General features: G+C 43.0%; 2 protein-coding genes across 2 annotated transcripts; one reads left to right on the top strand and one right to left on the bottom strand.

Annotated features, from left to right (window-relative positions):
• The first annotated feature begins 26,652 nt into the window (after nt 1–26,652).
• LOC121865665 (probable 3',5'-cyclic phosphodiesterase pde-5) lies at nt 26,653–142,059 on the top strand. The gene is given in 20 exon segments (XM_042365190.1): nt 26,653–26,736; nt 36,994–37,609; nt 68,904–68,975; nt 82,533–82,689; nt 88,277–88,318; nt 95,686–95,723; nt 101,571–101,764; nt 102,695–102,842; nt 107,084–107,313; nt 110,249–110,344; nt 110,346–110,441; nt 113,890–114,103; nt 116,286–116,387; nt 118,448–118,548; nt 126,090–126,327; nt 126,783–126,941; nt 130,926–131,095; nt 133,866–133,977; nt 137,647–137,727; nt 140,421–142,059. Coding segments are annotated over 17 exon segments (2,400 nt in total). The 5' UTR covers nt 26,653–26,736; nt 36,994–37,609; nt 68,904–68,975; nt 82,533–82,598; the 3' UTR covers nt 140,709–142,059.
• On the bottom strand, nt 58,935–59,411 carry LOC121865627 (collagen alpha-1(XXVII) chain B-like). The gene has a single exon (XM_042365152.1). It carries the CDS (start codon nt 59,409–59,411, stop codon nt 58,935–58,937), a length of 477 nt encoding a protein of 158 aa, XP_042221086.1.
• Nucleotides 142,060–144,179: the final 2,120 nt, after the last annotated feature.

Raw genomic sequence — 144,179 nt, 5'->3', positions numbered from 1 at the left:
TAAGACAGGTACTGGCCAGGCAGGAGGTGGGCTAAGGACAGGTAAGGACAGGTACTGGCCAGGCAGGGGGCACTGGACAGGTACTGGCCAGGCAGGGGAGGGGACTTGGGACAGGTACTGGCCAGGCAGTGGGGGGCACTATGACAGGTACTGGCCAGGCAGGCAGTGGGGGGCACTGGACAGGTACTGGCCAGGCAGGGGGGCACTAAGGACAGGTACTTAGCCAGGAGGTGATAACGGAGACAGGAGGAGATGACTCAATGAGGCTCTGTGATGATGGATGTGAATATTTATATAATGATGAATATAACGAGGCTCGGCCTTTACTGCTGACACTAGTACTCATCCTGACACTAGTACTCACCCTGACACTAGTAATTCACTGACACTAGTACTCACCCTGACTAGTACACTAGTACTCACCTGACACTAGTACTCACCTGACACTAGTACTCACCCCTGACACTAGACTCACTGACACTAGTACTCACCCTGACACTAGTACTCACCCTGACACTAGTACTCACCCTGACACTAGTACTCACCCCTGACACCAGCCCTCTCACCCCTGACACCAGCCCCTCCTCGCTATAGTCAGACCTCTTGACCAATAGAGTTCATCCCACATCTACCTACTACTACACAGGTGTATTCCCTTCCACAGGTGTATCCCCCCACAGGTGTATCCCCACAGGTGTATCCCCCACAGTGTATCCCCACAGGTGTACCCCCACAGGTGTATCCCCTTCCCACAGGTGTATCCCCACCATTCTGCTGTAGGGTGGGGGTTGGTATGGGGTGCGGTGGAGGGAGGGTGGGGTGGGTGTAGGTGGGGTGGGTGGGGTGCTGTGGTGGGGTGGAGTAGTGGGTGTGGGGTGGTGTAGGGTGGGTGGGGTGGCTTTAAAGACGAAGCATACAATCAGTTTGAAAGTCAAGCCAGACAGCTCTCACCAGTTCACTAGCCAAGCCGATGGTGTGTGTGTGTGTGTGTGTGTGTGTGTGTGTGTGTGTTATCGATTTCCTGTAAGGTTTTCTAGCGGATAGAAATAAGAGGTTGTAAGCACTCACCCCCCAAGTCCTTCGTGTGATACCTTCTCTTCCCTTTCCCCTACCCCTTCCTCCCTTTCCCCTTTCTCCTTCTCTTCCCCCTCCTCCTCCTCCAGGCACTTACACACACACCTGTAAATACACTTAATAATGGCTACTACTACTACTACTACTACTACTATTTTTTTTTTTTTTTAACATGTTCTCCAACCTCCCCCAATAGCCACACCTTCGCCACCATTTAATTACCTTAATATTAAGTATCCTAATACATAAGTAGCTATCCTATCAGTGTTGAGTTAGTTGAGCCGCAGATCTATGCGGCATTCAGTGACTGTAGCCTCATAGTCAATATCTGCAGCAGTTGTCGGAGTTGGGGCAGAAGCTCTCGTTCCCCTGAGGCAGAGCAAAGCCGACCGAAGGAGAGAGAAAGACAGTCGACATCTCATCCAGGCTGTAACATAACTTCTGGGCTGCTGCTTCTGTTCGGAGATCACCTCCGTGAGTCTGGCGTAGAAACATCTTGCACTTGGTCCCATCCCACCAGAGGTTGTGAACACTAGAGGAGTGAAGTTGCCTTGATCAACGTTTAGGATTCTCTCCCCATATGCCCTTATCTTGTCGTTCTCGTTCCTCCTATGTGCAGCATCGAGAGCTAGGTTACGGTGACATGCGGCCATGGAATAAAAAATCCTGATGTCGAAGAAAGCTCGATGTCCCCGCGTCCAGAATCCTCGAGCACTGACGTCAACACGGGCTTCGTTAGATGTGTTTGAAGTCCTATGTTGGAAGATCTCACCATCCAATGGAAGGAGGGTCGGTTCTACCATGACATCCCGGCAGATTTCCTTCAACATATTTGCTGTAAGGTCCCTTACTTCGTCATGCCTCATGCATATGAAGCCCCCTTTCTTGCACACCATGGCGTGATCGCCGTCATAGGAAGAGCCACACACGCATTGGGAGGGCAAACCTTCTACTGGCTGACCGTACCTTAGAGCAATGGCATCTGTAAATTTTTGTTTGTTAAGACTGAAACCATTTGCCCTTATCGGTAACGTAGTTAACCAGTTCGAGGCGCCCACCTCCTGCGCTATAGCTACTTTTTTTTTCAAATTTTCTGGAACCTGCAGCAACAGTTGCTGCAACTTATCATTTTGGCAGTGCTGTCGATCTGTCGTAATGGACCTACGAATCTCGTTTACTTCACTGGTATCGACCTCCCCTGTTGCGTTCTGGGCTATTATGTGGTCCGTGAGGGCTGCCGTGAGCTTAAGTGAATTTTGATGTTCGGTGGCTGCAATCTCCTCTGGATTGGTTAGTCCCATCCCTCCCAGTCTTGATGGAAGTGCAAGAAGTGCTCTTTCTGCTGGGGTTAAGCGTGTGTGTTTCACTAATTTGGGAATGAACTTGACACTGATAGCTTCTTCCAGAGGGTGGAGGAGGGGTCCAATATCAGGGATGGTACGCATCAGGTAGTTCCAACGACGCTCGACTCCATGGGTGAATGCAGCAAAAGCCGCATGTGGCTTTGTGTTAGCAATCTCAGACAGAGCTTGGATTTCACTAACCCACTCATTCACCTTCCCCGCTACGTACTCGGTCTTGAAGTCCGTAGTGCCAATTACTGCGCCGAGATGTCTTTGGCCGTCCTTAGTTATTTTGACCTCACTTCCGCCAAAAACCTCCTTTGCCCGTTCATAATGTTCTGGCTTCACAATGAGGAAGGACTTGCTGGCGTTTGGGTGGTACCCTATTTGTGGACCTCGCGATGTTACCAAGTCCCACCACTTTTTGATGCCCTCCACTTTTCCTGCTCCTGTAAGGTCATCAGCATACGCCACTTGTTTGACCCCAGTTGTTTCAAATTTTATTTCTTGTTGGAGCACTGATAGGCCTATTGCATACATTGCCATTGCAACAGGGTCCCCCTGTGTTGTTCCCTCGGTTGACTGTAAGATGGTATCACCTCTTAGGGCCTTGTTGTTTACTATATAAAGGTCTGATGATTCCTACTACTACTACTACTACTACTACTACTACTACTACTACTAAACGTGGCCTCCAGCCTCCCCCAATAGCCACACCTTCGCCACCATTTATTTACCTTAATATTAAATATCCTAATACATAAGAAGCTATCCTATCTGTGTTAAATTAGTTGAGCCGCAGATCCATGCGGCATTCACTGTAGCCTCATAGATATCTGCAGCAGTTGTCGGAGTAGGGGCAGAAGCTCTCGTTCCCCTGAGGCAGAGCAAAGCCGACCGAAGGAGAGAGAAGGACAGTCGACATCTCATCCAGGCTGTGACATAACTTCTGGGCTGCTGCTTCTGTTCGGAGATCAGCTCCGCGAGTCTGGCGTAGAAACATCTTGCACTTGGGCCCATCCCACCAGAGGTTGTGAACACTAGAGGAGTGAAGCTGCCTTGATCAACACTTTGAATTCTCTCCCCATATGCCCTTCTCTTGTCGTTCTCGTTCCTCCTATGCGCAGCATCGAGAGCTAGGTTACGGTGACAAACGGCCATGGGATCAAAAATCCTGATGTCGAAGAAAGCTCGCTGTCCCCGCGTCCAGAATCCTCGAGCACTGACGTCCACACGGGCTTCGTTAGATGTGTTTGAGGTCCTGTGTTGGAGGATCTCGCCATCCAGTGGAAGGAGGGTCGGTTCTACCATGACGTCCCGGCAGATTTCCTTCAACATATTTGCTGTGAGATCCCTTACCTCGTCATGCCTCATGCATATGAAGCCCCCCTTCTTGCAAACCATGGCGTGATCGCCATCATAGGAATAGCCACACACGCATTGGGAGGGCAAACCATCTACTGGCCAACCGTACCTTAGAGCAATGGCATCTGTAAATTCTTGTTTGTTAAGGCTGAAACCATTTGCCCTTATCGGTAACGTAGTTACCAGTTCGAGGCGCCCACCTCCTGCGCTATAGCTACTTTTTTTGTCAAATTTTCTGGAACCAGCAACAATAGTTGCTGCAACATGTCATTTTGGCAATGCTGCCGATCTGTTGTAATGGACCTACGGATCTTATTAACTTCGCTGGTGTCCACTTCCCCTGTTGCATTCTGGGCGATTATGTGGTCAGTGAGGGCTGCCGTGAGCTTAAGTGAATTTTGATGTTCAGAGTCAGCAATCTCCTCTGGATTAGTTAGTCCCATCCCTCCCAGTCTTGGTGGAAGTGCAAGAAGTGTTCTTTCTGCTCGGGTTAAGTCGTGGTGTTTCACTAGTTTGGGAATGAGCTTGACACTGATTGCTTCTTCCAAAGGGTGGAGGAGGAGGTCGGATCTCAGGGATGGTACGCATCAGGTAGTTCCAACGATGCTTGACTCCATGTGTGAATGCTGCAAAGGCCGCATGTGGCTCTGTGTTAGCAATCTCCGATAGAGCATGGATTTCGCTAACCCACTCATTCACCTTTCCCCCTACGTACTGGGTCTTGAAGTCCGTAGTGCCAATTACTGCGCCTAGATGTCTTTGGCCGTCCTTAGTTATTTTGACCTCACTTTCGCCGAAAACCTCCACAGCCCGATCATAATGATCTGGCTTCACGATGAGGAAGGATTTGCTGGCGTTTGGGTGGTACCCTATTTGTGGACCTCGCGATGTTACCAGGTCCCACCACTTTTTGATGTCCTCCACTTTTCCTGCTCCTGTGAGGTCATCAGCATATGCCACTTGTTTGACCCCAGTTGTTTCATACTTTATTTCTTGTTGGAGCACTGATAGGCCTATTGCATACATTGCCATTGCAACGGGGTCCCCCTGTGTTGTTCCCTCGGTCGACTGTAGGATGGTATCACCTCGTAGAGCCTTGTTGTTTACTACGTAGAGGTCTGAAGGATTCCTGTACGAATTTTCAACATACATAGCAAAGCTAGGACACTTGATCTTGATGTTGTGCAGTGCCGCCTTGCGGTTAAGTATGTTGAATGCGTTTGAAGCATCCACCAGGAGAACGGCCTCACATTCACGCTGCTCAAATATCAATCTCATGGCGTGAATGGCCGCCTCCCCTCCAGCCTGGTGGCCAGCACACACTTGTAGGTTCCCTGCTGCTGCCCTGACATCATCCTTTACCACCTCCATTATACACTTTCCGATGATCCGCCTCAGCACTTCCCCCACCCCTATAGGTCTACATCCTGGTTTCTTTTCCAGAGGAATAAGGCGGCAGGCCGTCAGAGCCTGGAGGTGATGGCAGCAAGAGGATGCAAGCTTTCTTGCAAGGGTGGCAATGGCAGTGCAGAGATCGCTTGCTACAGGGCCAAACTTGTTTGTGCTGAGGATGACTCTCCAACCGTTTGCATCCAGACCTGAAGGGCCGGCTCCGCCTCGAGTCTTCAGTGCCTTTTTCCACACCATCTCTCCTGTTATTTTCTCGAACAGGACAGCGTTTGGTGGGATATAGGCACCCTGGAGCCTGATGCCTTCATCTTCGCTTGCAGGGGGATGTTTCTCTTTCAATAGTTTTAATGTCGCTCTGTTTATTGGCATCACTCCACCGGAGGATTCATGTGTGAGAGATCTTACCGCGAGAGACACTTTTCCCACACGCATTTTGTTTCCAAATTTTCTTGCCACGTCATCGGTGTTTTGCTTTCCGTCACCCGTAGATTTTAGTCTCTCCTGCAGTGTTCTTGCTTCACATAGGAGATCATCTAGGGCCCCAGTCTGCCACATTGTCAACCTTCTCTTCATTGCTGCCACATTTTCTTTGTGCTTAGCCTTTGTGTGTGTCCTCTGACAAAATAGATGTGGTATTATTGCAGTATTTGAAGAGCTAGGGGGGCGAGGAAGCGGTCCTGAGTGTAATCAGTCATGAAGTGAGTCATCTCCCGAATCATTTCTTTGGTGGCCGCACACTTGGGTGGTTCAAATAAGTTAGCGGGCGACCACTTGACAATTTCTGAGTAGGTTTCTTTGACCCATACGCCTGCATTTTCCATCGACATGCCATTCCACTGAGGCGGCTGTCTCTCATTCTCCTCGTGGACACCTGCTACTGAGGGAGCAGCATTTATTAGTACTACATTATCGGGTTGAGTAGACTCACTACTACTACTACTACTACTCATTCATTCATAAGTTTAGAATTGCAACGCAGCCACATGTACGTAGTCACCACAAGAGGTAAAAAAATTAAGTCTGTGACAATTATGTAAATACAAATATATATAGATACACACACATATGTATATTCACACACATACACATATTTACCTAAACTAAAGAAGACTGAGTTATGAATTATGGTTGAAGTATACTGACACACAGGAGTAAAAATGCTGCCCGGTTCACCATAACACACACCCGCCGTAAGGGTTTATAAATACTTGAAATTTGATGCGCCTTTGTTTCTGTCAGGTTGTGCGGAGGGGGTTATGGCGTCTATTGAACCACTAAAACAAAAGACGATCATTTGAACTTAAGAATCCTAAGTTTTTTTTTTATTATTCTTTTCGTTTTTTTCTGAATGGTAAAGATTTAATATAGGTTCTTTTATGTGTTTCTTATGTAATTAGAGGCCTATATCGTGGAACTCTTAGATCTTTGTGGCTCAGGTATTTCCCGGTTATAATGTAGTGAACTGATACATGAAGAAGAAAGAAGTGGGAGAGAAAAAGGAGATAATTAGAGAAGGGAAGAGGAACCCTTCCCCCCCCCCAAAAAAAAAAATAGTCCCCCCCAAAAATATAACTAAATAACTAAATGACTAGATGAAAAATAAATCACACAAAGAAAATGAAAAATTAATTACACAACGCGGTGAGGGGTGGGAGGAGGAAGGAGGGAGGATGGGGGGGTGGGGGTGAAATTACAAACCTAACCTCACCCAAACCATTAAAACCGCGTATATAACTCTAACCCCCCACCACTCCCCCAACGCCCCCTCGAAAAAAATCATCTATTGAATCAAATCTTACTATCGATAACCTTGTACCAGTAGAGTTCTTGTATGTGGCGTCTCTTACTATTGCAGCGGCCGGGGGTTCCTGTATAGAGGCGGGAAACGGTGCTTCCCTCTTTCACCTTTGAGTGGTTTGTTTGTTTTGATCTACTACACGAGAGAGAGAGAGAGAGAGAGATGTGGGCTTACCTTTGTTGACTTGTGCTGGCTGGTGGAGGGAACCTGGCGTGTATACTGATGGAGGAGGAGGAGGAGGAGGAGTCCTTTGGGTGGGAGGGGGAGGGTTGTTGTGTATGTGACGTTGAGGAGGAGGAGGAAGGGAAGGAGAGGAAGAAGGGAAGGTTTACACTGGAGAGGGGGAGGAAGGGAAGGAGAAGGGGAGGTTTACACTGGGGGGAAGGGGAGAAGGAGAGAAGGAAGGAAAACGGAGGAGGAGGTGACCCTTGTGTCAGGCTCGAGGTGTTAAATACACCCGAACCTAAATCGGGGGGATCGGTGGTAGAAGCGGTACCGTTCTTGCCTCGCAAGCGAGATGACACGGGTTCGATTCCCGGGCCGGTGGAAGTTGTTTGGACATACTTCCTAGCCCCCATTAGTCCCTGTTCACCTAGCAGTAAAAATAGGTACCTGTTGTAAGTCGGAAGTTGCGAATTCGTATTCAGGGAAAGTTGTTGGAGCTTCCAATAACTTGATGACATAAAAACCACTGACTCTTCAGGCTTCTACGCCCTTAACTCATGAGACATAAAGGCAAGCCTGAACTTAACATGCTTCCTGTTGGGCGCTTTAAACGCTTCTACGCTTCACCTTACACAAGGATGTAGGAGGGTGCCCAGTAAATGAAAAAAAAAAAATCATAAGACCCAATTTTTACCGAAGCCAGAGCAGCTTTTCCCTTCTTTAATAACTAGTAAGGACAAGCTGGTACAAACGATGCTCCAGGCGGCAGTAAAAATAAAAATAATTCTTCTCTGTCAGTGAGTGAGTGAGTGAGTGTGTAACAGTGACGTTTTGAATTGTCTATTTAGGGAGGATGTGGTTAGGTTATATTGGGGTGTTTAGTTATCAGGTATAATAAACTGGGGTGTCTAATCATCAGGTAATTCACTACTGTCATATGGCCCCGTTATATCTTTGAAATCTGCACTATCTTTTATCAGGGGAGTCGAGTCGTTTGTCTTATTCAGTGATTGAGGAGTCCTGTGTGTCCAGTCCGTCTCTCACACACTAGACGCTGGAGAGTGTATTTTACCAGCTTAGAGAGGTGTACATAGCAGGTGAACTCTCTCTGTGTTGTCAGTGTGTGTGTGTGTGTGTCGAGGACCTTAGGTAATAATCATGTACAAACACTCGACTTAATATCCTCACACACTTATTCTCTTGAAGCCATATTTTTTTTTCATTCCACTGCAGTTTTTTTGTATTTCTATTGACATTCATTTAACGTGAACGGGGTGAGGGGAGTGAAGGCTATTTTTTTTTTTATGAATGACTTTTTTTTTATAACATCGTGAAGTTTGCCCTACAGGATGATGTAAAGTCCACCTGTATACTGAGAAACACTGAACTAAAGAAAATTCTGATGGGGAATGTACCTGTCTCCAAGTGCTCCTGTACCCTGTGTTGGTAAAGTATTCACACATTTATATAATTCCAGCTTAAAAAAAGAGGACAATTAAATAGAAATATCTGAACAGTATCAAAGGTTGCGAGGAAAACAATGGATGAGATGGTGTTGTTAGTGAGGTCAGTGGAGACGGAGGTACGAGGAGAGGTATCCGTGGGGTCCTGAGAGTGTGAGGTCGAGCAGATGACGGTAGTGGCCTCGTCTCCGGTGGTGCAGTTCCTGAGATGGGTTTAGTGTGCTCGGGTAAGTGTGGCCAGGATATTGTGGGGCCGGAACCCGACATCCACACACCCACACGTCACGGCGACAAGGAGACTTCCCCTCAGCAAACTCTCAGGACAGACATAACCACAGATGACTCCTCGTTTGATAGGAGGGTGAGGAGTGAGTGTGAGAACAACAGTGATCTCATCCGAACACAAACGGATAATCAGGAGAGCGAGAAACAAAACAGTGAGATGCCGAGCCGTACACTTCTGCTGGGGGAGTACCCTGACCACGGTGACGACGGCCTCCTCAACTCTTCGTCAGGTAGGTCTTGGTTGTCTTTGTTCTTGTTAGTAAAAAGTTAATATGATTTACAATGTTTAGTAATTATTGTTGTGTTTCATGTGACTTTGTACAGGTAAAACATTTTATTTTTATAAGGTAACATTAGGTTGGATTTAGTTTATATTACAAATTACACAAAAAAAAATCATGGAGCTCGACAAACTGATGCATACACTGAGGAGACATTACAGCGGCTGTATGACACTGTTCTTGACACCAACAACTCGCCAGAGACTAACCTAACACAAGCCTTTACTTACCTGGTTAAACTGTGCAATATTCTTCACCTAGTTTAAATAATAATTAATCACTCTTCTCATTACGTCAACCTCAAGACACATTATGTAAATTTATGTAAATACCGAGCAGTTAAGAGAGTGAAATATAAACAAACTTCTATCTGTTTTCATTCTCATTTTTTGCGGTATGTCTTAATCGCGACTCCTGAAGACCTAAGCGTCGAATTACCTGGTGGTGGCGAGGACGGAGGAACCACAAGCTGGGGTGTCGAGTGTCACAGTAAAGATGTTGACTGCGGGTTTGTGGTCACTGTCATAAAGATTTTTTTTAGGGATTGTAGTTGGCAAGGTTTTTTTTGTATTAGAAGTCGACCCCCCGCAGGATATTTCACCTAACCTAACCACCTTCCCGAATGCTAACCTAACCCTAACCTAACCTAAATCCATTTGGCGTAACGTTAGTGTAAGGGTGCGGTGGCCTAGGGGACACAAAACTCACTTCTTCTCCTAAATGCTCATTGGTTCGATCCCAATTTCCTCTCTCCCTTACCCACTCCCCTAACCCCCTTATTCCCCCTTATTCCCCCCTTTCCCCCCTCAGTTAGGAATCACTCTACACACACCGACGTAATTTGGTCTCAAAAAGTAATTATTTTTTTAATTATGAAGCTAAAAAAAAATCGTGTTTCCAGTTCAATGTTATCTGTTGAGTCATCCTCACCTGTCAACACACCTTTTCATAAACACAACTATGAATGATACATATTTTTTTTTTACTCCCGGGGATATAATTTTTTAATCACCAGGTAAATTACAGGTTAATTATAGGTAGATACTGTATAATGATTATGTTCTCGTGTATGATGTGGTAGCGGGGGGGGGTAATACTGTTTTAAATCATTATATTTTAATTAATACAAGTCAAAGCGAGGATTTTAGTTTCCATATATAATGATTCTGGTTTTACTAAAGGCAGTAGAACAATGGGTGGTAACGTGTGGGTGGAGACAAAAAATAATGTTCTTATATGATTTTTATTTTACTTGTGTGTGTGTGTAAAGTTGTGGTAAAAGAAGAAGCATTTATAAGAACATTTTGTGGTTAATTTTGAAGTTATTGATAAATATTAACTTACTGTGTATGATGTTTCTTTCGGGTTGTTATTATTATTATTATTATTATTATTATTATTATTATTATTATTTAAATGAAAGTTGAAATAGTACAAAGAATACATGGTGTCGAGGCAAAATGTGGCCAGCCATTACTCTCTCTCTCTCTCTCTCTCTCTCTCTCTCTCTCTCTTGTATAATCACTTGCTTTCTCATTTATTGTTCATTTTTTCTGTCTCACACACACACACATACACACACACACACACACACACACACACACACACACACACACACACACACACACACACACACCTCTTTCTCTCTAGGTGCGTGTTTTGTAATCTCCTGCAATCTCACCTGACTTCAGCGTCTCCTCTGGTCTATGAGTCCTTCAAGCCTATCTGATTGGCGTGTCCGTCACCAACCGTCCCCCCCCTCCACACACACTGCCTACCTGCCCTGCCTCACTTCCTCCTTCACTAATGACTTCTGGTACACCTGTTCCTCTCTCCACCTCTCTGGTATTCAACCTTTTTTAGTCAATTACTTTCTACACAACAATAAATATATTCTTGACCTGTGTGACAATTTAGTAACAATACGTACATGGGGTACAAACACACTACGTACACAAACACACTACGTACACAAACACTACATACACAAACACACTACGTACACAAACACACTACGTACACAAATACACTACGTACACAAATACACTACGTACCCACACACTACATACACAAACACACTACATACACAAACACACTACGTACACACACACACACACACACACACACACACACACACACACACGGATTATGAACTTAACACAAATTATCACAAATACAGATTATCACAAATACAGATTATCACACAAACACGGTTTATCTTATACACGGATTATCATACACGGATTATCTCAAAGATTATTATACACGGATTATCATACACGGATTATCTCACGGATTATCTCACGGATTATCACACACTTATCGGGGTATCTGAGTCACGGGGGGGGGAGATGGGGCCTGAATGCTTATTATGGCCCTTGATGAATATTGATAGCCTCGTATATATGGTTGCCGGGGAGGCACTGTGGTATATTGGCGCCCTGAGACATTATATTGGCGTATTGGGACATTATATTGGCGTATTGGGACATTATATCGGCGTATTGGGACATTATATTGGCGTATTGGGACATTATTGGTGGATTGGGACATTATATTGGCGTATTGGGACATTTTAGGAATAAACACGTACATGCACTAAATATACACATAACATACTCGTGTACATGCACTAAACATACACACTAACATACACGTACAGTGATATACAGTATTCTTTTATGTATACACCCAAAATCTGCTCACATACCAAACAATTGTATAGAAGAGCAGTATATGGGGTGGTGGAAGTGGCAGTGACAGTGACAGCAGAGATAATGAAATGTTCATAGGAGGAAGAAGAGGAAGGGGAGAGAGAGAGGGAAGAGGAAGGAGGGAAGGGAGGATGGGAGGAGAAGGAAGGGTAGGGGAGGAGGGAAATATACAACAATAACAAAAAAACACACACAAAATATTAAAACACAATTACATCAACATTTAAGCAGACAACAAACGCACAAGACTATGGAAATGAGGAACAGATTCTCATCATATAACAGATCCCTTCACTAGTGCGTTTACAGGGGCTCTCGTCAGCGCTGTGTTTGTTTACATTCGACAGAAGGAAACTCGCAATAGTAAACATATTATGGAATCAAATTAAAACAATATTAAAACAATTATCTCAATATAATGATTTGTGGAATGTTTACATGACGAGTCACTGTAAACGCACTAATGAAAGGGGACTGTATATATATGTGTACGAGTCAAAATTGGAGGAACTCATTTGTGATTTAATTGTGAAGTAGGTGGCCAAGTTGTGGTATAGATACAGCTTTATACCAGGGAACACATACAGTAGATTCCTAGTGTGTGTGTTTTTGTTGGGTGGGCGTCTGTGTTATAGGTCCCAGATATTCTCTCATCCTAGCACATCATCTCCTTTCCTAGGACCTGGCCATCATCCTCATTTTAGTACCACATCCTTCCCTTCCTATCCTTCAAAGGTAAAGTTTGGTAGGATGAGCCATAAGAGAGAGAGAGGATCAAAGGATGGCAAAAGGAAGGTTGGAGGATGGGGTGGGAGGGAGAGGGAGGGCTGGGGAGAAGAGGGGAGAGGAGGAGGGAGGGCTGGGGAGAGGGAGAGGAGGAAGAGGGGAGGGCTGGGGAGAGGAGGGGGGAGAGGAGGACAGAGGGTTTAATTAGGGAAGGGATAGATGGGTTGCTGTGCACTAGCTGGTCATAGAAGGTCTCGTTATATACCTTTATATTGATCTGTCAAAGCCTTAATAGGGGAGCTCACCTGTTGATCAATGACCGGGAGGGAGGTGGCGAGGGGTGTGAGGTGGTGGCGGAGGGAGAGGGGCGTAGTGTGGTGGAGGAGGGAGAGGGGCGTGGGGTGGTGGCGGAGGGAGAGGTGCGTGAGGTGGTGGAGGAGGGGAGAGGGGTGTGGGGTGGTGGAGGAGGGAGAGGGGCGTGAGCGTGGTGGAGGGAGGGAGAGGGCGTGAGGTGGAGGGGGCTGAGGTGGTGGAGGAGGGAGAGGGCGTGAGGTGGTGGCGGAGGGAGAGGGGGCGTGAGGGTGGTGGAGGGAGGGAGAGGGGTGTAGGGTGGTGGAGGAGGGAGAGGGCGTGAGCGTGGTGGAGAGGGAGAGGGCGTGAGGGTGGTGGCGGAGGGAGAGGGGTGTGAGGGTGGTGGCGGAGGGGGAGGGGGTGTGAGGTTTACATAGGTGATTAACTTTCGTCCTTATCAATCTCACGTTCTCTTAATTCTCTTGTCTTCATCATCTTCCTTCCTCAATCATCTCCATCGTTCTCTCACGTCTACAGTTCCTTCTGCCAGAGTTCTAATTTACTCTACCTAACCTAACCTAACCTAACCTAACCTCTTCTTCCTCCTCCTTGTCACGATTCTTGGTCTGTAATTCCCGTTTCAATTACACCAGGTCTGCGGTCTAGCCTTTCACACACACACAGCTGCCACACAAACACACACAGGCCACACACACACACACACACACACACACACACACACACACACACACACACACACACACACACACACGAGATGTATTATGGGTGAAGTGCAATCGCCTGTGTGTCAAACAGAGCAATTAATTTCTGCCACATTCGTAAACTAGAGCACCAAATTCACCCACTGTTTCATCATTGTATACAATCGTCTAAACCACAGTAAATATTTACTATAAAAATACCTAACCTAACCTAACCCAAACTTCATTCTTTCCTTCTCCATCATTCTCCCTTCCTCCATCATTCTCCCTTCCTCCATCATTCTCCCTTCCCCCATCATTCTCCCTCCCTCCATCATTCTCCCTCCCTCCATCATTCTCCCTCCCTCCATCATTCTTCCTCCATCATTCTTCCTCCCTCCATCATTCTTCCTCCCTCCATCATTCTTTCTCCATCATTCTTCCTCCCTCCATCATTCTTCCTCCCTCCATCATTCTCCCTTCTTCCATCATTCTCCCTCCCTCCATCATTCTTCCTCCATCATTCTTCCTCCCTCCACCATTCTCCCTCCCTCCATCATTATAGAGTTTACATCCAGGGTTTAAAAATCTTCAAATCTGGTTAAGGAAAGTTATCTCTGCAGGGAGCGTAGATGAGGTCCTTATGTACATGAAGTATTATAACGTAGGAGTGAGAGGGTGGTGGTAGTGGTGTGGTAGTGGTGTGGTAGTGGTAATAGTGGTGTGGTAGTGGTGTGGTAGTGGTAATAGTGGTGGTGGTAGTGGTGTGGTAGTGGTGTGGTAGTGGTAATAGTGGTGTGGTAGTGGTGTGGTAGTGGTAATAGTGGTGGTGGTGTGAATGTGGTGGTGTGAAGGTGTTGGTGTGATGGTAGTAGTGTTGTGAGTCAGGGTGTGGGGGACAGGTAACATAATTGGTTCAAAGGTATAAATATTTGCATACAAAGAGCGTAAGATGTTACCTGGAGAGCTATTATAGTAATGATGTTGAGTTATTGTTGTTGTTATTGTTTGTTGTTGTTCTCGTCGTCTTAGCATTTACAGCATTCACTTTCATTATTTACGGTCTGTCTTGAGAAGTGATCAGGTATGTGTGTGTGTGTGTGGTGTGTGTGTGTGTGTGGGAAGGGTGTGTGTGTGTGTGTGTGTGTGTGTGTGTGTGTGTGTGTGTGTGTGTGTGTGTGTGTGTGTGTATGTGTGTGTGTGTGTGTGTGTGTGTGTGTGGTGAGGTTACATATCCTCACTACTCATCACAGGTAGTAACAAAAAGGACATCACCTGGCGTGTATTCAGGACTATCTGTTCCCCATCACAGCCTCACGTTGCCATGGTGACCGATACTGCTATCCTTTAGGGAAGAGGGAAGAGGGGGAGAGGGGTGGGGAAGAGGAAGAGGGGAGAGGGGTGGGGAAGATGTAGAGGGGGAGAGGGTGGGGAAGAGGTGAGGGGGGAGAGGGGAGGGGGAAGGGAGACAGCGAGAATGGCCTTGAGAGAAGTGGCAATGATAGGAATGGGAAGCTGGGTGTGTGGGAGGTGTGTGTGTGGGAGGGGTGTGTGGGGAGGGGGGAGGTGTGTGGGGAGGGTGTGGGGGAGGGTGTGGGAGGGTGTGTAGGGAGGGTGGGGAGGGGGTGTGAGGGGAGGGGTGTGGGGGGTGGGGGGAGTGGGGAGGGTGTGGGAGGGTGTGTGGGAGGGTGTGTGTGGTGTGTGTGTTTGGGGTGTGTGTGGGAGGGTAATGTGGGTGTGGGAGGGGTGTGGGGAGGGGGGGGAGGGTGGGAGGGTGTGGGAGGGGTGGGAGGGGTGTGTGGGAGGGTGGTGAGAGGGTGTGGGAGGGTGTGTGGGAGGGTGTGTGGAGTGTGTGTGGGGTTTGGGGTGTGTGGGAGGTGTGGGAGGGTGTGTGGGAGGGTGTGGGGGAGGGAGGGTGGGGGGAGGGTGTGTGTGTGTGGGAGGGGGTATGGGGGTGTGTGTGGGGAGGGTGGGGGGGGAGGGTGGGGGGGAGGGTGTGTGGGGAGGGTGTGTGGGAGGGTGTGTGGGAGGGTGTGTGTGTGGGAGGGTGTGGGAGGGTGTGTGTGGGAGGGGTGGGGAGGGGGGTGGGAGGGTGGGAGGGTGGGGAGGGTGGGGAAGGTGTGTGTGGGAGGGTGGGGAGGGTATGGGGGAGGGGGGAGGGAGGGGTGTGTGTGGGAGGTGTGTGGGAGGGTGTTGGGGATTGTGTGGAGGTGTGTGGGGTTGTGTGTGGGAGGGTGTGTGTGTGGGAGGGTGTGTGTGGGAGGGTGGGAGGGTATGTGTAGGAGGGGTGTGTTTGGGAGGGTGTGTGTGGGAGGGTATGTGTGGGGAGGGTGTGTGTGGGGAGGGTGTGTGTGTGGGAGGGTGTGTGTGTGTGGGGAGGGGTGTGTGTGTGTGTGTGTGTGGGTGTGTGTGGGGGTGTGTGTGTGGTTTGGGGTGTGTGTGGGGAGGGTGTGTGTGGAGGGGTGTGTGTGGGGGGTGTGTGTGTGTGTGTGTGGTGTGTGTGGGAGGGTGTGTGTGTGGGAGGGTGTGTGTGTGTGTGGGAGGGTGTGTGTGTGTGTGTGTGGGGAGGGTGTGTGTGTGTGTGTGTGGGAGGGTGTGTGTGGGAGGGTGTGTGTGTGGGGAGGTGTGTGTGTGTGTGTGGGGGAAGGTGTGTGTGTGTGTGTGTGTGTGTGTGTCTTCCGTGTAGACCTGATGAACTTGTTAATTGTGGGAGTCAAAGGATCAAAGTCATTCAGTGATTTCATCGAGAACTGATATCCAGAGCTGCCACACAAAAGGATGGGGGGGGCTGTATAGCATTATATTCACCGCACGTATGGGATGGGTCATGTCTAAGGTAAGAAGGATCCTTATGTGAGGTGTCTTCTAAGGTCAGAATTCAAGGTTATTATGCAGCATTATCGAAAAATGGTTCCCCTATCCTCACCTCAGTTGTTGTTGGTCTTATTTGGTCCTCTTTTGTGTATCTCAGGTTAAGGAAAGCTCGCCCCTCTCTGTATGAGTGACTGATGTTGCTCCGTGTTCTGCAGTGTTTATAAAGAATTACTCTTTTCTGGTGACTTTTACAAATTTAGAGAGTAAAAACTTTCCATTTCAACCATAAAGATTTATATTAGATGTGGAAATATTTCGTTGAAGAGTCCAGAGTCTTATTGACGTAAAGTCCAGAATGATTCCCACTTATGAAAGGCTTGAATTAGTAACTATTAACTAACACATTCCCAGACGCTTATGACTTTTGTGGATAAAAATGTGTCTATATTATTTTACCGGTTACATCAACTATAAATAATTTTAAGAGCAATTTAACAAATAACAAAGCCATAAGTTATGATATATTTCGTTAACGTAACATTTATTATGGTACAACAACCCGAGCTGTTCCATCTGTCGAGCATTGTTTGGAAAAAAAATGTCTCAGACCTGTGTTGGGCTACTGAAGTAAACGTTTGACGAACAGCGACTCAGGATGGCGTGGTTTATGACCCGTAAATTTACCGACAACTAAGCTATCAAATGGCTAAAATAAGTAATTTTATTAAAGTATCCCCATCTCTGCAGTCTAGCACAATTTTCTATAATGAGATGCGAACGTTTTCTTTGATTTTAAGCCATAACTTATATTTTTGAATTATTTTGCTAAATCGTAAAGTAAATACATTTTATCTTTCTATTATTTCCGATTTATACTTTTTCTGAAAATTTCTCATCTCCATAAATTATGATTTTTATTACATTTGGTGTTGCTATCTTTTCTCGTGTTCAATTCAATTTCAATTTCAGTTGTTTATTCCTTGATAGAGGAAGCGGGATCCTAGTGCTGTCACTAGGTACCCCTGTACAATGACACCAGAAGCATCTGGCAAGTGTGACAAGTATATACAGTATAAATATTATAAAGGGGCTTACTAAAGCCTAAGGAAGGAAGGAAGGATATTCCTTTAACACATAATCAATATCTGGCCAGTATGGGGAGGATCATTGTGTCTCCGTCGGGGGGTCGTGGAGTGTTGGTCCAGCAGGCGTCACGGAAGCGTTGTGTGTAGGGACATCTTAGGAGGTAGTGGAAAAGGGTGCTGCTGTCGGGTCTTCTGCATAATGCCTTCTCTTGTTCTCTGAAATTGTATACCCGACATACGAGCCTAAATCGTACTATACTGGTGTCGGGTTACGAGCCTTTATCATAAATACCAAGTAAGTGCGTACAGTGACCAGGTTAGATTAGGTTAGCTTTTTTTAGTTTTCTTTATAATTCCACATTTTCCCACTGATGTGAAGCCCTGCCTACTTCTGGATGGGTTAAAATCTAAACAAAACACGACAATCATTCTTTAACGTAGACACATTGTAAATTATGTTAGTTCTTCAAGCTATTCGGGATGTTGTGAGTAAACAGATTCTGAAATTAATACGTTTTATGCTGCACGGGAACTGTTAAGCCACTATCCAAGCAGAAGGGAGTGGTGGAGGACGGATTATAATAGTCTTCCTAACGATAAAGGTGAAGAGAAATGTGGACTTGGGTCACAGAGAACGAGATAAGGCATATATGGAGATGATCTAGAACACGTCAATGTTTACAAATAACAAGTCTTTTGTTTTTAAATATTCAGTATTGTTTTAATTTTATTCATTATTATTGCTGACATGGAAAAAAAATCCATTGTACGTGTGTAAAAAAGAAAATTACATATCGTTATTATGGTTATTCAGAATCATATCGTAACAGAGATCAAATAAAATGTATCATCCTATTCATGCAAACCTCCCTGCCAATACCGTTATATCCTGTGAAACAATAATATACAAACATAGATAATTGATTTTGTAATATAAGCGATCTATTTATCATACCTATTTAATTGCTAATTGACTCGTGTAATTGTCTTGTGTACTTAAAAAGATCTTTGTTATTGAAGCGCAGTAAAAACATTGTAACGTTAACGATTTTGTAACTACAGTGTATGGCTGGAGGGTGAACAGTAGGTAAAGTATGTTAGTAATGATAGTTAGAACAAAGTTATACCTATATTAACTTGTAGGGATTAAATTATTTAGTTTCTGTAATTTATCTTGATTTTTTTCTTCCTGTCAGAAAAAAAATAGTTTATGAATTTGATGTCGTAAAAAACTATCCATTTCTGTATCTCCAAAGTAATACTTCATCACTAATATATTGAAAGACCATCTGACACACTGCATGACGTCACACCGAGAGCCTTAGGGTGTTAATAATGTTCTATTGTGGTGAATACAATAGAACAATAGACATGATTCTTCTCTAATGTAGATCCCGTGTCTCTAGATGTTGGCGCCACTAGTTCTGGTCTAGCGTAATCACTTTAGGGTTTTACTGTAGCTTAGTGTGTAAACAACTCGCGTCTGACAGTCTCTCTACAAAATAAAACAAAATATATGACCCTTGAAGATTACGGAAAGATAAGATTTTATTTCTCGAGGCAAACTGACACTATAGTAACGTGGTATTTTAATTGTAAGTCTCGTGTTTGTTAAAAAATAATGGATGTCTCTATATAAGGACTAACGGAGGCTGTGTAAAAAGCTCACAAAATGGTATTAGAAAAAGTCAAGAATTAACTGCATATTGTCCAGACTGAGCCATTAAATGCATGTGTGTTGAGATGCAGCAACACGGCCATGTGCTTGGTCTTGAGTTGCCGCGCCCACCCTGACCTTGATACATCTACGGCCATGATCACATATATAGCAACACTCCTAAATGAATGATAACGTTCGGTGTTTAACAAGCATGATCATTATTACTCTCTATAATGATGTCTTGGTCGCCATATTCGGTGAGGTGAGAAATGTTGATAGAGGTTAGTAGATAGTTGTGAGGTTGGACGAGGAGGAGGAGGAGGAGGTATCTAAACTGAAAATAACGAAAGCTATTTGATATTATACACACTCGGTTAACATTTTTTTTCCTATGCTTGAAGGTGTGATAGTTGTGGTCGTGATTCACTCAAGGTTGTACTGTATATTTAGTAACGAGTTCAATTTTAGACCGAATGAAAAGTTGGGTTCCTTCCTCGCTCACTTTACCCAGCGACAAATATGGTCACTATCAGATGCGCTTGTCGATGCTGGAACAACGCTCTCTGGTGTACCAAGGTAGTGTAATGACCTACCAGGATATCAACACCTGCCTGACTACGCTATTACTTACCATAGAGAGAGAGAGAGAGAGAGAGAGAGAGAGAGAGAGAGAGAGAGAGAGAGAGAGAGAGTTTATATAACACCATGTAAAGGGGCTGGCAATACTTATTATTTCTGGACAACTGCTGACTCAATTATAGATTTGTTGTTGGTTAAAGACAGTTGTCGTAAATTTTCGTATACTGTGTGACCGAATTTTTTCTTCTCCTTGGTGGTACGTGAAGGTGTGTGTTCAATTAAATCTGCAGAACAAGTGACCTGCTAGTGGTACGATAGTTTTTGTTTTTGTTGTTTTGTGTGTGTGTGTGTGTGTGTGTGTGCGTGCTTATTGTTGTTGTCTGTGTGTTTGTGTTCAGAATGTGTGTGTGTCTGTATGTATTAGTGGTATGCATATACAGTATACTCTAGTGTGTGTGTGTGTGTGTGTGTGCGCGCGCGCTTCACGCATGATCACCGCCCTACCCTTTAAGGCTCGAGGTGGAGGTCTTGGTGAAGTAACCTTGAAGTTCCCTACACGGTGCTGACTACCCCGAGGCTTGAGTGCTCCCAGGGATGGTTCTCAACAGAGGAGTAACTGAAACCTAACCTAACCTAACCTAACCTAACCTAACCTAACCTAAGATGCAAAACGAACAAGGAAAATAAGCAACATCCCAAAAAATACCTGACAGGAAAACTTAACAAATAAAAACTAAAAAAAATATTATCTCCCCGTGGGTGTAAAAATCTAGCTTCCAGGACCAAATTAACCAGCGTATACTTGGTCTTGTTCCTGGAAACATTATCAGCAAATATTTTACTCTGTGATCTTGTTAAATTATTCTCTGTGGGGATCTGTGGCGGGTAACAATGTAGTCGGATCACGTGAAGTTTAGGCACCTTCTGCTTTATTACATTGAAGGTGATAAGAGTACTGCAACACCTTTGATAACTAAGACAATAAGGTTAGATATCCTTGATTATTTCACCTGAAGATTAATCACCCTTATGATAACCTAACCTAACCTAACCTAACCTAACGCTACCTGGGAAGGGGGAAGGGGGTAGGTTAGGTTAGTTTAGCATTAGGGTGTTTAAGCTTCAGGTGAAATAATCAGGGCTATCGTAAAAGTGTACCTCGAGTTTCCTGTATCGAGGAGATGATGTAACACTGTACTCTGATACTTAATCGTGTTTTGTATTATCATTATTTTGTAATCTTTAGACCTGTACCTGTAACGTTGTCCCACACTTGATAAGGTATATGATATTTCTTGGGAAGGTTAATCAGCGTAGGGAAGGTCTGTGTTGTGACGTAGATAAATGTTCATTTTTAGGATAGTTTGCGATTTGTTGTGTTGTTGTTGTGTTATGTTGTGTTGCGTTGTGTTGTGATGATCAGTGTAGGCAAGAATTGGACACTTCTAAAGGCCGGGTGGCAGTAAACACACGTACTTAGTGTTATCACCACACGATAACGTCCTACTGGTGGTGGTGGTGGTGGTGGTCAGGACATGTCACAATAATTCCTTATCATCTGTGTCCACATCCTGTCGCCTCCCGCCTCCGTGTTGCTCCTCCTACACTAGACTCTCCGTCAGGTTAACAGTACACGGCGGCTGTAGGAAGGTCTTCTGTCTTCCTAACCTAACCTAACCTTTGAATAAAATGAATAATGTGAATGAACATTGGATACTTATATTCTACGTTGTAAGGTCCGAACCCCGTAATGGTAAGGAGATCGTGTGGTTTTATACCCGGTCTGCCAGAGATGTACTCAGGGAAGTGTGTGTTGCGAGGGCCTCACGATGTAATAAAGACACTTGCTGGTGATGTCAGTTGAAAGGTGATGTCAGTTGAGAGGTGATGTCAGTTGAGAGCTGTGAACTGGGAAAGACGACATCACTCCCAGGTTAATTATTTATACCTGTGTTCCGTGAGTAAGAGACGTTAAAATAAACATTACAAAGAAAAATTCAAATAAACACAGGTATAAAGAAAACATATAAGAATAAACATCCTTTGAGAATTTTGGTGGGAATGTTTATGAAGAGATAAGACGTAACAGTAGCTAGAGTAACAAGGTAACACTGGGCTGATGTAGGTAAGGGGAGTCAGTCAATTATCGAGGGAACAGACGGAAGAAAATCGAATGGAATAATTTACTAAGATAATCGTTGCCGAGTGATCAAGGTTATTATTGTATGTTGTATGTAAATGGAAGTTATCATATGGAGTTGTTATTATTGTTATTGTTATTATTATTGTTGTTGTTGTTGTTGTTGTTGTTGTTGTTGTTGTTGTTGTTGTTGTTGTTGTTGTTGTTGTTGTTGTTGTTGTTGTTGTTGTTGTTGTTGTTGTTGTTGTTGTTGTTGTTGTTGTTGTTGTTGTTGTTGTTGTTGTTGTTGTTGTTGTTGTTGTTGTTGTTGTTGTTGTTGTTGTTGTTGTTGTTGTTGTTGTTGTTGTTGTTGTTGTTGTTGTTGTTGTTGTTGTTGTTGTTGTTGTTGTTGTTGTTGTTGTTGTTGTTGTTGTTGTTGTTGTTGTTGTTGTTGTTGTTGTTGTTGTTGTTGTTGTTGTTGTTGTTGTTGTTGTTGTTGTTGTTGTTGTTGTTGTTGTTGTTGTTGTTGTTGTTGTTGTTGTTGTTGTTGTTGTTGTTGTTGTTGTTGTTGTTGTTGTTGTTGTTGTTGTTGTTGTTGTTGTTGTTGTTGTTGTTGTTGTTGTTGTTGTTGTTGTTGTTGTTGTTGTTGTTGTTGTTGTTGTTGTTGTTGTTGTTGTTGTTGTTGTTGTTGTTGTTGTTGTTTACACCAAATATCTTCGGTTTTGTCAGACATTTTGGTCGATTTCGCTTTATTTGTCCATTTATCTCTGTTTGTTTACAATTATCAACCAAACTTAAGGAAAATAAACAATTAATCAGCTAACAAGGAAGAACTGGTTAAATGTCGTCAAGATATGGATTAAATGTCAAGGTTATTTATTAAAGGCCACAAACAACCCTTAACCACCAAATGATTTACTGTTGTCAGGATGGTGATATTCAACCCTATATAAACAGGATCCGTGTAATAAGAGGATCAGATGCCTTAAAATCAGATTAATAACGTTTATATATTGACCTCAACTCCATCTTTCACTTCACAACAAGATAGACATAAATTTGTTCCCTACTGTAGATGAAATTTACTGTCACAAGGTCGGGAAAAACCAGGTTAGTGAACTTTGAAACAGATGTTGATGAGACAGGCACTGGTAGGGGGCGTGAGGCACTGGGGTGGGGAGGAGGGGGAGTGGGTTACTGACACACCGAGACACTTCAAGAGGGTCGAGTGACAGGTTTTTGTGTGAGAGGCTGAAAGTGACACTACTCTTATTACGGCGTTCCCAACACTGCTGGCTGCGTCTGGTGGTGGGCTGTGCGTTCAAAGGGGTGTCCACGTGGGTAAATCAGTCGAGGGTGTCCGTAGATTGATTTTGATTTTGCGGCTTACAGCGGCTACTTTATTGTGCACCCCACACTCATCCTGTGAGCGGTAGCGCAAAAGGATTACAGAGTAGAGTTTACAAAGGGTCATAATAATTAACCCCCGTTGTCAGGATATTATGGCACTGAATGTTACACAGTATTTCAATTACATTATTTGTTTAGTTCTATACATAAAGGGTAACTTATTCACAAATGCGTATGTACAGGCGTGTGAGGCAGTATGTCTGGCCTCACACTTTGTTATTCACATTTACGTGGGAGGTATTCAAGCACATTGTGTATTTGGTTCTGTACACGAGAACTGATACAGTTACTAAGTGCAAAAAATTTTTACAATCTTAATATATCGGCTATCTTGCCATTAGAGATGAAGTGTTGTGCCATTTCACACACAGTGTGCTTGGACCTGTCCCTAAAAGGTTCTATCTTCACACAGTCGAGGACGTAGTGTTCAAGTGTGTGGCCATATGTATGGCCACACACTTTACATTTAGTCTTGTTTACATCTGCTTGAGGAAAATACTGCCAGAGGTACTTATCCTAACCTTAATCTAGCGGTAACAACATCTTGTAATCTAGTGATCTTGTTACTTGCTCCATATACATGTTTCACTTGACACATTTCATCATGGTAAACTATGGATCGAGTAGTGCCTGTTTGCACTCGTCTACTTGCGTCAAACTCGAGGATGTTTGTGTAGTGTGTCTAGAGAAAACCTGAGGAGAGTGTGTGTGTGTGTGTGTGTGTGTGTAGAGGGGGTGTCCACAGATGGTGTCCCCTCAGACTCAAAGGTTGCATAGTGTACACGAGGATTCGGTTCACAAAGCGGTAGTAATGATCGGTTATCTCATGTGACATTGAGAAGTGCCAAGAATCAGGTGACTTATGAGTACCACCACCTTCTCTTCATTCCTTCCTTCCCTTCATTCCTGCCTTCTCTTCATTCCTTCCTTCCCTTCGTTCCTTCCTTCTCTTCATTCCTTCCTTCCCTTCATTCCTTCCTTCCTTCTCTTCATTCCTCCCTTCCCTTCATTCCTTCCTTCTCTTCATTCCTTCCTTCCCTTCATTCCTTCCTTCTCTTCATTCCTTCCTTCCCTTCATTCCTTCATTCTCTTCATTCCTTCCTTCTCTTCATTCCTTCATTCCCTCCTTCTCTTCATTCCTTCCTTCCTTTCTTCTCTTCATTCCTTCCTTCCTTCCTTTCACAGCGTCATTCTCTCTCTGTTTCAGTTCAATCACGCCATCATTCTTTCTCTCCGTTCATTCACATCGTCAATGTCTCTCTCAGCTCATTCACAGCGTCAATTTCTCTCTGTCTCAGTTCACTCACAGCGTCAACCTCTCTCAGTTCATTCACGCCATCATTCTTTCTCTCACTTCATTCACATCGTCAATGTGTCTTAGTTCATTCACAGCGTCAATCCCTCTCAGTTCATTCACGCCATCATTCCTTCTCTCAGTTCATTCACAGCGTCAATCCCTCTCAGTTTATTCACGCCATCATTCTTTCTCTCAGTTCATTCACAGCGTCAATCCCTCTCAGTTCATTCACGCCACCATTCTTTCTCTCAGTTCATTCACAGCGTCAATCCCTCTCAGTTCATTCACGCCATCATTCTTTCTCTCAGTTCTATCACAAGGTCACCCACTCTTCACCTCCTCCACACTCATTCACAAGTTGTCAGTCCGTGAGTAAGTAATGAGTCGTATTTTACCACAAGATGTCTTCTATTTAATCCCTTCTCTTCAAGACATCTACGTGTGATCTGTGAGGTACTTTTTATACCATTACTACTACAGAATATTAGGTACTTTAAGCAGTGAAGAGTGTAATAGTGATTTAAGTAATATATTTATGTCGTATAAAGTGAATTAGCTTGTTTATTCAGGTCTTGTGTATTGGTTTTATGGTTGTAACCGTTCAGAAGTAATTTATACCTTCCAGTTTGTTTTTTGCTGCTTGACACCCACTCATGTCTCTGCTTTGTACGTATCTCATTTTCTATATTCCTTTATATACCTGATACTTTATCTGTTACTTTATATTTATGGCTGGATAGTGTACGGGGTATTATAGCAACATAAGAACACAAGCACCTGGGTCATTAAGGTGTATTGATGTTGATTTATGGCATAATTATAAATGATTTGCTTACTTTATCTTATGCCACATGTACACAGCGTCATATAAATCAGTATTCCTTATGATTTTTTGTTTAAAGTCTGAGTTAACATGTAAGATCATCTGTCCCGCTAAACCTACCTGTGTACCTATGTTTTTAGTTAATTAACGGTGGTGTGGGCGAGTCCTCAGGTTCTTGGGCACCTATGAGAGTCGACTCGTGACCTTGATGTAGCTACCAACACGCATATAAATACTTCCCCCAGCGAACGTCACTTGTCCCTCAGTAATGTAACTTATTATAACACGTATGATATTGGTCCCGTTCAATCAGTGTTGCCTCACCCCCCCCTCTCTCTCTCTCTCTGTGGTGTGTTGATTATGTTATTCGTGCCGTGAGTATTTTTATCTGGCAGTGTGTTGATGTTGTCTGTGTTGATAAGAGCTGCGTTGTACCTTGTGTTGTTGGGTGAGGCATGTGATAAGATATTTTTTCAGTGAGGTGGAAGAAGTACAGATATTGAAGAGAAATACACCGACACAGTCATACACATATACACGACACATACATACATACATACACACATACACACACGCATAACCCTGTCGGCTGTCAAATCACCATGAGATTAAATAGCTGCTCCTACACCTTTTTTCTCTGGGTTAAAATGAAATACTGTGTACGTTAAGGTTTGTTCACCAATAAGTATTTTAAGGCATAACAAATGTCAATGTTATTTTTGGTTGTTAAGTTGTTATTGTGGGTTGTGGGTGTGGGTGGGGTGTGGGTGGGTGTGGGTTGCGTGGGTGGGGGTTGTGGGCTGGTGTGAGTTGTGTGGGTAGGGGTTGTAGGTGAAGGTGGGTGTGGGTCGGGTGGGTGTGGATTGTGAATGGGTGGGTTGGGTGTGGGTTGTGAGGGTAACTAGAGGTAGATGATCTAACTAGAGAAGGAGGAGGAGGAGTCAGTTGAAGACAAGGAGAGGCGAGAGAAACGGAACAAAATGAGAACGTAGGCAGAGGGGAGTTTCCATACGACTAGCAGAGGAGGAGGAGGAGGAGGAGACGGCGTTAACCAGGCAGTGTGTGTGGGTCAAGTACAAAGCAGGAAGCGAGCAAGCAGCAGGCACAGGCAGAGAGGGTCGGTCATCACCCTCCTTCAGCGTTCCCAGGGGCAGTAGTAGTAGCGTGCGGTACGGTATAAGGTTTGGGGCATCACCTTGCATCAACATCTCAAGGTCACTGCCTGGTTGCCTCAGTCTGGTGTCTGCCGTCCTCGTAAGCACCCGCACACTGCGCCGCGCACGTTCAACTTTTGATTCCCGTGATGTGACTCTGTGTGACGCTACTGTGAAATGTAACACTTGTAGTTGATGATTCAGTGTATATAATACGTTAATGAATACCTTTGAAAACTGAACGATATATATCTACAGGTCGTTTACATTTAGTTCTGGTAGAGATAAGCTGTTCAAAAAGTGTTATTAACGACTGAAAACATGTTAAGTAACAAAGTGAAGTAACATGTGAAGTAACAAAGTGAAGTAACATGTGAAGTACTTAAAAGTAACGTCTAACGCTCGGTGGAGGGTGTGACGAGTGTTATGAGGGAGGTAACGTTGGTCTTCCGCGTTGACAACATTTTAATGGAAGAAACGTTACTTCTGTGTTGTGGGCAGTGACGTCATGCCTCTGGTGTCCCCTAGGTGTGTGGGTGTGTTGCGTGTGTGTTAACGAGCTTCCCTGGTGCCTGGCAGTTCTGTTTGTGGTGTATGTATCGTATTTGTGGTGTGTGCGGCGTGTTTGTGTCGTGTTTGTGGTGTGTGCGTCGAGTTTGTGGTGTGTGTGTCCAGAAAGTCAACTGTGAGGAATTGTTCTCGTAAATGTTTTCTGTCGCTGTACAAGAACTCGTGAGCTTGCATGGCAGTATTTATAAACAGTGTCCACCACATGCACCGAATCCTGTACACATTATGTTTTTGTTTCTCCTTTTACATCATTCAACATTTACTAAGAATAATGACTTGCTGTTCCGTCACACGTAAACATAACTTGTGACGAAGGAGGAGCTTTGTGGTGACGTAGATACTAAAGAATGTTTTTATATTTCATTCTTGATAATCACAAACTAGATTGATAAATATTACAACTATGTTATTGTTAAATGCTAAATACTCCTCTACACTACGTTAGGTTAGGTTAGGTTAGGTTAGTAGCCAGGCAGCCAGTTACTCCTGCCAGACAAACTTGGAGACTCAGGGTCGAGCGAGTCACTGAGTCCAGGAAATGAAAGTCTCTTGATATTTTTCCTTGATTGAGTCACTGCAGTGTGGATGATTTCCTTGGTTGGCTCGCTACAGTGTGGATGATTCCCTTGGTTGAGTCACTACAGTGTGGATGATTCCCTTGGCTGACTCGCTACAGTGTGGAGGATTTCCTTGGCTGACTCGCTACAGTGTGGATGATTCCCTTGGCTGACTCGCTATAGTGTGGATGATTCCCTTGGTTGAATCACTACAGTGTGGATGATTCCCTTGGTTGAATCACTACAGTGTGGATGATTCCCTTGGTTGAATCACTACAGTGTGGATAAAATCACGTCGAAATTCTTCTCCCTTTTAGAATCACAAGTTAATACGAGAGAAGAAACCATCTGGCATAGCTTCCATTATCACATAGGTTGGTGGGCATTGAAACGAACGCCAGGCAGTACTGAACGCTCGTAGAGGCGCTGTATAGTTTGTGTAAGTTGGTCTTCAAGGGATATGCAGACCTGTTTTTATATAGGTGTGGGGGCTGGTGATGGGGAGGGCTGGTGATGGGGAGGGCTGGTGATGGGGACTGGTGATGGGGAGGGCTGGTGATGGGGAGGGCTGGTGATGGGGACTGGTGATGGGGAGGGCTGGTGATGGGAGGGCTGGTGATGGGGACTGGTGATGGGGAGAGCTGGTGATGGGGAGAGCTGGTGATGGGGAGGGCTGGTGTTGGGGAGGACTGGTGATGGGGAGAGCTGGTGGGGGAGGAACTTGTTGTCAAACCCGTTCAGAGAGTTCAGACAGTCAGGCGTTGCTTAACCGGTCGTATGGACAGTGACCTAAAAATAGCGACAGTACTGCTAGTATGGACAGTGACCTAAAAATAGCAACAGTACTGCTAGTATTCTCATCTTTATAAACCTTTAGTAAATAATATAATCAAGTGTTTTTATTGGCGACGGTTCTTCTCAGTAACCTAACCTAACCTAACCTAACCTAACCTGACCAATCCTAAGAATTATAAAACACAAAATCATCAAAACAAAAAAACTCATGAAATACTAAATATTTTGGAACAAGTCATTAAAAATTAATTAATTACTTCCCTAAATTAAGAACAACTGTTTAAATGATTTGTAATATAGGAACGTAATCGATTTTTTTTTCTATGGGAATTACGATTTTTTTGGGGAGGTGGGAGGAGAGGGTTATTAAGTAGAGCTCAATTATGCAACTAAATTTTACTGTTTTTTTTAATGGTGGTCAACTACGCATCTAAATCATACCTGAATGTTTTTTTTTAATAGACACGTTCAACTACGCAACTAAATTCTAGCGATCATAAATAAACACATACCTTACCTTGTTGAGAGTAATTACGAATTGTTGATGTATAAACAGAAGACAAACAGACGTACATACATATATAGTATAAAACTAATATAACCCCCAAAACAGAGGTGTCGCAAGGTCATATTTCTTGTTTGTTTACAATTTATCACAGGGCGTATATCTTGGCCAACTGACACACACACACACACACACACACACACACATGGTCACTTGTCTTATTAGCATCGTCAATACAATTATCATCTACATTACCATATTATTGACTCTCTGGTGTTACAGCTCAGGGAATGCATCTTTGTCTGTCTGTCTGTCTGTCTGTCTGTCTGTCTGTCTTAAGGTTATTGGAAATTGACTGTGGTTTAATTGAGCTCAAATTCGGCTCATTAAGAGATTTTGGTATCGATGTTTTTTTTCCTCGACTACAAGTGATTTTTTTGTTTTATTTATTTATTTGTTTATTTATTTAGTTAATTTATTTTTTATTTATTAATTTATTTATTTATTTATATATTTCGTTTATTTATTGTTTTTTACGTAAATTGGTAAACTACTGTACAGATCTATGGGTAAGCGTGTATGGTGAATAAACTATGTAAATAAAAACTGATCGTCTTACTCAGAAAGTCTTTATTAAAAAAAAATCTAAAACTTGAAAATTCTTGCAAAAATTTACTCAAAAATTTTCAAAATCTTAAATATGAATAAAAAAAAAATCTGACGGCCGCAAGATGTAAATAATAATAAACTTTACTAAGAATACATTGTTATTTACGCATTTACAAGAATTTTGCAATGTTGCGAATTTACATGTCGAAGAAACGGCCAAGTGTGGTGTCAGGGTTGGGGTGTCAGTGTGGTGTCAGGGTAGGGGTGTCAGTGTGGTGTCAGGGTTGTATAGTCAGTGTGGTGTCAGGGTTGTACTGTCAGTGTGGTGTCAGGGTGGTGTCAGGGTTGGGGTGTCAGTGTGGTGTCAGGGTTGGGTGTCAGTGTGGTGTCAGGGTTGTATAGTCAGTGTGGTGTCAGGGTTGTACTGTCAGTGTGGTGTCAGGGTTGTGCTTTCAGTGTGGTGTCAGGGTTGTATTGTGGAGGTAAGTGTAGTATCAAGGTTGTGGTTATATTAAGAGGCAGGTTGGCACGGGGCCCACCAAGTGCTCCCTCATTCGTAATCAATATTTAATCTACGCTACAGTATTGTCTTGGTGCCTGTGTGTGTGTGTGTGTGTGTGTGTGTGTGTGTGTGTGTGTGTGTGTGTGTGTGTGTATATATAGTTTACCTGTGTTTATTGCCGTACATACATTCCTTTAATAACTACATGGGAGTTTATAGTATATTACGCGACACTGAACTAAATAGTAAACAACATAACTCGACCCGGAACCATAATAAGAGGAAAGCAAAGAAAGTAGAAAGACAGAGAGTGAAGAGAGGGGGTGTAGTGAGGGAGAGAAAGAGACAAGCAAGGAAGGGAGAGAGAGGGGAGAGGGGTCAGGAAGGAGAAGGTTAACGAGATAAGTCGCCAGGGTGATAAAGATAAAGTGTTATCTCTTGAGTACCCGACGCTGAGTGACTGAGTGGTCCTGTCATTCAGTGGTCCCTCGCTGGCCAGACGTGTCAAAGGTGTATTAGCACGAAGCGTTGATGGGTGTTATTTTGATTGTCTGACTGACCAACGTATCTCAGCCTGACTCTCCAATGAAAACTCTATCCTTGCTAACTTTGATTTCAAGCCTGACAAGCCTGATGCCCCTTCCCTGACCCCCCTTCAAAGCCCCCTTCCTCAAGCCTACCCCTTCAAGCCCTGACCTTCAAGCCTGACCCCTTCAACCCCTTCAAACCTGACCCCCCTTCAAGCCTGACTGCCTCTGTATATGTTAAACAATCTGGATTTTCCCCAGCCTTAATCACCAAACTTAACCCCCCTCGTCACACTCAGGTTAACATTAAGCTCCAATTCTAACTAAGTCCAAATCCGATTTAATTTTCACAAGTTCATCACCATAATCCTCCCTTTCCCGACCCTTGCTTCATCCTCTCACTCTCTGATTGGCTCTCCCTGGCTCGTTACCTCCGACCTTTTATAGTTTATGATTATTTGGTGATTAAATCTAATTCTAGCAGCCTCCCCCCCCCCTCTGCTCTTGAAATCATCCCAGTTGAATAAGAAATCATTGATAATAAACTCACTTTGATGTGACCGAGTTAGTAGGTCGGGGCAGTGCTTGTGTTTGACGATGACCTAAGTGTCCAACGGAAGGAGGTGTTGAAATTTGGTGCTATTGTTTTTATACAGTACAGGAAGGTTAGCTTTTAATGTCACGGGTTTAAAGAATGAACTCTTGTAAAGTGTGTGTGTGTGTGTGTGTGTGTGTGTGTGTGTGTGTGTGTGTGTGTGTGTGTGTGTGTGTGTGTGTGTGTGTGTGTGTGTCCAACTCCTAACCTAACCTATATATATTCTGTAAACCTCATTCTTCAACCAAATGGCAGCAGCAAACTTGTTCTTGAGTCATATTTAGCTGATGGGCGTCCGTACACACACACACACTGATATACTTACGATTGTGTTGTTATCCAATATGCGTCGTAAGAATATAGACAATGGTGTTTTAATTCTTGTCTTTCATTACGATAGACCAATGCTTGTATGCTTCGATATGTCTATTGGAGTATTCATGGATGTATGGCTATGTATAATATGTTTTTAGATGGCTTAAGGTGTCTTTCAGGAATATTCTACTTGGTCTTTATATTAAGGGGGAGATTTAAGCCTCTCCTTTCCAGTTGTTACTCGGTCTGGAAACCCCATGAGTCCATTATACTCGGTCTGATTCATCTCTCGTGATAGGGAATAATGATTTTAGGGATGAAAGCTTTTGGCCAATAGTGCATAGGAGGGACAGCACATAGCGTATAATGAGTTATATACCTTCTGTGTGTAAGGCTGAGAGGGGAGGGAGGGAGGGAGGGACGTGGAGAGGGAAAAAGGGGGTCATTCTTCCTGTTGTGTATTGAGTCGTTCACGGGCGTTAGGTATGGAGAGAGAGAGAGAGAGAGAGAGAGAGAGAGAGAGAGAGAGAGAGAGGGGTAAATACAAACATACTTTTCTTCTATTCTCTTGCGTCAGTGAGTGAGACAGAGACCAAATGACGTGTTCTAGCCCAGCTGGTGATATTTCCAAGTATATGTCCTATAAAACGTGAGACCTGTCAGCCCCTAGAGGGTGATCTCTCTCTCTCTCTCTCTCTCTCTCTCTCTCTCGGATGTAAGGAAGATGAAGGACTTGATTGATTCTTCACTCCATGTTAAACAACTTTACCCCCAATAACTTGTATAACACAGTCTGTATTTTTATTCCCAAGAACGAATTTATTTCACAGTTCCTACGTCCAGCAATCATCCTTTTTGTCTGGTGTTAATCCATTCAATCTCATTCAGTGAAAACAATTGACACACAGAAGGGATTAAAAGTTGTCAGTGGTAATCAAGGGATAGTGTGTGTGTAGATCTGTGCGTTATTGGAACATTGTTTGTAGATTTTTAAGAGTATGGTGATGTACCGAGTAGGGAAGGAGGCATAGGGTGTGTTTCTGTGATTATCCTGTGATGTGTGTGTGTCCAGTTCTGTGTAATATTGGAACATTATTAGTATTTTTTTAGAGGTATGGTGATGTACTGAATAAGAGATGAGTGGTGTCTGTCTAGATCTGTGCGTTATTGGAAAATTTTTTGTATATCTTTAGAAGTATGGTGATGTACTGAGTAAGGAATGAGGCATAGGATGTGTTTCAATGGTTATCCTGTGGTAAGTTCATATCCTGTGGTGTATGGTGGTGGACGTGACTCTTACTGTGTCTTGAGGAGGTCACGTTCTCGACCTCTCTGCAGTAGTTGGCCAAAGCTTCACTGGGCTATTGGTATAGTATTTAGAGGTTGAGGTTTAGGTTAGGTACGTCTGTCTCGCTACAGTGGTCATGTAGTTCGTTTTACTTTCGCTTAGTTGTATTCACACTCCACCACACCCTCACTACAGTGTGTGTGTGCTAAAGGGTAGAAATGCAAGAGTTATGTGTACGAGAGAGAGAGAGAGAGAGAGAGAGAGAGTGTAATAATAATAATAATAATAATTAACGGTTTATTGAAAGAGCTTGGCAGCCAGAAGGCTGAAAATATACAGTTACATATTTGGGGAATGGGTTACGAATTACAAATAATATACAAGTAACATAAGTGACACAAATAAGACATATAATAACTAGATGTGGAAAAGCTCAAACTACAGTTCATTTCAACATAGTGACAGTGTAAGGAGCAGTGTTTACTGGGAGTGAATACACTGATTTATTACAAGTTATTGATAATTTTTACAATGGTTGGGACTGGGCTGTTCTTATAGCGATCAGTTCGTGCACGTATGGGCTGGATGCGGTTGTGGTGTCGAACAGCAATTCTCGGACAAGGGATCTCAGGTGGTGTGTGTGTGTGTGTGTGTGTGTGTGCATTAAGTATGAAAACAGAGAGAGTTCACGCCATTACAAGGAGTGTAACTCGAATACGTTTATAAGGTGTAAAATATTAACAGAATTTGTAGGGGGAAAACTATTGAAGTTTCTTTTAGCGTGACAAAAAAGGCAGAGCGAGAATTATTGATTTAAACAGTAATACATAACATTAATACCTGTGTTAATTAATGGGAAGGTGAACTATTCTTACTACTCAATAGGGAGGGGGGGAGGGGGGTTGTATTACCTGTTGAAGAGTAAATTAGGGAGGCGTATTACCACACACACACACGCACACACACACACACAACACACACACACACACACACACACACACACACACACACACACACACACACACGCACACGCACGCACACACACACACACACACACACACACACACACACACACACACACACACACACTTCTCTGAGAAATACGAAATAAAAATAATATTTGTGTTGTCTTGAGTGAGTTAATATATTTGAGGTGAAATTGAAGTAAATATATGATTATAGTTTATATAATAACGTAGTTTAGTCTATTGTAATGATCATAGTTTCAAATTGTGTTTATTGTAATGGTAGTTGATGGTGTTATGTTTTGTTTTGGTCTGTAAACATTGTTATTGATGAGTTTTTATCGGCTGGTGAATGTATGTCAGTTATTTATTATTCATTAGGTATCTTTCACTATTGTTTGTCTTGTTATGTTTCTTCTGTTTACTCGCTATCTAGATGGTTGATGTCAGCGTCGATGTCCAGCTCCGTTGCTTCAGGTCACACGTGTGGTGAAAAAACTACTGCTGACAAGATGCCGACAACAGCGCTGACACAGTACACTAATAATATAACACGGACAACACGATAGCACTGGATATTGAGGTTATGTATGGTATTGGCAACTAGGTATTGGTGAAATATGACCCCAAAGCGCTCGTGTAAGTTAGGTTAGGTTAGGTTAAGTGGATGGGAATTGCGTCAAAGGTCTTGTCGTAATCATCAATTAGAAACTTATGTAACCAAGTTGACGGTGTTCTTGCTCGTGGACACTACATACATACATACATACATACATACATACATACATACATACATACATACATACATACATACAGTGTTCACATTATTGGAAAACTGTGCAAACGCCTTACAAAGAACGAGTCATTGATATGTGGCTGTCCGTTTGTTAGTAAGGAAACTCGAATCACCTAAAACTGACTCCTTATAACCCCCCAACCAGTGAACCAGTAGTCAACACGTACCGTTCATTTAGTGGAAAACGCTTTAAGATTGATAGAGATTAAACCATTGGAGGTAAACATATTTTTTTTGCTGTCCTTATCAATGTGTGCCTGTCTTTATCAACATTATCTCCCGTCAACAATGTTAGGTATTACCCACGTCAACACACTGTAGCGGCAACACTTTACCCAACTCAAATGCGTCTGTTTTCCAAGAATGTGTTAGGTTAGGTTAGTGGATGAGAATTCTTACCTTGCCTTCACGTCTGGCGAAGAAAAGACTAAAGATGGTATTGATGTGAAGTCATAAGAATCACGTTTTATGGTGGTGGTGGTTGTTGTGGTGGTGGTGGTGGTGGTGGTTGTTGTGGTGGTGGTGGTGGTGGTGGTTGTTGTGTGTTGTGGTGGTTGTTGTGGTGGTAGTTGTTTTTGTTGTGGTGGTGGTAGTTGTGATTGTGGTGGTGGTGGTGGTGGTTGTTGTTGTTGTTGTTGTTTACATACATACATACATACATACATACATACATACATACATCCTTCTCGTCACTCTAAATAGTTAGAACACGTTTTAAAAGACTCTACTACCTCCATTAACCTTCAAGTTTCCATTGCTACACTGACCTGTATGTTATCGTGTGACAGTAGGGTATAGCTGTGACTTTCCTGCTGCACTAACAAGTTAACTCGAGGTCTTGTCCCTGTCATTTAAATTACCGTGAAAGTTTCTATTTAATTAACGTTGGTCGAGTGGATACAACGTTCACCTCACGACCTAAGGGACACTGGTTCGATCTCGGGGAAGGGGTAGGGAGGGAAGGGGAATATTCCTAATCCCCCCCAATAGTGAAAGTATTTGAGCACAGTTGCCTCCTAGTACACCGAAGTCTTATAGAACTCAATAGTACTCATCATTATACTTTAAATCGTTATATTCAACTAAACTTAATTACTCTTTTGAATAATATAATTTTTTTGGTGTGTGTCTTGTTTAACGTGGAGATTAATGATTAGTAATTATTATATTTGTTTATCTTTGGGTCGAGTAAATTGGCATAACGTTGGTAATTACTGTTATTAGCTTTTATTGTTAAGATGTGAGATAATGAGAGATTTTCCTCCTCCCTATCTCTCTCTCTCTCTCTCTCTCTCTCTCTCTCTCTCTCTCTCTCTCTCTCTCTCTCTCTCTCTCTCTCTCTCTCTCTCTCTCTCTTTCTCTCCCCCCCCCTGTGAACGTTTCCTCTCGCCACCATACCCCTTCCCTTCCTCTCTCTCTCTCTCTCTCTCTCTCTCTCTCTCTCTCTCTCTCTCTTTTACTCTCGCTCTCCTCTCTTTCCCTCTCACTTCTTCCTCCCTCACCTACCATCTTCTTATTCTGTTACTCTTCTTCACCTTTTCTTATTTTTCTCTCCCTCTGACCAATCTTCCTGCTCCCTCTTCTTTCCCCCCCTCTTCTGATTCTCTCCTTCTCCCTCATTCTCCTCCTACTGTACTATTTCCCCCGTGTCTTCTTCTCTACCCCATTTACTTCACTCCTTTCTCCCTCCTCTTCCTCCTTTGTTTTTCCTTCCTTTCTTACTCCAACTCCTCCTCTTCTTCTCCTCCTCCTCCTCCTACTCAGTCACCTGCGACAGCTTTATACTGAGTAGTTCTATTTTAGTTAGTTCCCCCTAATGATTATTGTTGTCATAGCTACCACTACCTTTAGTCATATTGTTAACTTGATAGGAACTTTTATATTACTCGTAGCAAGTGTGTGTGTGTGTGTGTGTGTGTGTGTGTGTGTGTGTGTGTGTGTGTGTGTGTGTGTGTGTGTGTGTGTGTGTGTGTGTGTGTGTGTGTTTTATTAGGGGGGCTCTATGTTCGTGTATAATGTATAAATATTGTATGAGAAGCGTATGATCAGTTGTATTATTACTTAAGTGTATTGGAAGGTGTATATAAGTGTATTATTGTATAACAGTAGATGTATGAAAAGTATATTACGAGATGTGGTATTTTGAATTTTCCTGTGCAATAAAATATTTAGGTGTTTGTACAGCCTAAATTACATCATATTGGTGGGGTTTTTTCTGTGACTGATAGAATAAACACTATATGGTAAACGAGAAGACAAAGATAAATAAGGAAGTGTAAAGAAATATGTGATTGGTAGAGAAGAAGAATCGTGTTAAGTGAATCAAAGAAAATGATTGACAAGATGCATCAATGGTCAATAATTTCATATCGAATTTGTTTTGTGTTTCCTCTGTAACATCGACGTACACAGCGGGCAGTGTGTGTGTGTGTGTGTGTGAAGGTGGTCCTGACAGTGGAGCCCTTATGTGCCCCTGAGACAGAGTTGCCTTTGGGTTTAGCTGTCCTTGGCCACACGTCTCCCTGGATGTTACCATGAGCTGGGAGGAGACGGACGTGAACTGAGACAAACACGTCCTGAGATGAACGCTTCTTGATATAATAATTTTTGTCCTGGGATATTGGTGCCCTGAGACGTAATAATTATCCTGTAACAAAAGTGTCTTTGGGTAGTGATACGTGCGGGTAACGTGCCCTAGGACAGTGGTACGTGCAGGTCACGTGCCCTAGGACAGTGGTACGTGCAGGTCACGTGCCCTAGGATAGTGGTACGTGCAGGTCACGTGCTCTAGAACTGTGATACGTGCAGGCCACGTGCCCTAGAACTGGTACGTGTGGGTAACGTGCCCTAAAACAGTAGTACGTGTGGGTAACGTGCCCTACAACAGTGGTCACGTGCCCTAGAACTGGGGTACGTATAGGCAACGTGCCGTCAGTGACGTTACTGACCATGAGCTGTGCACTGGGGTTCCTGGAGGAGGCTGGGGAGGCAGGAGGCGTGATGGGCGTCCCTCGACGTCGACGTACAGGTCAGTATCAGCCGTTACCAGGAGTGACGGATGTTGTCTTTCTTGATAATTAATTAGTATACTGTATATACTAACTAGAGATACACGCTTAATGATCTTGGTTGTTGATGCTCAGTAACACACCATAACATCAACACACGAGGCTGTAACACTGTGTTGCTACGTCTTGTGTCCTCCAGTGTGTTTCTTGTTGAGGTTTGAGCTCATGATACGTTACCTGAGCGAGCCAGAGTTGATATCCTTTGTGTGAGATCTGCTAGGAGGGTCAGTTCCAACCTACACACACACACACTCTCTGGTAATATAGAATTACTACAAGCGTTACACTTTAACATTGTCACTCTTAATATCTCCTTTAACATAATATTTTAAGACATATAACCTAGTGTTATTATTTTACTATTATTAATACGGTATGGTTATTATTATTGTCATTATTATCTTGTTTTTTTATGTTTTTGTTATGTTTTTGTTGTTATTATTGTCATTTATGTTTGACCATTAAACACCTTATACTCTGACCCCTACAAGAGAGGTCACAAATCGAGGTCAAAGGTCAAATCACTGCACAGAACGATGATTGATTTTCTCTCTCGGTGAAAAAAAAAAGCTTTCAGAATATCTACGTCTTTCTCGGTAGTTGCAAAATAAGCTTTGATCTACGTCTTTCTCAGAATAAGCTTTGGGTACGACAGCTTAGAGTGAGTGAGTTATTATGGGAATGGAGGAGGAAGAGTGATGTGGGTGGCTGCTGCTTGTAATGGTGAGTTTGGTAAGGTATGATGACCCCTATGATGCCTCCTCTGACGGGTGAATTTTATGGTGTCCTTGTGGTTCGATTATATTGTCGGGTCATTAGTGTTACAGAGTTGTTCTTGTGTCTACTTAGAATACTTCACTGTCTTAGAGTGATTATAGGTCGAGATTGTTTGAGTTAGGTCTGTCTCTTTGTCTGTCTGTGTGTGTGTCTCTGTCTGTCTGTCTGTCTATCTGTCTGTCTGTGTGTGTAATAATAATAAATAATAATTAACGGTTGTTGTGTGGGGGTGTTGTGTGGGAGTGTTGTGTGGGAGTGTTGTGAGTGTTGTGTGGTGTGGGACTGTTGTGTGGGAGTGGTGTGTTCTGAGTGTTGTGTGGTAGTGTTCTGAGTGTTGTGTTGGAGTATTCTAAGTGTTGTGTTGGAGTGTTGTGAGTGTTGTGTGGTAGTGTTCTGTGTTGATTAGTTTATCTGACAGTAGCCTTGTATCTTGCATTATCTGAATTATCTCATCCGTCTACCTAGGTCTTATCAACAGCAAGAGGTAATTACTAATATCTAGGTATGTCATTACCTGTGAAATATTATACTGACATATTATTATCATCGTAATTATACTCACTCCTCGTCACTACTTTGGGGAGGGGAGAAGTGAGGGGAGAATGGGAGGAAGGGGAGGGTGTGGGAGGAAGGGGAGGTTGTGAGGGGAAGGGGAGGGTGTGGGAGGATGGGAGGGTGTGTGGAGGGGAAGGGGAGGGAAGAGGTGTGAGGGAAGGGGAGGTGTGAGGGGAAAGGGAGGGGGCAGGTGTGAGGGAAGGGAGGGTGTGGGAGGAAGGGAGGTGTGGGTGGAAGGAAGGGGAGGGTGTGGGAGGAAAGGGGGAGGGTGTGGGAGGAAAGAGGAGGGGTGTGGGTGGAAGGGGCGGGTGTGAGGAAGGGAGGGTGTGGGAGGAAGGGGGGAGGTGTGGGTGGAATGGGAGGGTGTGGGAGGAAGGGGAGGGTGTGGGGAGGAAGGGGAGGGTGTGAGGGAAGGGAGGTGTGAGGGAAAGGAGGGTGTGGGAGGATGGGAGGGTGTGGGAGGAAGGGGAGGTGTGAGGGAAGGGGAGGGTGTGGGAGGAACTGGAGGGTGTGAGGGGAAGGGGAGGGTGTGGGAGGAAGGGGAGGGTGTGGGAGGAAGGGGAGGGTGTGGGAGGAAGAGGTGATGGACGGGACGGCAGCCCCACAATAGTATCGACCTTTCATTGTGCGCCTTTATAAATATATCTGTAATGGCTTAATGGTCTACCAAGAGTGTCACATAGGGTTTGATAGGGTCGTGTTTGGTAGGGTCGTGTTTCGTAGGGTCGTGTTTGGTAGGGTCGTGCTTGATAAACATTCTTCTCTCTCTCGTTCGACTCCAAGGTCACTGCAAGCACAAGTTAAGCGAATGTTCGTTTGAGTGCATCTTCCATAAGCGGGTCATTGTAGGGTGTAAGGAAACGCCAGGCGATGTTGATGTCTCATTTACCCCACCTGAGAGGGGTCATTATCTCACCTGTGGGAGGGTCACCTGTCTCACGGTCACACTTTGGGAGGGGTCTCACCTGTCACACACCTGGTCATACCTGGGGAGGGGTCATTATCTCACCTGTCACACCTGAGGAGGGGTCATTATCTCACCTGTCACACCTGGGAGGGTCACTGTCTCACCTGGCCTGGTCACTGTCACCTGTCACACACCTCACCTGGAGGGTCATTGTCTGTCATACCTGGGAGGGTCACTGTCTCACCTGTCACACTTGGAGGCCACGGGAGGTCATCACCTGTCTCACCTGTCTGGGCATTGTCTCACCTGTCCACACCTGGGAGGGGTCACTGTCTCACCTGTCACACCACTGGGTCTCACCTGTCTCACCTGGTCAGGGGGAGGGTCACCTCACCTGTCACACATGTGTCTAGGAGGGGTCATTATCTCACCTGTCAGCACATGGGACTGGAAGGGGCACCTGTGTCTCACCCCACAGGTTGTGATGTCTGTAGTGGATGGGGCTGGTGGTGGTCATTGTCTCTCTGTCACACCTGTTCAGTGGTGTGGTGGGACATTGGTGGTCACTGTCTCATGTCTCACCTGGAAGAGGTCATTCTCTATCACACCTGAAAGGCTAAGAGAGATATCCCCTCCCCACAATATGGATGGGGGTAGGGATGGTGGTAGTAGTGGTAGGTTGTGGTAGTAGTGGTGGGGCTGGTGGTAGAGGAGGAAGTCTTTCTGAGTCTATTATTGTTGTGGTATAAAGGGATCGAGTTTATAGAGAGGGAATTTGATCTCCTTAAAGGGAATCCAATCCTAACCTTCTTGTATTGGGGAGATAATTGATGCTCTTATTGTTGATTGATAATGTTTGTGTGTGTGTGTGTGTGTGTGTGTGTGTGTGTGTGTGTGTGTGTGTGTGTGTGTGTGTGTGTGTGTGTGTGTGTAACAACTTGAACACACTCGGCAGTAGGGTGGCCGAGGACCTCTTGCTTACACTGGCCACACACTACATGATAATCTCGTCAGCGATAACCTATCATCTTCCCATGACCTACTGGTGGAGAGGAAGATGAGGGAGGGAAAGGGTAGATGTAGGGAGGGAAGGTATGGGAGGGTAGATGTAGGGAGGGAAGATATGGGAGGGTAGATGTAGGGAGGGAAGATATGGGAGGGTTGAGAAAAGGATGAAAGGGTAGAGAAGGGAAGTCAAAAAAACAAAAGAAATTTGAGTTTTTTTGTGGCTCTATAGACATCAAAGTGGTATTGTTTCTCACCATACATAATACATCATACGTATACATAATTATTATACCATACTCAAGTTAATTTAACAGCTTTATGTATTATCTCGTCCTCTAAAATGTCCCCTACCCTTCCCCCACACCCTTCTCTCACCCCCTCCCTTCCTTCCCCCTCCCTTCCCCCTCCCTTCCCCCTCCCGTACCAGTAACAAACGCTCATACACGCGCTCATTTAGGAACAACACATGGGCTTTGTTTTCTACCACCTGGGGACAACATGACAGGTGTATCATATCAAGGTAAATTATGCTGTTAATTAATCTTTATTTCCAGCCACCTGTCGGAATTAAATCGGTAAATAATTAATAAAAAATAATCCTTGAAAATTTAATTACTAGTTTATCGGGTTTTTCACAGTAGCTTCGGGTTTTTTTGTGTTTGTTTTAATATGTGTTAAAAATTTGTTGATACCCCCAGGTTCTGTACAGTGGCCACGCTAAAATCTTTTAAATAAAGTTTGTCGAAGGAAATGGCTGAGTGCATGAGATTGAACGAAGGAAGTGAAGGGAAGGGAAGGGAAGGGAAGGGAAGGGGGGAAGGGAAGGGAAGGGGAGGGAAGGGAAGGGGAGGGGAGGGAAGAATATAGTGATAGAGGAAAAAAACACTGGCTGATAAAGAAAATAAACAGGTTTAATGGATATAGGAGTGAGAGTGAGTGAGCCAGAGAGAGAGAGAGAGAGAGAGAGAGAGAGAGAGTAATAGACGGTAAATTAGACAGTGAATGGGAGACAGATATAGAGAGAACGGGACATTGAATGAGAGACAATAGTGTGAAAGTCAAGTGAGTTCAGTGGCCAGAGAGACATACATCAAACGGCGAGACCTTTTGTGGGAGGTAATAGTTAACTCGAGTCCATTAACACCTGTGGGAGTTACCTGTGTAGTGATGAGCCAGGTGTAATAATTTTCTCTCTCTCAGGTGTACAATGAAGATGTATACTATCACTCAGGTGTGTACATAATACGGTCACATGTGTACACGGTAGATACAGTCATGGTCCTGGTTAAAAAAAGAAAATCTTATTTCAGTCGTCGAAAACTTTTAATAGCTTAGAAAATGAAATTTCTTGGAAGGCGGGAAACTCGTTGTTGTGTCAACCAGGTGGTCTTCGTTCTTTACCAGTTCTTGTTCTTCGAATCGGTATTTGTCGTATTCTTCGCTTTAATAAGATTGTAGATGATATTGTTTATTGGTTAATTACAATAAAAAACAAAAGCTATCGTATCGTTCGAATCAATCAGGAAAAACAGGTATTGGGCTGAAAAATGCAGCTAAACATCATCTTACCATAATTCAGGGTGATTCAGCAAAGAGTACATTAAATTGGAGGGTGAAATCCTTGGATAATTCTAAACCACAATGTGTCTATGATAAAATGTCAGATTCTGCATAGTTTCCATGTTCCAATACATTTAAGATGCTGTATTAATGAGGGTGAATTTGAAGTGAAACTCCCATAGGTTTTTGTAATCATTTATTCACAGATCTCTACAGTGTTGACCTCTCTTTGTTACAACCTAAAGGAAATGTTCAAAGTTGCCTCCTTCTGCCTCAATGCAGGCCTGTACACGTCGTACCATTGACTGTCTGACGTGTTCCAGAATGCCGGGACTACCTGTATGTTTCATTTGGTCGCACCTGTCAGGAACACGTGGGCATATATGGAGAATCTGACATTTTACCATAGAAACATTATGGTTTAGAATTATCCAAGGATTTCACCCTCCAATTTAATGTACTCTTTGCTGAATCACCCTGTATACAAATAGATGAAACAAAGATATTATACAAGGAACATTTCTTTAAGTTTCTTCTCATTATAGAAATAATTATGAAGTTATTTACTCAGAAGACAATTTGCCTTCAAACGTTAAGATGGCGGCTCTGTTTTGTGCCGCGGAGGTTAATTCCCTTTGTTCAGGCAATCAAACTCAGGAAACTTGTGCTAGAAATAACCACTGCACGTTATTATCTTCTCCTTAAAACAACCATTAAAGTTACGTTAATTAAGCGTGTTTGTCTGTTATAATTTAACTTTGCTTATGAGAATCGTGGGTAGAAGCCTCCAGAAAGGGAATCGAATTATCTTTACATAGAAACACACTCGGGATTTTTTTTTAAAGGGTTGAATACCAATTTTTGTACAACTTTTTTTGGCTAGGACAGATTTGTAATAATTGAATTGAGAAAGTTTATAATTGAGGGAGTAAACAGAATAATTGAATTACACGATTACTAAAGAATTTAACTCACAAGAATGTTGCCAGAAAAAAAATCTATTCCGGAGGTAAAATACTGCACTGTTATCAACCCAACCCAGACAAGGAGAAATAATAATAATAATAATAATAATAATAATAATAATAAAGAGTCTTCAAATCCATTGTTTATTTTATGCTGAGGTCACCCAACAGACAGGGAGGAGACGTTATGTTAACTAGCAATCTTTAAAGTCTTCGAAAAAGTTTACATATTTCATTTTTTAAAGTTTACCAATATAACCTGAGAAATAGACTAGTGCATTATATACTACTCAAACTACTGGCGAAAACCCGGAGTTAATATGAACGGATATAGTTAATATGAGTAAACTACTAAGGCTGACTACAATAAGACCCTAGCTTTGATGTTTACTTAGGCATCTTAGCTAAAGTTTCTGACATATTTGATATCATTAATACTGTTTTTTTGATTTGTCAAAGCTCAAACTAATTCTGCATTAATGTTACAAAACTCTTAGTGACTTTTGTGTTCAAGAAAGTCACTCCTTAAGTTATTTCAGGTTCTGTCTTGTTTAGTTGGTTAGAGAAAAGAACTTGTGTCTGGGGAGCATATGATTGTGTGGGACGTGGAGATAAGGAGAGGGTGAGGGTGGGGAGATTAAAGCCCCCTCCCCCCCCTCCCCCTTCTCCCCTTCCTGGATGCGCCCCTGATTGAGTTACATTGAATCTCTCCAGTCCTTGTATAGATCACACACACACACACACACACACACACACACACACACACACACACACACACACCATCACTTGACATACACAGGATCTTGGTGAACTTTCCTCCCGATCTTAACAGCTTCACTTGTCGAGGCAGTTAATTAACCTAGTTAGACACTCCACGTCGTCCTCAGCTGAAATGGGGGATTCTTTTTTATTTAACTTTATGATAATTTGAGGAACCGAAGCCGCTAACATGGTAGGTAGGGAGTGGGGAGGGCGTGGAGGTAGGGAGTGGGGAGGGCGTGGAGGTAGGGAGTGGGGAGGACGTGGAGGTAGGGAGTGGGGAGGGCGTGGAGGTAGGGAGTGGGGAGGGCGTGGAGGTAGGGAGTGGGGAGGACGTGGAGGTAGGGAGTGGGGAGGGCGTGGAGGTAGGGAATGGGGAAAGCGTGAAGGCGAGGAAAGTATAATGAGAGATCTGTGGCCACAACAATTTACAACTCGTCAGGAGGGTTGTGAGAGGCGGGGGTGTCTATCGAGCTCCTCCTTCTGTTGCCACTGCTACGGGAGGAAGGCGTAGGGTATCAAATAGACAGACATACGACAGTAAAGCGACTGTATGTGTGTGTGTGTGTGTGTGTGTGTGTGTGTGTGTGTGTGTGTGTGTGTGTGTGTGTGTGTGTGTGTCCCTACAACCCAGGTAACACTTATACTGTATGTTAATCTACATCATCTGCACCACAATAATAATAATACCAATAATAATAGAAAGAAAAATAATAATCTACAAGGTGCTCCAAGAAGGGTGGGCTGGGGTGGGTTGTGGTGTGGGCTGGGGTGGGTTGTGGTGTGGGTGGGGTGGGCGAGAGAGACTAACCAGCCCACTAATGAACAGTGAACCATTTGACTGTTTCATAGACCACACACCACCGTCTCTCCTCGTGACTATCATCCTCTATGTCTTGATTAACTTCTGACGTTTAGGTGTGGTGGTGGTGGTAGGGTGGTGATGGTGGTAGGGTGGTGAGGGTGGTGATGGTGGTAGGGTGGTGAAGACGTCAATGGTGGTGGTGATGGAGGGAATACTCTTAAGAAGTTCGTGAACAAATTAATAAAAACATTTAGTTCAAGTTATATTAAGTTTCCACCAACATTGAGAAAACACTATACTGTATTACTTATATAAATCATATAGCAGTAAGTAAAACACCTCTCTCTCTCTCTCTCTCTCTCTCTCTCTCGCTCAGAAATGCAATTATTCACAGGTATTTCCATTTCAAAAAGTTTCTGGGAAAGTCATTTGTTTCAAGTAACACAAAGTCGTATTAATGGGCGGGTTCTGAGGTCTCTCCCGAGTCTTTGTGGTGAAGTGGGAGGAGGCGATGAAGGAGGCAGAGGGTGGCAACATGGGCGCCATCAGTAGCTGCTAGACGAATTGGTTGTGGTGGTTGAGGAGGTGAGAATGATGGATGATAATGAATAACGTGTATTAATGAAGGTTGAAAAGATGGATGATGATAAAGGTGATAACTCTGACACACAGGGGCCAGTACTGATAGAGAGAGAGAGAGAGAGAGAGAGAGAGAGAGAGAGAGAGAGAGTTGAGAAAGCTTGAATCAATATGGAAGATCAGCCACACGCCCCCTCCCCCATGCAACAGGTATCCTTCATAACACTTGAGTTACCCCTTCAATAAAATGTTTTCTGTCATGCGTGTTGCGTCGACCAGGTGAAGGAGGCCCCTCGACCTGCCAGTGCCACCAGCTCCCTGCACCAGTGGCACTCACACTAACGCCGGGGCCAGTCGTAGTAGCACCACCACCACCACCACCACCACCACCACCACTTGTCATCGTTACCAGCTCCGTTGATTAGCATTACTCTCAAGACGCTTATAATCAATACATAAATGAACTTGGCAACATTGTTTATCGTATTGCAAGATTATTTATAGAGAAAGACAATAATAATAATAATAATAATTTGTTTATCTTTGGAAACCGTAAATATTTTATCAGGGAAAAAATCAGTCCGATACTGCAGTACCTTGTCCCCCTTATCGTGGTCACTGTCAGTCACTGTTATCACGGCAGTGTACTGTAAGTCACCAAGACAGTCACCATTAACACTGTAACAGCCTGTGAAAAGTAACATTATCGGGTGTTACTGTTGTCCCTGTTGTTACCACCAGTCACAACAAGTAACAGTAACGGGGCATAAAGCAACCAGGCCCCAGGGAGGTCAGCGCTCGTCTGCTAACAATACCACCAACCACGTAGGTGTATTGACCTCGTACTGTGTGTGTCGTGTACTATACGTGTTGTATCGTGTACTGTACGTGTTGTGTCGTGTTGTGTTTTAGAAGAATTGTTTTATTATGTGAATATTTATTTAATTTGCTTTTTGTATTTTTTATTATTTTTGTATAATTATTTGTCGAACTGCTCAAGCTTCTATTTGTTTATGCATGTATGGAAAGTGCGCAGCGATATTTCTGTACCTCATGTAATATGTGTCAGTGAGAGCAGGCCCCCCCCCTCCCTCCCTCACTAACACCGCTTCTCTGACGTCAGCTTGACCTAATAAATATATAACAGCACTAAAGTCAGGTCAGGTCAGGTCAGGTTCATGGTCTTGAATCCCGACAAAGTTTTTTTTTTTTTTAAATATGAAAACTGAAGACACTGTTAAATATCTCTACTAAAGTTATATTTCTCATTATCAATTCTTAATAGATTTTGTTAACCACAGTTTATGAGTCGAATTTAGCCACATATCCATTATCAACTAAATATAGAATTACCCAATGCTCTTCCTTGGCCTTTAAAAGATTAGAGAGATTCAGGTCAGATACACAATCCAACATCACATGGTCTTTGGTGTGTGGTGGACGGGGCGGCGCACGGGTACAAAACTCACCCGGCACAGTTCTTAGTAATCTCGTGGAACAAATATCTGAGGCTCTCCTTGAAGACTTAATCTCAATTGGATGATGCTTACGCCCATCCCCTCCCTCCCCTTCCACCCCTCTTCTCCCTTCCACCCCTCTTCTCCCTTCCACCCCTCTTCTCCCTTCTGTCCCTCATTCCTCCTAGTTCCTATCGTCCACTGCCACCCCATGAATCACCCATTACACATCACAGGACAGGGAAAGGGGAAGGAAGGAAAGGAAGGGAGCGGGTATGTTTAGATGTGGGAAAGGTGAGGAAGGGTGGTGGTAAAAGTCGTCATAGATTAAGAGAGACGTCACCTGTCACCTGTCTCGTTAAGGTCTCGTAATCTTTCATCTGTGAAGGTTGGTCGCTAGTTGTAGGCTATTGACACGAGCGAATACGTGGTGGAGTGAGGGAGGGGATAAGTTCCTAGTACCTTAATAGCCTTTCCACTCAAACACACACGGTCCCTTTCCCTCTCCCACTGCTGACCCTTCCCCTCCCCTTCACCCCCCTTCCCCTCACTCTATCAGTGTGGAAAGAAGCTAAACTTGACGTCAAAATCCGTTTCTTTCGCTTATTTGTCATAACCTGTTGACCACTTTCAGGAGGGAGGAGGAGGAGGAGGAGGAGGAAGTTGAAGGAGGATATGATCTGTTTCTCCGTCGAACTGTCACACCTCTTCCTCTCCCTTTCTTTCTTTCCATCCCTCTCTTCCTCTATCCTCTTTACTCCCATCCCCTGCTTGGTAATTCCCCCTCCACACAACCCCCTTTCTTCTCCCCCTCCCCCTCTCTGTCTACCGCTCCCTTACTCACTACCCCTCTCCCTCTTCCTTTCTTCCCCTCCCACCCCCCTCTTTCTCTACCACCCAAATCCTCCAATCACCTCCTTCTCCCTCTCTCCCTTGTCCTTCCATCCCCATTTTCCCTTTCCCCTTCCTTCTACCTCTTCCCCTCTCTCTTCTCCTCCCCATTCTTCTCCTCTCTCCATTTTTCTCCCCAACACCTCCATCTCACCCATCTACTACCCCTTCCCCTCCCCATCCATCTCCCCATCTACCCTCTTCCCCTTCTCCTTCATCTCCCCTCCTCCCTTCCTCCCCCCTCCCTTCCCCCCTCCTCCATCCCCCTCCCTCCCTCCATCCTCGTGAGAATGGACTCCATGTATCAGCTCTCACCTGAACCAGCTGATAATATCCAGCTGAGTTCATCAAGAAACAGGTTTTGTTGCTGATTCGCGAGACATATTAGACGAGACATATTAGACGAGACATATATATTAGACGAGACATATTAGACGAGACATATTAGACGAGACATATTAGACGAGACATATTAGACGAGACATATTAGACGAGACATATTAGACGAGACATAGACGAGACATAAGACGAGACATATTAGACGAGACATATTAGACGAGACATATTAGACGAGACATATTAGACGAGACATATTAGACGAGACATATTAGATGAGACATATTAGACGAGACATATGAGACGAGACATATGAGACGAGACATATTAGACGAGACATTTTAGTCGGGACATTTTGGGTTAGGTTAGTTTAGGTTGGGTTGGTATAGATTAGATCAGGTCAGGTTAGGTTTGGTTAGGTCAGGTCAGGTCAGGTTAGGTTAGGTTAGGTTATCATTAGGATATTTAAGCAGCTATTGAAATAAGCTGGAGTGTTTATATATAATTTGTTTTGTCAACCCGAAAAGACAATTCACCTTAAATATAAACTGTGTTATCTCTTTCAGTACTGTTTAAACCCTCCTCTAATCACCACCGTCAGAAGAGTATAAACCCACTTTATAAACCCACGTTAATCTAAGGGGGGGTCAGGGTCAGGGTCAGGGTCAGGGTCAAGGTCAGGGTCAGGATCAGGGTCAGGGTCAGGTCAGGTCAATCTTATATTCCTTTAACTAATATTACCACCAGTTCGATTCTTTTATCTCCTTATCTCCTTTGATTGATAATTATATTCCCCTGATGTAAACATTGGCGTCACGTGACCTGTAATTAAGTGACGTCATCTGGTGATCAACTGTTGCCAGAATAGATATTAAGCTTCTCTTCCTTTTCGTATACCTCAGCTGAAAATAGTGTAGCCAATCTCTACCTAATTCTCTAGACACACTCTGGTGGGAGGGAGGGGGTTGTAGACTCACTCAGGTGGACGCAAGGGGAGGGGAAAGGGGTTGTCGTGATGAGAGAAAATTAGAGGAGTTTGAGATGAAAAACAGAGATACTCTTCAAAGAAAACGGAACCTCGGCCTGTTGCTCTACACTCCTCTCTTACGTTATAAAGATGGAAAAGATAGTAATAATAATAATAATAATAATAATAATAATACAACGACAACAAAAGCAACAATAACAACACGAGAAAAACAATAATAATAATAATACAAGAACAATCGTCTTAGTGTTGGCTCGACGACATGCAGGTTTATAGTTTATATAACCCATAAGAGGTATAGTACGGTATACAGTTCTCCATGTACTTTACCTAGACAGTACAGGTATAAACAGTAACAAACGGTAAGACCATTCGACCAAGACAGCCGACAAAACCATAAGATATTTGTCTAGTGAGGGAAGCTGTGAGCCACGACATTGACCAAAACTATTTATAGGGTGGGAGGGTCTGAGGTGAGGAGCCCGAGTTGTAAAAAAAAAAATGTTGGAATTTACGATTTTCTTGGTATATTTATTTTTTTTTTACGATTTTTTTTGCTATTTACGCTTTACGTCAGATTTTCAGTAATTTGTTGTTTCGGTGATGTTTTAATAATGCTTGTTTATGTTTTATTAATGTTTTGTAATTGTTTATTTGTTGCCTGTTTGATTCTTTTTTTTTAATTAGAGTATTTAAATTAATCGGAATATTTACATCTTTTTTTGATAGGAATAATTAGTAATGATTATTTTCTATGAGCTCTCTCTCTCTCTCTCTCTCTCTCTCTCTCTCTCTCTCCCTCTCTCCCTCTCTCTCTCAATCGTGTGTTGTAGTACCGTAGAGATAATTATTTGACCTAACCTAACCTAACCACGATCGAGAGACAGCGAGACCAGCTTTATCCATACGATTAGTCCGGGTGTAATTATTTTGTCGTGTCTGTTGGGTTAAATGATAGAATAATGGAAACACGATTGGATGGTTTTAACAGGGGGGGGGGGCGACCATCCACTACTCTTGGTTGTTATTGTAGTTGTGATATGTTGTAGTTTAATGGGATTACCTGAAGATTAACCGTCCAAATGCTAACCTATCCTAACCTAACCTAACCTTCCCTAACCTAACTTAACCTAACCTAACCTAACTTAACCTAACCTAACCTAACCTAACTTAACCTAACCTAACCTAACCTAACCTAACCTAACTTAACCTAACTTAACCTAACCTAACCTAACCTAACCTAACCTAACCTAACCTAACCTAACCTAACCTAACCTTACCTAACCTTACCTAACCTAACTTAACCTAACCTAACCTAACCTAAACGTAATTTCCTCTCTCTGTAGTCCGCTAAACAGAGGTTCCACTGTACCCTATTACACTAACCCTTACAGCAGTCTGTCGTTAGAGCCATAATAGACCCATACTTGCTCTCCCACTCTTTGATCGTGTGTGTGTGTGTGTGTGTGTGTGTGTGTGTGTGTGTGGATGGTAAGGTATCTATCAGCCATTAATAGAGGGACGGAACAGAACCCTTGATTGCCGCCATGTTATTCCACGAGAGAGAGAGAGAGAGAGAGTATGGCTTTTCAGGACTCGAGTCTTTAACCATCTCGTCTCCACATGGGAACGCCAGCCAGACTGAGACGCCATACACACACACACACACACATACACACACACACAGTCTTACACTTAATGTTCAGTCTTACACAGTCTTACAGGTTCAGCACTCAGTCTTACAGGTTCCAGGTTCAGGGTTCAGTCTTACCCAGTCTTACAGGTTCAGAGTTACAGGTTCAGTCTTACAGGTTCAGTCTTACAGGTTCAGAGTTATAGGTTCAGTCTTACAGGTTCAGAGTTACAGGTTCAGTCTTACAGGTTCAGTCTTACAGGTTCAGTCTTACAGGTTCAGAGTTATAGGTTCAGTCTTACAGGTTCAGTCTTACAGGTTCAGAGTTATAGGTTCAGTCTTACAGGTTCAGAGTTATAGGGGAAGCTTCTATCGTGTGTACAGTTCGGGAAGCATTGTTATGCCTTAGTCTGAACCGAGAAACAGAGTGACTATACAATGAGTGGCTATACAATGAGTGACTATACAATGAGAGACTATACAATGAGTGACTATACAATGAGTGACTATACAATGAGTGACTATACAATGAGAGACTATACAATGAGTGACTATACAATGAGTGACTATGCAATGAGTGTACGAGTGACTATACAATGAGTGACTATTAGTGACTATACAATGAGTGACTATTAGTGACTATACAATGAGTGACTATACAATGAGTGATTATACAATATACAATGGTTTAATCATAGTTAATTCACACTATAAGATTATCCTGGTATAAGACGCCTGACAACCCTGAATTAATGAGCAAACAATTTTCACAGCTCTCTAAGGATATTGATAATTATTATTATTATATTATTAACTCCAGGTCGTGCAAATGTTGTTATAACAGTGAGGTAACAACAGTGAACGGGTATATTGATGAACTCTAGGTGAAACAGGAGGATTAACAGAGGATTTACTGTTTTTGATCAAGGTTTGGTTATAGTGCGTTCATTTAGCAACGGTTAAGAGGAAAAAAAATATGAAATAAAATAATAATAATTTCATTTCTTGTAAAGGTATTCCTACATTAAATGACTACTGTATATCTAAATCCTTACTAGGTATTAAGTACAAGTAACTGCTTAAGGCAAAATTATCGAAGTGATTTTGACGTGTTTTTTTCCTATTTTTATATCTTTAACAATGACGTAACAACCTATAAGATCTTCAGACACAAGGGATAATATTTGTGGTTGAGAAGTTTCAGTTATTTAGGTGAATTCTTACGGCAGCTAATACGTTAACCTGAAGCTCTCACGAGTGGTGTCTGGTTGGGTTCATGGGGATGATACCTTGTGTCACCTCATGATTAAGCATTGTATAAGTACCCGCGGGATTAGGATATGTTAGGTTTGGTTAGGTTAGGTTAGGTTAGGTTAGGTTAGGTTATTATTTAGGTGGAATAATCTTGAAGTGATCCTAAGTTTTTAATATAGCTCTGAAAATATCGACCAGGTATTTGGCTCCCTTTAATAATAGTAGATCGTCTCGTCATCATTCAGCTGTTTTAGAATAACAGGTAAATATTTGTGCTGGGGGAAGTAATCACAGAAAACGGGAACACGACACACAAACCATAAATAGAACAATAGGTTAAAAAAAATAGTAACGAGGACCTTTGTGTGTGTGTGTGTGTGTGTGTGTGTGTGTGTGTGTGTGGTCTAACAAAGGTAAAGGTGACACTTGATAAACACTCCTATAAAAGATCTTCATTTTTATTCTAATTTTGGAAAGTGATCATCAAGTTAAGGCCACAGTTCTAGTTAACGAAAAAAAAAAAAAAAAACTTATTTTTTTTCTCTCTTCAGGTGGACAAATATTCATGGGAATTTTGGTAGACTGACTAAATGACAAGTTATAATTTAAGCCAACAACTTCTCATCACTGACTACAGGATGACTTATTATTTTTTTATATTGTTTTCTGTATATATACTGTATATATTTTATTTATTTATTTTTATTTATTTTTAACTTTGATCTGTGATTGTGGCGTTTGATTTCCTTTCTCAATATTAAATAAATGACTTTCTCGGTGACCAAAGTCTAATTGGGTGGCAACTATCGATATATATTTAGGTTTTTTTAAATGTGTTTGGTTTCTGGAGTGACAGACAAAGACAGACACTGGCAGACAAACACAGATACTAACAGACATATACAGACAATCACAGAGACAGGCACAGATTCGTAAACGATGATAGAAACGAACCATCGCTTTTTTTACCTGGCGGAGCTAATTAAAGCATCGTAATGACTGAGCTGTAAATTACTCCTCGCTGGTAATGTGATGAGGGAGGCTCCATTACAGGTCCCTAGTTGAGGTGTATTTTTAAATGTCACGCTAAATGGGGAGGATTGTCTGGTCAAGCCTTATAATACATCTCGTGTGTTTTAGCCAGATGGGAATCAATTCTCGTGGTGTTTAAAGCGATCGAAGGTAATTCATATATGTTGAAGTGTGTTTTTTGTTTTACTTAATATATTGTTTATTAATGTGTTATGCATAAATTATACCTGTGCTGGGTTGGGTTAGGTTGGGTTAGTTTGGGTTAGTTTAGTATTCATTTGTAGTTTGTGTTGTGGTTGTCTATATATATATATGTTCATTCATATATAGAAACATCACTCTGGCTTATCGAGAAAAAAACTAGAGAGTATGATTTTTTTTTTTAATTATTCCCAAAAATAATCGCCAGCTTGATTTGATTGCTGGGGACGATGGTGTTGTTATAGGAGGTGAATGAGAGGTTCTTCTGATCTTGAGTCCCTCTTTACACACTTCTAGGTCATACTCTCGTTCCTCTACTGTTTATACTTCAACAACAGCAACACCAGCAGTCAATAACTATGGATGTTTTGTACCATTTAACGTTATTAATACTCCTGTTACCTCCGCCAGACGAACTATCACCACCATCTTGCTGTCTGTCGTGTTAATGATGAGAGAGTACCTGAGAGCCTTAGTCATATACCTGTGTTGTGGTTATTTGTTCCATTCTTGATCATGACACAAATCACTGCGTTTCCTCCACCTTTTTGCTTTTTAACACTTTTGGTAATTTTTACAAAAGTGAACAAATTTATGATGTAAAATTTATTCTCCTGAAAACTAGAATATAACGAAGGGTGATAATTGACTGTACTATTCATTAATACCGTTACCTGTGAGTGAAATACATTACCTGTAGTGTTTTTAGATGAGTGTAAGATATCATTCACTAATATCAACACTAAGGCACTATACACGTGGGGTCCTTACCTGAGAGAAGGCGTCTTGGGGGTTAATTAACTTGTCTCAGGTGGGTGGGGCGACGCGGAAGGTGATGATGATAATACCTGGCGGTAGATAATGAAGACAGGTGTGTGTGTGTGTGTGTGTGTGTGTGTGTGTGTGTGTGTACATAAGGTGAGGTAGGAGTGTTTTTTTTTCTCTCTCTCTCTCTCTCTCTCTCTCTCTCACCAGGTAAGAAGCACCACACTCCCCCATACACTACAGGAGAGGGTAAGGCTGTACTAAACCATCACCTCACTATAGTTTATTTTCTCTGCGTAAAGTACTCGTCGTGTGAGAAGCTTCGGAGTCTGTAATTAATAAACCTAGTGTACTTAATGAGCCTTACCCTGAGTTTTATAAGGCTCTCAGCTTTCTCCATCATTATACAAAGTAGTTATAGAATGAGACTCCTGATTCCTAGATATGTGTTATGAAAAGACTTAACGAAGGTATAATGAGGTGTAGTGTTTATGTATAACTTTTAATGGGAGAATTTGTAGGGTATGATGAGTGAATTGATGTTAATGGGAAGATATATATTAGGTATGTAAATAATGTTGTTGTTAATGGATAAAGAGACATTGCAAAATTTACTCAAGTGGTTAATGGGAAAAGGCGAGACAATTATGAAGTAAGATGTTGTAAAGACGAACAGACGGACGTTTATTAATAGGTAAATATTATGAGGTTAAAGATATGATTTAATACCCGCGTTTACCTATATTATTAACAATATTGAAGGAGTACTGTTCCATACCTGTTAATGAAGAGAAGTTAATTTTTTGTTAATGGGGAGATCTTAAATAATACCTGTGCAGTAGTTTACCTGTGTTAATAACTTTCAAGGGTGAGTTTATTATTAAAAATATAAATCAGTTGAGAGGCTATAGTAGCTAACATACCTGCTTGAAACACGTGGCTGAATGAATCTAACATACCTGCTTGAAACACGTGGCTGAATGAATCTAACATACCTGCTTGAAACACGTGGCTGAATGAATCCCACATACCTGCTTGAAACACGTGGCTGAATGAATCCAGGTTATCGATATTATCTCATTTATAATTAGTTTCAAAGATAACATTCCCAGGTATAAGATAGTGTCGAATCTAATGTTTAAACTTAGTATCGAATTGTAAAGTTATCGGATCGGATTATCTTTTGGTGCAGACGAGGAGTCTTTTGGTTGTCGTAAGTTAAGATGTAAGATTGGGACTTTGTTTTGGTGATGTTTAAAAGTATCGTAATTGTTATAGTGGTTCCTAAAGTTATAGATGTTGGTTTAGTTTGATTTTAGGGGGAATTAGTGCGAATTAAGGGGAAATAGTTTGAATTAGGAGGAAAATAGTACGAATTAGGAGGAAAATAGTACGAATTAGGAGGAAAATAGTATGAATTAGGAGGAAAATAGTACGAATTAGGAGACAAAAAAAATTATTTTCATTAATTTGTTTTTGCATTTTATTGAACGTGTTTAGTCTGTGTGATTTAGAGGTGATTTATTATTTATTTAAGAATTAGCAATTACTTGATTGAAAGAAAAATAAGAAATTGATTTTATTTGGTTATTTATATATTGAACTTCATTTACATCATAATATATATCGGAGTAATTAAATAACCCTGATTTATATATGTCATAGATACACCTTTTGACAAATAAGTAATTAAGAAAGTTTGTATATACGAATTTACTATAAAAGGGTATATACCATCACACTAAAGCCAGTATATACGATTTTTTTAAGAGTTTACAAATATACCCTCACACGAATTTCTGTATATACGATTTTTTTTTAGCGAATACATCCCATTACATGAATACCAGCTAATGAAAGTCTTACCTTTGTAGAGAGGGTCACTCCATCTTAGTGTGCCGGGTCGCTATCAATCCTTCCTTGAGATAAAACTTAGCATCACTTCGCTCGTTGCCGGACACAAACACGGGGCTAATATTGACAGAAAGAGAATTGTTAATGAGTGGAGTAATTACCTTTCGTGGATCTATTAAGTTAATTATACTCTGCCAGGTAGCAATTACAGTTTTTGTCGTGTTACTGAGGGAAGGTAATTGTTGGATAAGTGCCTCCTTGTTTCTTGTCGTTGTTATGATTGTTTTGTTGTTGTTTTTGTTTTAGGAGTTTCTTGGGTTAGGTGTCATTATTGTATCACCTGTTAAAAGCCGTAATGCTAATCGAACTTATCTCACCTTAATCTAACGTAACCTAACCTAACCTAACCTAACCTAACCCTCCACCCACCCCCCCCCTCAACCAGGTAATATTAAAGGTGTTTAATCATCAGTTGAAATAAATTAGGGGTGTCTAATCTTCATGAGCTATGGGTAGTAGAATGTGTTCGGTTCACTGTGATGATTTGAATGGCGGCCACACTTCCCTGTCTGTCTGTCTGTCTGTCTGTCTGTCTGTCTGTGGACTTGGCAATTAACCAGACTTCTAAAACGATAGATCCGATTACAGTCGATTTTTTGATAGATTTAGACTAACGAATAAACAAATAGCGAACGTTTTAAAGGCCAAAGTTCAAAGTTCACAGGTTAAGGTTGATATACGAACGTTGACCTTTGACAAAATAGAGTTAAATAATACAGAACTATTAATTACATTATAAAAGTATTAAAAGGTAAGTTTATTAAGAGACCAAGGGGATTAAATTAGTTTTGAGGTTAAAATAGGTCAGGTGTGAAGGTCAGGTGTGTGTGTGTGTGTGTGTGTGTGTGAGAGTAAAACGGAGGAAACACAGGTAGGAAAATTTAATTAAGCTTGGCAGGCGTGTCTCAGGTATTGGCCTGGCAAGAACCTGATTTAATTTCGGAGGATAAAGACAAAGGTCGCAGGTCAAGGTGAGGTTAGGTTAGGTTAGGTTAGGTTAGGTTAATTACAAGAACAGTGAGTCGATCATTTACTTCACCTCGACCTTCAACACCTGTAGTGGATCAACTCATTTGTAGCAGGTAACCAGGAGACACTGTAACCCCCCCCCCTCCCCCCAGGCTCTGTCTAGGGTGCCAGTGGTGGTAGAGGTAGTGGTGGTAGAGGTAGTGGTGCCAGTGGTGGTAGAGGTAGTGGTGGTAGAGGTAGTGGTGGTAGAGGTAGTGGTGGTAGAGGTAGTAGAGGTAGTGGTGGTAGAGGTAGTGGTGGTAGAGGTAGTGGTGGTAGAGGTAGTGGTGGTAGAGGTAGTGGTGGTAGTGGTGGTGGTGGTGGTAGAGGTAGTGGTGGTAGAGGTAGTGGTGGTAGTGGTGATAGAGGTAGTGGTGGTAGTGGTGGTAGAGGTAGTGGTGGTGGTGGTAGAGATAGTGGTGGTAGAGGTAGTGGTGGTAGTGGTGATAGAGGTAGTGGTGGTAGAGGTAGTGGTGGTAGTGGTGGTAGAGGTAGTGGTGGTAGAGATAGTGGTGGTAGTGGTGATAGAGGTAGGTGGTGGTAGAGGTAGTGGTGGTAGAGGTAGTGGTGGTAGAGGTAGTGGTGATAGAGGTAGTGGTGGTAGTGGTGGTAGAGGTAGTGGTGATAGAGGGTGGTGGTAGTAGGTAGAGGTAGTGGTGGTAGAGATAGTGAGGTGATAGAGGTAGTGGTGGTAGAGGTAGTGGTGATAGAGGTAGGGTGATAGAGGTAGTGGTGGTAGAGGTAGTGGTGATAGAGGTAGTGGTGGTAGTGGTGGTAGAGGTAGTGGTGGTAGAGGTAGTGGTGGTAGAGATAGTGGTGGTAGTAGTGATAGAGGTAGTGGTGGTAGAGGTAGTGGTGATAGAGGTAGTGGTGGTAGAGGTAGTGGTGATAGAGGTGGTGATAGAGGTAGTATGGTAGTGGTGGTAGAGGTAGTGGTGGTAGAGGTGGTGGTGGTAGAGGTAGTGGTGGTAGAGGTAGTGGTGGTAGAGGTAGTGGTGTAGAGTAGTGGTGGTAGTGGTGGTGATAGAGTAGTGGTGATGGGAGTAGTGGTGGGGTAGGGTGGTGAGGTGGTAGTGGTGGGGGGGTAGTGGTGACAGGCAGTGAAAGAACCTTACTACCTGAAGGAACTCTGACTGGGATTCAACCAACGAACCCAACAACCAACAACCCAACCCAACCAACCAACCAACCCAACCCAACCCAACTACAACCCAACAACCCAACAGTAACAACAACACTAACACCAACCCAACCCAACAACCCAACCCAACAACCCAACAACCAACACCAACCCAACAACCACCCAACCCAACTAACCTAGATGTGTTGTGACGAGTTGAAAGTTGTAAATGGGGATATACATGACACCATCACCTTGACATGTGTGTGTGTGTGTGTGTGTGTGTGTGTGTGTGTGTGTGTGTGTGTGTGTGTGTGTGTGTGTGTTACTCTGCTCATGGTTACACACATACCCGTTAGAAGAGTCATGAGTTAAGAGCTCCTATGTGATAAAGTGCTGGGGTTAAATGAGTTATGAACGAGTTAGGAGAGTTATATCACTGATGGCCTCTCTCTCTCTCTCTCTCTCTTACTTTCTTCCACAACTCATTTTCACACGTGAGCTTTTGTTTTGTTTATACAAAGGTTAATTATTTGTTCCCGTCACCTGTCTCGTTCATCATACCTGCGTCACCTGTCGTTCATCATACCTGCGTCACCTGTCTCGCTCATCATACCTGCGTCACCTGTCTCGCTCATCATACCGGCGTCACCTGTCTCGTTCATCATACCTGCGTCACCTGTCTCGCTCACCATACCTGCGTCACTTGTCTCGCTCATCATACCTGCGTCACCTGTCTCGCTCATCATACCGCGTCACCTGTCTCGCTCATCATACTTGCGTCCCCTTCTCGCTCATCATACCTGCGTCACCTGTCTCGCTCATCATACCGTCACTTGGCTCGCTCATCATACCTGCGTCACCTGTCTCGCTCATCATACCTGCGTCACCTGTCTCGCTCATCATACCTGCGTCACCTGTCTCGCTCATCATACCTGCGTCACCTGTCTCATCATACCTGCCGTCACCTGTCTCGCTCATCATACCTGCGTCACCTGTCTCGCTCATCCCTGCGTCACCTGTCTCGTTCATCATACCTGCGTCACCTGTCTTGCTCATCATACCTGCGTCACCTGTCTCGCTCATCATACCTGCGTCACCTGTCTCGCTCATCATACCTGCGTCACCTGTCTCGTTCATCATACCTGCGTCACTTGGCTCGCTCATCATACCTGCGTCACCTGTCTCGTTCATCATACCTGCGTCACCTGTCTCGCTCATCATACCTGCGTCACCTGTCTCGCTCATCATACCTGCAGGGCCAAAATTAAGTGGTGTTCTATCGCTTAGGAGGTAATTATTAGGGTAATTATTGGGGTGATTATTGAGGTGATTAGAGCTGCTTGTTGTCATTACCATTTAATTCTCTTGAGTAAATGATTGACTGATAAAATTAGGGGGATAACTGAATGAAAGGCTGACTGACTAATTAAGTGACCGACTGACATAACTGGTGATCGACTAATTGAGTGGCTGACTTATTAAGTAACTGGTACTCTAATGGACTGTTTTATACTCGGGCTGATTACAATACCCTCACTTAACCACTAACCACCACTCTACTACCACCACCACTAACCACCACTCTACTACTACCACCACTAACCACCACTCTACCACCACCACTAACCACCACTCTACTACCACCACCACTAACCACTACTCTCTACTACCACAACCACTAACCACCACTCTACTACCACCACCACTAACCACCACTTACTACCACCACCACTAACCACCACTCTACTACCACCACCACTAACCACTACTTGGCCCAGAACAGAGTTAACACAGTACCGCCTTCAATAATAATCAACGTGTATATGGCTACATCATGACGTCATCGGATAAAAAACATATACATACATACATACATACATACATATACACATACATACATACACACATACATATCATACGCTCATTGTCTCTCCATTCTTTCATTCCTTGTCATTCATCCTCCCTTTTTTTCTTATTATTTCTCCTTGTTCTCTTTCTCTTTCATCTTAACTCTTTTCACCTTCTTCTTCACAACATCTTTCTGTTCCTCTCTCCTTTGTTCCATTTATAGCATTAATCTTTTCTCTCCCATTTCTTATTCTCCTATTTTGCCCCTCCTTCCTTACCTCTCACACCTATTCATCATCTCCCTGCCTCATCTCTCTCTCTCTCTCTTATATCAGACCCATACCCTGATTGGTGCCTGTGTCTTTATCACTTTGTTTGTCTCTCTCGTAGGATCTGTGTCCGAATATGACCACTTGGGGCTTTTACACCTCACGTGTGTGTGTGTGTGTGTGTGTGTGTGTGTGTGTGTGTGGTGTGTATGACCAGTACCTCTTCCATCAATAATTCAGTGTGTAAATACCCACTGATGAGTTTACTTTGTCGTCACTCCTGAGGGGATCTGACGTAGTACAGGTGTTAAGGTACAGGTGTTGATTATGGTACAGGTGTTGATTATGGTACAGGTGTTGATTACAGGATGGTGATTATGGTAGGTAGTGATGGTACAGGTGTTGATTATGGCACAGGTTGATTATGGTACAGGTGTTGGTTATGGCACAGGTGTTATGTGGCACAGGTGTTACAGGTTAACAGGTGTTTGTTATGGCAATTTTTGATTAACACAAGATACTGAAGGAGAGAGAGAGAAGAGAGAGGAGAGAGAGAGAGAGAGAGAGAGAGAGAGAGAGAGAGAGAGGATAATCGTATAGGATTGGGAGGAAAGAAGAGGGGAGAGGAATAAAGGAGGGGGAAATAAACGTGTTTGGATGGAAGTGAAGGAAGGGAAGGAAGGGGATGATGGGTTAAAGGAGGAAGGGAGGGAGGAGGGACAGGATGGAGGGAATGAAGCAGGGAGGAAGGGAATAAGGAGAAAGGGGAGAATGATGGATTAGGGGAGTGAGGAAATGAAGATTCAAGGAAGGGGAAGGGAAGGAGAGATAAGAGGGAGAGTTAAGATGTACGTGGTAGGTGTCAGGGCCAGGTAGGCTGCATCACTGATAGCTGTGGAGGGTGTAATCCACCAAGCCACGCTACCACCACAGCGAGGGTCAGCCATAGTCTCTCTCTCTCTCTCTCTCTCGTGGTGGTGGGCTGAGTAATGCCCGTCAGCAGATTAACATTAGACCTGCAGTGATTATTATACCTACCTGACCGCCCACCTGTGACATGAGTTACCTGTCTGGTTACCTCTAAAGCCTCGCGTATTCCACCTGTTTGACCTCCCTCCCCCTCCCCCCCTGTAACCTCCTCTTCCTTCCTCCCCAGACACTCTCTTCCTTTTGTTTACATTATCTTCCTGCAATTCTTATCTCTTCTTATCCTCACCTGTACTTCCTTTCACCCTGTTTATTGTGTTCTTTGCTTTATCTCCTCTTCATCTATCTCATCCTTATTCCATTATCATTTCATATTCCTCTCCTCCCCTCTCCTCTTCATCACCTGGTTTTAACTCCTGCTGGTGCTCTGTAATGGTGAAGCCCCAGGGACTTAAGCCGCCTGTGTTCGCTGTTTGTGGGTGTTAATGGTCTAATTAGTGTGCTGGAGGAGGAGGCGTCGTCGTATAAAACCAGGGCAACACACACACACACGCACACACACACACACACACACACACACACACACACACACACGCGGTGATAATTGTCTAAAACTGCATAACACACGACGCAGCTTAACTTATGGTAGAAAACATCTCTTCGCTGCAAGTGTTTTAAGGGATAACTAAAGCTTTTCCGCCACTCCACACTCGCACCATTACATACATAAATACTGACCTTGAAATAATGCTTTGTGGTGTATAATTTTCTGAAGGTTTTATTTTACTTTATTCTCTTTCACAGACTCGTTACCTGGTGGATATTTTTTTTGGAATTTAGTTTGAATTGAGATTTTATTCAGGGATGTGTTTGTGTGTGTGTCGTAGTTACCACAGTCTTCACTACCGTCACCATCACTACCAGTCTCCGTCTCCACCACCACCACCACTATCTAGCGCCACTACCACCTCTATCAAGCACCACCATCACCACTACCACTCTCCACCATCACCACCACCCACGGGAGCTTAAGTCTAGGATGCAGCGTCTGACAGTCCAGCTTTCAGGGCCTTACTTCAGGTTGTGGGCAGGGAGACCAGGGTCCAGGGCACCAGCCGTTGGAGGACGGACTAGGAGACGACGATCACTGGAGACTACATCAAACTCGCTCACATTAAACTCTGAAGCAAGCGGTGGAGTCCCTGTTGAGCCCTTCACCCCCAGCCAGGGAATGATGTTAAGAGTATCAGGTGTATCTGTGGGTGTGTGGGAAGACGCTTTTGAGTGGTAGGTGAGTGTGTATATGAATGAAGTGCGTTGAGGATGTGTGGAGGGAAGGGAGGTAATGGGGAGGGGGAGGTGCGTGGGGTGGGGAGGGGGGTAGGGGAGGTGGGGTGGGGGAATGGAGGTGGGTAGGGAGGTAGGGAGCCACAGGACGGCAAAGAAGGGAGAGGAAATTACAGTGGTGTGTTTACTTTTGTACATGAGTGTGTGTGTGTGTGTGTGTGTATGGCAGTGGTGTAGAGGAGTGGCTAACGGTGTGTGTGTGTACATATAGTGGTTGTCAGGTGAGTGTGTACATGTGCGCCTCTATGAGTATTTTTGTACATGTACGTGTGAGTGTACAGTACTGAGCGTTTAGAATACGAGTTACATCTACGCCTTCACATTATAGAAAATGAGAAGAGAAGTACACTGGTTTTCTGTTGTGCTGTGTTATGGGAGACTAAAATAGGTTAATATTCGTCCATTGGCTGTCCGCAGGTTTCCAATTTTCAATATTACAGACAATAAAAACCCAAACATACGACTTCATATCATTTCTGGTGCACATCAATATTAACGGAGCATCTTACAAATTTCTAGGCGTAAATTTCTGTACCCGCCGTGTTGCCAGTCATTTTCGTCCCTCCTCCTCCTCTTTGCGACATGACAACCAATGATCTTCAAGTAACGTGTTATGTGACTTGGCTGGCAGGTCATTTTGAAGCAGCCATTTTGATTGCTCGTGATGGCTCGCGAAAAGTGCTCTCTCCCTTATCTAACTGCTATTCAGCCGCTGTACCCATGACCTAGACGATCTCTTATTAATACGAGACTAATTGAGTAAATGTAAGATCACGTGACACTTTGTTTACTGAGCCATTATGGACGACGAGACAAGGTGAACCATTGAAGGGCGGGGGTGGGGGGTCTTTAAGCATTTAAACATTTGTATCATTTAAAAAAATTCCCCAAATACTTAAAAACAAATTCTTAACCTCTACGATGTCGGTACGTTGAGTGTGACGGAATGCAAATTAAATAACGTAACGCATGGTTCATCAGTAAGACCGCTGGATATAGTAAACACTATTGTTTTATCTTGGTAAACATAATTGTTTACCCTATAAAATATTGTTTCCTATCCTATTTAGGGCCATAAAAGGTGCAACAGTCATAAAATATGGAGGGATGATGCCGCCAGCCAGGTGAGAGACGCGACCAATATAGATAGATAGATAGATAGATAGATAGATAGATAGATCACCACCCAAACCATTATTCACCCGAGAGAATCCCACCAGGTAATTTTCCAATGTAGAAATTCTCATCTGAGTTTTTTTCCCCCACTTGATAAAATCGTTCAAGTTGAGGGAAAATTCTATCAGCTGCCGTTCTGATATTTCTCTCTTAAACAGTTGTAGAAAGATACGGTATTGTAGGTGAGAGAGAGAGAGAGAGAGAGAGAGAGAGAGAGAGAGAGAGAGAGAGAGAGAGGCTCCTCGTATCGTTAAGACATTTTCCACATATCTGATTTACAAAACATATTGAAATTGGAAAATAAATCGAGTGGATAATTTTCAAATAATAGACCCCAAAAAAATAGTTATATGTTGAAGTATTGTTATATTATTCTCTTTTATTATAGTTCAATACCTGTTGTGATTCGTTCAGTTAAATTGTAAATAAAAGGCATGTTTCTAAAAGCCCCCTTTAACGTTGTTCATATCTGGTGTAGAAAAACGCTCCATCTGGATTCTACACTCGTTCTTTAAGGTAAATACGCTGATCCCCTTCACTCGAATCCATCAACAAATTGAATTATTGGAATCTGATCGTCTTTCTTCGGGACAAATAAAATTACTTGACCTTTTAAGAATATACGAATACGGGGAATATTAAAATTGGTTTGTTAAGGATGACGTTGGTGGTTCAGTTGTCTATAGTGTATTGTGTAGGATTGTCAGGCCAACACACAGGGTAGTTTGAAGAGTTGGGACGGGTATATTACATGAATGATGTCCTGTTGAGTGATTGATTTGGTGAGTGATTGATTGTTTTTGTTTGTTTGTTTGTTTGTTTGTTTTATTGATATTGTGTTTGTATGTATTTTGGATAGTTGTGTATGTAGTATTGTCCAGAACACACACACACACACACACACACACACACAGAATAAAATACCTAAGTGCCACATTAATCCTTAAAGGGTTAATTATCCTACTAAGACAGGTAACGATGACTGGGGGTAACCATCTGATAATGCAAGACAAATTGACCTCTATGTAGCCATACGTAAGAGGGAGCCACAGAGAGTAACTTATCACATGTATGCTATGGTTGGTAAGCGCCACAGGTCAGGTCAGGTCAGGTCAGACGAGCGTGAGGGTGTGTGACCATCTCCTGAGGTGCCTAAACTAATACTGGAATGGGAGGAGAGTGGGGTAGGGAGGAGAGGCAGGGGTAGGGGAGGAGAGGCGGTAGGGAGGAGAGGCAAGGGGGGAGGGAGAGGGGCGGTGGGGAGGAGAGGCGTGGGGGAGGAGAGGCGGGTAGGGGAGGAGAGGTGGGTAGGGGAGGAGAGGCGGGTAGGGAGAGGCACGTGGTAGGGGAGGAGAGGGTAGGGAAGAGAGGCGCGGTGGGGAGGAGAGGGTGGAGGAGGAGAGGCGGTAGAGGAGGAGGAGGCGGGGGAGGAGAGGTGGTGAGGAGGAGAGGCGGTAGGGAGGAGAGGCGCGGTAGAGACGGTTGGCTGGTTGAGAGGGTTATGATGGGTGAGTTGACTCTGGCTGGTCGTCGCCGTAGACTAATATGAAAGAAAGATTATTATTATTATTATTATTATTATTATTATTATAATTATTATATTATTATTATTATTATTATTATTATTATTATTATTATTATTATTTCTTCTTCTTCTTATTCTTATTATTATTATTATTATTATTATTATTATTATTATTATTATTATTAGTAGTAGTAGTAGTAGTAGTAGTAGTAGTAGTATTACCCCCCAGGCCCTGATGTGGGTCAGTGACCTGTGCTCAGGTGGGCTAATCCCCGAAAAAAAACTATGTTGGAAGAAGTGAAAAAGCGGAAGGATATTTTCTTGGGAAAATTCATTATAATAAAAACATATTATGAAAAGTACAAATAATGACAACCATTGGATGTCATCATAAAAGAAGACGTGTTCTGAATGTTTATACCAGTCAGTGCGAGTTGAATAAAAACAGTCGAAAATTACCCCCATCAAACGTATGTCTTATTCTTAAAAGTTGAGTACAGTAAATCTATATATATATCTTAAGGTGTCAGGAATTTTTAATATTACTATTCTTATTTTATGTGATATTACGTTATAAAACTCCCTATGTACTGTATATATTGTAGATGCTCATTTTTTATAGACTTACGATTGTGGAGCGTGGATTAGAGTCTTTCCCCCAATGTTCCAGTAATATCTGGATAACGAACCTAAACTCATCTTGTGAAAAATGTTAAAAAATATATTAAACGAATTGAATGGCCTTATTAAGAGTTATTTTTTGTTCCTTATTATAGTCTGAGTGTTTAAGAGAATGGTTGCAGGTGTAGGGCTTGGCATGTTTGTTCGGACCACTCAGCGTTGATTTATAGCAGCCAGCAGCACCAATCACAGACACGAAAGCCACCACACAACTTTTACCTCCCGTGAAGCCTAAGAGATGAACCTGATTCCCCAAGTGATGAAGTCAATAAGTTTTTTCTTTTCTTTTTCTTTCTTATCTCTCTTCAGGGGGCAAGATGTAGGGAGTAATGTTCTTTTCTTTATTTTCTTTCTACAGTGATAAAGGAGGTACGGTAGAGAGGTGAATAATGGAGGAACACGAGAGACAAGGGGAGAACTAATGAATGGAAGGGAAGAGGTAGAGAGGGAATGAATAGAGGGAAGAGGTAGAAGCAATGAATAGAGGAAGAGGTATAGTAGTAATGAAAAGAAAAGAACGACTGTGAAAAGAGAGAAACAGAGAATAAGCAATGTTGATGAATTCAGTAAGTGAGCGAGAGAGAGAATGAATTGGAGAATGACGAAAAGAAGAACAGATAGAGAATAAGAGAAACGAAATAGATGTTGAATTAGAAGTGTAATATTGTGACTAAGAATATGGGAAGTAGGAAATCAGAGAATAATTAAGTGGAAAGAAGGAACTGACGACTGTGTGTGTGTGTGTGTGTGTGTGTGTGTGTGTGTGTGTGTGTGTGTGTGTGTGTGTGTGTTCGGGTACGAGCCACATCATATCACAGTCACCATGGTAACTAATGAGCCAGTCGTGAGCCATCTTCCACACAGGTAACTAAATTATGAAAGTGCTTAAGAAAGTTCCAAGGCTCGCTAAATATTTGATCTTAATTTTGTTTTTTCGAGATCTGGTTGTGAGAAATCATATAATAATCGACCCTTATTTATGACGGTGATTTAATAATATCCCATGCACTACCATAGAATAACCCTGAATTAAAAAAAAAGGTTTATCTCACTACTCAAAATATAGTCGATGGTGTTTTGATTCTTGTGAGTGTAGTCTTAAATTGCCTCCTCTTCCTATTAGATCGTCTTATACTTCATTTTACCTTAAGTGTTTCTGTGCTGTTTTTCGCCTATTCTTGTGCTGACTCGAGGGTATATATTTTTTTTTACTAAACAGACTAATTTTCTTTTTCTAGTTTATTTGAAGGGAAAGTCTTACTCGTGGGTGTGTTTGTAAATATAAGACATGTTTTTAAAAGCCCCCCGCCTCTTACCATTGTTTACATTTGGTGTGGAAAAACGCGCCTTCCGGATTCTATACTCGCGTTCTTGTAAGGTAAATATTCTTACTCTCTTTTGGCCCTCTCCATAGGCTCCTCACTGCACCCCTCATCCCTTACTAGTCATTCCTAGCCCTTAATCCTCACCCCCTAATCATGCCTTGCCCTTATTAAATATTCGTAGTCCCTTCTGCCCCCTTAGCCCTTGCCAATCATTTATAAAGAACATAAGAAAAGAGGGAAAGGGGCCATACTAGGCAGCCCTTTTTACACCCATCCTTTATCACTCTTCACTCATCCCAAAGAGAGAGAAAAGAGAGAGAGAGAGAGAGAGAGAGAGAGAGAGAGACTATCTGTGCCTCCTAAATCGTTATCAAAACACCGCCATGATATCTTTGTTGACATATTTTGTTGTTGTTGTTGTTGTGTTATTGATGAGTAAACACCACGCCCGCCTCTCTACCTGGGGATTGCCCTTAAGGCTCTGTTATGTGTGCTGTACTTTGGATCACATGAACATTAGCTACCCCAGATTATTTCTCCTTAAGATTAACTACCTTAATCTACCCATAACCTTAACCTAACTTTATTTGACCTAACCTAATTTAACCTATCCTAACCTACCCCAGTCAGGTAACATTAAATTAGTTAAACATTAGTTGAAATAACCTCGGGAAGAATCTACAGGTAATCCAGTTTTTCTTCAGCGTTTAAGAATATATTTCGTATTTGTATTAACCTGTGGTGCCGATGTGGAGGAAAGGTTTACACACACACACACACACACACACACACTCACTCAGGTAAATCGCTGAAGACTCTTTACTGTGAGTGTTTGACGTAGCTACTCGAAAGGCCCTCACGTAGGAGTTATTTCGGGTAAAATCTTCGGTTCTCTGGAGTGGCTGTGAAATCTATACTGAGAGTTTAAAGGAAAAATTTTATTGTGTTTTAGAATTTGACTCTTAGGGTCACCACCACCACCATCACTAATATTACTACTGCCACTATCATCATCATTACCACCACTATCCTTGCCACTACCACCATCGCTACCACCACCACAATCACCACAATCACTGTCATCAATATTACCACCACAGCCTTTGTACGAGTGAGGGAACATGGGAGGAGAAGAAGATCAGGAGTGAAGGAATCTCTTAGTTGTAGAAAAAGACGAAAACGTTTAATTAATTATTTTTTAATCAATCCTGAAGAATTATGATGACCTTGTGGGCCAGGGAATAAACCTTTCAATAACTAATTTACGCCATGATGTTAGGAAAAATATAATAATTGTATCCCCCAAAAATAATCATATTCTGTTTACATCACATCAGCTGATTTTTAAAAGACGTTGCCAGTTCGTGTTTTTCTTGACCTGAATATTGAGTTAAAAATCATTCCACGCTGCATTTAATTAATATAGAGTGTAAACATTAAATCAATTTAACTCGGAATTACGAAAACATATTTATTTAACCATAATGAGCCAGATTATATTTGTATTTGGTGTTGTAATCGGCAAAATCTGTATCGTTTATTCAGATTTATGACCATTGATGTTTGGCTTCTGTAGCTGTAGATTTTTTTTAAACAAACTAATTTATTCTAATTTGTTTGTTTCTTCTTTTTCCTGTAGGCGTTGGAGCTCCCAGTCTGACGGTGAACGGCCGCACCAAGATGAACCACCTGGACCAACACTCTGCCACACGTAAGTCACTTCTACACACCTGTACTAAACACCTGTACTCCATACCTGTACTCCACACCTGTACTCCACACCTGTAATCCACACCTGTACTCCACACCTGTACTCCACACCTGTAATCCACACCTGTACTCCACACCTGTACTCCCCACCTATACTCCACACCTGTAATCCACACCTGTACTCCCCACCTGTAATCCACACCTGTACTCCACACCTGTAATCCACACCTGTACTCCACACCTGTACTCCACACCTGTACTTTAATCACACTTAAACCCATTCTGGCTCATCTTTTTCCAGTCATTTTTAACTCAAATTTATAATACATAATAAACAATTAAGAAGCAAGTCACCTGAATATTGGTCACCCCAGCGAGGAGGGGGAGGAGGAGAGAGAGGGGAAACAGGTAGAGATGAGAGTAAACACAGGGAAAGGAAATGAGCGTTGGGAGAGAGAAGGAAAAGGAGAGAGAGAGAGAGAGGGGGGTGAGGGAGGGGGGAGAGAGGGGAGGGGAAGACACAAAGGTTTTCTTTTGACTTTCATCTGTCAGCTCGTTTATTTGGTATCTGTAATCCACCACCGTCATCCACACCATTTCTGCTATCATTAATCCGTTCCTGTTATCATCCACCTGTTCCTGTCATCGTCCATCCGTTCCTGTTATCATTCATCCGTTCCGGTCATCATCCATCCGTTCCTGTCATCATCCATCCGTTCCTGTCATCATCCATCCGTTCCTGTTATCATTCATCCGTTCCTGTCATCATCCATCCGTTCCTGTCATCATCCATGCGTTCCTGTCATCATCCATGCGTTCCTGTCATCATCCATGCGTTCCTGTCATCATCCATCCGTTCCTGTCATCATCCATCCGTTCCTGTCATCATCCATCCGTTCCTGTTATCATTCATCCGTTCCTGTCATCATCCATCCGTTCCTGTCATCATCCATCCGTTCCTGTCATCATCCATCCGTCTGTCATCCATGCGTTCCTGTCATCATCCATGCGTTCCTGTCATCATCCATCCGTTCCTGTCATCATCCATCCGTTCCTGTCATCATCCATCCGTTCCTTCATCATCCATGCGTTCCTGTCATCATCCATCCGTTCCTGTCATCATCCATCCGTTCCTGTCATCATCCACACCGTTCCTGTTATCATCCATCCGTTCCTGTCATCATCCATCCGTTCCTGTCATCATCCATCCGTTCCTGTTATCATCCATCCGTTCCTGTCATCATCCATCCGTTCCTGTCATCATCCACACCGTTCTGTCATCATCCATCCGTTCCTGTCATCCACACCGTCTGTATCATCCATCCCCTGTCATCCATCCGTTCCTGTCATCATCATCCGTTCCTATCATCCATCCGTTCTGTCAATCCATCCGTTCCTGTCATCATCCACACCGTTCCTGTTATCATCCATCCGTTCCTGTTATCATTCATCCGTTCCTGTTATCATTCATCCGTTGCTGTTATCATCCACCTGTTCCTGTCATCATCCATCCGTTCCTGTTATCATCCACCTGTTCCTGTTATCATCCATCCGTTCCTGTTATCATCCATCCGTTCCTGTTATCATCCACCTGTTCCTGTTATCATCCACCTGTTCCTGTTATCATCCATCCGTTCCTGTTATCATCCATCCTTTCCTGTCATCATCCATGCCTAAGTAACATCTACTAACATCTATCACTAGCACCACCTAATAGCACCACCTACTAGCACCACCTACTAGCACCTACTACTAGCACCTACTACTAGCACCCACCACTAGCACCACCTACTAGCACCCATCACTACTAGCACGTACTACTAGCACCACCTAGCACCTATCACTAGCACCACCACCTACTAACACCTACCACTAGCACCACCAACTAGCACCTACCACTAGCACCACCTACTAGCACCTACCACTAGCACCACCTACTAGCACCTACCACTAGCACCACCTACTAGCACCTACTACTAGCACCACCTACTAGCACCTACTACTAGCACCACCTACTAGCACCTACCACTAGCACCACCTACTAGCACCTACCACTAGCGCCACCTACTAGCACCTACCACTAGCACCACGTACTAGCACCTACTACTAGCACCACCTACTAGCACCTACTACTAGCACCTCCCACTTGCACCTACCACTAGCAACACCTACTAGCACCACTACTAGCAACCACTACTAGCACCACCTACTAGCACCCACTACTAGCACCACCTACTAGCACCTACTACTAGCACCACCTACTAGCACCTACCACTAGCACTCTACTACTAGCACCACCTTACTAGCACCACTACTAGCACCATCTACTAGCACCCATACCACTTCAGACCACCTATCAGCACCTACTACCAGCACCACCTACTAGCACCCACCACTCAGCACCAACTACAGCACCCACTACTAGCACCTACTACTAGCACCTACTACTAGCACCACCTACCAGCACCACCTACCAGCACCTACCACTAGCACCACCTACTAACACCTACCACTAGCACCACCTACTAGCACCTACCACTAGCACCACCTACTAGCACCACTACTAGCACTACTACTAGCACCTACTACTAGCACCACCTACTAGCACCACCTACTAGCACCTACCACTGTAGCACCACCTACTAACACCTACCACTAGCACCACCTACTAGCACCCACCACTAGCACCACCTACTAGCACCCACTACTAGCACCTACTACTAGCACCTACTACTAGCACCACCTACTAGCACCACCTACTAGCACCTACCACTAGCACCACCTACTAACACCTACCAATAGCACCACCTACTAGCACCTACCACTAGCACCACCTACTAGCACCTACTACTAGCACCACCTACTAGCACCTACTACTAGCACCACCTACTAGCACCACCTACTAGCACCAACCTACTAGCACCACCTACTAGCACCTACTACTAGCACCACCTCCACTAGCACCTACCACTAGCACCACCTACTAGCACCCACTACTAGCACCACCTACTAGCACCTACTACTAGCACCACCTACTAGCACCCACCACTAGCACCACCCACTAGCACCTACTACTAGCACCCACTGCTAACCTACTACTAGCACCACCTACTAGCACCACCACTAGCACCCACCACCAGCACCACCACTAACACCTACCACTAGCACCACCTACTAGCACCTACCACTAGCACCACCTACTAGCACCTACTACTAGCACCTACTACTAGCACCTACTACTAGCACCACCTACTAGCACCACCTACTAGCACCCACCACTAGCACCACCTACTAACACCTACCACCACTAGCACCACCTACTAGCACCTACCACTAGCACCACCTACTAGCACCTCTACTAGCACCACCTACTAGCACCTACTACTAGCACCACCTACTAGCACCACTACTAGCACCACCTACTAGCACCACCTACTAGCACCACCTACTAGCACCTACTACTAGCACCACCTACTAGCTAACCACCATCCTGGATCACCAAGTCCTTCCACTAGTTCAGCAGACCTCGAGAGCACCAAGGCAATATTGATGGTCTGGCTGATCAGGGTCTGTCCGTGATCGGGTCTGCCTGATCAGGGTCTGGCCGTGATCAGGGTCTGGCCGTGATCAGGGTCTGCCGTGATCAGGGTCTGGCTGTGATCAGGGTCTGGCCGTGATCAGGGTCTGGCCGTGATCGGGGTTTGCCGTGATCAGGTTTTGGCCGTGATCAGGGTTCTGGCCGTTATCAGGGTCTGGCCGTTATCAGGTCTGGCCGTGATCAGGGTCTGGCCGTGATTAGGGTCTGGCCGTGATCAGGGTCTGGCGGTAACGTAATCAACTTTCCTCCTTCAGTAATATTTATTTTTATACCTCGCCACCGTCTGTAGGAGGAGGGTATATAGTATCATCTTTCGTCTGTCTGTCTGTCTGTCTTGGTATTGATGGACGTAATGTGATTTCAGTTTTATGGTGATGTCGATTTTTGGTTATGGTTAGGTTAGGTTAGGTTAGGTTAGGTTAGGTTAGGTTAGGTTAGGTTAGGTTAGGTTAGGTTAGTTTTCTCTTCGTTAATCAATACGTAAAGAAGACACTGATCATTGACTCTCTGAATTGGCTCACTGACTCATTGACTTTCTAACTAACTGACTCACTGATGCAACAATACGCCTCAGTACTCATACTTAATGGAGGCGTGGCTGAGAGAGAGAGAGAGAGAGAGAGAGAGAGAGAGAGAGAGAGAGGTCAGGGCAAATTTTCTTGAATAGTAATTGTGACCTTTTAAATTCTAATTACCGACAGAATATAAAGATGTGACGGTCATAGATGGGGAGAAAAGACTAGAGGTTAATTTAGTTCCATGATAAAGCTTTTAGCCTTAAAAATCTCATTATGTCAGAAAGGGTTGGGAATGACTGGATTGCCTCGACCCCACAAGAATAAGCTAGCTACTTAACCTAATGACATGAGTTTCCTTTTGGTTGTATCTTTGCTGTGAGACCTTTGTTGTGAGAGAAACAGACAGAGAGACAGAGACTTTCTTTATATATCTCTCTCTCTCTCTTTCTCACACTCTCTCTGTGTCTCTGCCAGTAAGGGAAAAACCAATACTTTCTTATGTTATTTTTGTACCTTTGACGGGAGGTTATATGTTTCTGAGCGGAGAACCCGTGTCCAATTAATTTCTCTCGCTCTTTCTCTCTCTATTTCTGTCTCTCTCTTCTCTCTCTGTCTGCCACACACACACACACACATACACATACACACACACACACACACACACACACACACACACACACAACAGCGGAGAAATAAACAGAATCCTCTAGGAACAATTCATAACAAGTGGTGATGCAGGACAATGAAGCTCATTTACAGGTGGGAGACGGACCCTAAAACTGTGCTATTGTTCTCACTGACGATGACGAAGACGCTGACGAAGACGATAATAGTGACGATTTAACAAGATGACGAAGACGACGCGGCGAAGACGATAATAGTGACGATTTAACAAGAAGACGATGACGGAGATGAGGACGATAATAGTGACGATTTTAACAAGATGATGACGAAGACAACAACGAAAATAGTGACGAGTTAACGAGACGATAAAGACGACAACAGCGACAAGAGACAGTAAGACTGACCCACATATGTGTTATGGCTCTCTCCTCCTCATCCAGTCCTCATCCTCCTCATCCAGTCCTCATCCAGTCCTCCTCATCCAGTCCCCATCCAGTCCTCCTCCTCCTCCTCCTCCTCCTCCTGCGGCTCACCTACTGACTGACTGGCTCACTGACTGACTGACTGCTCTCGTCTGGTTAATGAGGCAGCGACTGTGTTTTTCTCCGGGGGAAATTATCCTCCTTTTGGGGTGTGTGTGTGTATGTATGTATGTATGTATGTATGTATGTATGTATGTATGTATGCGTGGTGACATTTACTAGATATCCATTAAGTTTGGTTTGGATACGTTAGATTAGGTTAGGAATGGGGTTAATTATTTATAGTTTGTAATATAACTATTCACCTAAACTTACCACTTCCCCTCATTCACTGTATAACACCTGAATTATCTGCTCGACAACACAACACGTAAATACTGAAATATTATGAAAAAGATGAAAATAAACTAAAAAATCACCAAATTAAAAGGAAATCAGATGATGAACAAATACTCTTAAGAAATTGTCGTCTAAAATCACTAATGAGAACGTAGAGAACAGGTATACATTGACCTACCTGTTGGTAATTAAGGCTGATGTCAAGTGGAGTCATAGATACAGGTACAGTATAGGTTTTTGCTATATAGTTAGGTGATTAAATATTTGGCTGTCACGAGGTTAGGTTAAGTTAGATGGTTTAGTTACCGCCACAAGGTTGGGTTAGGTTAGGTTAGGTTAGTTACCGTTATAAAGTTAGGTTAAGTTAGTTGGCCTAATTTAACTGTCATAATGTTAAGTTAAATCAAAGGGGTTTATTTATTTATCTCACCGTCTACAGTTACAGACAGACAGACAGACAGGCAGACAGATAGAAAGTAATTAAAACAACAGAGAGAGAGAGAGAGAGAGAGAGAGAGAGAGAGAGAGAGAGAGTTAACTAGACGGGTAATATCAATTAAGTTTAGTCTAATGAACCTTCCGACCAGGTAAAAAAAATATATACCTTGTCCTAAATACTCAACGATGCCTGGAAATAGATATAGATGGATAGATGGATAGATGGATGGATATATGGATGGATAGATGGATGGATAGATAGATAGATGGATAGATGGATGAATAGATGGATGGATAGATAGATAGATAGATAGATAGATAGATAGATGGATGGATAATTGGATAGATGGATAGATAGATAGATAGATAGATAGATAGGGGTGAAGAATGAAGGGAGATTAAGGAAGATGAAGAAGAGGAAGAGGAGAAAAAGGGAAGAAAATAAGAGGAGGAAAAGAAGAAAACTCTTACCGGTCATCATATATTTCTTCCCGTCCGTCAAGACTTGTCCTCGTTAGTGGTTGCTTGAGGGGAGGTGGGAGGGGGGGGGGGGTGGAAGAGGGGTGAGGGAAAGAGAGGAAAGAAGTGAGGGAAGGAGAGGAAAGAAGGAGGGAAGGAGAGGAAAGAAGTGAGGGAAGGAGGAGGAAAGAGGGAAGGGGAGGAAAGAAGTGAGGGAAGGAGAGGAAAGAAGTGAGGGAAGGAGAGAAAGAAGTGAGAGAAGGGAGAGAGGGGAAAGAAGGAGGGAAAAGAGAGGAAAGAAGTGAGGGGGAAAAGAGAGAAAGCAGGAGGGAAAGAGAGGGCAAAGAAGCGAGGGGAAGGAGAGGAAAGAAAGAGGAAGGAGAGGAAAGAAGTGAGGGAAGGGGAGGAAAGAAGTGAGGGAAAGAGAGGAAAGAAGTGAGGGAAAGAGAGGAAAGAAGTGAGGGAAGGAGAGGAAAGAAGTGAGGGAAGGAGAGGAAAGAAGTGAGGGAAGGAGAGGAAAGAAGTGAGGGAAGGAGAGGAAAGAAGTGAGGGAAGGAGAGGAAAGAAGTGAGAGAAGGAGAGGAAAGAGATCAGGACAAAATAGTCGTTATGGTAAAAGATTCTCAGCATGAAGGGAATAAGTGTTAAGAGAAAAGAATTGCAGAAAAACGAAGGAATAAGGAATAAATGGTAGGTGTAAGGGATAAGGGAAAGGAGGTGTATAGTGTAAGGAATGAATAAGACGCAGCGAGGTGTGTGTGTGTGTGTGTGTGTGTGTGTGTGTGTGAGTGTGTGTGTGTGTGTGTGTGTGTGTGAAGGGGGTAGGAGCTCTTTTGCTGCAGGTAGGGTTAAGGTTAGCGTCAGATCAAAGAACTTCACTACAATAGGTGTGTTTCTGGCCCGTAGGTCGTGTAAAGATGTAGGTCTATTCAGAGTCAAAAGTTTATTTAAAAATATAAGTGTTATTTTAGTTATGAGGTACAGGCGCAGTTGTTTATGTAGTACAGGTTTAGGTATGAGGTACAGGCGCAGTTGTTTTTGTAGTTCAGGTTTAGGTATGAGGTACAGGCGCAGTTGTTTATGTAGTACAGGTTTAGGTATGAGGTACAGGCGCAGTTGTTTATGTAGTACAGGTTTAGTTATGGGGTACAGGCGCAGTTGTTTATGTAGTACAGGTTTAGGTATGAGGTACAGGCGCAGTTGTTTTTGTAGTTCAGGTTTAGGTATGAGGTACAGGCGCAGTTGTTTATGTAGTACAGGTTTAAGTATGAGGTACAGACGCAGTTGTTTATGTAGTTCAGGTTTAGGTGTAAGGTACAGGCGCAGTTGTTTACCGTCTTGACCATCTGTAAACAGGAAGAGGAAATTGTTAAGTACTGTAAATAAGAAAAAAAATCGCATAGTTCAGTTGTCTAACATAACATAACAATCGTCCTGTCAAGCTGATCTGTAACATAACATAGCATAACATAACAATCGTCCTGTCAAGCTGATCTGTAACATAACATAGCATAACATAACATAACATAACAATCGTCCTGTCAAGCTGATCTGTAACATAACATAGCATAACATAACATAACATAACAATCGTCCTGTCAAGCTGATCTGTAACATAACATAGCATAACATAACATAACATAACAATCGTCCTGTCAAGCTGATCTGTAACATAACATAACATAACATAACATAACATAACATAGTGTGAAATCAGAGTTAATTTAGAGGTGAATTAAATGTGGGGGGTCGGGGAAAGGGGAGGGTGTGGTGGCTGATTAAAAGAACGTAAGTATGATAGACTATTGACTGTTGCTAGACTATGATAACAGGTTGTAGGTGAAGTATGATAACTGCTGCTAGAGTATGATAGAATCTTCGTACTAATGGGAGTATAATTAATAGTTGTGTTGACCTCTAGCTTAAATACGGTAATTAAATATTTACCATTACCCATTACATGTTAATTAGTATTATTAGTATGTTAATATATCACTCCATTGTACCTCTCACGGTTAATTACACTGAGTTAAAGTAAACATTGTGAGGTATTATAATGTATTCATCAGTCTCTACTACGGCCGCTGTGTGTTGTCATAAGGCTTAGTGAGGCTTATAATGAGGCTTAAAACATTACCTTGGGGATTGAAACAACAAGCATGGTATTGTGTGGTGCCGTTACAACAGAGTAGTAAGGCAACTTTTGAGGGCAATGACAAAACTGTGTGTGTGTGTGTGTGTGTGTGTGTGTGTGTGTGTGTGTGTACAAAAAGGAGAGTCTTGCACTTTATGACACAAATATTAAACACGGCACACACACACACAGTGGACGTCGCCAAGCAGTGAGGTATCAGGGCTTGGTCTCTACATTCCAACACCTTACCTGCGGTGTTCCCCAGGGGACCAAGATGGGACCACTGTGCTTCCTCATCCTGATCAACGACGCTCTATCGGACACTCCTCACAGGTGGAAGTACGTGGATGACTGCACTGTGGGGGTTTCAGTGGACAACACCGCACCAGACTACTCATCGCTCCAAGGCACCCTGGGCAGGCTACAGGCATGGACTACGGAGAACAAGGTCACCATCAACCACACCAAAACCGTAGTCATGCACATCAATACCGCCACCACTCCAGTGCAAGCCCCAGCAGTCATAGTGGGTGCCCATCCTCTCCAGCTGGTGCAGTCTGCCAAACTCCTGGGTGTAACTATAGACAACAAACTTGACTGGAAAGCCCATGTAAATAACACAGTCAAGGCAGCCTCGTACCGTCTCTACATGCTACGAAGACTTAGGTCACTTGGGACACCCACGCCAGAGCTGAGGACCATCTACAACGCCTTTATTCTCCCCAAACTAATGTATGCGTCACCAGCCTGGTCGTCTTCTCTCAACTCCACCCAACAACGTCAGCTAGAGAAGGTACAGAAAAGGGCCTGCAGAATCATGCTCGGCGCAGAATACTCCGGCTACACCAACGCTCTCTCCACCCTGGAAATGCCATCCCTCAGTGACCTCCACCACCAAGCACTGGAAAGGGTTGGCCGTGGACTACTGCACCACCCTCGCCATCGCCACCTCCTGCCACCGGCAGCCCCCCACCCAACTCGCGCAGTCCGCCACTGCAACAAAATTCAGCCCAAAAGAGCCCGCACCGATAGATATAAGAACAGCACCATCCCATCTATTGTTAAAATAATAAACAACTCCTGATTTATGTACTGTACAGCCCTGTAAATGTATTTAATGCATATTATATCATTATGTCTAAATCAAATGTAAGTCTGTATATTTTCAGCCACTGGCTGCAACTCTATTAATAAACCGCTTAGTATTATTATTATTATTATTACACACACACACACACACCTTCACCATCTTTGATCTGACCTCTCACCATCTATCACCTGACCTCTCACCATCTTTGACCTGACCTCTCACCATCTTTGACCTGACCTCTCACCATCTTTGACCTGACCTCTCACCATCTTTGACCTGACCTCTCACCATCTTTGATCTGACCTCTCACCATCTATCACCTGACCTCTCACCATCTTTGACCTGACCTCTCACCATCTTTGACCTGACCTCTCACCATCTTTGACCTGACCTCTCATCATCTTTGACCTGACCTCTCACCATCTTTGACCTGACCTGACCTCTCACCATCTTTGATCTGACCTCTCACCATCTATCACCTGACCTCTCACCATCTTTGACCTGACCTCTCACCATCTTTGACCTGACCTCTCACCATCTTTGACCTGACCTCTCACCATCTTTGACCTGACCTCTCACCATCTTTGATCTGACCTCTCACCATCTATCACCTGACCTCTCACCATCTTTGACCTGACCTCTCACCATCTTTGACCTGACCTCTCACCATCTTTGACCTGACCTCTCATCATCTTTGACCTGACCTCTCACCATCTTTGACCTGACCTCTCCCTGCCCTCACAATAGACCGAACTACTATACTTACACAATATTAACCCCTCCTTCTGCCACTACTACAGGATACACAAAGGGTGACGTCTGCAATCACGTGAAGTACTAAGGTGGAGTGAGGGGTTCTGCACCTCCCTCCCTCCCTCCTTCAATCCCTCCATCCCTCCCCCTCTCTCTCCGTCCTTCCCTCCCTCCCTCCTTCCGTGACCTCCATTAATATCATGACCTCCTCACTGTCCCTCCTCTACCCCCTCCTCTACCCCCTCCTCTACCCCCCTTCTCATCTTTCACCACAACCACCACACCTTCTTCCCTCTTCCTCCTTCCCCTTTCTTCCCCTCGTCTCCCCCTTTTCCCTTCTCCTTCTCCTCCTCTCCTCCCTTCCTTCCTCTTCCGTGTGATATACCGTTAATAGCCAAAAGGTGACAGGTGTTTTTTTTGACCTAATAGTCTTTAGGGTCTCAGGTCCCGGTAAGAAAACACCAGCTTACAGACCCAACCACAATATTGCTCTTACGTGGTCTTGTTTTGTGTAGGGAGAAAAATATTAACTACTACTACTACTACTACTACTACTACTACTACTACTACTACTACTACTACTACTACTAATAATAATAATAATAATAATAATAATAATAATAATAATAATAATAATATCAACAATAATAAATCGAAGAAAAAAAAAATATATATAAATTAATAAATAATAATTGGTTCTCTGTGGGGGTGGGGGTGAGGGGGGGGTGGGGGAGTGAGGGAGGAGGGGTGGGGATGGGAGGAGGGACCCTAATATAAATGGAGACTCAGGTGAGATATATTTTCTTAGGTAATATATGTTTAATTTTTTTTTTTTTGGGGAGTATTTTTGTTTTCTTTACTCGTCTCCTCGCCCTTGTCTCCATCAATATTGTCTCCATCAATATTATCTCCATCATTATTATCTCCATCATTATTGTCTCCACTAGTTCCTCCACCACTACTTTCACTACCACCACCAAGTACCTCCTACACCATCCCTCCCACACCTCACCTCTCCTCCCACACCTCTTCTTCCTCCTCCTCCTCCCGCTGCAGATGGAGTCATTACTTAAGTGTCGAGTTTTAGTTTAACAAATTTATTGGCAGAGCTTGTAGTACAGTTTGCCTATTCTGAGTAATTCAGTCAGGTCTTGACACTGAGGGTGGTATCACTTCTCACTGTCACGCAGGACAGAGGTTCACACACAAAGAAATACATCATATTCATTAACAACTATAAATGTATAGAGGTCAGATTCATATGGATAATGTCACTGTTCACTGCCATGCAGGACAGAGGTTCGTACACAAAGAGTTGCATCATATTCATTGACAGTACATATACATATATGTAAACACACACACACACACATATACATACATATACGTATATACATACACATATACATGTACACGTACATATACATGCACACACGCACACATACATACATATACGTCGGTCAGATTCATGTGGGTAATGTCACTTTTCACTGCCATACAGGACAGAGGTTCGTACACAAAGAATGCATCATATTCATTCTCAGATTAACCTACTTCAAGATTTGCCTCTAATTACCCACACCTTTGTTTTTTTTTGTGTTTTTACTACCAGGAATATCACCTTACGATGTGTGTGCGCGCGCGTAAGAGACATGTGACGGACGTGGGAAAGGAGCCCGTCACAATAGGCGAAGGGAGGGGGGGTGTAGAGAGAGGGAGGGAGGAAGGATGAAGAGGAAGATAAAGGCGAGAGGGGGATAGGAAACTGAGTGGGATGGTATACGGGAGGAATGACGAGAGGGAAACGGAGAGGGAGGAAGCGACGAGAGGGATGAAGCGATGAGAGGGGGATGGAGAGGGAATTGAATCTGAAAACTGCATCTTTTATTTAACCACTTTCCTCCCCCCGCCGCCACCACTCCTAATAAACATGACCAGAAACTCCTTGAGATATATATACAAGAAAATGAAAGATAAATACTACCTCAGAAAAAGTTACAGACTCGAGATATTAAAGTTGTGGTTTGAGAAAGATTCGTCATGGGGAAACCAGAATCAGAATTTGAGTTTGGATGATTGAGATTAATTTAACTTTTCGTATATATAGAAATAATTTTAGATATTGTGCATGAACCATGAATCTGTAGTAAGGTATTGATGAAGAGCTAAGGGGAAAAAATAGGGAAATCTCGTCAAGTTTCTCCCCAGGAGTTGAGGAGAAAAAGTAATATCGAGGGGAAAAAAATCCACTCAAATTTACTAGAGATGGAAAGTCGAGGGAATGAATCTTACTTCCGAAGAAAACTATTATTCAATGTGGTTCAGAAGTCTATTTGGATCTCGTGTTTTTTTTAATTTGATAATATATTTTTTTAGACCCATGGAACATTGTAAGATACGAGGAATGTAAACAAAGGAAATAATGTTTATATTTAAGGGTTGGTTATGGGTCCATTTGAGATATTGCCCAAAGTTTCCTTAAGGTCCATGATACTATACCATTAGATTGATGATGCAGACCTTCTTACATGGGCCAATAACTTGTTGCTTGACACTTTCTACATGCTAACGTACTTATATCTTGACCTTTATTAATTTATCTATTTTTTTCCCTCATTTATTATTATTATGTCTTTGGTCTTTTTCCTTATCTTTATGTCTCTCATTTATTATCTTTTATCTCTTACTATTTTACCTCCTTCACCTATCATGTGTTCATCCTCCTGTTCTTTGTTATTTCCTTTCTCGTCCCTCACCTCTCACTATTTCCTCCCTCCCTTTCTCTCACCTCTCACTATTTCCCTCCCTTTCTCTCACCTCTCACTATTTCCTCCCTCCCTTTCTCTCACCTCTCACTATTTCCTCCCTCCCTTCTCTCACCTCTCACTATTTCCTCCCTCCCTTTCTCTCACCCCTCACTATTTCCTCCCTTTCTCTTACCCCCTCACTATTTCTCCTCCCTTCACCCCTCACTATTTCCTCCCTCCTTTCTCTCACCTCTCACTATTTCCTCCTCCCTTTCTCTCACTCACTATTTCCTCCCTCCCTTTCTCTCACCCCTCACTATTTCCTCCCTTTCTCTTACCCCCTCACTTAAACTCCCATCTTTCTTTTTACCAACAGAGGAGGTGTCAGGGGAGATGGTGACAGTACCTGAGGGCCCACCCGGAGTTCCTTGAGTCTTGGCTGATGGAACAGGTGGAGCTGGACACCTTGGAGCGCTGGATGATACGACGTACACAGCGGGACAAGCAGAAGAGTCTTGAGAATGGCACAAACGGTAAGGATCTGTGGTGGGGTGTGATGTGGAGGTGGGTGTGTTTTTAGTTATGCCGGAGTCTTTCATGTGTACTATGGTTAAACTCCTAAGAGCTTTTCTAAGACTAAATCATCATCATCATCATCATCATCATCATCATCATCCACCAGTCATCATCACCACCATCGTTTTCTATACCTGCGTGGGTTAGACGTGATTACCTGGTGGCAAGGAGTCCCAGTTGTCCTCAGGTAAATTTGGTGTTATGGGTCGATGGCTTTACATCACTGCGCCCGCCCACTTACCTGGAATGGCAGTGTGTGTGTGTGTGTGTGTCACCAGAGTGCATATATATCTATAGACGAAATCTCTTATAAAACTCAAACAGGGTTTAAGAGGTATTAAACGCTATTCATCGTTTTAATTATCACAAACTTCAAAAACCTTTCATAAAAAAAATAGCCATTGTCTTATACGAGTTAGTTGAGATTACACATTATTATCATGTTAATATTTGTGGGTGAGTGAGTGCAGAGTGGGTGAGGGAGTGGTGAGTGAGTGAGTGAGGAGTGAGGAGGGAGGAGTGAGGTGGAGTGGAGGAGGAGTGAGTGAGTGAGTGAGTGGGAGAGTGAGTGGGTGAGTGAGTGAGTGAGTGAGTGGGTGAATGAATGAGTGGGTGAATGAGTGAGTAAGTGTGAGGAGAGGAGTGAGTGAGACGTGAAACTCGCGTCCCCTCTTGTATGAATCTGATTCATTGTTTGTTTACGTAAATATCTACCAAGATTTTGTAAACACCTCGGTGTAAATAAATATATCTCAGCCTGGTGTAAACAAACCTCTATTAACCAGGTGTAAACAAGGTCGTATGTCTCTCTCTCATCTCTCTCTCTCTCGTTCTCTATCTCTCTCTCTCTCTCTCTCTCTCTCTCTCTCTCCAGTGTACATATCATACATAATCTAATATAATATACGTTAATTAAATGTTTCTCCACAGGTATATATTAAATTAACAATTATTCACATTATATAAAAAAATTGCTGTAAATAGATAACAAACTATTTTTTTTAATGTCCATTTGTCATTAATAGTGAACATATATGCATTTTCTGCTATCTGTCAATGTCTTGTTCAGGCGCGTCAACCCCAACACCCCCACCCCACCCCTACCCCACCCCACCCTACCCCACCCACTAACCCTACCCCACCCCACCCCACTCCCCCAATTCCCACCCCACCCCACCCCACCCTCACCCTCACTCCACCTCACCCGACCTCCCACTTCCCCCCACCCAACCCCACCCGTGACCATATCGTTGCCAGAAGATGATCTTCTTTTCAATTCCTATCACAACTCAGGCGACTCAACAAGGCGTCAATAGGTGCAAGAAGACGAATAACGCCTCGACAACACCCAGCCGAGCACCAGTCACGTGTTTACCTTCCAATAAACTAAAGGAGAGTTATTTCGGTGTTGATATTTGTTGGACAAATTGGCCCGGAGGAGGAAATTCATCTTGGGAGAGCTCTTGTGAGGATTTTCCGGGTCTCAGAAGATAGTGATTTGAGTGGTGTATTGTGACGGGTTGTAGAGTGGAGTGATAGGAGAGGTAGTAGGGAGTGGGGGGGAAGAAGGAAGGAGGGAATGAGGGAGAGAGAGGAGAGTGTTGATTATATGTATGATGTCTAAAAACACACACACACACACACACACACACACACACACACACACTCACACACTTACTCTGTCACACGATCCATTTATCTCTTCTCTCTCTCTCTCTCTCTCCTGCCGATAAATGACTTAAAATGAAAAAAATAATAATTCATTCACTCGACTTGTAAATGACCAGCCAATTGAAGCATAGATCAAACCTAGGTGTCATCAAAGACCTGACGTAATTAACTAAACCTAAATAAAAACAAAACAAAAAAACGAAATAATTGGATTTTTTTTTACGATTTTTTTTTTAGGAATCGTTTTCTGTCACAATATGGAGGTGTTAATTAATTTCAGGTCATTTGATGATTGAAGATTTTATTTAATTTTTTTAATTTTGGGGCTTTTATTTTTTTTTTACCAGGTCTAAATTATGATAAGTGAAATCTTGAAGACGTTCCATGTTACTTGTTCCTTGAAGACTCCGCTTGTTCCTTGAAGGTAGCATAGGCGGGGAGGGTGAGGACAGATGATAACGGAAGGAAGTGGAGTGATAACAAGAGTGGAAAGAGAAGAGGAGAGAGTGATAACGGGAAACAGAGAAGATGATAATGGGGTGAGAGGGAATGTTAACGAAGAGACTGGGAATAGGAAGAGGATAATATCGAGGACAGAAGAGAGGACAATAATGTATGGAGAGGAAGAGAAAAATAATGATTGAAATGGCGCACTTACAGGAGGGTGGTTCTGGCTCCTCCTCCACGTCACGTACTCCAACCCTCCCCTCCTCCCTGTCACGTACCAACAACCACCCCCCCTCCTCCCTGTCACGTACCCACAACCACCCCTCCTCCGTCACGTACCCCCAACCACCCCCCCTCCTCCACGTCACGTACCAACAACCCTCCCCCTCCTCCACGTCACGTCCCACAACCACCCCCCCCTCCTCCCTGTCACGTACCAACAACCCTCCCCTCTCCTCCACGTCACGTACCCCCAACCACCCCCCCTCCTCCATCACGTACCAACAACCACCCCTCCCCGTCACGTACAACCCCCCCTCCTCCACGTCACGTACCAACAACCACCCCCCCTCCTCCACGCACGTACCCCAACCACCCCCCTCCCTGTCACGTACCCACAACCACCCCCCTCCTCCTGTCACGTACCAACCACCCTCCCTCCTCCTGTCACGTACCAACAACCACCCCTCCCCTCATCCCTGTCGTACCCCTCCCCCTCCTCCACGTCGTACCCACAACCACCCCCTCCTCCCTGTCACGTACCAACAACCCTCCCCTCCTCCCCTGTCACGTACCAACAACCACCTCCCCTCCTCCCTGTCACGTGCCCCAGCCACCCCCCCCCATCCTCCCTGTCACGTACCAACAACCACCCCTCCCCTCCTCCCGTCACGTACCCCAACCACCCCCTCCTCCTGTCAGTACCCACAACCACCCCCTCCTCCTGTCATGCCAACAACCCCCCTCCTCCCTGTCACGTACCCACAACCACCCCCCCCCTCCTCCTGTCACGTACCAACAACCCTCCCCCTCCTCCACGTCACGTACCAACAACCACCCCCCCCCTCCTCCACGTCACGTACCAACAACCCTCCCCTCCTCCCTGTCACGTACCAACAACCACCCCCCCTCCTCCGTCACGCCAGCAACCCCCCCCTCCTCCACGTCACGTACCCCAACCACCCCCCTCCTCCCACGTCACGTACCCACAACCCCCCCCCTCCTCCATCACGTACCCACAACCCCCCCTCCTCCCCTGTCACGTACCAACAACCCTCCCCCCTCCTCCACGTCACGTACCCAACCACCCCCCCTCCTCCACGTCACGTACCCCAACCACCCCCTCCTCCCTGTCACTGTACCCACAACCACCCCCCCTCCTCCATCCACGTACCCAAAACCACCCCCCTCCTCCTGTCACGTACCAACAACCACTCCCCTCCTCCCTGTCACGTACCCTAACCACCCCCCTCCTCCCCGTCACGTACCCACAACCACCCCCCTCCTCCACGTCACGTACCAACAAACCCTCCCTCCTCCCTGTCACGTACCCCACAACCACTCCCCTCCTCCACGTCACGTACCACAACCACCCCCCCCCTCCTCCTGTCCTGCACCCACAACCCCCCCTCCTCCCTGTCACGTACCAACAACCACCTCCCCTCCTCCCGTCACGTACCCCAACCACCCCCCTCCTCCACGTCACGTACCAACAACCACCCTCCCCACGTCACGTACCAACAACCACCCCCTCCTCCACGTCACGTACCCACAACCACCCTCCTCCACGTCACGCCAACCACCTCCTCCACGTCACACCAACAACCACCCTCCTCCACTACGTACCAACAACCACCCCCTCCTCCACGTCACGTACCAACAACCACCCCCTCCTCCACGTCACGTACCCACAACCATTCTCCTCCCTGTCACGTACCAACAACCACCCTCCTCCATCACGTACCAACAACCACCCTCTTCCACGTCACGTACCCACACCCCCTCCCCTGTCACGTACCAACCACCCCTCCTCCACGTCACGTACCAACAACCACCCCCTCCTCCACGTCACGTACCCACAACCCTCCTCCTCCCTGTCATCATACCAACAACCACTCTCCTCCACGTCACGTACCAACAACCACCCCCTCCTCCACGTCACGTACCCAACCACCCCTCCTCCACGTCACGTACCAACAACCACCCCCTCCTCCACGTCACGTACCCACAACCATTCCTCCTCCCCTGTCACGTACCAACAACCACTCTCCTCCACGTCACGTACCAACAACCACCCCCCTCCTCCACGCTCACGTACCCACAACCACCTCCTCCACGTCACGTACCCACAACCATTCCCTCCCTGTCACGTACCAACAACCACCCCCTCCCTGTCACGTACCCACAACCACCCCCTCCTCCTGTCACGTACCAACAACCACCCTCTCCTCCACGTCACGTACCAACAACCACTCCTCCCTGTCACGTACCAACAACCACCCCTCCTCCCTGTCACGTACCAACAACCACACCCCCTCCCTGTCACGTACTCACAACCACTCCTCCTCCACGTCACGTACCAACAACCACCCCCTCCTCCACGTCACGTACCAACAACCACCCCCTCCTCCACGTCACGTACCAACAACCACCCTCCTCCACGTCACGTACCAACAACCACCCCCTCCTCCACGTCACGTACCAACAACCACCCCCCCTCCTCCACGTCACGTACCAACAACCAAATCATAGTTGTTGAGGACCTTGGCAGTGCGGTGTCTCTGTGGAACTTTCTCAGCCGCGAGTTTCTTCAAATTGAAAAACTTTGACCTGAGAAACTATCCAACCTAACCTAACCTAACCTAACCTAACCTGTTTCTGCATTCTTTTAAATACTTATTAATTATTTTTACCACCCAAAATACTAAAACTATGAATGATCTTTATTTTCTTCTTTTTTACAAGTATTTACGTAAAATAATCGTCAGCGTTTTCTTGTAAATATAGAACAGGTGGTTATTTTATTGATATAATACCCGTACTATAAATTTGGTCTATAGTTTCAATATATCAACTATAATTCTACCTGGAATTATGATGTGTTCTAATTTAATACTCGAATTTGTCTATGAGTCTAATATACGTATTGGTTCTAGTTCGTTTTGTGTTATCTGTATACCAACCCGTATCTAAATCTAGCTTGTAAACGTATAATGTCAACGTTTCACCTAATCCTATGTCTACTATGCCGGAATCAATATACAGTCCAGTGCCTCTGTGTACCTGTGATAATAACTAAATCAACTATATTTTTGTGTAATTAATTTTGTAAACTTTATATAATCTTCCGTTGGTTGTGTCACTTTTTTTTAATTAATAATAACTATATAAATACAGTGTACGTTTTGTTTTATTTTAAATTTCAAGTGCCAGCTCCGACTACAACTGCTCCACTTAAGAGGTTGTCAAGTAAGTGTTCCTCAGTTACCAGCGCACTTTTTTTTTCTTTCCTTCACAACTCTATGTAGTGGCGTGACCTGACCTCACCTGACCTCACCTCACCTGACTGGATGGGAAACAGTCTTGATGTATTTTGGACATTTACACAAAGCATTCCGAAGTACATATGTAGAATATTACACACACACACACCCACCCACCCACCCACCCACACACACTGATCAAAATACGTAAGGACTTGTTGTTTTCAAGGAGACATACACGAAACCCTAACCACTGTCCATCTGTAACTACCCACATACAGCTCGTGGTTTGGGGGGCGCTCACTGTATTTAACTTTCCATGGTTAACGACCCAACCACGAGTTTTATTAACCAAGTGAAGGTGGTGTTCTTTGCTGTCTTATTAACCACAATTTTCAGAGATTGTGGTTGAGGAGGTAGTCAAAGACCTTCTGCAGTTTCTGTCACTAGTCATGGCGAGTTCTTGAAGGTCACGCTTTCTAGATAGAGTGTAGCCTCTACGCACAGACTTTGCAAGTAATCACGTAGTTGCCTGACCACTAGTTAACTACAGCAACGTTACCTGACCACTTAGTTAACTATACAGCAACGTTATTCCGACCACTTAGTTAACATATAGCAATGTTACCTGACCACTTAGTTAACTACAGCAACGTTACCTGACCACTTAGTTAACATACAGCAACGTTACCTGACCACTTAGTTAACTACAGCAACGTTACCTGACCACTTAGTTAACTATACAGCAACGTTACCTGACCACTTAGTTAACTATACACAACGTTACCTGACCACTTAGTTAACTACAGCAACGTTACCTGACCACTTAGTTAACTATACAGCAACGTTACCTGACCACTTAGTTAACTACAGCAACGTTACCTGACCACTTAGTTAACTACAGCAACGTTATCTGACCACTTAGTTAACTACAGCAACGTTACCTGACCACTTAGTTAACTATACAGCAATGTTACCTGACCACTTAGTTAACTACAGCAACGTTACCTGACCACTTAGTTAACTATACAGCAACCTTACCTGACCACTTAGTTAACTACAGCAACGTTACCTGACCACTTAGTTAACTATACAGCAACGTTACCTGACCACTTAGTTAACTACAGCAACGTTACCTGACCACTTAGTTACCTGACCACTTAGTTAACTATACAGCAACGTTACCTGACCACTTAGTTAACTACAGCAACGTTACCTGACCACTTAGTTAACTACAGCAACGTTACCTGACCACTTAGTTAACTATACAGCAACGTTACCTGACCACTTAGTTAACTACAGCAACGTTACCTGACCACTTAGTTAACTATACAGCAACGTTACCTGACCACTTAGTTAACTATAACAGCAACGTTACCTGACCACTTAGTTAACTACAGCAACGTGACCTGACCACTTAGTTAACTATATAGCAGCCTCATTACAGACATCTTTTCTGTTGTCTTGACGCGGGAATGACTATTAACTGGAAAAACCACTTCGTCTCCCAAACTACATTCACCACAGATAACAGTTGATGGGTTAAACTCTAGTGCACCTGGAGCTTGTTAGTCAGTCAGTTACAAGATCCGTATTACCAGGCCGATGCAAATGGATATAACTCACAATTGAACGGAATTTAAAGTGTTACAGCGCCGCCATTTTCCAGCCATTACTCAGCCATTACTCAGCCATCTTACAGCCATTACTCAGCCATCTTACAGCCATTACTCAGCCATTACTCAGCCATCTTACAGCCATTACTCAGCCATTACTCAGCCATCTTACAGCCATTACTCAGCCATCTTACAGCCATTACTCAGCCATTACTCAGCCATCTTACAGCCATTACTCAGCCATTACTTACAACAGATTTCGAGTTCACTGTTTACACTTTGTACACTTTCACAACTCTCTCTCTCTCTCTCTCTCTCTCTCCTATATCCTGTTTCCAATCATATTGATCAAGGAAATATCCCGAGCTACAGACTGTTCCTCTTTCCTGCCTCTACCACTGGGAAACACCCGATTGCTTGGCCTCGTCTCTCCTCTCAGTAGTGAAGAAAAAAAATCTATGACTGTGTTGAATTCTTTTGGTATCATTTCTCGTCTCCCCATCTCATGTTATCAGACCCGGAAGTAATGTAACGTAATTTTTAAGGCCACAGTAATATTTCCGGGTGATATTAAAGTATTTTGTTCTCTAGTTATTTGTTGAGGTGAAGTTAGTTACTGAAACGCGAGAACTCACTATCATAAATATGTGTCGGGAGTGTTTGGTAGGACTGGTGACTATACACACACACACACACACACACACACTATGAACAACACAAGGGGCTAAGATGGTCGGCAAGAAGCCAGTTTGCTATATTATGAAGAAACTTAAACTATATAGGTATTATTGGAACGGGTATGAAGTTCGTATGTCATCACTGAAGACTTCTAAAATGTTCCTTTATCAAAACAATGTGTGTATGGCGAGGAATGTATATTAACAAGATCATCATGTTTTATTTAAAGAAGAAGCTATTTTTACCTTTGTGAAATATACACCTGTGTTCTATTTAATATTTTCATAGATTTGGGATAGTGTTTTTTCATATATTAGTAGTATTTTATTTATTATACGCATGATTGGGTACATGCTAATAACGTTGGAGGGTTGGGTGTATTTTTAAGTATGTTGTATTGTATTTATTTTTTTAATTTTATACTTGACTAACGCCGCTAATGATTGCCAGCTCTTCTTCATTCATCCACATCAAAGCATCAATACTAATTACTGGCAGGATATAAAGCATAAGTCCTCTCAAAAAAAAAGTCCGAGAAATTAAAAAAAATCCGAGGAAAAAAAATCAGAGGGTCTGTGATATAAATGATTGGACGAACGGAGGCATCTTGTCAAGGTAAACAAACCGGGCAAGTCTTATAAGGATTCTCCATGATTCTGTTGGTGAAATGACGATCCCTTATTTGAGACGAGAAACCTTCCTAGTGCTGTCATAACATTCCCTTAACTCTCAGATACACACACGTACACAAACACACACACGTACACACACACACACACACACACACACACACACGTACACACACACACACACACACACACACACACACGTACGTCTACGTCTCCTGTTGTCATGGTATTAGATATTTGAGGTCTTGTTTACTGTCGTGTGTGATCCATCAATCCATTCTCTGAAATTACCTCTAAATCCTTCATCAAACACAAGGTGGAAAAAGGGATGAGACGATAAGTAACCTAGATTCTGATTTGCTCACTGAACACATCCGTAGAACGCCATTGGCTACCTGTGTGTTGTCTGGTGGGCGGTGGTGCCACATCTCACAAAACACGCTAGCAACTGTACCTGTTGTAATTGGAGGCAACTGTACATACGTGTCAGTGTTACAAGGACACGTGTCTTCGCTGACGAGAAACGGAAGCAATCAGTCCATAAGAAAAATGCAATTTCGAAAAGCTCTTCCATCACAGGTACGACTTCAGTCTATCTTATTTACAATTGATCCCCGCGGCAGGTGTTTCATGTTGGTTCAATTTGTGGCGCATCACTCCCATCAGGTGGTAGTGTGGTGCATCACTCCCATCAGGTGGTAGTGTAGTGCATCACTCCCATCAGGTGGTAGTGTGGTGCATCACTCCCATCAGGTGGTAGTGTGGTGCATCACTCCTGTCAGGTGGTAGTGTGGTGCATCACTCCCATCAGGTAGTGTGGTGCATCACTCCCATCAGGTGGTAGTGTGGCATCACTCCCTATCAGGTAGTGGTGCATCACTCCTGGTATCACTTGCCTGTGGTAGGTGTGGTGCATCACCTCTGTCAGGTCACTCCCGTCAGGTGGTGCATCACTCCCATCAGGTGGTAGTGTGGTGCACACTCCTGTCAGGTGGGTGTGGTGCATCACTCCTGTCAGGTGGTAGTGTGGTGCATCACTCCCTGTCAGGTGGTAGTGTGGTGCATCACTTCCTCAGGTGGTAGTGTGGGTATCACTCCTGTCAGGTGGTAGTGTGGTGCATCACTCCCATCAGTGGCCTATCACCCCACATCACTCCCATGCAGTGTGGTAGTGTGGTGCATCACTCCTGTCCGGTGGTGGTGTGGCATCACTCCCATCAGGTGGTAGTGTGGTGCATCACTCCTGTGTGGTGGTGGTACCTCATCACATCCCTCCCCGTCAGGTGGTAGTGTGGTGCATCACTCTGTCAGGTGGTAGTGTGGGTGCAGGTGGTAGTGTGGCGAACTCCCACATCATCACTCCTGTCAGGTGGTAGTGTGGTGCATCACTCCTGCCAGTCAGGTGGTAGTGTGGTGATCACCCTGCAGGTGGTAGTGTGGTGCATCACTCAGTCAGGTGGTAGTGTGGTGCATCACTGTCAGGTGTAGTGTGGTGCATCACTCCTGGCCAGGTGTGGTAGTGTGGTGGTGCATCACTCCTGTCAGGTGGTAGTGTGGCATCACTCCAGGTGGTAGTGTGGGTGCAGTCAGGTGGTGTAGTGGTGGTGCAGCATGCCAGGTGGTAGTGGTGCATCACTCCCATCAGGTGTAGGTGTGGTAGTGTGGTGGTGCATCACTCCCATCAGGTGGTAGTGTGGCATCACTCGTCAGGTGGTAGTGTGGTGCATCACTCCTGTCAGGTGGTAGTGTGGTGCATCACTCCTGCCAGGTGGTAGTGTGGTGCATCACTCCCATCAGGTGGTAGTGTGGTGCATCACTCCCATCAGGTGTAGTGTGGTGCATCACTCAGGTAGGGTGGTGCATCACTCCCACAGGTGTGCATCACTCCTGTCAGGTGTGTGGTGCATCACTCCCTGGTGGTGGTGCATCACTCCTGGGTGGGTGGTGCATCACTCCTGGGTCAGGTGGCCAGGTCACTGGCCAGTAGTGTGGTGCATCACTCCTCAGGTGGTAGGGTGGCATCACCCTGCCAGGTGGTAGTGTGGTGCACCACTGCCCAGTGTATGGTAGTGTGTGGGTGCATCACTCCCATCAGGTGGTAGTGTGGTGCATCACTCCTGGGTCAGGGTGGTAGTGTGGTGCATCACTCCTGTCAGGGGTGGTAGTGTGGTGTCACCTTGCAGGTGGTAGGGTGGTGCATCACCCTCTGTCAGGTGGTAGGTGGTGCATCACTCCTGCCAGTGGTAGTGTGGTGTATCACTGGTGTGGTAGGGGTCATCACTCCTGTCAGGTGGTAGTGTGGTGCATCACCCTGTCAGGTGTAGGGTGCATGTGGTGCATCACTCCTGCCAGTGGTAGTGTGGTGCATCACTTCCTATCGGGTGGTAGTGTGGTTGCATCACTCCCATCAGGTGGTAGTGTGGTGCATCACTCCCACAGCCAGGTGGGTAGTGTGGTGCATCACCTCCTCAGTCAGGTAGGTGGTGCATCACTCCCAGGTGGTAGTGTGGCATCACCCTGTCAGGTGGTAGTGTGGCATCACTCCTGTCAGGTGGTGTGGTGCAATCACCTCTGTCAGGTGGTGTGTGGCATCACTCCACCAGGTGGTAGGTGTGTGCATCACTCTGTCAGGTGGTGGTGTGGGTGCATCACTCCTGTAGGTGGTAGTGTGGTGTATCACTCCTGTCAGGTGGTAGTGGCATCACTCCTGTCAGGGTAGTGTGGTGCATCACTCCCGTCAGGTGGTAGTGTGGTGCATCACTCCCGTCAGGTGGTAGTGTGGTGCATCACTCCCGTCAGGTGGCAGCACACACACACACATGATTGGAAGTGGTGTGCAGGGAAGGTTTATTCACCCAGCAGTCTTGTCAATAGCTGTGTCCACTTTCATTAGACACCCGAGTAAAGATCCTGAAATAGATATAAGAAATTGCCTGTACCATTTTGTTACACGACATCCGTGTATTTTTATTTATTTATTTATATATTATTTTCTGTATTCAATAACGGTCTTATTTGTGTACCTGACTTTACCAGGTAGCATACAGGTGTGAGTTACCACCTTGGAACGTAAGTGTGTTTGGCTATGTATTTGTTTATCTCAGAACTCGTGTTCCTTAGAACATACAATTTTATCTACTTGAAACATAAGAAATCCAATTCATTGAGCTGTGGGTTCAGATTTACAAAGATTATGTTAATTAATATTGTTCCTTAATTACGACAGAGTATTTTAATTTCTAATATAATTTTGAACATAATTTTTTTTACAATATCTGACGCCTGAGGTGTTCTCACGTCTTCATTTACGAGGAAAATTCACAAATGGCGAATCTTTGAGAAACTTTCCCATGTGTTTTGAGGTCAGAGCTCCTACAGGGGTGGTGGGGAGGGGAGGAGTAGAGGGAGGGAGGGCGGGAGGAAGTGGGTTGTCAGCCAGTCACACATACTTCACGTCTTCCAGCTCCACTAGCACACAGTCTACGGGAGAGCGTAGCGGGAGTTAAGTTTACAGGACCAGTGTACACATAGCTAACACCACCATTAACACACACACACACACATACACACACACAAACACAATCACACACACACACACACACACACTCATAACTTCTCCATATTTAGAAAAAAATAAATAAGTAAATAATGAAAAATACGGGTAAATAAAAATAAACCAATTTAGTGGTAAACCGTGAGTTTGTGTGGAGCGTTTTGTCAGCAGAAGGATCTCCCTAAGATCTCGTATGTGTAAGATAACAGGTTTTTGTGGTATATTGCTGTTACTGGGTAAATATTGGCTTTTGTGGGGACGTAAAAATAGTTGAGATGTAAGAGCTACACAGGTATCGAGGAGATGTAACTTGCCAGCCAGGAGACGATGTGGAGGCTACAGTGACACCCACGAAACTGATGACCGATGGTGAGGAACGCAGGAACAAGTGAAAGAGTTAGTTAGCACTTTCTATTTACGAAGTATCACCTAACGCTAACATTACACGCTGATGCAATTTCGTCATACATTCGCATATATGCACTGTAATGCTGCTATCATGCACGACGTAGCACCTAGACTATCATGCACAGTTCATGCAGCTTTAAAATAATATTCATAGCGCTATATATGCCACAATATACACACACCCTAGAGTAATTGGCTTCATTCCACGATTTTTTGTTCTCTTTTTAATAGTCGATTTTTATGACTCCTCCATAAAAGGTAAATTTCAATCCGAATTATCAGGCAGAGATAATATTCCTTGAACATTAATAAAAAAGCTGTTTATATCCGGGTGTTGTTTATTCTGTGTTGACTAGCAGTAAACAAACTGATTCGCCAGAGAACTGTTTACTCCCGGCCTGTCCTGCCCTCCTGTGAGCCAGCCAGACCCTTGTGTACTAACCAACGCCTCTCTTTTGTTTATCCTCAGGTAAAATCATACGGAAGACTAGCTTATCCCGGTGGAAGGTAAGACTATTGTTTTTGTTATTAATGTAGGGTTGTGGTGTGGTGTTCTCCCTCAAAAGTATACTGTACTATACAAGTCAAATATTAAGTTACTTATCTTCTGTGTCTTTTTCATGTGTTTGTAACCTTAAAATAACGAAGTAAAATTTTTATGGGAGTATTAATTCCCCTGTTTTGATCTTATTTTTGTTTATGTTCTAGTCTTCATATATGGAGAAAATGTAGGTAAAACACACACACACACACACACACACACACACTTCATCAACATGTCCCCATCTTACCTGTGATATATTAAGTGGTAGATAGATAAAATATATAGATAATGTATTCAGTAAATTTGTGTCCTTGAGTAGATAGTTAACCCAGATAATTTATAGATTAATTCTCGTTCCAGTTTTCACATTACAAATCCCATCACTCTCACCACTACCCTCACCATTACCCCTCACCACTACCCCACCACCACCCCCTCACCCCACCCCACCCTACCCACCACTACCCTCACCATTACCCTCACCACTACCCCCCATCACCCCTCACCACTACCCCTCACCATTACCCCCCACCCCACCCTCACCATTACCCTCACCACTACCCTCACCACTACCCTCACCATTACCCTCACCATTACCCTCACCATTACCCTCACCATTACCCTCACCATTACCCTCACCACTACCCTCACCATTACCCTCACCATTACCCTCACCATTACCCTCACCACTACACATATATACAGTACATACAGCCAGCCTGGAGCTCTCATCCACCCTTGTTTATTATCGCCATATGGCTACTTTTAACCATCAAATTCTGCTTCGTCGCTTAGTCTCTCAAGTCTTCCCCACACAGAGTACTTTCCTTAAATATATAACTAAACATCTTTTTTCTCCTGTTATTAGCCTATTTTGTCGTTATATGGCCAGAGAAATGCGAATATCCTTAACTTTAATTAGATTTCTGGGTTCAGTATTAATTATTTTCTCTTACCAATAAGCCTCTTTTGTACCCAGTGATGGTTCTTAATTAGTGTTAAAAAAAGACAGAGTATTTTCATCTTTTATTTGGTACTTTCTTACTCTATGGTGGATCGTGGTTTGTGTTTTGGATGTACAAGTTGTCGGTGTTGAAGTGTACTGTCTCTCTGTCTCTCATCTACTACACTGGAGCCTAAAAAGCCAAATGAAAAGGTGAAGGAGAGAGATTGATCGAATGCCATATTAAACAACAATACCACCGCTGCCACCAACTCTCTGCCAACCAACAGTCCCACCGCTGCCACCAACTCTCTGCCAACCTACAGTCCCACCGCTGCCACCAACTCTCTGCCAACCAACAGTCCCACCGCTGCCACCAACTCTCTACCAACCTACAGTCCCACCGCTGCCACCAACTCTCTGCCAACCAACAGTCCCACCGCTGCCACCAACTCTCTGCCAACCTACAGTCCCACCGCTGCCACCAACTCTCTGCCAACCAACAGTCCCATCGCTGCCACCAACTCTCTGCCCACAGTCCCAACCAACTCTGCCAACCAACAATCCCACCGCTCTACCAACCTACAGTCCCACCAACCAACTCTCTGCCAACCAACAGTCCCACCGCTGCCACCAACTCTCTGCCCCCCCGCTCCCACCCACCGCTGCCACCAACTCTCTGCCAACCTACAGTCCCAGTCTCTGCTCTCTGCCACCAACTCTCTGCCAACCTACAGTCCCACCGCTGCCACCAACTCTCTGCCAACCAACAGTCCCACCGCTGCCACCAACTCTACCAACCTACAGTCCCACCGCTGCCACCAACAGTCCCACCCTGCCACCAACTCTGCCAACCTACAGTCCCAATCTGCCACCAACCTCTGCCAACCTACAGTCCCACCGCTGCACCAACTATCTGCCAACCTACAGTCCCACGCTCCCACCAACTCTCTACCAACCTACAGTCCCACCACACCAACTCTCTGCCAACCAACAGTCCCACCGCTGCCACCAACTCTCTGCCAACCCAACAGTCCCACCGCTGCCACCAACTATCTGCCAACCTACAGTCCCACCGCTGCCACCAACTCTCTGCCAACCAACAGTACCACCTCTGCCACCAACTCTCTGCCAACCAACAGTATCACCTCTGCCACCAACTCACCCTCAACCAACATTTCTCTGATCATTTCCTCAAGGGTGACATTTGGTGTTTTTCCCTCAAGTCATCCTCGAGCGTAGAGATAAAAATAATGACCTTGCTGTCCTTATTATGTCTCTGTGAGGGGCCTGACACAGCTGATAACAACCTCTACCTCCTCTTCCTTCCTTCCTTCCTCCTCCTTCCATATTTGGCTACTCTGTCTCATTTGTACTTTCAGTTTATTCTTATTTTGCTGTTTTTTCTGGTATTTATTTCTCTTTTTTATCTAATTGATGTTGTTGTTTTATTATTTTCCTTTTACTAATTACCAATCACGTTTGTTCATTTGGTTTGATTGTGTTAGTTTAGGTTTAATGTGTGCAATTGCCTCACCTCTTGCTTTAAGTGTGAGACTCGACACACACACGGTTGACGATGTACTGAATATTCTCACATCTAGAAACATTACATCAAATGAGCCCTTCACTAACAACCATCACTTGGCAACCATTTTTCCCTAGCAACCGGTTATACATAATAAAAAATATGACACAACGTGTTTGGTGTCATGTTAAAGTCATTTCTGCGAAATAAAATAATATAAACTATCACTGTATTTTCCTCTAACCTCGCTTGATCTTTCCCGACCCAGGTTAATAGGCCTACCTGTTTATTCTCAATTACCAGATCATATACAGGGTGGTTTAAAAAAGGTCCCTGTTTTCTTGGAAGAGTTAAAAATGTTTCCTGTGACCAACTGTAAGGAACATCAACTAGAGAGTATAATAGTTCCTGACGTGATTCACTAACTAAGGAAAAAGTGATCCACATTGCCTGTCATATTTCCTTGACAAGTTCCCTCCCAGTTACCAGATGAAGGTGAAGGATAACGATCTTCACTTAACACTGATTGCGACTCGCCTACTAGTGCCCCTGTCGCCTCCTGTGTTGTGTTAAGTGAGTCATTGTCGGAGGACTGATTGTTATTTGACAGTTTCTTGGTTTCTGAGATCTGAGAAGAGGTTTTGTGTAATACAGTGAGGAGTTACGTCACCTTGCTGCTCTATGACGAGGAGTAAACATCACCTTCACGTCACTATGATGCTCCAATGGGGCTCCGTCCATCTCTCTTGGGATTTGTAAAGGGGTTTTCAGGGTCTTGTGTGAGTGTACATTCCCTCTCCCACCACTCTCCCACCTGTTCCTGCTCCCTCTCCCACTACTCTCCCACCTGTTCCTCCTCCCTCTCCCACCACTCTCCCACCTGTTCCTCTTCCCTCTCTCACCACTCCCCCACCGGTTTATCTTTTCAGGGAGGCTTATTGAATCTTTTTCCCGTCGCTTTTGACATTTTCAAAGCCTCTGATAGAATATGGCGTAAAGGTTTGCCCTCCCGTCTCCTCACCTTTGACCCTCATCCACCATCTTACCTGTCTCATCAACCATCTTACCTGTCTCATCCATCACCTTACCTGTCCCATCCCATCACCTTACCTGTCTCATCCATCACCTTACCTGTCTCATCCATCACCTTACCTGTCCACATCCACAACCTTACCTGTCCTCATCCACCACCTTACCTGTCTCATCCATCACCTTACCTCTCCCATCCATCACCTTACCTGTCTCATCCATTGCCTTACCTGTCTCCATCCATCACCTACCTGTCCCTCATCCGCCACCTTACCTGTCCCTCATCCACCACCTTGCCTGTCCCTCATCCGCCACCCTTGCCTGTCCTCATCCATCACCCACCTGTCCTCATCATCCATCACCTTACCTGTCCTCATCCACCACCTTACCCATTCTCATCATTCACCACCTTCCTGTCCCATCCACCACCTTACCTGTCCTCATCATCCACCTTACCTGTCATCATCCACCACCCACCTGTCCTCATCATCCACCACCTTACCTGTCCCTCATCATCCATCACCCACCTGTCCTCATCCACCACCCACCTGTCCCTCATCATTCACCACCACCTGTCATCCACCACCTTACCTGTCCTCATCATCCATCACCTTACCTGTCATCATCCACCACCTTACCTGCTCTCACATGTCCTCACCTTACCTGTCCTCATCATCCATCACCTTACCTGTCCTCATCCACCACCTTACCTGTCCTCATCATCCACCACCTTACCTGTCCTCATCATCCATCACCTTACCTGTCCTCATCATCCACCACCTTACCTGTCCTCATCCACCACCTTACCTGTCCTCATCCACCACCTCACCAACGTATCACCACTAATTAAGATTTTCCTACATTCATCACCTTACCTTTGTCTCCTCACCACCACACTCGTCCTTTAGAAGTGAGGAAACATTTGTAAGCATCACAGAGACTGGCAACTCGACCGCCACTTGTTGCACCATCCTTTAATACTTCCCACTGGCCAAGAGTTTCCACACTATGGCCATTTTTTCTCGGTCTCTCTTTCAGGTATATACATTCTCCTCCTCTTCCTCCTCCTTTCATGTCCAACTGCTCTGCCACCAAACAAACTTACCGAGCCTGAGCCGTTCCAAAGAGCAGAGGAGTTGGCTACAGTAAATCCTTATTACAGCCCACACAGTATATAGTGCTTCGTGCCACGGTGTTCAGAGTTCATCCCAACACTTTCACCCTCTCACCCACCAACACAGACACCCGCTCACCCACCAACACAGACACCCACTCACCCACCAACATAGACACCCACTCACCTACCAACACAGACACCCACTCACCCACCAACACAGACACCCACACACCTACCACCATGGAGGCGTAAATATCTCCATGCCCACCACCACCACTACTACTACTACTTTGCTGTCACTCGAAATTGGGGAGGACGATCATCCAGCTATGATTGATACACTGATATGAGTTATTAGGGATGTCACCTAGGTTAGTGAGTTTTGAGGTGACTAAAGAGGCCGATACGGGACTCGCAGCGTCGTTCACATTCGCTGCACATGTGCAGGCCTCTATCTACTACGGGAGGGGCGGTGACAGCGTCTTTCCGGCGTTGGCGCTTGTCTGCCTTGGTATGTAGTCGGGCTAACTCGAAAGTATTGACACCTTCTCGTGTGGTGCTCCTCCAAGCGTTACGGTGTGGAATAGTCGTCTCCCAGGTGAGGGGGTCGATTTGGCACTTTTTCAGGTTTGTCTAAAGACTATTCTTATACCTTTTCAGTTGCCCGCCGGCGTTACGTTTATTATTCGTTAGGTGACTGTAAAGTAGCTGCTTTGGCAGTCTACTGTCGTACATGCGGGTAACATTGCCAGTCCAACGTAGTTGTTCATGGATAATGGTAGCCTCGATGCTCCTACAGTTGGTGTCAGCGAGAATACTGGCATTTGTTTTCTTGTCTCCCCAGCGAACTCGGAGGATGGCACGTAGACTACGTTGGTGAAAGTTTTCAAGTGCCTTGAGGTGCCTCCTGTATGTGACCTATGTCTCGCTGCCATATAGTACTATAGTAGACACCCACCAACACCATCACCCACACACCCACCAACACAAACAGCCATACACCCACCAACACAAACACCCACAAGTACAAATATCAACAAACTCACTGTCAGACTTACCCAAATTGTACAGAAGTGTGAGATTTGAGTGTAAACAGCTGACAGTATGGCAGTAAGTGACAAGGTTATAATACGTTCAGTTATGATTTTCCTGAAATGTATAAGTGGTAACCATATCGTCTCCCTTTCTCGCAGTTCTGTGTACATGCGGACAAACGCAAGATGTTGCAGGAACTGACGACGTCGCTTCACGTGCGTCCCAACAAGCCGCACGTGTTGTGGGAGCTGGCTCACTGCATCTCCTCCGCTGTCAACGCCGACGGATACAACCTCTACCTGGTGGACAGCGCCACCGCCACCCTACACCAATACATCGAGATCAAAGACGGGTTAGTAGGACGAACAGGGCTGGAGGGAGACCTTAGAGGGAGGAAAACGTGAGGGAGGCTGCAGGGTAGGCAGGGTGTGAGAGGACGTGGGAGGAGGCTGAGAGGAAGGCAGGGTGTGAGGGAGGACGCGGAGTGGACAAACTGTAGAGTTATGTGAAAACAGGTGAACTGAGGTGAAAGGGAGATAAAGAGACGGGAGAAGATGAAATAAAGGAGTGGGGGTGACTTAAGGTTTTTGATGATTGGGGAATGAAGGTGGAATGATAGAAAGGGGTGAGTAAAGGGCGGAAAAGCGTGGCAGCTAAGGGGTTTAGGGGTTGCTGTAGTTTAACTTAACTTTATTGGCAAAGCTTGGAGTAAAATTTTTGTCTGTTGTGAGTAATTCAGTCAGGTCTTGACGTTGAGGGTGCTATCGTTGTTCACTGCCACACAGGACAGAGGTTCATACACAAAGGGGATAACAGTATAGTGTATAAGTCACCTTCATAGTATAGGTCATATTCTTATTTATTTGTCTACTCTTTTTCTTCCTTTCTCTTGTTTTTACAATCTCTGTCATGTTATTTATTTTATTTTATCTTATCTCCCCTTTACTTAGTCTCTTATTATTTCTGTTTATCTAACTATTTTTGATTTTGTAGATAGAGAGAAGAGAGTGAAGGAGAAGGTTACCCCTCCCGTCTCCCCTCGCTATAAAAGAGGGCGAAGGAGAGAGAGGATAAGATTATATAAGGACTAGGAGAAACATACAATATCTTGCTTACCAGGGATAATGTGTGAGAGTTGCGTTATTACTGAGTCACTACATCACTTAAAGTATTCAGAGTTCACCATTAAACATTCACTCGGGAGGAGGGGGGGGGGTGAATAATGTGAGATCACCTTTATTATCTTATTTACTCATTCCGCCATCTTCCTCTACGTTGTCAGGGCAGAGGTGAAAAGCCCCGGGTCGTGGAGTTGTGACATCGGCACCGGGTCGTGGTTATGTGCCTGGGTGGCCAGCACACGACACGCCGTCCGCATCACCAACCCCAGCAACGACCCCAGGTTCCCCCGAGGCTGTCCTTTCGCTGAGGTAGGTCGTCCTTCATCTATCCAGGTCATCGTTTTGTCATGGTTGCCCTTCATGTAGGTCATCCTTCACCCAGGTCATTTTTCACCTAGGTCAATCGTCATCCAGGTATAAAAGCAGTACAGTCTTGCTCACCTAAACACTTGTTAAACCAATACGTGAAACAGGTCTCATTAATCCGCCAGAAATACCCTCACAAACAACCAATCACAAACACTATTCATCCTTCACTCTTCATTAACAACAATTTCCACACCGTAAACATAGAGATTTATTTCCAGGAGTTCTTGACGCTGTCCTCACACCAACCAGACAAAAACAAACACAATAACCAGTTATTTTCACCGAGATTTCTTTTAAGATTAGGATTTCGTGTTTAGGTTTTCATTTGATTGTTGTGGAGTGAGTCTCGTGGGGACTATTTATCTCACTTGTCGACATAGGTTTAGGTAACACTTTTGACAGATTAGGTAAGATCATGTCAAGTGTGTAAACAATCTCAGATGCTTAAGTTGACGTTGCGTGAGTGAACAGAATCGCCCCATTCACTCATTAGATATATATGATTCTTACCTACGAAATTAAACAGACAAACGGCATGAAAAATTAAATACAAACTCCTCTAGTCTAGAATAAATTAAACTAGCATTATATTTAAACACGAAATGACGGTCAGGTCGTAAACCCACAATAGAGCTATCGAACCCTGATCCCCTTGTGGAGTTAACGGAGTCTTATTTCTTAGGAATGAAACCTGATTGATATCATACTTTGTAATAGTTAATATATTTTTTAACTTGTAAAAAAAATGCACATCAATTTACCAGGTTTTACGAGAAATGTGTCTCTTTAATTGGTGTTTGAGAGAGTAGTCATGAACAATCGAAAACTAAAAGTTGATCGTCCCCGTCTTGTGCTGCTGGCTGGCCGGGACCTGGAGAGAGCCCAGCGCACACCTCCTCACCCAGCACAACAAAGACCAGTAACCCGGTTTATATTATCAAGTGTCTTTTGGTTAATTTTCCCATAATTGGTGTTATCTGAACGCTTCTCTGTAGTCTCACTTAAGCTCCAGAACAAAAACCTGAATTACAATAGCATCGAAATGGTAAAGAGACTTGACTGGGAGGGAAGAGTTGCCTTTGTTTCTAGTCAGGAGAAATAGTTAAAGAACGAAGCCTTGGGAATCCTTACACAGCACAGAGGAGAGGGATTATTCCATATGGATCCCTGTGAAGAAGAGACCCAGTTCCTGGAAAATATTAAGATGTTGTCAACAGGTGAGTCTTTTGTTCTAAACCCTGAAGAGAAGAGGACGAGTGTCTTTGAGAAGGTTCAAAGAGGAACTTGTTGACGGAGTGTAAAGGTTTGGGTGATGTGCAGGACTTTGCGTTGATAGTGACACTTTCTTTGACAATAAAGTGACAGTTTGTGTTAAAGGGGGAACATAGAAAAAAAGTGACACTAACAGAAATAGTTCATAATAGGTGAGATTGGCATAAGTGATAATTGTTATTTGTTAATCAAGTGGCTTTTGATGATAAAAAGTGGTAATTGATAAAAAAGGGATATATTTTGATAAAGAAATACAATTCGACTTGAAAGGGACACTTACAAATCAAAGTGTCCCTTAGAGATAATAATAGCACCTTAGATCTAGAAGTGCCTCTTTTAAGTTGCAGGAGACAACCACTTTTACCATCTGATTAGAATTCACTTGGAAATGTCAAAGTCACGTAGATAATCCTCACCCACAGTAAATAGATCTCCAGACTGAGTGTAGGACCTGTCTATGCACACTTACTCATCCACTTAAGTGAGTGTAGAACCTGTGTTGGTAAGTTTCTACTTCAACATACAATGTGTAACAAGTGTATTGATGTATATTTCACATTGTTTCCTTTAATAATCTGCATGACAATTATATTGTGAAGATCGTATCAGATATTATAATCATTAGTCTGTCTGTGTTCGTTAGGCATTTGTACAAATTTGCAGAGCTGAATTTTATAGAGGGGTCAAGTGGCCGTGTAACTTATTATTATTATTATTATTATTATTATTATTATTATTATTATTATTATTATTATTATTATTATTATTATTATTATTATTATTATTATTTTGCCTGGCCTCTTTCCGCCCCTGTATCAATATTTCCTCTAAACTATTACTTCTCAAGAATAAACTAAGCCGTTTTTCGACCAAAGTTTAGCAATAAATATCCTGGCGGCATGAAGTTCGGATGAAGTTGCTATCCCTTCAGAGGCTGTGAGGAGAAGGAGGAGGCTAGGAGACTATCAAACACTTACAGCAGTGGTTCCCAAACTTTTTCTGATCATTACCCACTTTTCATATATGATCCTTATCCATGGCCCCCCTCTCCCAATCCATATCTCTGGCTGGCTCAGCTGCTGACTGGCTGTTCTAGTGTGGTGGGGCTTGGGATTTTTATGTGTACATGTACATAGCCTCAGCTTATGGCCCCTAAATTTTGCTGGGGGGCCATAGCCCCCCAGTTTGGGAACCACTGACTTACAGGGTTGGGTTTCGTTTTCGTTTTAGTCCCGCACCTCCCGTGACTCTAAACTGTATTTACTGAACCCTGCCACTTCCTATGCTGATTTTCACCATAATTTCACAAGTTTACAATAATGTTCCTCTTTTTACATCACCGAATTAGCAATAAATGTATTAACTGAAAATATAAAGTGAAATTTAGGATTGATTGGTTAAGAATTAGTAGACTTACCTGAGCAGAGGTTACTGGTAGGGGGGGGGGGGAGGGAATTGCCATATTATCACACTGTTCTACCAGCTACCGAGTCTGGCTGGCCACTGGTTGCTCAGTGGCTGGTGGGCGTTTGGTTGGTGAGTGTGTTGTGTTGTGTTTACGAAGCTATATCAGCACCCACGTAACCCCAGACAACGTGATCTGGCAAATAATAAGACTGGTGTGTAAACTACAGGTGAGGTCAATAGGTAGGAACTTATGAGTTTTATGGTGATGTTTACTCGCTGCCTCTGGCCACCTGCTGGGCTCTCTAACAATCGAACTACTTGTTAGACCAAACCAAACAATGTTCGATATTATGGCAGGACAACTCTCGCTCTCTCTGTTGCGTATGTTTGTTTGTCACTGTAAAATATTCTAATATATACCACCGTCTTTGTTTACATCCTAAGAGGCGAATTTCCTAACTGTAATAACCTTATATACAATTTCTTAGGCATCACCAGCCAAGCGTGCACTGTCTGTCATTTTGGCAATGTCCGAGAACAGCATTACCACCAGAAGGAGTTGTATACAATTTCCTTCATTTTTTTCCACAGATTTTCTTATCATTATTTTAAGAGCCCCCCCCTCTCCCCACCTCCCGCTCGGCTAGGAAGTTAGGTAAAGTTAGGATGGTTTCTTTGGGTGGATAGGTCAGATTCTATTAGGATCTAGTAATTCGCCGCTGTGAAAAAAATGAGAGAAACCGAACAACTTCTGGTGGTTAGTGCTGTTCTCAGACATTACCAATTTGTTCAACATAAGTCAAAGTAAGTGAAAGAAATCAAGGTTATTCCTTACTACGCTGGTACCGTGGTGATTGAACATATACCAGGGTGATTGATAGCTGTGCCGTGGTGATTGAACATATACCAGGGTGATTGATAGCTGTGCCGTGGTGATTGAACATATACCAGGGTGATTGAACATATACCAGGGTGAGTGATAGCTGTACTGTGGTGATTGAACATATACCAGGGTGATTGATAGATGTACCGTGGTGATTGAACATATACCAGGGTGATTGAACATATACCAGGGTGATTGAACATAGACCAGGGTGATTGATAGCTGCACTGTGGTGATTGAACATATATACCAAAGTGATTGATAGCTGTACCATAGTGATTGAACATATACCATGGTTAAAGATAGCTGTACCATGGTGATTGAACATAGACCAGGATGATTGATGGCAGCACTGTGGTGATTGAACATATATACCAAATTGATTGATAGCTGTACCGTGGTAATTGAACATATACTAGGGTGATTGATAGCTGTACCGTGGTGATTGAACATATACCAGGGTGATTGATAGCTTTACTGTGGTGATTTAACATATATACCAAAGTGATTGATATCTGTACCTTGGTGATTGAGCATAAACCAGAGTGATTGATAGCTATACCGTGGTGATTGAACATATACCAGGGTGATTGATAAACTGTACCATATTAAATTTCAGGAGCAGGAGGTACACCACACGTTGTCCATGGTAGTGGTACAGAGCAACGGGGAACTGGCGGCTGTTTTGGAACTGTACCGTCGACAAAGTGGCGAGAATTTCCACGAGGAAGATGAGGAGATAGTGAACTCATACCTGGTGTGGGGTGGTATCGCTCTTCACTACGCTGAGCTCTACCACAGTATGGTTAAACAACGGACACTTAACGACTTCATCCTCTCCGTCGTCAAGTGAGTCTGTTTTGTTTTTTATCTTTTAGTTCTCTCGTGTATCACAATTTATCTTCGTTCCTTTGTGACTTATTTTTATTGTTTTTGTTTTCTATATTTTCTTTGTTATTAGTTTTTTTTTTGTTCTTATCTTTGTTTGTAAGTTATTTATTTTTCATGTTATTATTATGGTGTTGTGAGTTGTTTTGTCAGTTTGTGATGGTGTCAGTAAATGTTGTCTGTATGATGGTGTCAGTATATGGTGGTGTTAGTATATGATGGTGTCAGTATGTGTTGTCAGTATATGATGGTGTCAGTATATAGTGGTGTCAGTGTATGTGACGGTAGAGAGACCCCGCTAGGAGTCAGCACTTGTCAAGCTTCAACTAATTACCTGCCATCACCTGACCACGCCCACCTCCCAGGGGCATGTGTGAGAGAGAGAGAGATGGTTGATGGAGATGGTGGTACAATCACAAGAGGTGTGTGTGTGTGTGTGTATGTAACAGTGATACAACGTGCAAACAAGGTACAGGTAAACAATGGCGTAGCAGAAAGACAGGTGAGAAAAAATAATAATAATAATCCTCAGGTAAAAATATGTATTCAGGTCGTCGTCTCTCATCCCACCTCCTCCGTATCCCGCTTTAATCAGCTGTTCCCCTGAAAGTAATCATCTGATTTAGGTAAATATTAATAGATCCCCCGCCATGTTAACCTGCAGGGGCCACCATACTACACGCCGTCGAGATGGAAGTTCTTCCTCTGATACTGATTAAACTTTTATTATTATTATTATTATTATTATATTTATTATTATTATTATTATTATTATTATTATTATTATTATTATTATTATTCAGCTAAGATGGCGATGGGACTTTTTGTGCACATTTGAAATTAATTAGTTATTTTTGATAAGCGCTGACAGGTGCATTTGAAATTTTGTTACAGTCTGTTTAAACTTCTTTCATCTACTGTTATTTTGAGTTATTAAGGAAAATTATGTTGTTTATTTAATGTATGTTATTCCCTTTGTTATTTTCCTTGATTTGTGTTATTCATTTATTATTTTTCCTTGTTTTGTGTTACTACTTTAATGTTATTTTTCTTAATCTGAATTACTGTTGTAGTTCTGCTAAAATCCCTACTGATCATAGCTGCTACACATAATTAAACTTGAACTAATAGATGTTAGAGTTTGTGATGCTGAGAGTCGCGTGTGTGTGTGTGTGTGTCCGACTCTGCTTCCACCAATATTAATTACTATTCAGTGCATCCCTCACATAGCTCTGACTCAGTCCCTTTGATGCCAACTTTGACGGGTTGGCTCTGAGTATGATGTATATTGTACTTCCATGTTAAAATGGCATAAATCACGGGGATCATAGGGCGTGAACACATTTATTTAACACTATGTACCTATACGTTTGGGCTCTTTACTTCTTATTATTTTCACTCCCCTGGGTAGGTTAGGTTGGGTTAGGTTAGGTTAGGTTAGGTTAGGTTAGGTTAGGTTAGGTTAGGTTAGGTTAGGTTAGGTTATGTTATGTTATGCTCTTTTACTGCTATGAAGAAGGGAATGAAATTAACATGAGGTAATACAGTACTGCAGATCTTTTAGGTTAAGTTAATTAACTCTACGTGTTTTCTAACCAATCTGACCTAACCTGACCCGACCTAATATATGTTATGATGGTAAATGGCGTCTTTAAAGGAAACAGTAAGGTTAACTTTGTCATAACTACTTCACTAGACAAATGGGGACCTTTAACTTCTGTTCTTAATTTAAAAAAGTAATTAGAACGATGTGTCATTACCTAATTTATCATTGTAATTAATTGGGAGATGACCTTTAATTATAGGTCGGGTTAAAAGTCATTTGGTATAATTAATGAGGCGACCTGCACCTTCTCAAACTACCTGCAGACTCAGACACATACAAGGGGTGTGGTATAGTCTGACTTGGGACTTTCAAACCACACTGTAGGTCACCATACACACGACACTGTAGGTCACCATACACACCACACTGTAGGTTACCATACACACCATAATGCAGGTCACCATACACACCACACTGTAGATTACCATACACACCACGAGCGAGGTCACCATACACCACAATACAGGTCAATATATACACCACACTCCAGGTCACCAAACACACCACAATGCAGATCAGGCACCATACACACCCCTGCAGGTCACCATACACCACACTGTAGGTCACCATACACACCACACTGTAGATTACCATACACACCCCTGCAGGTCACCATACACACCACGATGCAGGTCACCATACACACCACACTGTAGATTACCATACACACCCCTGTAGGTCACCATACACACCACACTGTAGGTCACCATACACCACAATACAGGTGACCATTTTATCTGACACTATATTGTTTTTTTCTCAACACTATCACCAGCAATTTCATTTCCATAATTGCCAAAAGTGATCACCATTCTGGACTCAAAGCACACCGTGTCTTGTTCGCCATTGTACCTGTTGATTTGATTAAGGGACCGTGCAGACAGGTGCCGGATATTGGGAGTTGAAGATGACTCTGTGTGTGTGTATGTGTGTGTGTGTGTGTGTGTGTGTGTGTGTGTGTGTGTGTGTGTGTGTGTGTGTGTGTGTGTGTGTGTGTCGTGAGTTTGATGGAATAAATTGATTAAATCATAACGGAAATAAAAGACAAATTAATGTATATTTAGATGGAGGTGTTCAGTTATACACTAATCCCAGGCTGTTGTATTGTTGCTTGTGTATTCGTTGTATTATTCATTCATTACTGGGACTTGTATTTTCCAGATGAAGACACAAAAGTTCTGGAAGGTTTTAAAAAATACCAATAATCTCTTTTTTTTTTTTTTTATAAGGTTCTTCTTGCTTCTCTTATTAATGTCTTCGTAACTCGTGTGTGTGTCCTTGCGTTTCCAGATCCATCTTCCAGGACATGGTCAGTATGGATACGCTTATAATGAAGGTCATGAATTTCGCTCAGAAGTTGGTCAGTGCGCACCGGGCATCTCTCTTCCGTCGACGCCAAGAACAGGCAACTCTACGCCAGAATATTCGACATGGGTAGTGAGTTCGACGAAGACAATCCTCCACAGGCCTTTAAGGAGATCAGGTGAGAGGCGAAGGAGGTGTGAGGGAGTGTGGTGTTAGGAGAGATGGTGTTAGGGGTGGTGTGAGGGAGTGTGGTATAAGGAGAGATGGTGTTAGGGGTGGTGTGAGGGAGTGTGGTATAAGGAGAGATGGTGTTAGGGGTGGTGGAGGGAGTGTGGTATAAGGAGAGATGGTGTTCGGTGGTGGAGGGAGTGAATAAGGAGATGGTGTTAGGGTGTTGAGGGAGTGGTATAAGGAGAGATGGTGTTAGGTGGTGTGAGGAGTGGAATAGATGGTGAGGAGAGATAGTGACAAGATGTGGTGTAAGGACAGATAGATAGTGATGGGGCGGTGTGAGTTAAGATATGAATGGTGATGCACAAGAGATAGAATTAATATAGAGGGGCATTAGTGGGAGCATTTAGAATCAGGCTTTTCTGTTTATCTGTTAGTTAGTTACGTTCAGGAAGATTTTCAGATTCAGAATTACCGTCGTATATTACTATGGCAAATGGATATCGGCACATTAATGACAAGGTATATTAATCAGTGTCCTAAGGAGTGGCTTTCACTGGACACAAAAACAATACGTGACTCCTAGGACCAGTGTTGATGCCACAGGGTTTACAGGTGTTTGAGTGAGGCTGGTCGTCAACTAAACCTCACGCTCTCTCTCGTGTATACAGTGAGCTGGCGAGTGTACCGGGCAGGTGTGTGTAACTTCCTCTACCGTGTTGATGAATATGGTAGAGTTTATTAGTAATGATAGACAACGAATACACACACACACACACACACACACACACACACACACACACACACACACACACACACACACACACACAGATAAACCTGTAAGCTCTTAAACAACAGATTACAAGACACAAACACAATTAGATAACAGAATAAAAAGACAGATACTCAACTAAGTCAGCAGACAACTACCTGCGACAGACAGACAGACAGACATTAAGAAAATACTTGAGGTAGGTGACTTTAAACAAGAGGGGGCAGCGTTCCTCCGCCAACACTGTCACAGTTTCATCATGCCTAGTGGTGATGAAGGCGGAAATTGGTTGACTTTGTAACATATATGACCTCTTAAGTTTGTATGAGTAGGGGTTATTACTGGAGGGGGGGAGTGTGGTGGAGAGATGAGTGGGAAGGAGTGAGAAAGAGGGTGAGAGAGGAGAAAGTGGGGTGAGAAAGAGGGTGAAGGAAGAGTGTGAGAAAGAGGTCGACAGCTATTCCTTAGACATTATTTATCAACTGAGAAAGGATGATAAGACTTCAGTGGCTGGTTCATCGTCAGGTCTTGTGTAGAATCCAGAGTTTTTCCCAGTGCCATCCTCAATAAACAGAGTGCTTCACCTCCTGCCCCCAAACCAATTAATGGCTGTATTAATATGGCTTATTTTGAACTATGTCTGCGTCCTTCAGAATTTTTGGATCACCTGAAGATATGTATTCCTTTAACATATTCCACCTGAAGATTAACCACCCTGATATTAACTTAACATTAACATTAACCTTACCTTACCTTACCTTACCTTACCTTACCTTACCTTACCTTACCTACCTTACCTTACCAACACCCATCCGTCAAGTCGTGCCTCGGTGGTCAATCTTCAGGGAGGTGGGTATAGTGTAAGCTGGGGAACAAATTATCAGGTGATCAGAAGGTTATTTTAGGCACTTAGGGTATCAGAACCTATTTTAGGCCAAAAGATCGTTAGAAGAAAAGTACCTGTATGTCACTGTGGTAATAAACACTCAGGTTATGTCATGATTCTTCTCGCTCACATGTTAGGGATTGTTTGGTGTCTCGTGTCGGGCAAATAATGTTTTTTTGAGGGGGAAGGCAAGTGGCCAAAAATATTCAGTTTGTCTATTAAAATCCTAAGTTGTTAGCCAATTCTTCCTCCAGTTGTTCTAATTTGTAGCCAATGGCGTCACCTGTGTGTGTGTGTGTGTGTGTGTGTGGATGGATTTACACATGTACAGTATGTCCCTACAGGTTACACATGTGTGTACTTTTATATCTTCGTACCTACACATGTGTTCTCCCATGCTGGTTTACCACTTTATTGGCCCGAGTTCTAATCTCTCTTCTGGAGGCAGCACGTGATTGATATCGACCGTGCCACCTCCCCCCTCCTCTACCACGGACATGTCGTAAAAGCCGAGCTGGTCCTCAAATATCCAGAAAAATAGGGGGATATTGGAGACGTATCTCTCCTATCTCGACGTGCATGTGATGTGTGATGCTAGGGGAGAGACAGAGGGGGAGATAGACAGACAGAGAGAGACAGACAGATAGACAGAGAGACAGAAAGATAGAGAGATATCTAATATGGTCACGGCAGAGCCTGTAAGGACTTCCATCAAATTCCTTGTCCTTCTAAATGTAGATTAAGCTACTAAATGGAAGAAATATGAAATCCAAAATGATCTCCGTGAAGGCACTGGGGAAAAAAAGATACATTGGTTTTCACGTGAGCTTTAACAATAAGATTTCGTCAGTTTGCCCATCACCCAAGAATTATGAATTACAATACTAAAACTGGGCTGATGTAACACTATAATAAACGAATTACAAAAGGATAAGAGTATTTGCATACAGTATATTGTGAAGGGTATGTGAACGAAGTAGAGAGGATGGCATACTTGGAGGAGGATGATGGCTGAACTGCAGGATATATTTGTTAGTTTCAGTGACGTACAATCCAAGAGAAAAGATTAAGAGATTTTGTTGACAATAGAAGAACTTTTGATTCTCTTAAATCTTCATTTCATGTTTGATTGACTGTTTGTTCCCATCATGTTAGCACCAGATAAATAAGAGCTGAGGGAATAGATTTAATGTTTATGAAAGTGTCATCACATATTGGTGTTGTTACAGTGATTGGGACAACACATGCTTGAGTTAATGTGCCATAGAGTGTCAAATAGTCCTTGTCTGCTATCATTACTGTAATTAGGATACAAGGAGATACAGCATTGTGTTGTCGGGTCGAATAATATGAAAACATCGTTACTCAAAGACTCTGTGTGTTAAGAGACTAACTTTGTACGAGGGCAAAAAGGAGATGTTTTGAATGACACTTACGATGAGGCTCAGACTAGATAATTAATACTTTAAGTTAGGTTTATCTAGACTGGGTTAAGAAAGAGATTGTTCGTTTAACTTGATTAATGTGTAAGTATTGTGATAAAGGATCAATTAACAATAAACAAATAGTCTGGTTATTTAACTGTGAGAGAATTGATGAAATTAACAAGGAGTATAAATTCATTGTCTCAAGAATATAATGTGTAGATGATATGTAAAGATCCCTGTGCATCTTTGAGGAAATAAACAAGTATGGATGAGAGTAGACGGTCTTATGGCTATTAAACTGTCCCCCACTTTAAGACAAGACTTCCTTTTAACCCGTCCCCTTCTGTCTTTTTTCTGTCCCTCTCCACAGGTTTCCCATTGGGACAGGTATCGCGGGAATCGTAGCTCAGAACGGCCAGGTGCTCAACATTCCCGACGCTTACGCTGACCCTCGCTTCAACCGTACAGTCGACCAGCTGACCGGCTACCTCACAAAGTCCATCCTCTGCATGCCCATCTTCATCCGCGGCAACGTCATAGGTGTCATGCAGATGGTGAACAAAGCCACCGGTGTCTTCAGTAAGGTGTGTGATGGCGGAAGGGGCTTGGAGACAGGTGGGGAATGGAAGAGAAAAGCTGGGGTTTGGAGGTGAGGGTTTTGAGAGATGGGGAATGGAGGGGAAGGGGGAAGAACTGGGGGTTGGGTGGATTGAAAAGGAGGGATGAGAGCTTGAGAGAGCTTGAGAGAGAGAGAGAGCTTGAGAGAGAGAGAGAGAGAGAGAGAGAGAGAGAGAGAGAGAGACGATACATGTATGATGGGAAAGAGGATTAAGGGAAGGAATGAGGAAGAAAGGAGTAAAGGACTGAAGTGGGACAGAGTAGTAGGAGGAGGACGGTGGAGAGCTGTGCATCCGTTTTACTAAAGCCTCACCATGGTTGTGTTTCACCTCGCTCATTCACTTTCTGCTCGGGGTTGTGCTTTATGCTGATGTTTGTCGCTTTTCGTTTAACTTTTTGTCTTTGTCATGTTTCATATACCACATGTCATGTTTCTCTCATTCAGTACCACATTTCTTCTACCACCTGTCGTGTTTCACCCTCCACCTTCCGTGTTTCACCCTCCACCTTCCGTGTTTCACCCTCCACCTGCCGTGTTTCACCCTCCATCTGCCGTGTTTCACCCTCCATCTGTCGTGTTTCACCCTCCACCTGTCGTGTTTCACCCTCCACCTGTCGTGTTTCACCCTCCACCTGTCGTGTTTCACCCTCCACCTGCCATATTTCACCTCCACCTGTCGTGTTTCACCCTCCACCTGCCATGTTTCACACTCCACCTGTCGTGTTTCTCCACCTGCCGTGTTTCACCCTCCACCTGTCGTGTTTCACCTCAATCTGCCATGTTTCACCCTCCACCTGTCGTGTTTCACCTCCACCTGCCATGTTTCATCCTCCACCTGTCGTTTCACCCTCAATCTGCCATGTTCGTCGTGTTCACCCCTACACCTGTCGTGTTTCACCCTCCTGCCGTGTTTCACCTCCACCTGCCGTGTTTCACCTCCACCTGTCCACCTCAATCTGCCATGTTTCACCCTCCACCTGTCGTGTTTCACCTCCACCTGCCACCTGTCTCACCTCCACCTGTCGTTTCACCCTCCACCTGTCGTGTTTCACCTCCACCTGTCGTGTTCCCCTCCACCTGTTTCACCCACCTGTGTCGTGTTTCACCCTCAATCTGCATGTTTCACCCTCCACCTGCCGTCGTGTTTCACCCTCCACCTGCCATGTTTCACCTCCACCTGTCTGTTTCACCTCCACCTGCCGTGTTTCACCCTCCACCTGTCGTGTTTCACCCTCAATCTGCCATGTTTCACCTCCACCTGTCGTGTTTCACCTCCACCTGCCATGTTTCATCCTCCACCTGTCGTGTTTCACCTCAATCTGCCATGTTTCACCTGTCCACCCTCCACCTGTCGTGTTTCACCTCCACCTGCCGTGTTTCACCTCCACCTGTCAACCTGTCGTTTCACCTCAATCTGCCATGTTTCACCTCCACCTGTCGTGTTTCACCCTACACCTGTCGTGTTTCACCCTCACCTGCTCCACCTCCACCTGTTTCACCCCTCCACCTGTCGTGTTTCACCTCCACTGCCATGTTTCACTCACCTGTCGTGTTTCACCTCCACCTGCCATGTTTCACCTCCACCTGTCGTGTTTCACCCTCACCACCTGTCGTGTTTCACCCCTCCACCTGTCGTGTTTCACCCTCCACCTGTCGTGTTGTTTCCACCTCCACCTGTCGTGTTTCACCTCAATCTGCCATGTTTCACCCTCCACCTGCCATGTTTCACCCCTCCACCTGTCGTGTTTCACCCTCCACCTACCTGTCGTGTTTCACCCTCCACCTGCCGCCGTGTTTCACCCTCCACCTGCCGTGTTTCACCTCCACCTGCCATGTTTCACCCTCCTGCCATGTTTCACCTCCGTCGTGTTTCACCCTCCACCTGCAATGTTTCACCCTCCATCTGTCGTGTTTTTACCTCCACCTGCCGTGTTTCACCCCTCCACCTGCCGTGTTTCACCTCCACCTGCAATGTTTCACCCTCCACTGTTTCACCTCCACTTGCCGTGTTTCACCTCCACCCTGTCGTGTTTCACCCTCCACCTGTCGTGTTTCACCCTCCACCTGTCGTCTTTCACCTTCCACCTGTCGTGTTTCACCCTCCACCTGCCATGTTTCACCCTCCACCTGTCGTGTTTCACCCACAGGAGGACGAGGAGTCATTTGAGATGTTCGCTATCTACTGCGGACTGGCGCTGCACCACGCCAAGTTGTACGATAAGATACGACGCTCTGAGCAGAAGTACAAGGTAAGATCTCTCTCCCCAACACCCTTCACCACTCCTTCCCTTCTCTGCCCATCCTATCTGGGCATGCCTTGTTCTCTCCCTTGGGGCATACCTACCCATTTCTCTTCCTTGATGAACACCCTCTTCTCGGCCTCAGGGGCATTCTCCCACCTTAGTGCACTTCCTTACTGTATTACACTTCCTGCCTTGGGATGATGATAAAGAATTCCAAAAGTATCCAGTAATTTTAAACAACTAAAGTTGAAGTCTGGATAAATATTGTTTTATTTATGTCTGGTCAAGTTTCATTTCCACTGTTTAGAAACCAATGTTCACCTAGTCTCGGCACACTCATATCCTGCAGTGCAGTATATACTACTTCAATTTGATCTAGGGTCTGTAAACCCATGAAAGGTTCACGGTGAGCTTTTGTCAACATCTCTATTGGTATTTCCCAGAAATATTTGTGCAACTTGTAAATATAATACAACAAAATTCTAATGAGGTGTAAAAATTTTTTGCTTAATACCTACACAAATATTATTAAAAAAAAGGAGTGCCCTTTGAGGTCTTGTCTTTGGTGTTGCATTGATTTACCTCTTGAAGGACTCTTGCTCTGAATATCAAGAGATACATAGGTAAAAAATGTCAGTTCCCATTTAGTGTGCAGCCACAATGTTGATGTTGGAAGGTACATTTTTTTTTTAGGGACTTGTCAGAAGGACGTTGGTCACATTGATCTGTTGCTTTGTCCCTTGTAGTGCGCTGTCCTTTCACCGCTGATGAGTCTGGGCAACACTAGTGAAGATGAGGGAATGAAATGTTTCAAATCATGTGATTGGCTAAGTGACAGGCATCAGCATTTTTCATATAACTTTGGTTAGATTTAACCCTTAGGCCCCGTGTGATGTTCCAGAACGTCCGCCTATTTTCCCGCCTTTTTTTATATTTATTTTTATATATTTATTTATTTCTTAAAGGTTTTTTTTTCTTGATTTATCCCCGCGTTGTACTACCATCATCACCCTAACCCGGGACTTAAGGGTTAAGGATATAACACCAAGAGCCAAGAAACAGACACAATTTAGATCAGGCTGCATACAAGCAGCGATAGAAGGCACTGTATACAAGCAGGGAGACCACATCTGTAAAAAAATCATATCTGGTAACTTCACTTGGAAAATGCAATGCTGGGTGACCAAAAATAGTAATGTAATAATACAGTTTGATTATCAAGGTAGGCTGAAAGCCCTGAAAGGACTACTCTTCAAATAAAACATGACAGGATGATCCTCTCATACATCAAAGCCGGTACCCGAAAAATTCCGGGGATGGGGGATTTTTTCCGGGTTTGAGAGATGAAATAATGCATCATTCTGGAATATTCAGAGAAAATTCCAGTACCTTGAAAAATTCGGGGGATGGAAGATTTCTTTCTGGGTTCAAGAGATGATGTAATATGCAGTTTCTGGAACTTCCGAGAAAATTTTCCCGGTAGCCAAAAAATTCCGGAAAATTCTGTGGATGAGGGATTTTTTCCGGCTTTGAGAGCATTGTCTCGTCACCTGGAAATCTCTCATTCCTGGAAGTGCTCTGCACCAATTGTCCCGGCCAATGGAGATATGACAGATATCACTGTATAATACCTGTACAGTACTCAAGTTGTAAGTCCTGTTGTAGGCTGGCAGACATTTTCTGTTGATATTCTCGTTCGTCAAAATAAAGGAGATGTTGTGAGGTGTTATGGACAGCTTTTCATTCTTTATGATAAAACAAAGATTGTGATAAGTTTGTTGCAGCAATAAGGCATGTCCCAGTTATCCCAATGAGGGTCTGTTGAAGTAACAATGTCTTGATCTCTTGAATGGTAAGTCCATCATGCAGCTAATATACTAAAAGCTGAGAGCATGAGGTTAAAAAGCACATTGTTCAGGAAAAATACATTGTGTGACATTACCTCTTGGCCAGTCCCTGCCTGTAATGTATGGTTGGGGTGTAATTCATGTGAAGTCTGCCATTGATCATTTCATGGGTCTTCCAATGTGTACTTTAATTAATATATAAGTTGCATCCCCTTTCAGGTAGCCCTTGAGGTGCTAAGTTACCACAACTCTTGCACAGATGATGAGTTTGAGACTCTTCAAGCAGACCCTTTAACGCAGGCACTGCCAGGTGTGGACGAGTAAGTAAAACTGTAACCCCAGTCACCGTAGCTAACCGTCTAGATGTGTCTGGCGCCGTACTCTTGATGTCTGTGGGTAATCACGTTTTCTTTCCATGCTTCTATCCAGGGATAACTAACCCATCTTCTTCCCTTCTTTCTTTGCAGGGCCTATTGAATTATACCAAGGAATGTTTATGCAAAATCAATTATTAAATTTTGTTTCATTTGTAACAATGAACGTTCCATGAAAGCACTTTAGAACATTTGAGAAATATTGGCAGTTTTGCCATTTTGTGGGTTGATAAATTAGTCATCACATTTCAACATGGAATGAAAACATTGCTTTGTTGTTTCAAAGGCTACTGCTAAGCCCTTCTGTCGGTTCTTACCTCCCAGTTCACATCACCTGTATCCACTTAACTTCTAAATAGCTCCTTCCTTGTCAACTTTTCCAGGTAGCTCTGGAAATGATGAGCTACCACAGCAGTTGTGGGGAAGACGAACTTGGCTTGTTGTCAAGGGAGGAAGTGCCCAATCAGTTGGCTGGCGTGGATAAGTAAGTACAGGACAGGGACAGGTGATGAGGTTGCGTTCGACAATTAGGTAAAGAGCTAAGGCTCTCGGGAGTTGTGTCTACTTTTATTTTTAATGAAAAAGTTAAAAGCAGTAATTAGTAAAAATATAAAATAATAAAGCCATTACATATTGTCCCTCTTGAATTTCCTTTAGTATGGTATTTTACTTGTGAGGGAGTTGGTGAGACCTCTGCAAGGTACTGGAATATTCCTTGTGGATGGTGTATGCCACTAACAGAGTAAATCAATTGTCTAACGCAGCCTTACATTGGCTAATCCCCCATATTAAGGGAAATAGCGCAGTAACTCTCCTAGCTTATGAGGATCATGTTGCAGGGATCGTGGGGATGTATGAAATAGCCTGGACATTTATTTATGCTCTACTAGGCTAACTTTTCCTTCTTTGAATTATTTAATTAGTGGGTTTTAGTGTCTAGATCCTGTTTATCTTTTTGTAAATAAACTTTTAATGCAACTAGTGGGCTTTTCCTTTTAATTAGCATTTTTGACCATTAGTGGGCTTTACACAGCTAGAAGACACCAGCTATCATCCATCACTAGGCAATCCTTGCTATATTGGGCTTAAGTTAGAGGTTTATCAAATGTAAAGCCTTTTGCAACTATTAGTGGGCTTATCTTTCCATTAGTGGCTGACCCAAGTAATTGCAGAGCTGAACATCTCAAAATCCTGCCTCTAATTTAGAGGTTGCAAGTCAAATCAACCACAGTCCTAATAGGGTTCAGTCTGTCTTACCCTAACCATTAAGATTGGGGCTCATTAGAATTACGGTCCATTAGAATTCAGGATCCCTTAGGACTGGTGTTAGGTGAGATTAAGGTCCAGTACGAATTCAGCCTATTATGACTGGAATCCCATTTGACCAGTCACCTAATGCAGAAATGCTTACTCATGCTCAACCAAGCTTACCCGGTGTACAGTACAGCTTAAACTCCCAGTGTGATAAAGGATGATTGCATACAGATTACCAGTGGCACTGAGTCTGGCACGGTCCTGCTCTTTTTATGTCAGTGGTGAAGTAATGCAATTTTCTAAGTACTTGTCTTGCACAAACCAGAATTGCTTGGAATTTATAGTGTTCAGAAATAGGTTGCAGCACAACCAGTCACAGGAGTACAACACCACAAGTATATAACTAAGGATGATGTTCTGTCTCCCACTATTAACACCAAACTTACCTTACTGTGATCGAGTCATGCAAACTGGTTAATGTTGGAAAGTACAGTGAAGAGGACGACTAATCTGTTTTATTTAATAGACAACACCAGCCTAACCTAATTCTAACTGTTTCAGTATTGTTAGATTTCGTTTAATTGGTTTGTGTCGTCTAAAAATAGGTAATTTAGCTGTCCTTATCAATTTTTATTTATTGTTGTACATTTTATGTAGTGCAGGGATTTTATATCAGTACCAAGGTACTGACTGATGAGGGTTTTACTGTTTGACACAGGGAAGGTTCTGCATCCTTGCCTAACATCATGTGGTTCTCATTACAGAATTGTATATATAAAACTAAATCATGTGATAGTCTATCTAAATATACCAGCATACAATAAGTACTAGATTCTAGCCCAATTTGTGCTTTACATGGTCTCGTGTACCATGTCACTTACCAAATGTCAAATAATGTCCAGGCAAAATGCAACTTCTATGCAGTACTACCATTTTCTTGGTGATTAGCAGAGGAAACAACTGCACAGTTCATTATGTATGGTGAAAATTAGCCTTCATACCTGGAACATGCTTGTAGGAGCATGTGCAGAAGAGGGGTCAGCCAGTAGCCTGATTTACTGAGCTGGTAGTGCTGTTTATCTGCTGAATGCCAACCCCCCAAGATTTCAGTCATAACAAACTGCATTGTCACATGAGCTCAAGATAATCTCAAATGCAGGCTTGGTTATACAATGAACTACAATCCACTCTGTACACTCACACATTAACTCTGAAAACATGTGTACTGCACTGTATTTATTTACGCAAAAACCACCGCATACATACAGTTTATTATAAACAAAATAATGAATATTACAATACTATGTACCATCGTGTTGAGCCTACAGTCAGGGAATACTGTCCAATCTCCTGAATATAATACGTAACTTTTTACGTCTTTTAACACTTTTGTTGGAGGTGTGGCCGGGGATTAATGGGTCACCTGTTACTGTTAGTGACCTGACCTGATGCAAAGTCAGGTCCACCCATTGTCAGGGTGGGGGATCAGAGCAAAAAAACTTCAGTCACAAACAGGGAAAACACTTCATAGTCAGACTGAAAGAACTTTTCAGTCACTAAAACAGAATACATGGTGAACTTTAGTGATGTCCCCTCACTGTAAGGTAAAAAAATAACACTGATGGTCACCGATAAACATTGAGCTACATTTCTTATACACATGTAACCAAGAAGAAGCAATGGCTGGAGTGTAGTTCACCAGATGGCCACGAGGCAGCATTCAGATAGATGACGTCTCGGCTGATGCATTCCATTTGCTGATTTGGCAAGTTGCAAATAGGGAAGTGGTCTTAATATATCCACATCATAAACACGGATTATCATAGATTGGGATATCGTAAATACCTGTAGAGGTTTACCTGTATTGTCCCTGAGGCACATATGTAACACTACCATTTTACTTAACATTTGTGAGTGACCTTGGCATCAAGGCCACTTCCTCATACCTGTTCTCCCTCTTCTCGTTACATTTAAGCAGCAAAACGAGATGCAGCCGTTAACGCGTGAGTGATAAAAATATTTCTGGAGATAGTCACTTCTGATGACTCGGGAGGTGAAAGTTGTCCACATCTGCAAAAAGTTATGACTATTGAGAAAGGACAACAGTTTAATCCATTGAGTGTTAGCCAGAATAAAATAACTACCTGCAACACTACTCCATAAAAGGTTAGTTGAGATAGATTTTAAATGTGTTAAATGGTAAAACCCTCAACAGTTAAGTGTGCAGTTCAAGCCAAGACCAATATTGCTAAGTGGTTTATTCTTAAACACTGAATAATCTTCCTTTATCACCGTCCCATCATATTGACCGTTCTACTCATTTCAACTACTGTACTCATGTGTTGGCTACTGTCTTCTCTAACTACAGTCAATATGTTTACTATCTCAGAGTTGTTGTAGATATGTGATCTGCTTACTGTAGGTGCTGCTGTAGTCTTTATATTGGTTTGTTTATGCTTTATACTGTTTACAGTCAAGTACTGTAGAGTAGACTTCATCTCACGTAGCATTAGTGAGCACAACCAGTCAACAGCTGAGACACTATTCATGTTTATATTTGGCTTGAAGTAGTTAATTAAGTTAATATTTTCTTGTTAATATTTTGGGTGATGTTGAAGTTAAGTATGATGGCAGCAGCGACGTGTGGTAGACGTTCGTTCTAACATTAAAGTCGGATTAAACAACTTGTTGCCTTTGAAATGGTACAACATTAGATAAATACCATATAAATGTGTCACAGAATGAGGGAAGTTACATAGACAGAATAAATAATTTCATGATTTTTTCTAGACTGAAATGAATCACCAATATGCACAATACAAAGTACTGTACAGGAGACTTTACCCCCAGATGTCTCCTAACTTATTAGGCTACCCCATAACCAGAGAGGTTCACCCTCCTACCTGTTGTCAAACCGCCGTGCTGCTCGCATTACCACCATTAAGTGTATAAAGGCCTTTTACAGTCATGTTTGTATTAATTAATCGACCAATGTCATGATGATGGCTGAATTATGTACCGTGTGGCAGCCTGTTTGATGTTCACCTTCCTTTTGTAGCTTAAGAGTCACAATGGTCCTCTAAATCTCAGTAAATCAGCAACAATACTTTTTCTTATATACACTTCAAGTCAGATCTTAAACAGTGTCCTTTACTCTATTTTAGTTAATCAGTTTACACACACACACACACACACACACACATGCACACACACATGCACACCAATAACATCACAGACAAAAGTAAGTAAATGTCTATGTTTAGGGTTTCCAGAAAGAAATTACCTAATCTCGCTTTTTTTATTATTAGTGAAATATGGAATAAGATGTCGCCTGAGTGAAAGTTCCGAGGAATAATCTTAGTTTAATGTGAATAGAGAAGGACTGACTGATTAATGAACACAGTGTAGGTGTAAACAATGTAATAACAACAGTTAACTTATGAGAAGATGAATATAAAGAGAATGAGAGATGGGAAAAGTGTACTGGCCTGTAGAATAAATGAATACCCCCTGTACAAGATGGTGTAAGTGAAAGTTTATGGCATAGATACAAGGAAAGAATTTGTTTGTTTAAATACACAGAGAGAGAATTGTACTAATTTATATCAGGTTTGTTGTGGATGAGGACAAGGATTCTGTACTATAGGAGGATGGTTCACTCAGTGTTAAAATTTTCATTCCCCTCGATGGTGGTGCTACTGGTGACTGGTGCTTGTAATCGACCGAAAAAGACGCACTGAGTTCTAGTGATTGCCACCTCGTGTACGCTTTATTTTTCTACCTTTTTGGGTAATCATAATTAGACATGCCACTAAGACTGAAGAAAGATATTGGAAAGCAGGGAGAATGGAAAAACACGTAGAGGTAAGAGAAAGGTGGGGGGAGAAACCACGCCTTGACCCTTGTTGCCTGCTGATGATGAGGTTTATTACAACTGGTAAAGGCCAAAATAATTCCAGTACTAACATATCTAACATATGCACACCACAGTCATGTCACGTAAAATGCCTCATTAATTTTATTCAAAGCATATCCCATCTACCATGTACAATAATTAGTGATATATAACTTTGAAGCTCTTTTTCTCGGATTTTTTTATCGCCAAATTATTGAGCTTTATACCACTAAGGCTCCACCAATTCTTATTCAATTTTATGAGTCTCGTTTTGTTTTATCCTCATACTTTTATGCACAACATGTGCATTTAGATATTTCTAAGTTGATTATTTTTCCTATTATATAGGTACTGTACATGATTTTTTCTTTGATCCAGTATATTACCATAATAACTAAACCATAAAGAAATACGGTATAGTACAATTTTACAGCCATATCCTAAATATTACCACCAAGAAATCTCAATACACAGATCCTAATAGCTACTGACTTTATTCATGGTAAAAAGCTGTCATATTTTATAAAAAAAAATTAACATTAAATTTTTATTACCTTTATTTTGTGATATACAGGTACTGTATATGATTAAAAAAATTCCAAGATATGCCAAGATACAAGATTCACAATTAAGGGTAAAAAAAATCATTATCCTAGCCTTTTGTTTTGTCTCATCCAAGAACAAAAGCGAGTTTACATCCTTAGGGGAATAAACTCTTCAGTAGTAGTGGTGGTGATAGCTACTTCTTACACCAGTTTTGCAACATTTAATAGGAAAAAAGATCACAGACAGTTAACTATTGCACTTGGTAGTAAATGTTTTGAACAGGTTACTATGTTAGTAGTTATGTACAGAACATCACTGCTTTTACAAGTTGATAACGGAGTTGGCAGTGACGTTACCTTTTCACATCTTATTTTGTGCTCGCTAGTTTAATGATGTCCAACGTTTTTAAAAATCTACCGTACAGCTGCAAAACTACACAACTACTGATGTATTGCTGGAAATTTAATACTGGGGGTAATAAGATTAAGCTACTACAGTGGAAAAGTTTGAAGATCAAGCTACATTATTTGATGTTTGAAATAGAAATAATAATAAAATTTATTCAGTGAAATTGTCATACAGGTTTACAATTAAATTGGATAGGCATGTTATTTAAACTATGCAGGTGAACAGTTCATCATGACTATAGACAATGTAGGGCCGTGGGAGTGTACAGTTTTCTATGTGTCTAAGACAGTGCAGGTATACAACAGTGGTAAACAGTTTGGCTGTTTGACCAAAAATAGCCAACAATGCTGTCAGATGCTTATTTCCAGGAGAGTTATTTTTTGAGGCTACATAATTTTCAATGGTGGATCTAGACATTTACAATTGGGGAATGAGGCGTACTGGATCCTTTGGAAAACTGAAGAAAGACAGATTCCTGTTCCTTAATGTTATTGGAAAAATTAATAGTTACACAGTAATTGTATCCCACTACATATGGTAGGAGAATGTGCACAAGACGATAAAAAAAAATCATTCAACCAAAATGTGCACCTCCTACAGTACAAAATCCTTGATGATGACGTGCGAGTGTGCCTGTGTGTATGTGTGCGTGCCACATCACTACCTAAGGACAGTATTCTGTGGATCCTCCAGTCCCTCACCTGCCTGTAACTCCTCACCCTTCACCACCTGCCCTGCCTGTAACTCCTCACCCTTCACCACCTGCCTGTAACTCCTCACCCTTCACCACCTGCCTGCTGCCCTGCCTGTAACTCCTCACCCTTCACCTGCCTGTAACTCTCACCCTTCACCACCTACCCTGCCTAACTCCTCACCCTTCACCACCCACCTGTAACTCTTCACCCTTCACCACCTTGTAACTCTTCACCCTTCACCACCTACCCTGCCTGTAACTCTCACCCCTTCACCACCTGCCTGTAACTCCTCACCCTTCACCACCTGCCTGTAACTCCTCACCCTTCATCACCTGCCTGTAACTCCTCACCCTTCACCACCTGCCTGTAACTCCTCACCCTTCACCATCTTCTTGTAACTCCTCACCCTTCATCACCTGCCTGCAACTGTAACTCCTCACCCTTCACCACCTGCCTGCAACTCCTCACCCTTCACCACCTGCCTGTAACTCCTCACCCTTCACCACCTACCCTGCCTGTAACTCCTCACCCTTCACCACCTGCCTGTAACTCCTCACCCTTCACCACCTGCCCTGCCTGTAACTCCTCACCCTTCACCACCTGCCCTGCCTGTAACTCCTCACCCTTCACCACCTGCTTCCATCTGTTTAACATCAGCCAACTTGTTCTAACTCTGCCACCTTCTACAGCTACTACTTCTGCCCCATATTCCTGGAGGACATGGACAAGGTGCGTCACGCCATCTATATGTTTGTGGACTTGTTCGGTTTGTCACGGTTTGAAAAGGATAACCTGATCCGGTTCACGCTGACGGTGAAGAAGAACTACCGACGGGTGCCTTACCACAATTGGACGCATGGCTTCAGCGTCGCCAACTCCATGTACACCATCATCAAGCACGCCCCCAAGGCCTTCCGACCCCTCGAGGTGACACACACATGCTCCCATTGGGGTTTCTGGAGTGGGGAAAGCCAGGGAGTATGTAGGCATGGGATAGCTAGAATAGTATGGAGACCAAGGGAGCAGAATGAACTTGGGATAGGGTCATCTGAGGTACAGAGGAACCAGAGGAAGAGAACGGCCAGGGAAGTAGAAAAACCATTAAAGTAGAAATAGAAAGTACTTGTGTCCAGCTCAATGTTGTTAGTAAGATTATGAAAAGTTATTCAGTGGAGAGTAATGAAATTTTAAAGGCTTCATTGAATTCTTGACGAGCACTTCAAGCTGTTTGAATGACTTCAATACAGTATTCTAAATTCTCAATTGTTTTTGGACTTTGATTTTTTTTTTGCCGGTGGGTGCATATATTTTTTCTAGTTGCCTTAGATTTTCCATAATAAAAATTTCAATTATTTTATTTTATTTTGCTATGGCGCACACAGTGCCTCGCCCTGTTCATTGGGTCCCTCTGTCATGACCTGGACCATCGTGGTAAGAACAACAAATTCATGCTGGAGACTGAAAGTCCACTGGCAGCCATCTACACCACCTCTACTCTTGAGCACCACCACTTCAACCAGACTGTCACCATCCTTCAGCAGGTGAGATACTCCTTTCCTGGATCCCAGAAAACCTCAAACCTAAGCAAGTTGGGGCAATAATTTAAAGTTTACCCTTCTAACCTATGCTTTAGTGCTTAAAGGGTGAGAAAGAAGTTACAGTTGTCTGGGAGCTAATGGGTCAGTTATCACATAGCTCGAGCAAGACCCATTCACCTCAAGCTCAGTCATAATCCGGACACGTGACTACCTCTTTTCCCCCAACCACTGACCAACTGAAAATACCTCATGTCTACTCATTCATCAGAACAATGTGGGCTGCATTTTCATTAGTGGGGGATAAGCTAACCTGCCCCATGTGTTCCTTTATGCCCACCTGCCCCGCTTGTTCCTTTGTGTTCACGTGCCCTGTATGTCCCACTCAAGGTCACGCTCACCTGCCCTGTATGTCCCAGCGGTGATCACGCTCACCTGTCCTGTGTATCCCACCGGCTTTGAAGCTCACCTGTACCATATGTTCCACCAGCGGTCACGCTTACCTGCCCCATATGTCTCATCAGCAGTCACTCACCTGCCCTGTATGTCCTTCTGTCTGTTGAGCTCACCTGGACTGTATGTTTCATCAGCTGTCATGTTCACCTGCCTCGTATGTCCTACAGGCAGTCGCTCTAAAATGACCAATATTTCCCAAGGGCTCACCTGCCCTGCTTACCTGCCCACCAGCAGTCGTGCTCACTTGCCCTGTATGATCTGCTGGCGGGACATACAGGGCAAGTGACCTGCAGTCCAGTCACAACAAGATGATGCTGCCATATGTTGGTGGAGAGAGCGCTATTAATGTGTTACGAACAAACACAAACTTTTGATTGTACATAAACCAAACAGTATAGACCAGTCTCATGTATATTAATCAGTCTTTGATATATCGCATCTCAGGTTTTAAGGGACCTGCCATATGCAATGAAGTGGAATTCTGCAAAGTGTGGTTGTATACACATTGTTCCAGGTGGTTCATTTCCATGATTCTCGGGCTTATACGTATATAGGATCCTCTTTTGGGGGTCACAATATTTCCAGAATCTAGTCTGAAAGTCATATGATATTGTCATTTGCTGTTACATTACTGTTCCTGGCTTTTTAATCACAAGTTCTGAACTTTGTGAAGAGTTCAGTTGTATAAGTATATATGAAAATTTCCTATTTGATGCTCAAAAGAAACAACAATACAAGTCATTGAATAGTAATTAATGTAGAGTATCTGCCATCTATATACCGGGTATGTAGAATACTGTGTGTGTGCGTGCGTGCGTGCGTGTGTTTTTTTTCTTATACATTACCACAGTTTTGAAGATAGAGCTTAAATTTGATAGGGAGGTGTGGGTGGTCTCTAGACCATGCACTAGTATAGGGGGCAGTGAAATTTTGCTCAAAGCTGCACTCTTCAGGCATTGTTCCTTATACATATCTAAGACTCCATGCCAAATTTGAAGCTGATATGTCGAGGTTTAGTCTGCCGCATTTTCTACTGAAATTTTTAAATTTACCTACAGTACTAGCCAAACAGCCGCTGTGGCGGTGCAATGTTCTGTTCAGTGTTTATCAACTTTTTTTTCATATCTCTTATTTCATTTAAGTTGTCTTGTCCTTGACCAGCGAGGTGACAGGAAGATGAAGATTGCAGGGGTTGACATGAAAGTGACGAAGATGTGGGACAGAGTGACGGCAAGAGAGAAGCATGATGCGGACAGAGTTAGGAGACAGCTTGAGCAAAAACATAAATATCTGGTAGCTGGAGATATTCCTGATGTTGAGGATAATTCAGATGATTCAAGAGATATTCCTCTCGTCAATACTGATGCTGATTTTGTCCCTGATCCAAGGGCTCTGACAGACACCAGTTCACAGAACCGGACAAGACTCCCTACACTGGCTGCCGCTTGTGACCGATACTTGATTAGTGATTATGCTGGAGCTGCCATTGCTACTGCCACCTTAACTGACTATGGCATTCTCACAAAGGATGACAAGAGTCAGGTTATTGGACCACATAAGCTGCGGGATGCGAGACAAAAATACCGATTTAAGAGGCAAGAAATTGAGATGGCTAGTTTAGATAATTTGACGTCACTCTATTTTGATGGTAAGAAGACTGCCACTCGTGTGATGATAAAGAATGAGAAGACCGAGAAATGGAGTTCGAGGATGATGGTGAAAGATCATTATGTCATCATGGTTGAGCCTGGCAATGAATATCTCACACATGTGACTCCCAAGACTGGACACGGAAAGCAGATTGCCAAAACTATTCACGAGTTTCTGGTGGAGAAAAATCTAACCCAGCAGCCCATTGTGTGTGTTGGTTGTGATGGAACCAATGTAAATGTAGGATCAGAAAATGGAGTCATTCATCATCTTGAAATGTTACTTGGTCACCCGCTCCATTATTTCATATGTCAGCTTCACGGAAATGAGCTGCCTTTCCGCGCAGTTTTTTATCACTATGATGGTAAACCAAGTGGTCCTGAGCATTGGCGTGGTCCCATTGGAAAGCAGATCAAGGAGTCTTTGTCTGAGCTTCCAGTTGTCGTCTTCCAGCCAGTCAGTTTCCCTGATTTCCCTGTGTTTAATGATGAAGTGGAGAAAAATCTGTCCTGGGATCAGAAATACCTGTATAGGAATTGTAAAGGAGTTATCACAGGTGTTGTTGAAGATGACTTGGCTGCTATTGAGCCAGGTCCTCCCTGTGTGTCAAGGTGGAACACCTTATGGAGTAGAATCCTCAGGCTGTATGTAGCAACATCAAGACCCAGCCATGAGTTGAAAAGAATTGTCATTACAATAATAAAGTTCAGTGCTCCAATGTGGTTTTACATCAAGATACACCCTTACGTAACACACGGCTCAAGGAACGTATTCCAGTCCCTGCTATATATGAAACACCTGAATAGTGAGGAGGAGACGATAGTGAAGAAGGCTGTCCAGAGAAATGCATACTTCGCCCACACAGATCAACTTCTTCTTGGTATGTGTGCAGATGAGGACATGACTGTTAGAGAAAAAGCTGTCTCAATGATAAGAAAAATTAGAGAGGAGAATCAGCAAAAGGAAGAATGCACTGGCAGATCTGAAGAGGAGGAGGAAGATTCTGATGCTGCTGTTGACGAGAATTTGTTAAACTATACTGATGAGGAGGGTAAAGATGGAGATGGGAATGAGGATGTGCCTCCTGTAGTCAACATGAGAAAGGTGGTGACTCCGAAACTAAAGTGGCAAGCAAAAAACTATCATTCCATGATTAACTGGAGGAATGAACTCAAGACTGAGCCTCCTTACATTGCTTCTCTGTCAAATCTACAGGTTAATGACATTCTTGAGACACCATTAGTGGTGCCCAAGTGGCCAAACAGCACTCAGGCGGTCGAGAGAGGCATAAAAGTGATGACTGAAGCTTGCACTGAAGTGACGGGATACGAATCGAGAGATGGATATATTAGGCAAAGATTATTGTCTAGGAAAATGATGCCAAGGTTCCGCACAAAAAAGAATTTCAATATGAACTTGTAATGATTTTCTATACGGTGTACCTGTAAAATAACATGTGAATTAAATCGATGTCACCCATGTAAAATTTATCATTATCCTGGAAAACATTAAATGACACCTAATTTTTGGTATACACTAAAAGTTGACAAAAAGTCGTTCGCGATGCGGCAGGGTAGGTATGCATGAAATGGCATGAAATTTTGCACAGGTGTTTGTTACAGCCATACAAACGATGCCTGAAAAGTGCAGCCTGCAACTCAAATAAAAGTGTTTTTTCCCTGCCCCCTAATGCACTATCTCCTGTCCTTCCACTCAGGCAAAACAGGGTAACTCGTCTAGTTATATATGAACCACTGTTTTGTGGAAGTAGATCTGAAGGTGAAAAGGTTAGCTATGATAATAATAATATTTGATGTTAAGTGAAACTATGTTAGTGGTGTAGAAAGAGTTTGTACAGATATATAATTGTTGAGATCATTGCAGGAGGGCCACAACATCTTTGGGAAGCTGACTTCAACAGAGTATAAGCAAGTGTTGGGAAACATAAAACACTGCATCCTTGCTACAGACTTAGCACTGTTCTTCCCAAACAAGGCCAGACTCATCAAACTGGTTGAAGATAAACTTTTTGAGTGGGAAAATCCAGACCACAGGTGAGTGTACTATACTATTCAAATAGGCTAAGCAGGTATTGGGTTACTTGTGAGGGTGCCAGACCACAGTGGAAGGTGCAATTTGATGACATCTCTCTTGAGAAATCCCCCTCATAAATGCTCACAAATTGAACAGAAGGGGTCCTAAATTGGCTAGTCATTCGAGTTTGATATCGCTGGGTGTTTTTATCCAGAAAGTTTAAATGTTCTTAGTTTTCAGCTCTAATGACTTTAAAATTACAAAATATTATGAAACAATTAATTACCTGTACTCTAATATTATAGTCTTCTCCACTAAATTGATCCACACTCCAAAGGCTTTCTCAAAACACTCACTCGTACCTCAGGCAATAAAACACACAATATTTCCCTCCTCTTTTATTTAGACCTCAGGGCCACAATCCTTGCATTTCTGGCCATGTGTGGCAAGAAAATTTATATGTGGCTGGCATGACGGCATCCAAAATATGAAATGAGGGGCTGGCTAAGGTAAATTAAGGTTGTCTAAACACTTGATGCATCAAACACCAAATCTAATACAGTACTCTTTATAAATCTGGACAGTGGCGGATTAAGGGGGGGGGGGACCTTTTCTCAGAAGACTCACATGATGTCACATTAGACTGAATCATGTCAGGTCAAGTGTCGACTCGTGCCAAGACCAACTCGTACATATTCCTGGCTAGTGGTAAACAACATAAACAAGCCACTTGTCATTAGTGTACCAGGATCAGTGACCTATGTCGGGTGAAGGTAATTTATCTCTACATTATGCCGCCAACCCGACACTAGTTATTCGGTGTCAAGTTGTCAACATTTCAAAGGAATCACCAAGCTGAGAGACTTTAGTCGTAAGGTGACGTGAGTTTTAGCCTCACATGACAAAAAGGTTACCGCTTCTACCACCAGATTATAGTTTATCACAGGTGCTGGCTCTGCTGCAGATTCACCACAAGAATTAGACTTCAGCAAGATCATGGACAAGTTTGCCATCAAGTGGTGTCTGTCTTCCTGTCTAGTCTTTTATGGCCTCCTACCTCGTACTTTGTGTCCCACTGCCTACCGGTAATCCCTTGTGTTCCCCACCTTAGTTTTTTGTGTCCCTCTGCTTAGTTGTTTCACGAAGGAATAGAAAAAGGGGACACAAAGGACTAGGCAGGGGAACACAGAAGACCAGAAATGGGGACAAAGAACTAGAGGCTTGGACACTAAGTACTAGGGAAGGACACAATGGACCAGGGAGGGGACAAAAAGACTAGAGAGGACTTGGCAGAGGGGTATAAATGACTAAGCTGGGGGACTCGGTGACTAGGCAATGGGACATATCGACTAGGCAGGGGGGCACAAGTAAAGGGCAAGGTGAAATGATTTAGTAGTCACTGGGCAGGACTGTATGACGACAAACTTTCTTTCATTATTTTATGTTTAATATATTTGATACATTATAGTACCTGACAGTTGGCAACACACACACACACACACACACACACACGCACGCACGCGCACTTCTGTCTCTCTCTCTCTCTCTCTCTCTCTCTCTCTCTCTCTCTCTCTCTCTCCTTGGAGCGATTATAGTCAGAATTCACAGTTAGTCTTTTCTGAGATTCAGAGTAAGAAAATTGTGTTTTCATTTGCTTCAAACACTTTTCTTTGTAAGCAGATGAGGTCACTCATTGTCCACCATATACTGATGCGGAAAATCTTGCTGATACACAGTTGTAGCTTCTGGACCTGCTGATTAATATCATGAAACATTCACAAAACCATAGAGTAATTTTTTAACTTTTGGAAAACAAATATTGTATCAGTTACCAGTGAAACGAGTAAACTTCATAGTGTTTTCAATATTTAGGTCAACCTATTGTTGCCAGCAGACTAATGTAATGAACAATTACCGTACTGTACTGCTCGGAGTTCACTAACACTCACAACAGATCTTGTGGAAGTAGTTTTTACTAAATTTGAACTAGATTTCACAAAAATTGCAGAGAATATTCAGTGTCAAATTTCATATGAGTTTAGTAATCATTTATTTGTTTTGTTGAATATGTAACATTGTTTTATGTTCATTAATATTTATTGTCACCAATTTAGTTGTGTAAATGTTTGTTGTGTATAGTACATGTAAACCAATACTTGTTTGAATACTGTATATGGTTTAGTTATATATACAGTATCTTAATGCCAAATTTCATGTTTTATTATTTTTATTTAATACATAATGCATGATTTCACTGTGTTGACTGCAGCCAATTACTGGTTTTTGTTTGTTGTTTGTAATGTGGCCAATCACAGTATAAAGGTTGCAGACCCCTGCTTCACACACTTTTTTTTCATTTGCTTTTGCATAGAACTCTGTATAAAAATGCTTTTCATATATGCACTTGTTAAAAGTGCTCATGGCCACATGAGAGACATATGTGCTACCAGGTACCTGGACTTTATTTTGCCACATTCTGGACTTCTGTCTGGATTGAAGGTTGATCAAAAATCCTCCCAAGGCATCTGTTTTGAGGCAGACTCCAGATTCAAGGGGTCTAAATTGGAGGGGATTTATTATATGGCCATTTTCAATTGGGAATACAGTACACCATTTAGTACAATAGATCTCAATTTTCAGCAGCAAACCATCCCACATCCACCTGATATTACATCCACCTCGAAACACAACATGTACCCCAACACACAAATCCACACTCCAGACTAAATATAGAACAATTACCGGGGTATTCCTTCCTTGTAACCTAACTGATTATTTCTTTCCTGACAGACTCCTAATTGAGGCTATTGCCATGACAGCATGTGACCTGTGTGCCTCTGCCAAGCCTTGGGATGTTCAAGTTGAGACTGTCAAGGTCATTTTTGAGGAGTTTTATGAACAGGTATGGCACGTAACCTTGAATGAAGATTGTCTCTAATATGATAACACCTTGATTCTTTTTTGTCTTTACTTGATAAAGATACTGTATATCCCATTTATGATTACTGGGAAGCATTTTATAGCTTCACAGAAAACCAGCATTTGTTTAATTTGAGACCATTAGCCACAGAGTCTCTGAGAAAATTAATGCATGGACGTGAGGTAGAAATATGTGTGAGAATTTAATGGTTGTTATCAGAATGACTGAGGTAGTTAAATGAACATGGGCAGTGGTAAGCCAAGTAAGATGAGTACTGTATAATCAGACAACAGATGGATGAATGAGCAAAGCTGGGCCAAGTGAGTTGAGTGAGCACAAATGAAGCAGTTGCAGAACTGCATACATTAGATGAGCAGAAGAAGAATGCTACTGCTATGGATACTAGAGTTGAGCACTTGGAAGCTTTATTCAACTTATTACAACATTATACCTGAAAACAAGACAAACTCAGTATTGTACAGTATAGTCTGCATTTACGCAGTCAATTGAACCCGTGGAGGTCCGCGTAAAACGAGAAATGCGTAAACGAAATAACAGAACATATGGGATTAATTGAAACAGAGACTGGGCCGACTCTCAAACTCCACTTTTTCCGACACAATACGTACCTTGTAGTAAAAATAATATCATAATTTTATGATGGTATTGACACACACATAATATCTAAATAAAAAAACTACACTACTGTACAAATATAAAGGTGTTTAACACTTACGTTAGTAGAAGAGATGGGTCTGTACACGGGGATGGCGGCTGGTTCCGAGGCAGAGCTCAGATTAGTGGCCCTCCGGTGAATCACTATCACTATTCACAGAGGTTTGCAGGGCCTCCCTGACAAACACCTCAAAGTCCATATCCTCACTGTCACTATCACTGACTTGGGCTGGCTGTGGTTGCGGTGAGTTGTGGGCGAATAAGTCCGTTATACTACGTTGAAGACTAGCATTGATGTTGTCGTGATACATCTGGACATACGGCTCCATAATTTTTGACAGAAGGTTATTAGACACTTCATACCGATGCTTGACTTGTGTCTTTGTTAAGGATGAGTCTTGATTTTTTCCCCCAACTCAATGACTTCCTTAACATAACCATGGCTTGGTCCAGGTAGTTCAAGGTTTCTCGGGGGTGGTGGGGGTCCAGCGGAAGCCATTATGAGGGGAATAGTGGGCACAAGAGAGAACAGTATATGCGGAGAACTGAGAACAATGAGACTGGCCCGGCTAGGTCAGCGACTTCTTCCCTCTGGTGGCAGGGCACGTCATGTTACATTAGACCAATCACAGCTAGCGGCGGAGAGAGGTAAGGGTGCGTGGCCCAATCACAGCTAGCGGCGGAGAGAGGTAAGGGTGCGTGGCCCAATCACAGCTAGCGGCGGAGAGAGGTAAGGGTGCGTGGCCCAATCACAGTCCGATACGTCATATGGCGTCAGCGATAACGTAAGAGCGACCTAATGTGCACCCTCCAGGCGCCGCTTCCCGCGTAAATGATGGAATGAACTGCGTAACTTAAAATTTTCATTCTGGCAAGGTGCCACGTAAATGACCAAACTCGTAAACCAAATCTGCGTAAATGCAGACTATACTGTATTTGTAATACGCTATTGGATTATATAGCTGCAACATTGTTAACAACAGCATAATACAATAAAGTACACTTCAGTTACTGACTTAATTAATGAGCACAGGTAAGGCAAAGGAGGTAAGACTAGTGTGGGAGATGTACAACCCAAAAAAATAAATTCTGTACTGACCAATAATTTAAGTTTTATTCCTACAGATATTTTATAAATACAAATGGTGTGTATGTACAGTAAATTTGAATACTGTTACTATGTCAATATGGGTAACAGGCATATCACCATATGATGCGCTGGAGAATATTTCAAAACATTTTGTCCAGCATATCAATTTGTGAAGAAAATGGAAGAACAACATTGAGATATGTGAGGAAACAGATAAAACATCTTAGATGAGTAAGAACAGGTAAGATGAGATGAATAAAAACAGGTAAGAAATGGTATGGCAGGATGAGTACCAGGAAGAACAAGTGTGAGAGGACATAAATGAGAAAAGACAGAATATGAATGTGTTTTCATAAGGTAATTAAGTATGAGTGAATAATTATGATGAAAAGCTGAGTTTAAGATGAGCTGTGATCATGGAACACGGCTAATGTGATGAGGTAGCAAATGGCTATTCAGGAAATTCCTGGGTAAGGAGAATTGCTGAAAAAGTTGAAAATCAGCCTGTGTCGCTCCTTCACTTAAGAAGGGCTGTAATACAGCTGAAACAATTAACAGTGGTCCAATGTAGAGGCTGAGATAAGTCAGCTAGCTGCCAAGATCTTGGCATCCATTCATAAAATTGTGTGTCAAGTGATACATCAATAAACTTTCCCATCAGTCTCTAAGTTTCCTGACTCCAAACTGCACTTCAGTTCACACACACAGGAGCTCTTCACTACAACTTAATCAAACTAGATAAATATTTAATTCTTTTGTTTCCAATTAGTCTATATGTGTGCAGTATCTTTAATTTTGTCTGAAGAAAATACATTTTGAATAACTTTTAATGTACTATACGTATTGTAAAATTTTTTTTTTGAGAAATTTCTCTTTTTGTTATATAGTAAAAATCCCATAATTCGAAATACAGTAATAGGAAGTCTAGCCCTTACAAATTATGAAGTTTTACAAAATATGAGGGACACATTCTCCCAATTCAAATTTAAACATTTCTAAGTACGGTACAGTACCTGTTGAGGTGCTTGGTCCAGGGTTATCAGACATAGTGGCTCAAACACTGGGCAATGATAGAAAAACAAGTGGAAAAAACTTTTGTGGGAGACGTTAGATGTGTACTCCATGACTGACCAATGTGAACTGACCGACAGGTGACACGAATAATACTACATGTACTTGTTTACACTGAGGTGAGCCGGGCAGTCGCATCCCATGCTAATATATGCGTTGCATATACCTGTATTCATAAATGTGTGTCATAATCCAAAATTTAACCAAATACTTGTACATGTATTAAGAAATTTGTAATGTATATTTTGTAATAGCAAAACACTATGAATTATGAGTGGTACGAAATATGGGGTTTTTACAGGTGTACGACAAATGGTCTATAAGTTGCAGCTGAAGAGTTATGCCAATCAGCCAAACATACCTGCAAACAGAGCAGTCTCATCACTGCATCATAGCTTCACTTCATTAGGAAAAAATCTTGTTTGACAGATTTTCTCACCTTCATTGTAACCGCACCATAATTCATACAGTATTTAAAAGATCCCTTTTCGTACTTATTTATGATAGGGAAACATCACTAATTAATAAGTTGTCTCAGTCTATAATTTCTAAAGGTTAAACTCTGGTTTACATTCTCAAGACTCGTGGCTGTAATGCACAAGTCAACACCTTCCTAGCTCAGCCATTAAATAGGATTTTGGGAACAATTCTTCATATATCTTAATTACCGGTATGTTTATAGTACCAGCCATATTATTGTTTAATATTTTTTATAGTGTACTGTATTGTTGTACAGTACTGTACCAAACTGTATTTTATAATGTTTGATGATTTTATAGAGGAGTTTACAGTACAGTATATGGCTTTACCTGTAGGGTGATGCTGAGAAAGCTGTTGGGAAGAAACCCATACCAATGATGGACAGAACAAGGACAGATGATCAGGCAGAGTCTCAGGTGAGTGATTCATTTGCCAACATTACTCTTACATTTTCTTAATCTCACCCACAGCAATATGGATTTTACTCTTATTCCAAATGTTAAATTTACAACTACAGTATTGTAGTATTTATGAGCAGTAAATTTTTGCTTCTATAATGTAAAGCCAGGTACTTTAAAAGGAATCCTCGATCAAACCATGATGAAACTCTCTTATTTATTGCTGGGAAAGTCTTTGCAGCAGGACTCCTAGGGACCTAGATATTTACAGCTATTAAGAAAGATATAGTTGCAGTTCCAAGTTTACCACACAAAGCATCATAGTGTGTGTGTGTCTTTTCTTTGATCTGATCTTTTTTTACCAAAATGTAATATTTGGCATCTCCTAATAAAACCAAACAAAATATAACTAAAAACCTAAAAACACCAAAAAAGTTAACAAAGGAAAAAGGAAACTTGCTTCCAAAGGGTGAGAACTACGGGTACAGTAGTCCTCGTTTATTGCAGTGGTTCTGTTCACGGAGTTTTTTGTCATATGCATAATTGCAATATACACGGCTAATTTTTCCATGAAGGGGAATGTGTTCATGGCTAAAAATTTTAAGGGTGCTTTGACTGATTTTTTTATAGTAACTTTAAAAATTATTAAATATTTACAACTATTATGCAGTGTACTTTACAGTCTATGAAATACAATATACCCTCATTAGTTTGACAAAAAAGGGGCTCTGGGTCACTCAAATTACCGAAAAATATGAATAACCGAATTTGAAATACAGTACTGTACTGTATTTTGACATTATTCAACAATTGCTTTGTTTTTAGAGGGAAGTAACCTTCTATCAATCTCTACAGTGTTGCAGAATTTTAGGATACAATTTGGGTTAAATAATGTACACTCGGTAAAAAAAACTACCATTACAATTCCTGCACAAAACAAACTAACACTACAAACGAAGTGTTTCAAAAAAGCCCCTGAGGCATTTTTCTCATTGGTAGACCTGCACGTGTATGGGTTCGGCCACACGTGCTCGAATCAAGTGATCGGCACTCTGAAACGAAACCCAGTGCAGTACTAGACTTTCCGGAATTATCGACCATAGGGTAAAACGTCTTTGGGTCGGGTTCCATTATGACTGCATGCGAAACTGTGAAGCTGTTCAGATGTTTTGGAATAGCATGGTATATTTTACAATACAAATAAAGAGTGACATAATGTGGCATTAGCCCAAAGTGAAGTAGCAATACAAATACAGATTCGAAATTCGGTTGCAAAATTATCTTATACCTTTACTATATCCACTAATTCTGCCAAACATATAATGCATTCCTATATGGTAACTCATCCACTTTCATTGTTACTGTAGTCCATACAGTTTAACTTATCTAGATATGCTGACATTCTCCAGTCATATTGTAATAAAGTAATTCAATATTGTCAATGAAATACAGGTAGCTAATTTCGGCTGACCAAATTAAGTACAAAATGTCTTACATTCAGGCCGACCAACCCTTGCAAGACAATGGGAATGTTCAGTTGGAAAATCATCGGACCCCACCTGTACGTAGTTTTTTTACCGAGTGTACCACCATTGCTCAGTTTGTAGAACTTTCAGGAATCCACCAGTAGGCAGTAGCTGTTGGTTGGGAAATACCAAGGATTCCAAATTTATATTAGGTTGATGACTCCTAAGGAAGTTTCAGCATCATGCACTAGTTAGTTATACTTTGGTCTGCAAGTATGCATTACCATGCCTGTTGAAGGAACTTTTCTATTTACTGTTCATCGAAGGCTTTTGGCACCCTATTCATGTTTCTTTTTCCTAAAATGGTCCCTCAAACTGGTTTTAAGGTTTTTAGATGACAACAGGACCCTAATTGAGTCAGGGTTGGAATAGGCTATCATGAAAGTAGTGTTTCTTTTGGCTGTAAGGGTGGACAACAGTTTTATTTTTATCAGATCTTCAATGTTGTGAATCTGTTTCAAAGTGCTAAGTTTTTAAAAAAAATTGAACCTCCAATCTTAGACCAGAACAGTTTCAAGCATCGGAACTGGAAGGAAGATCACATCACTTTATTTGACCTGTTTACAACTACATTCAGTTAACAGACAGGTTAATCAGCAGTTCTTTATTATGGATCATAAGTTTATAGATGGAACCTCTAAGGTTTGTGTTTCTAACTTTGTGAGAACCATTCAGCTCTTTCAACTAGCTTGTATCCTTTGTGGTCATGCTCTCTGCACAGTGGTATGCTTCTTACTTTTCCTCCAGTGGGTTACACTGATGTCCATACTCTAGAGGAGAACAAACATCTTTAAAGATATTCATCACTGGATATGGACAGTGTGATGCTGAAGAGATAAGTTCTATACCCTGGATCCTGGGTGCAAGTTGTGCTATTCAGTAGTTTGCAGTTCATGCCTCGTTCCCCCCATTGGTTCTAAATACCTTGTGTGTAGATGAGTTGGCAGACCCACTCAGTTCTGAGCTTCAACAACTGCCCTAGATCTTTCTGTAAAGCTCGAAGAGATTATATCTATGGTTTTCTAGTTTTATTGGAATTCTGGAGTTTAGTCCAATCATACAAATGAAGAATTCCTGGGAGCTATATGGGTCATCCTGCAAGCTTGATGGTACAGTAAATAAATTGTGTTATCCATGGTCATCGTAAAATGGGACCTCAGGATTAATCCTACATTTTTCTTGAAGGTTGGTTTCCTGTCTGGCATCTGCATCCCATGCTATGAGCTGCTTCACAAGCTCATTCCTGACACTGAGCCACTACTTAATGGCTGCAAGGAAAACCTACAAAGGTGGAAGCAGATTGCTGAGGATAAGAAAAAGGAAGCCAGTAAGATTAAAGAAGAGGATGGGGAAGAAACTGATACAGGAATAGAGGAGGTTAATGAAGAGGAGGAAGGTGAAGAAACTATAGAAGAAATTGATGATGAATGTGTTGATGGGAAAAATGATGCTGGAAAAGAAGATGACACGTAAGATAATGAACTTCACGTGCAATATCAGGTTAAAATAAGACTTTTATACAAAGGAAGCATTTCAAAAGTAGTGTACATAAAGCATATCAGGTACAGATATGAGTTCTACACTTTTGTAAGGGTAGCAAATCAAAAGCAGAAATGTTTTTTCATAATTGTTGAGATATGTTAGTAGTGCTTGTAAGGATGAAATGTGAGATCATTACATTGTTTCCTACTAAAGCATATCCAGAAATGCTAAAAGACAGTGCCATATACCTTGGAGTAAAAAACTCTTTCATGATACAGTCATGCAAGACCAAATTTTGTCATAGTTTTGGGATACATTATTCCCTGTTTTTGACAAATGAGTTCAGAAATGAAGCTAAGTTCTGAACTATCAACACACAGTGTTGCATCAGTGGTTGGGGTTCTACGAGCAGACTACCAGGAGGTAATTTAACATTTGAGGTTCCTTAATTCTGGTAATTCTCCAGACAAAATATTGAGTCATGAAAATTTCTCATAATACAGTAAATTGTAAAATATCCTGTGTTGATAGTAAAAAAAAATGTACTGTATCGATAAAAAAGTTCACTGTATTCAATATTTGAGCATGAATTTGAAATACTGTGCAGCATACTGTAAAATCTTGTACATATGTCCTCTTTTGACTAGACATTACCAGGTTATGAATTACCATGTTGTGATCATGATAAATATTTAAACGAAAGTAGAGTAATTTCTGAAAACATATCCTGAGAAAAGGAATCATTTAAGATTTTTTATATTCATTTTGGAAAACAGTGATTGGAACAAATCAACCAAATAGTGTACAATGTAAAGTCAAATTTACTTTGTACAAATTTAAAATACAAATCTTCGAAAAAGATCCGCAATCTAAATTGACACAACAAATGTTTTTTTATACCTTATGTCTTAGTAGCACTGTAGCTAGATGCTCCCTGACTGTAAATGATGCTGACATCTTGCTTACTGAAAATTGCCTTAATAAACTAGATAAGCAGAAGTTGCAGTGAGAGAACAGTGTGATCGTCTGTGCATTCCTGGTCTATTCATAAATTGTGCTAAAATCTGGTTTTGTTAGCAATTTTCTTTTAACGAATGTGCTGAAAACCAAGTATTCTTGATGTTCGGTGGATACAACCATCTGTTCTATTTGTGTTCTTTCATAAACAAGCTCTACAGTTACATGTGCCGTTGTAACGGGCCGAGTTTCCTCTTTTCAATAATTTACCATATAGATATTATTTTTCAGTTAGTATTCTATTCATTCATATACTTATTTGTTCTGTAGCAGTCTTTCCAATGAGTATCCTGTTTTATATACTTATCCTTCTTCAGTTCTTTACACACATACTTACTTTATATATTCTTGCTTATATTCTTATATGTTCTTTATCTCTATATACCTTATATTCTTATATAGTCTTATATAAGTAACTCTTATGCTTCTCTGCTTATGTTTTCCAAGTCAATGTTCTTTCTTTTCCTTTCCTTTCATATATTATGATCTCTTCCATATATTTTGTTCTAGTTATATTCTAAACCATGGATTAACCTGGGAACCATGTCTTTGTTATTACCACACTTATTATACTTACAACGATAGCCTGCCACCACCCAGGATTTTTCTAGAATATAACATCTCTTAGTTAACTGTTAGGTAGCGAGCTTCTAGGCACGTGAATTAGTTATTTTCTGAGAACCAATGTGGGAAAGGATAGAGTGGTGATACTCGTAGACGTAGATTACTAGTTCAATATTTATTAACACAGTGATTGGATAAGATGCATCATAGATTCACTCTGACAAAGCAGAACTGCAATTTATTTCTTAAGTCATCAAACACTTCAAGAACTTATTACCTCATTAAGTACCTCCAAATACTTATTACTTCAATCGACAATTGTGGTATTGTCACTCTGCCACATGATATCACTGGACCCTTCGGTCTTACCTTACCAAGTAGCAAATTAACTCTTCACTTCTTGGTTATATCATTATACTCTCAGATTATCATTTCATGGTCACTACCGATGAATACATAGCACACTGGACAACTCCACAATTATCTCAACATACAATACCTCCGGTTAATTCACAAGGAACAACATGGCACTTTTAACTCTCATTCAGTGGTTCAATACTTAACCTGGGATACTATATTTCTGCTAGGTATCCCCCAAACAAGATACCATAATACTTAGGCCTATGTAACCGTGAGGAGTGCCCCAGGGTAACGCTGGTCTCTACAACAAATGAAGATCGCTGTTAGGGGTCGGTTGTAGACCGACACACGCTCAGGGAGTGGGCGCCTGATTTGCAGGAAACGGACTTCCCAGTTCAGTCCTGTCGAATTAACGGCATCGTCCAACCCGGTTACCGCCCCACGTTAGCCGATGAGTATTCAGCTCAACACACTGGAGAGACGTTGAGGAAGTCACGAATGCCTAAAGGTCTAACTTCAACTATACAAAACATACGCCTGGCAACGGTTCAGACAATATCTAAATCTCTACGTTACTCGACTTAATTGGCACAGAATTCACTATGTTAACACATGAGCACTGATATTCACCAAAATTGACTAAGTTAAACTGAATTAATAGGCGGCGGGAACACACGTTAACATACCTGGAGAGACGTTGAGGAAGTCACGAATGCGTGATTCTCCCTCATGTAGAGGTATATATGTGCACCTGCTGGGCAGCTTGGGCCTCCATATTCATACCAGAAGGGTCGATCTTACCAACAACATAACTTCTCTATCATTTTGGATCACTGTATACTTAGTTATGAACTCCGGTGTTCTTGATCAGGGTAATTTCCTATGTCTATTCATATAATCTAATCAGAGGTTGAGCTTGCCAGGAAAAGGTGGGATATACACGTCGATAACATTAATTCTGCAAGCTCAGGCCTGAGGCGAACAAGGAGCTAGTCACGGGGAGGCGCTAGATCTTGGAGATTATACCAGTTGACAGAATAGTTCAGGAGATTAATGACTTTCTCAAATAGACAACTGACACTAATTAAACTATAAACATCAGATTCTCTGATGTCGGGGCGACAAAATGATATAACTTCAGGCGCGATCAGAAACTCATGGATACCCCCACGGACGACATAAAATACGCCACTCTAGCTGGCAAACTCGACACTCACTTACTTGACACGTTCTACTAACGATAAGGACAGTTGAAGCATTCTACCCCACTCACAATGGATCTTGAATGTTCCAACTGTAAACAGACATATCTAAGTTGACTCAAAACAAGGGTGTTCTCTCTCACACTCAAATTCATTTTATAGAGAGGTTGGTTTCAGTAAGTCAGAGAAAATGGGATAACGGAGGACTGAGGCGTCTTGAAGTGATGAGAAAACGGACTCCTCAGATGGAGGACTCAAACGAAAGCCGAGTTACATGTTTTGTGGGCTATTGAGCGTAATATGAATCATTTGCTTTTGG

The sequence above is a fragment of the Homarus americanus genome, unplaced genomic scaffold, assembly GCF_018991925.1.
Source record: "Homarus americanus isolate GMGI-L3 unplaced genomic scaffold, GMGI_Hamer_2.0 scaffold44651, whole genome shotgun sequence".
Classification (NCBI taxonomy): Eukaryota; Metazoa; Arthropoda; class Malacostraca; order Decapoda; family Nephropidae; genus Homarus; species Homarus americanus.
The sequence above is the reverse complement of the archived record's forward strand: the minus strand, read 5'-3'. Positions and strand labels throughout refer to the sequence as shown.

Coding starts and splice junctions, on each gene's coding strand:
- LOC121865627 (XM_042365152.1), bottom strand. CDS start 59,411: ATGAGCGAGACAGGTGACGCAGGTATGATGAGCGAGACAGGTGACGCA.